This window comes from Rhamphochromis sp. 'chilingali' (genome assembly GCF_963969265.1).
Source record: "Rhamphochromis sp. 'chilingali' genome assembly, chromosome: 21".
NCBI classification, from domain to species: domain Eukaryota; kingdom Metazoa; phylum Chordata; class Actinopteri; order Cichliformes; family Cichlidae; genus Rhamphochromis; species Rhamphochromis sp. 'chilingali'.
The window spans coordinates 12511816-12655160 of record NC_137949.1 but is presented as its reverse complement, the minus strand read 5'-3'; the positions used below and the strand labels follow the sequence as shown (position 1 = coordinate 12655160).

Here is a 143345-nt window from a genome sequence, read left to right as displayed (position 1 = left end):
TCATCTTTCATATCCAGAAGACGCATCAATATTTTATAATTCAATACTGGCTTTTCAGACAAAGAGGTTACATGGGGTTAAGTCTGTTTAGGCTACGATACCAACTTGATTGTTTGTTAAGATTTCAATTAACACACATCTTCCAAATTGTCTGAGATGCACCACTGCACACGTCCCTAGTAAAGCATGCTGCATTAGAATGGAGTTCAAAAGCATCACGAACTCACTGAAGTAATTTGCTTCCTGATAGAGAGATATGGGACAATTGGGGCCAATTCTCTGCACTATTTTGGCTCTTACGGCTCAGTTATGGCACTGGGCAATGTGAGGTGGACCCGTGGCTGAGATAGGAGCCAAAATTAGGCCAAACATTCATTGCCATCTGGGTCAGGACAAAACTTTGTCTGATTTATTTGGATGTTCTTGTGTGTTCTTGCAAAAAAAAAAAAAAGAAAAAAAAAAGAAAACATATACAGAGCACTGCTGTAAAGAACAGGAGCAAAGTGTACCTGTACTTGAAGAGGTAAGGTATTTTCCCAGGCGTCCTCCAGATTGGTGTCTTCTGTACTGTGTCCAGATGACTCTGATGCCAGACGTCTGTCACTAGCAGTGTTTGGCCTGACTTTGCCATACGGAGAGGATTCAAGCGTGGGAGGACCGATATCCCACACCCCCTCAGTCTCACCTTCTAAACTCTCCACAACGGAGGTCATCAGCTCCATGAAAGGCCCACTGACAGCAGGACTCAAGTCGTCCACTGCAACAGTAAAGCCTCCAGAGGTCACAGTTTGTTTATTATATTGTGGCTTGGGTGATCTTTGAGGATGACAGCCATTCTCAACCACCCTGAGATGGGGATTTGAGTTACCAGTGAGCTGTTTAGAGTTCAATAACCCATCTCCTTTATGGTCATTTATGGAGGAGAGAGATACATAGCCTCTATCATCACTGACTCCCAAACTCTCTCGTCCAACTCTTCTTTCCATCTCCTCTAAGTGTTGAACAGCAGGAACAGCAGGAAATTGTTTCTCTGGAAACGTGTTGCAATGTGGAGCTGTGCAGCTTTCTGCAGGATCCAAATTACCTGCTGCAGTGCAGGTATTAATGGGATTGAGGTAACATATTGTATTTACATCATAGTCAAACACAGGGGAAAATTTTAAAAGGATATTCTCAGATGTAATATGTTTTTGTACGATCTCCTCTTCACCTCCTGGATCTGTGGAGGATCCACACTGCTTGATGTGCTCCGAGTGTAGCCAAGAGTTCACAGGCTGTTTTACTGCACTCCCAACATTTTGCTTTTTAGGTAAAGGTTCAGGATAAGACAATGTTGATTGCTGTCTCACAAAAGGGCTGTAATAGTCCGTAAAACACTCGAGATCAGGGGACAAAGCCTGTGGACTAAGGGGCTTTTTTAACGGACTAACATACCCTTCATCAGGACTGGAATAGTACGGTTTCCTTTTATTTATCCAGTTATTACGGACCTCAATTTCTAAATGATTAAATGTAGAAAACCTTCTCGATTGCTGCAGATCAGCCTTTCTGTTACAGGTCATCCTTGAATACATGGAAAGAGGTTTCAAACTTTCGCATATGGGTGGTTTCAGACAGCAGACCATCACGTTATTTCTTGCTTTTTTATCCATACCTGTTGAGGGTGAAGAAAATTCAACATTATCAGTTATTTTCTTCCCAGCACACGCGATTTCTGGGCTGACCACTCAAACCTTATGCCATTTATTTGTTCCCCCATTTTTGTTTAGAAAACAAAAACCTCCAATATAACAAAAGTTTTCCAACTTTAAACATTTAGCCAGCACAACACCAACACAAATATTAATCACAACCTCCATGAATGTCCTCCTAGTTGCTCAAACTAACCAATACACTGTCGTATCCCACAGTAAAACTTAAATAACACAAAGGTCACTTGTCTTGTTGTGTTGTTATGAGATCATGCAGTCCACACAACCCATAAGCTGTGAGTTTTAAAATCAATTTTGCACTTACTCACCCAGGACTTTATGAGCCATCTCCACCTGCTTTGTCCTTTTGGCTACCTATTGTTGCTGTCAAAGCCAAACACAAAGCACAGTGTCATCTTCAAACTTTTCTTAAAGGTTATTATGCAAAGTTTTTACCAGTGGCTCCATAGTGTAATGGTTTACACATTCACCTAACAGGATACCTGGTCTGATCCCAGGACAAGGCACCAGGCTTGTGCCCCCCGAGTTCTGGCGTAAAAAGCTGCAGATCCAACCTGCAGAGTTACCTGCTCTGACGACCACCTGTAAATAAGCAAGCAGCCAAAAGTAGCTTTGGAATTAAAAATAATAATAAAATAAATATTCACGGTAGAATAAAAGCAAAAAGGAAAATACAAAACTGCAAAGCAACTCTAACCTAACTCAAGTAATCTCCAAACTAACAAAAACTCCAAACACTAACATGCACAAACAACTCTAATATCACCCCAGGGAGGGTTTGAGCTTCCCCCAATTTTTTAAAAAGTGGATTTACATTTAAATCAACAACAACAAAAACTTTTTATGTAAATCCAGAAATTCAATCACTACATTACAAGTCACTGATTTGAACTGTGCGGTTTTGTTTTGATCTTTTTTTGTCTTTGAGTTCGATTTCGGGGGGCAGCAGCCTGCTGTTCAACGCGTGAGCCAATTAAAAAATAATTTTCCCATTTATATTGTTAGTTAACGTAACTTAAATTATGTTGAAAATTAAATATAATGCTATGGGTTTGGGGAACTTTGTACATTCTCTAAAAAAACAAAAGCAAACTATATCACCACTAAAAACACTTGCGTGCATTTCACTTTAGTTTTTTTACGTTTCGGTTTATTAGCTTAGAGTTAGCCAAATGGTTAGCCAAACAGCCGAAATCAGTTTAGTTGAGCCCAAACGTTCCTCCGCACTTGGTTAAAGACAAACTTTTTGTTGGCCTTAGGCCTGGAGACTCTAGCCCCGCGTTATTTTTTATATTACCTAACTTACTTCGCACCTGCTCGGTCCTCAAAAACACACGTCCTTGCGCATGCTCAGGGCTAACATTAGCTTTTAGCTTGTTACCTTCATCGATATTTTGGATATGCTACAGCTATAAGACCACACAAATAACATGAAATAAAACTCACCTCTTTCTTGGAAATTAATCTGCTAGACACGCAGACGTTTTCCTCTCTCGGTAGCGCGCACAGGTGTTTAAACACACGACGCACATAAAGGTTAAATGAGCAGGCGACACCGCAAAGCTCAAACTTGAGGTGAACAAACTGACATGAAACGCTCACATGTTGTTTACATCTGTGCTAACGCTTCTGATTGGCCAGAGGCTTAAAGTACATTTAAAAAGATTAGTCTATATAGTTATTTGTGTCTCTTCAGTTTAGGCCCACACACTGGAGTAAGGTTACGGTTTACATGTTAAATGTCACTGCCCTTTTATTGACTTTATTTTAATTGATGTGTCATCTGGCTTTATCGATAAATCCAGGGATCATCTGCAAATCAACTAATAATCTTAAATATTGATAATAAAAATGTATTATCTCCAATTTAATACTTTTTTGGATAACCTTTTCCTTTCATAAATGAAATAATTTACTTGTATTTAATTGTATTACCTAAACTTTTATGATGTGAAACAAATGACAAATATGCAAAACACAAAGTCATCAGAATGAGGGTGAATACTTCATATAATTCCCGTGTGCAACACGGTGCATTCATGCCCCAGGTTGACTTTGTTCAGGTAATAGGTCTGTAAACTGGGGAAGCCTCAAGTTCATCTAGATGTCAAATTCTTCCCAGGCCAGCTCCTCCTCCAGGGATGGATACAATATCACTTATTAGATGATTGTGTGCAATACCTTCGTTGTAATCATCCTCAGTCAAGAACTATAAGAGCTCTACTTTTCAATATAAAGCACCTTGAGATAATTGTTGTTGCAAAATAGCAAATTCACTGAAGAAATTAACTAAATTTCTCACTTTATACACAATATCCTTTTTCTTAGTATGTCACTGTCACCGTCTCTAAAAATTAAAAATTAATGTGCAGGGGCAAAACCTGCAGACTGATTTATTCTATTCAATTAGTGTTATATGAATATTTTAAGCGAGAGTGCACCATTATGGATCGATAAATCTCAACCACCCAATACAAAGCTGCATGTGAAAAAGGAAAAAGGAAAAGCAAAATTATAACCCCTAAAAAAAACTATTTTAAATGATGAACCAGTGCAAATTATCAAAAATGATGGAAGCAATTTTAACTACTATTATAATTTACATCTACTGGTACAAATCAGATTCTTTCTGCGGGGGGGGGGGGGGGGGGGGAGGATCTGAGGAAAGCTCCAACTGATCAACTGATGCTTAATTTTATAACTGTAAGTGTATATTCTGGATTTAAATATAATTAGAGTCCCTTTTATTGAAGCCAAATAAGCCTCCGACTGAATGCTCCTCTTATAGGGGAATTGGTCTTATGGGATGTGATACAAAGATTTTGTGTAAAGCACTCTCTGGGAGACCAGATGAATGTGTGCCTAATTTGATAATAGATGGTCAACAAGGTTTTGTTAAAACGAGACAAGGCTATAATAACATAATGTACTTTATGAGAAAAACAATAGTAAGACACTGTGCTGTTATCACTGGATCCATGCAACCATCTCTTACAGGTGCTCCACAAATATGGACTGGGTGAAACATTTCTGAAATGGATCCGGTTATTGTATACAAACCCGAAAGCACAAGTTTTAACTAATAATAAAATATCAAAACCCTTTAATCTACAGCAGTCAACCAGGTAGGGCTGCCCTCTGTCACCAATTCATTTTGTGTTCGCAATAGAACCTCTGGCCATCGCTGTGAGAGCAAATACAGGAATATCATTTATCAGGAGGAGGAGGAAGAGACCATTTAATTTCTTTATTTGCAGATAATATTATATTTTTTGACTAATCTGAAAGATAGTATCCCTAATTTAGTAACGTTGATTAAAAAAAATGGAGAATTTTCAGGATACAAAATTAAAAATTCTAAATCAGAGTTAATGTTTCTTAATGAGGAAGAAAGAAGAAGGCCTGTTGTGGCCATTTAAAACAACTAAAGCAGGCTTTAAATATTTAGGCACTAGGATCACCTCAAGCCTCAAGGACATCCCCTTGTGGGACTAATAAAGGTATATCAAAGAACCTCAAATTATGTTCCCCTTGTAGAAAAGGTCACGGAAACGCTAAACCATTGGTTAGAGTTTCCGTGCCCAACTAACATCAGCCACCAATTATTTTTGCCCAACAACACCTCCCAGCCTGGGTTGACATTGAGCAAGAATCTGTTTCAGATCTTCCCTTACACACTTTTCTACATCCTTCAGACACTAAGATGTTAAAAAAAGAATACAAAGAACCCTTTCTTGAAAAATACAATTATAATTTGGCATGCAGCACATAAACATGTGGATGATCCTCCATCGCTTTTGCAATTCACCCCTATTAGGGGAAATGAAACATTTACTCCTGGTAAAAATGGAGGATTTAAAATATGGAAAAATAAAGGAATTCAAAAAGTTAAAGACTTATATGCAGATAGCAGGTTGCTCACATTTGATCAGTTATGTAAGAAGTATTTAATAATACGCCCAAAGCACTTTTTTAAATATTTACAATTGAAAAATTATTTGTCATCAAAACTGCAAAAGATTGCTGAACTTCCACCATTAACAAAAACAGAAGAGGCATGCTTTAAGAATACAAAAGGGAAAGGTTTCCTCTCTATATATATATTATCATTTATTGATAATATATATAGATAATATATATATATCATTTATTGATGCTTTCCTCCACAGACTCAGCAGCAGATAACCTGGATGCTTGGAGACTTAAGATCCAGGAGGACGGATGAAAATGACTAGAACCAGGCTTGCTTAAAAGCACAAAAACAAACAATAAACACACACTTTAAACTCCTGCAATATAAAGGGCTCACGAGAACCTATATAACACCCGCCAAGTTCCATCATGTGTCCAATGATATTCCAGACATCTTTACTAAATGTTTAGTTGAAAAAGGAACTCTTCTCCTTTGTCTATGGGAATGTCCTAAAATCCAGGAATTTTGGAAAGATATCAAATGTCTGTCTGAAGTGTTTAAGGTAAAAATCCCTTTCAAGGGTAAACTCTGTGTACTTGGAATATATCCAAGGGAATTTAAACAACCGGAAAAAAACCGACGAAATTACTGGACTATGGACTACTTCAAGCCACAAAAGCCATTGCACTGTTGGGGGAGTATGGATGCTCCCTCCATGGGACTCTGGAAGAAGGAAATACTCTCTAGGCCTGGAAAGACTAACATATACTGCCATGGGCAAACAGTGGCACTTTGTGAATATGTGGAAGCCATATATGGATATTTTAGGGAGGTGAAGGATGTTTATGAGAAAGAAGGAAAAGAGGGGAGAACCTCGTTTACCCAAATTCCTCGTATTACTGTGAGAACTATGCTTATTTGTACATTTGAATATGATGTAGGCAGGTTTGATGTATGGATGGGTGTGTGAATGTGAGGGTGTTCAAATGTATGTTTGTATTGTAAAACACAACTTTTTAATTAAAAATATATGGGGGAAAAATACAATTAGAGTCCTGACACTGGACTGTATTTAAATTTGTCTGATTATGATTATTATATTTTTTTTTAAATAAATGGCCAAAGACGACAGTAAGAATCAGCCATGGAAAAAGAACGTTTAATGCAACAATATAACCATGTTCATAATTTTTAGTTACTGAGCAAAATCTTTAAATATTTACACCAACGCTGAGTAAATATTTCAAAGAACAGTACCTAGAAAGTGCAGATGCTTCTTTGTTACTTCGTAAGTAAAACTGACATAGTAACAAATCATCGCTACTGTAAAGTAAAAATTAAGTGCAATAAAAGACGCACAAAAACAAAAGGTCCAAAAACAAAGAGCAAAGATAGAAATTGAGTCTCATTGTTATTGGATTGGAAGTCTGTTGTCTGCTGCGTTACAACCCCAGAGAGGAGACCGATTAACAGGAACACATGTAAAACACTGGCAGCCACGAGTGCCAACCCCAGCCTCCTAGTAGATCCACCAATGGTATGCTTTTGAAAATCTTAGAGGACTTCTTTCTCTATTTGAATTTTCCAAAAGATTAAGAAAACTTCACCTCTGTCCCCGAGGTCAGTGAGATTCAACGTCACCTGAGAGTTTTAGTAAATTAACCTGTGGTATAAATTTGAAAATCCGACATCACCTCGAGTTTTCACATTCACACACTCTGGTGGTCCTGGCCGCCCACCCTCAGGGTGCTCCCATCAGGCTTTTACAGCAAAGGAGTAAAAACTAACCATATGCAGAGTAAACATGAGACAAATATGAAGTAGCAAATACCTAAAATCCAAAAATCCAAGTCAGTAATTCAAGTTTAAGACATTCTTCAGTGATTCAGACTTTCACAAAACAAAATCACTGAAAACATGCATAAGTTTTTAAATTAGGAGGAACGTGCATGCATTTGAAAGAAAAGTAAATCAAAAAGCCAGAAAGAAAACCTAAATACTCAAATATATACATATACACAAATATGTCTTGAAAGTGTAGTTTTTCCTGACGCGTCTATAAACCACAAAGCTGAGTTTACGGACACGGACTCCTTTCAAAGATCTTTGGTATCTTATCGAAGCGCTTGTGCATCAGACAGTTCTTGGCCTGCCATTCATCCAGGGTCATCAGTGCTGCTGCTGGCCCAAAGTGTCTCCAGTAATTTCTGAAAATAAGGGCAGAAGACGGCGTAACTATGAAGTTCAACATCAACAAAATGGGTGTCATGGCAGTGATTATCAGCATTCTGTTGTCTTAGGCAGGCTGCTCCCGGCGCTCCACTACATGCTGGTCTTTTAACCCTGGAGTCTTTAGTAAGTTCTTATAACACAAAATAATGATAAAAATTAAATAAAAAGAATGAATAAAATCAACAGGCAAATATGCCACACATAAATCTCATAAATAACATTAATTATTAAAAACAAGACAATAAATGTCTCCCACAGGCAATAACTGTTGCTATAAATAAGATGAGGGTAATACTTCATGACTTAATAAAGTTACTTTAAGTGCTGCTGCTTATTTCGACAGAAATTAAACCTATGAAACTTTAAACTGAGTTAACCTGGGATAAAGTACAAAAACATGAGTTTTTTGCATCACCAACTGAACACATGCAAATTCCTGCAGCAGCAGCGCTGTGTGTTTAGGCAGAAAATAGCTTTAATTAAAAACATCCGAGTATATCACACAAGTTAAATATACAGGGTTGACACTGAGGTGCCCTCTTACTGTACTTTATTTTTCCCCTCTGCAGAGGATGTGCAGATAGTACAGGTGTGCAACTACTGCAGTGTGTAGTTGCTGGAGGTTTTTAACTTTTTTTGTTCTCTGTTGTATTATTGAAGGGACTACAAAACAATACAAATTTTAATTTACAATATAAAGTGCCTTGAGATGACTGTTCTTGTGATCTGGCACTGTAAAAAATAAGTGAATTGAACTTGTGCTTTACATTGAGGGATTGTACCATGAGGCAGCCACAGGCAGGAATGATTTCCTGTGTTGTTCAGTTGTGCATTTAGGTATTCTCAGACTCTCACCAAACCTGCTCATGTGACTGGCCAGCACGTCATTGAGTGGGTTGGAGGAAGTGTCCAGCATTGTCCTCAACTTTGACTCAAAGTCTAGCTCCATCCCCACAGTTTTACTGCCCTTGCAGATCAGTTTATGGACCCTGTTGGAACCCTTCAACCTGCTGCCCCAGCATGCAAGTAAACATAACCTGCTCCTGACAAGTGTATCCATTCAGCATAATTTACTATGCTCATCCAACCAGGAAGAAAAGCCACCTTCATAACACTGAACCTGCATGAAACATCTAGTTAACCCATTAATCTTGCTTTGCATCATTCCTCAGATCTGCCAAATGATTGCTTGAAAGTGAGACTTCAACATAGTTATAAAGAACTGCAGAGAGCGCGATGTACCTGCGGGTGAGGTCAGAGGGATGCTGCCACTCGCTGCTTTTCACGCCTGCTGATACACAGCTCATCAAACTCCGGAGCTCAGTTGTGACACCTGGAGGAAACAAATGTCTTTACCCTGCATAGTTTAAGTATTTTTAGTTTGTTTCATTTGTTTGTTTTAAAATGTCTATACTACACTCCTCCACAGTACTGTAGACAGAGCTTAAAATGTAAAAAATAAGCTGTATCGTGCTGAAATTTAAAAACTGTTCTCTGGTGTTCCTTCTCAAAATCATGTTCTAATAAATCTATATAATGTGTAAATTAATGGATATTTTAAAAAGGAATGCATAACAAAACAGTAAACAGGAGAAAGGCCTGATAATTTAGATATCAGAGTGCTCCATTCTCTTTGCGCAGACACTAGGTCAGCTTCTTACCATTACTGACTCCTGGATTCTCATACATATGACTGACAACTGAATGCACATAGAGCTCCTTTTCCTGCTCCCACTGTAATTCACTGCCGAAGACCATGGATCTAAAGGAAAATAAAAACACCAAGTTCAATCTAATCATGTCAATCATGAAATTATGAAACTATAAACACAAAGCCTGCTCAGCTAAGAAAAGATACATTAAGCTGCAAGAAAAAAACAAAACAAAAAACAATAAGGCAGATACAGACAACCTTGACATCACAAAGCCATGAAAAAAAAAAAAAAAAAAAAGAAAGAAAACGTGTGAGTTACAGTAACATAGCTCCCTCTAGTGGTGGCAGTGATTACTACAATACCTCTGAGAGGCGCTCTTGCCAGGCTGAAGGGTTCTGATGGGCTTTGTCGCCTCCGTCTTTGGGACAGAAACAACACTGCTGTCCGGGGTGCTTCTGTTTGAGTTCTGTACTTTGGATTTAACCTGAGAAAAAAAAAGTCAAAAGGGCAATTTGTGTAATGTCCAAGATTTACGTAAGTGATCCCCAATATTACAGTTGATATTTATATTTAAAAAGTAATCCAGGCAAATAAGATAAAGGCTGAGGTAACATACCTGTACTTTGAGGGGAAGAGTGGCTTCATAGCTGGTTTCCACAGCAGTGTCTTCTTTCTTCAGTGTGCTTTGGACAGGCTCAGTCACATTTTCCTGCACCTCCTCCAACACCTGACAGCTCTGCTCTGCTTTCAATTTGTCCGTTTCGCTGTGGCACATAGAGGATTCAAATATTGGAGGACCGATATCCCACACCCCCTCCAATTTACAACTTTCCAAACAATTAGTGTTCACGTGCTCCAAGAGAGGTTCGCAACTACTTGGGATCAGGTTGTCTACTGTGACGGTAAGGCATCCAGAGGTTGCAGTTTGTTCATGTACCCGTGGGTCAGATGAAGTTTGGGGATGATAGTCACCCTTGGCTGAGTTAGTTGTAAGCTGTTTGGAGTTCACCAACTCGGCCTCTTTATTTTCATTGATAAACGAAAGCGATATATAGCCTTTATCCTCTTCCACGTCTTTTACACTGAGACACGTTTCCCTCTTCACCTCATCTGCTGGTTCTTCTGCCACAGTGAGTCCAGCAACGGGAAACAGCCCATCTTGAAAGATTTGGCAACTGCGACTCATGTAGCCGTCTTCATCTTCCAAAAATCTTAAAGGGCTATCGGGATTGAGACACAAGATGTCATCCACGTCACAGTCAAATGTCGGTGAAGGATTTAAAACCCTCTCATGCATCAGATCTTGTGCTTTGGTCTCTTTTTCGAGAGATCCTCCTCTTTCTGTGGAAGGCCCATATTTTGCATCTTTTGAGAGCAGCTGAGAGCTCACACTTTCTTTTATTTCACTCCCAACATCTTGCGTCTTAGCTGTCAGTTCAGGATTCAATGTGGAAAAAGGGGATGCCAATTCCTGTTTCACAGGAGTGCTGTAACATTCCACAAAACACCCCAGGTCAGGGGACAAAGCCTTTGGATCAAAGGGCTTTTTTAATGGGGTCACATAACAGTCGTCAGGACTGGATTCATGCAGTTTTCTTTTATTTGTGCTGTTGTTAATGATCTTAATCTTAAAATTAATAAATGGCTTAGAAAGCCGTCTCAACTGGTGCACATCAGCTTTTTGGTCACAACTGATGATCCCTGGACAGACAGAAAAAGGTTTCAACTGGTCAAATATGGGTGGACTGAGTCTTCTGAATATATTTGTGGGATATTTGTCATCTAGGTCTATTGGAAAAAGAACGGGAAAAGCACCATTTTCTTTTTTTTAGTCATTAAATAATTGTTCAAACAGAACTTTATATCAGATTAACATCTTTTTTTTTTCTCCTTAATGCATTAATGGGCAACACTATACAACTCTTGGAAGAATATGAACTCCTGCGTGTCAACAGCATTTCCCCAAGACTCACTGTGGATTCTTTGCGCCATGTCCTTTTCTGTGCTCGTGATGAATGTGTCCTGGATTCCTATTCCTTCAGTTTAAGGGAAGAGAAAAAATGTACGCCTCTGTGTTTACATCAAGTCAAGGGCGCATGTTGAAAAGCACAGAAAATAAAGATTACACTGTTCCATGGAAATTTCTTTCATTTTTTCCTCTTTTTTTGTAAGTTCTAGGTTTTTAGAAACTCAGCAAGTTTATTCTGTTCATCTGGATGCAGCCTTTCCAGGGGGAGAAATATTTCATCACTCATCCAAGTAACTTCCTCAGTCTCAGCTGACTGCAGGCATGTCAGTATACAGCTGTACCGTTTATAAGCTTGAGGAAACCTGCAGTCAGCTGAGACTGAAGTCGCCATTTGGATAAGTGATTAAAAGCTTTTCCCACTGAATCTGGATGATGATATTTCAGGATTTCCCAAACTGAGTTACTGAACATGCATTTAAAGTTACCAAAAAGATTCAGACTTAAGTTTTAGTTTATGAATTAGCATTTTTATTGTTTTGTTTAAAAAAAAAAAGAAAAAAAAAAGCTTTGGCTCTATGTTAATGCAGACATCATCATACTCTGCCCTGATTCATATTTAATCCATGCTTATTGAATACTGAGCAAGACACATGAAGCTCCAGTCATCCTTTGGAGAGCTTAACAAGTCCTAGCCACAAATGCCATTAGTGAGCTCTTAGATTAGTCTGTGAATGGGTGGATGACTGGATGTGTATAGAGCTTTGGAGTCCTTAGGGACTAGTAAAGCGCTATATAAATACAGGCCATTTACCATTTAGATTATTATTGAGATCATATTTTTTAAATTTATGTGCAAACAAAAAACAAAAAAATGGAAACACTATTGGTGTGGAGCAGGGGTGGGGGAACTCCAGGCCTCAAGGTTTTCAATATCACCCTGGGTCAGCAGACCTGAAGCCAATGATTTGTTCATTACTGGGCATGTGGAGAAGGTAAGACATGTTAAGGAGGTAATTTACCCATTTGAATCAGCCGTTTCGGATCAAGAACACATCTAAAACCTGCAGGACACCAGCCATTGAGGTCTGAAGTTCCCCACCCCTGGTGTAGAGGGAAAGCTCTACCAAGGCCCACACTGAGAAATCAAAGTCACATCAAATCATCTCATTCAGTCTTTTCACATACAATTTGGTCAAACCACAACTATGCAGATATTTTACTCCCCATTTGAATTGTATTAATAGCAATAATAAAAAAAAACTAGCTCTACCTTCATAAATATAACAATTACCAGTATTAATACAATAAAATCAAAACGATAACCTGCCAAAAAACAAACAAAAATAACAACGTGTGTACTCACTTGTGGCAAAGGACTTATTTTGACCCATTAAGGTAATAAGGCGCATTTACACTGAGTCAATCACTTTAAATTTAAAGACCAAATACCGAAAACGCTAAAATATTTCAACCTTAGAATATGACTGCATTACATAATAAAATTTCACACAGCGAATACCACCAACAAAATTAAATAAAACTAAATTATGACTTCTGTAAGTCTGAATCAATGATGTTTGTAGCTATCGCGGATGGCAGGCAAACATTTCTGACACTTCATGATTACTACACCTCGGGTGTATTTAAGGTAAGAGAACTTTTTTAATATTACTTAAAAATAGTTCCCATAAATAATGGTAGCTGATTTATAAAAGCTTAGTTTATTACATGGCTTAAAGCTAACATTAGCTATTAACACACTTAGCTGCCAAGTCCGCTACCCGTTCGAGCAACACCGAGACCCCAGAGCGGACGCCGAGAACCAGAGGAGCGGATGAGAGCGGTACGCTGCCCGTCTGAGAGACTCAGTAACGGGTTTTTTTTTATTTTATTTTTTTTAAAACAACTAAATTTAACGGCTTTAATATCAAACCAAACTCACCCGCTGAAGCTCTCACCTCCCGCCCTACTTCCTTCCTTCACTCCCGCGTGCAGGTGTTTAACAGGCGACAGGGAACAGTCGACCTTAATGGGTTGGCGGACTGTTCAGTTCAAACTTCCGGTTGCAAGAATTTAAACTTTCTTCAAATAACTTTAACTTTATTTATGTTTTTAAAATGTGTTAATTACTTATATTTATTTTTTGATTTAAAAACTTTAATAATGAATTAATTAATATTTTAATTACAATTATAATAATAATTAGACCTTTATTCTGTGACATTGCCAGGGGAAATTTGGGACATGTCCTTATTTAGGTTCTAGCTTGCATTTATTTTGGGGTTTGGGATTACAAAGCTTATGATACTGGAATTAATTTAGATGTACCTCTATCTACATAGTGCCCATGTACATTATGTGTACAGTTTCTTTCTAATATGACTGTTTTGCAGGTTCTGCAGCTGTGCTCCTGGTTGGACTATGTTTGACTCTCGCTGTTTAATTTTCTACCACCAAACAAAAGTATCTCACAAAACATAATGAAATGCTAAATGGATGCTAAAAGAGTCAGTCAAGCATAATTTCATCAAACAAAAGCCAAGGCCCCAAATGCAGGCCTAGAAAGCAGTCTGCAACCATCTGTCAACCACTAAGGAATAATCTGTAGTCCCTGTTAAACTGCTGGTGAGTGGTTGCTGATGGTTGATGGCAGTTGCTGTAGAAATGATTCCTAAATCAATGGTTAGTGAATGGCTGCCAGTCAATTAGTGGAAAGTCAAAGAAGTATATGAGGTGAAGATGTGAAAAGTGTTACACAATTTGGAAACTTTCCCAGCCCCCACAGAAGGACCAGGATTTTCAAACCTCAGGACAAATTCTCCGAGTCCAGAGTGTGATTTCACAGAACAGTATTGGCTGCTCTTGGAGGGAATCGTGAGCAGAAAATATAAGCGATCACTATCATCAAAATTATACTAAAAAGCAAAAAGCTTTACTTCTATTGTACTGCTGATTTACCTGCAGACAAGAAGAAAATCCATCTTTACCCATGAATAAACATTTTTCCTTTGGAAAAACTTCAAGCAGTTCAATCAGTGAATGCAGTGACATTCATCATGTCTGGTCCTCGAATCCAGCATTTTTGTGTTAACCTTCTTTAACAAAAATAAAAATCTTTTGTTTTCATACTTGTCTGCTTACTATGAGAAACTTGATATTCTTTGTGATATTCAAAGTTAAACAGCATGAATCATTTTGAGTCACTGGATTAACATCACATTACATCTTTACAGTTTGCTTTTCAGTCAGGTGTTGAGTCTGTGTTGGTGCGTGGCAGATTCAGACGTTTGATGAACAAACAGAGAGAAAGCAGCATGACCTGTGGCTGTATACTACCCACACAACATAATTGTGTGAATATAAAACCTGGAAAGTACTGATCTGCTCATGTGCGACAGACGATTACTTCCTGTTTATGCCCCACTGGTTGAGACACATCACACCCTCTTCACCTTACTTACAACAGATTTTATGCAATCACCCAATCATCACCCAGACTGATGTCTGACGTCTACACTGGGGTTACTCTATAGTTCAGTCACATTGACTCACTGTGCGAGTTAAAGAAATAAAACAAAAAACAAAACATTAAATGGCAGAATTTGTTTTTTAATTGTTAGTAACAGAAAACATTTGGTCACTATTTACTGTTTTAAAATTACAGGATCAAATTGCCAGCGAGTTTTCTGTAATTTTATGAATCTATACATTAAAGTTTAAGCCAAGAGAGTCATACATGTGGTACAGTGCAAGTACAAAGAGTTCTCCTTTGGCTTTTGTTTTTGATTAGGGTGTAAGTGTGGCAGCAAAATGTGAGCAAAAACTCACATGACTGACTTTGATGTAAGTGGTGCCCCATCTGGGAAATCAGACTGTTTCATGTGATACAAGCTGCTACTGTGCAGCACACAACTGCTGTGCATATGATGCCTGACAGGATCTATGCTAATGCACAAATCTATGGTGTGCCCTATAATGTACACAGAGAGCTTCACCTCTAAGCTGTTGTGTTTGATTATGTGTGATGAGCAGTGTGCTCGGAGCCATTGTTTACTATCAGGCTGAGAGTGCTCTAATGTAATGTAATTGCATCACCAAGGCTCCTTCTGTTTGTCATTACTTCCTCTTTGTTTTCTGGGAAACCAGTCACGCCACAAATGTTTATACACTCTCTCTGTTACTCATAGTATTAGTAACTTTTTGTGCAGCTTAATCTCATGACTTAAACTCCTCCTGACTTAGTGAAGAATGTGAGTGAATAATTTCATAGCAGTGCAACTTTCTGCTGGGTGGATGTTATGGATGTTATTTTAAGCTGTTCATCAAGCCCTCAACCCCTTGAATTTCAAAAGTCCAAATGATTCTTAAACTGAAATGAAAGCAACTCAGGAGGGTTCAAAGAAGACAACAAAGAGCTGAAGGTGCTAAGAACGGTTCCCAGAAGCCTTACCTTTAAACCAGCTTGTGGTCTGAATGGTTTTGTGGTCTGACCTACAGTAAACCTACTTAATCTTACTGGAAATTTTACACATGCATTGTTTGCCATACATGGACACATCAACTCACAAGGCTCGACTTCTGAGAAACCCTTTGGTGGTAAATCACGCTGTGGTGACTGAAGATGATGCAGATGAGGTTAATTCAACTTGGAAGGATTAAATAGGGCTAAATACTAAAATTCAGATCCCGTGTGTGAGAGAGAGCTGGTTGATGAGCTAATTAATTCTTGTGGTGGCGGAAGAAACCAGAGCTCTGGGAGAAAGGACAGGAAGAGCAAAATAATCAAGTCAATCAAATCAAGTCAAGTAAGCAAATAATCACGCCGTAATGTTCTTCTGAGAAATCTCAGATCTTGTGTTCAGGTGGATGCTACACATCTAGACCCTCCTTCCATCCCTGAATTGCCACAGTGCAAACCAGTGAGAGTGGACGCCATGCAGGACAGAAAGAGTCCAGGAGCGCTGGAGAAGAAGCGCAAAGCACCTAAAGTGCCAGCTCTCCAAAATCCCCCCCACTGGAACCTATTCTTCCACAAACTACACCTAAAACATCCATCCATCTATCCACTTAACTGCTTGTCCAGCTCAGGTTTGCAGGGTAAGCTGCAGCTTATTCCAGCGATGGGCCCTCAAATTGGGGTGTCAAACTTAATTTGCTTCCTTTTATATTCCCAAATGGGCCAGTAAAACCACTACATACGGTAATGAAGAAAGATTATTCCCCTTTTTTAGTGTATATTAAAGTGGATTAAAAAAAATCTTCCATTTAATAAACCTTTTATCAAACAGATAAAACAGACTTCTTAAGAAAAGTCAGTCAGTGTCTCAACAAACATGCATAAAATATGGATGAATGGTTAATAAAAACACTGGCTTTTGTCTTTCTGTAAGAAATAAACATTTAAGGACTCAGAAGAAAAGTCCTCCACCCTTTAGACTCATAACTTTTATCTTGTCTGGATGTCTGGAGGCATCATATTGTATTGTCAGGTATGGCTTGTGCATGAACTCTGATAGGCTGAGATCCCAAACATCTCTGCATTAGCTGCATATCCCAGAAGGAGAAGGAAGGAGGCCCACTTCCCCCCACTGACAACGCCCCGTAGCACCACCGAGCCCGAGGCAGCACCCACATTTCCCCTCACTAAAACACTTTTTTGTACAGTGATGCATGAAGAGCAGAACTGCACAGACAGCACAGCTGCCGTTTCCTAAACAGAGCAAAAGTGAGATGGTGAGATCAACGATGCTGGAAACAATGTGAAAGGGAAAGAAGGAAGTTCTGGAAGTTCAGAGGAAATTTCACCTGCTATGTTTTTTGTTTATAGAACAAATCCACAGGAAACCTCATACCCCATGTAAGGCTTACATACAAAGAAAACACAAGGCTCTGTTTTTTCCTCCATTTTGATGGAGCTGATCTGAGGTGACTCTGGGCCTGGAGGTTGGAGACCCCTGTGTTAACCTAACAAACACGGCTTTGGATGCTATACAAAAAAAACAAACACGGCCAGCATGTGTTCAACTGCTTATTAATGCAAATAAAGATGCTAATGTGTGTAGACATGGTCAACACAACCTGTATATATCTATACCTATTAAAGTGGCCAGTGAGTTTATATACACACTATAAATGTGTATATACACCCAGTGATGTATCAGCAAAAAAGCAATGATGTGATGTCACAGGGCTTTACTTCCTGTACATGACCCATTGGCAGAAACACATAGTTTACAAGCATGTAGATGATTATCAGACAAGGATCCTATATCATCACAAGTTTATAAACATTCATGGCAGTAAATGTAAAGCAATGACAACAAAAATGATCAAATAAGAGTATTATTGTTGTTATTATTGGCATCATCATCCTCAATAATAATAATAACAACTAGAAAGAAAGCTTTCAAGTGCATCACAAAAACAAGATGTTATCAGAAAACTGAATGTACTTGCTGACAGATGTTTAGTTCAGATTCTTTTGTCAGCAATTGTGATTTGGACAGACCCCTCCTGTCATTTCACAGTTACTGGGATCTTTCTATTTTTAGAAGCGTCACCAATTCCCGTAATAAGCTTTAAAAGGTTAAAAGAGTTCATTTGCGGTACCCTGTACAACAACAGTCGATACATAGTCACCCAATCACCACCTAGACTCAGCTCAGCTCATGAAACCATATATGGCTTAAGATTGGCTTTGGCGTTTCTATTGTTCTGTCAGGAAAAAAAAAAAGAGTGTGTGAGTAGCACACGAGAGCTGGCTGCGACACAAACACAAAAACACAACACTGTAAATCACCCTGGGTGAGAACGAGCCAGGCAGTGGGTCCAACGTGTAAAACCGCAAAACAGGAGGGCAACTGCAATAAGAGGGAACAGAGAGTTTAAAGAGTCTGAAAGAATAGAGTCGTCTTACTGAAAAGCAATTTCTGATTTTGAGTTGGTGTACAGGGGTGTAGCTCTGCTGCCATTTACGGGAAATTCCCAGCTAATGTAATATCTGGCAAGAAGCATTAAAACATGACTTTGCAGGTGCACCATCTGAAAGTTTTGAGCCAATACTTTGACGTTTGCAACCACCCAGACTCTTATTAAGAATAGGATCCATGCTGACATCTTGGCAGCATAGTTTATACTGCGCTGCAAAGCTTCACAGTTACATCACCATATTACTCAGATTACTCAGATTGCGCCGGGCTATTTGCTTTTCATTGTGTGAAACAGATTACACCACATGTTTCACTTGTATTCTTAGATATAACCTGCTGGCTCAGATTCAGAACAGCTACAATAACAACAGCAGGGCTTGTTGTGGGTAGTTGGTACGCCTTAATTGTAGCAGTGTTTCCTAGAGCCCGAGACACTAAGAGAATTTCCCCAGAGGCTTCCACCTTTCAATCAGCCACACCTCAAAGGTGCACTGCTACAACCCCCATGCCCAATCAGTCTGCACAGTATGAGCACAGCTCCCCAAACAGCCTTAAAAGATTAACAGTTTCACTTCTTGCAGATCACCAAATAATCATACGTCACATTACTTCAGAGGTGTCCTAGAGAAGCCTTAACAGTGGAATTCAGTGGGGAAATTAATGAGGAGAAACTGTTGGTCTAAATACATAAAGGAGTCTGCAAACAAGTACATTTTCCAGTCTAGTTATCACAATAACATATCTCACTGGGATTTCCCCACATGCATTATTTGCTTTATCACACACGGACACAAGAAAGTGCACTTATTATGAAATCATAAACCTCAGACTGGACTTCTCAGAACTCATGTATATTCTGATAAATCACATGACCCTTGTTGTGATACCAACCATAGATACAGTTTCCAGGAAGGGCATAAACACAGAATAGTCATGTCTGGTTTCAGAAACCATTTTCATGTTGTGGTGAATATTAATATGTCAACATGGCAAAAGTTTTAAACCAGACACTGCTCAGGTGCTCTTTAGCGACAGTTCTCCAGGATATCTGAAGCTTATCTTTGGCTGTGGGCTGCTTTTTCACCCATTTTCAGTCCGTGAAGGAATGTTTTTCTGCTTATTAAGCATCTTGACACTGACCTAGCGATGCGTCTATACATAACAAACATTTGAGCAAAGAATCCAATTTAAACTTGGACTGGTGTAAAATTACATTTTTGCACCAACAGGTTGCTTCCCAAAGAGATGTTAGCTGGAAAATGTAAAGGAAGTGAACACATGGGGTACAAAAGAAGTGGAAAAATAAAAACACTGTGAAAGTCATGATGATTTTTGAGCCTCTGGGGCAGATAAAAAGAAGCACAACCCCTTTGATGTTTCACACAATGTGAATCCAGAGTTTGTCCTTTATCCTGTCAGTGCTGATGGCAGACTTCACATGACACTTCCAGAGGTAATAATCTGGTAACTATATTGATTTTAATGTTGTGACTGACTAGTTTAAATAATGCTTGAGCCCCGGGATAATTTGTAAATCTGTAAAGCATGCAGTATGGATTACCTAAGTACAGTTTATTTACCTTTTTTACACCCAGTCAGTAACAAATAAAGTCAGAGAACAAGACTCAACCTTTGTATTTGAATGTCTGCAGAGGCACAAGAGCAGTGTCGGGTTACAGTGGAGTTAGTGCCTGAGCTCCTCCAGACTGCTATAACACAAAGGACCTGCTGCTCACGCCACCTCAGCTGCCCACCTCCGCCAGCCTTCACTGGATGCTAAAGTGTCACCAGATATGATGTTAAAAAAAAAAAAAGAAACAAAGCAAAGAAACAAAATCAACTCAGGTTTTTAATCAGCAGTTTTTAATCCATTTTCAGCATAATAGGGGAACATAAAGCAAAAAAACAGAGCAAGAAGGATAATCTGGGACAAAAACACTCACAGTGACTGGCCATGCAGGTACAGAGTACACATTACAGGAGGAATCCTTTAAATTAATGACATATACGTTATATAATAAGAAAACAGTACAAATAAGTAAGCAAAAATAAAGAAACATCCACATTAGAAAAATATTTGCAGCATTTAGATAATAAGCTATTTATAGTGTTGTATGCATATGTACTATGTGCTGTAATGCTATAGGACACTGAAAGTGCACGCCCTGGTGCTGCATTACGAGTCTCCGAGCTTCCACAGCTGGTTTACATCATTAACACTAACATGGGGGATCTGGCTGGAAGTAGGGGGGATCATTGTTATTATATTATATTATATTATATTATATTATATTATATTATATTATATTATATTATATTATATTATATTATATTATATTATATTATATTATATTATATTATTAGCATTATTGCAGCAAAGAGTCTGAGAGCTTCCACAGCTCATAGCGCTTTGAGTACTCCAGGAGAGTAGAAAGGCGCTATATAAGAATCAGTCCATTAACAATTTCCCAGAGAACTTTTCACCTGTGCACCAATCGCTCACAGCTAGTGGAATTACAATCAACACTGGGATCAACGCTGTAACAGGATACAGTTTCTAACACTGAGCTGAGGTTTGTCTGTGTGGGAAGAAATCAATGACCTTTCATCAGTCACAGCGTTTTTTAGCATTGATGAGGCCACAGAAGAGCCTCAAACTACTGTTGCCATTTTGCTTTCATACAAATAAAATTGAATTGAACAGTGTGGAAGGAGGAACTCTTATGTTAGAGTTTGGCACATCAAGCCTCTAATATCCTGTAACATGGATTTCATTCTGTAACTGTCTTGTCCCAAAAAGCCGCCCGGCAAAATACAGAAAAGCAAACCCGCAGAGATGATATATTAATGCAAGCATACTGCTACTTAAGTAATGCAGGGGAAAGGACGGAGAAAGCATGGCTATAGATTTATCGTGCACCGAGAAGCTGCTCTATCCTCCTCCTGTCTCCACATCAGCTTTTGCTTGCGGAGCCTTCTTAAACATCACACGAGGGTAGATGCCTCCAGTCTGGCCACAGCATTTACTATCAAAGACAGAGCATTAGTTAGACCATATTGGATGAGCATGTCATTAAATACAGCTGTTACAGTCAGATAAATACCTCCAAAGTCTATATTTGTAGCACAGGAAGCACACGAGGCCGAGCACCAGCAGGACAATGAAAGCTACTACAATGACACCGATCTGGGAAGGAGGCACTCCTGAAAAGACAAACAGCCAACAACATCTAACATCATCTCAAAAGGTCAAGTAGTTTGTTCAAAGGTACAAAAACAGGCATTTTCTCAGAGCTTAATACCAGTCTTGAGAAATCTGCATGCAGTTGCACTACAGTCATAATAACGCCACAAATAAATGCTGTAACGCTCCACAGCGAGGCCATTTCTTGTAAATATCCATGATGCTAGGATTTCCATGTAAACATCAAGTATCAAAATTACCAAACATTCTTCTAACGTAACCCCGCTGTATTGTCTCTAATAGAGATCCAGAGACTTTGGACTATATAAAAAAAATGATATTTTTATTTCACCTTTGTCTCCTATTGTTTCTTCTTTTTCTGGCAGGCAGGTGACTGTAAAAGAATATTAGATGTTCACATTAGACTTAAAAGATGGAGGAAAAACATGACAGAATGCAAATAAGAGAAGGAGATATTCAGAATAATGCTCGTCAAACGTGTTCAGTCTGTTAGTGATACTCACCAGTGCAGCTGGCCATATAGTCCTTTGGTGTCCCCTATGAAGAAAAAAATAAAGACACCGGGATAATGATTAAATGTTTTCTGGGGGTTGGCAGAACAGCGTGTTCAAATTATTAATTTGAACACGCTGTTCACACTAAGTAACAACACGCTGTTACTTAGAATACAACAATAAAAGTATTAATTTGAAATTAATACTTTTATTGTTGTATTCTAAGTATTTCAGCATGTTTATATTTCTGCTGTTAACTAAACCTCCCCCATCAAAACTAGAGTTTCTAATTATGCTGACCACTGTTGGCCATGGAAACAGTGATACCTCAGTCACGCAGGTTCCACTGAAGATCATGTTGCCGATGCATTTGGAAGAGACAAGTTTGCCAAATCTGCTCATCGTCACCGGCTCCATTTTATTAACGTGAGTTGCAACCACGGTTTGCTGAAACACAAACCCTCCACATTCTATCACAACAAGCCAGGCTGCACGTAAATGAAGTACAACCCCATGTAACCTGCATTTTCATACATATTGATGGAAGCGCTAATGTGAAGTTAAGACTTGGTAGTAACTGTTACACATCAGAATACGTGAAGCTGCTCTGGTACGGTTTACTTACAGATGCGTTGGACCAGGTGAATGTGCAGCTGGAATCACTTGGACCCTGAGCATAAGACAGATCTGGGATGTTATATGTTGTCTCATGATCACGCTGAGTGACGTTGCACTTGTGTGCACCACCAAGATGAAGTAAAATACCTGACAACAAAAAGTGTTTTAAAGTTAAAATAAAAATATAATTGTGCACGTGAAAATGGATTATTTTCTTTTTCATGAATCTCTGGAGGTTCGACGTTTACAGACAATACCTGAAGTTTAGACACAACGAACTTCAGAACTAACAGAATAACTTTGCAGATTACAACATTGACATTAATCAGATTAACACACTATGCTCTGCGCTCCTTTCCGGGTGCGGGTGAGTGGTTGGGTGTTAAAGATCCCTCGCGTGCCATGACTTTAAACTCCTCACGTGTCTCGGAGACTTTGTGAGATTTTAGCCACGGAAATGAAAACCACAAAGAAACAACTAAAACTTCAGGAAGGGCTCGCATGAATATTTACTGCCGATTACTCGAACGCGTTTACAGGCTAAAAGTTTTGACGTGCCGGTGACACAAACCGGAATAAAACAGCTGAGTAGGTGCGCGGATTACTGATAAACACATAAACACAATTTCCTCTCTGCCCTACAGGTTACAGTGTTTGTTTGTTTCCAGTCAACCCTTTAACAAATAATCTGATGAAGTTACTCACTTATCCCCATGGCTGCCGACACCATCCCCATCTTGAACGTGTTCTGCTTTGCCAGCTGACTGCAGGTGTATTTCCCGTTTATGCGTGAGGGAGCAGGAGGGGTAGGTGGCGTGTAATTCCAGAATAACCAAACCAGCTTGTACACCCCTCCCACATCTCATATCATAATAATGAAAGAAAAGTGTTTACTGTCATTAACCACGAAACATTGTTTAGCTTTCTCGATTTAATGTACTCGGCAAGCAAAGGATATCCTGCACCTGCCCCACCCCCATAGATGTGACACTTGGTTGCGTCCTAACCGCGCCTTTTCTTTTCTTTGAATAGCCAAAGCAAGAAAGTAAAGCCTGAGCAACAGGCTACTGTCTATGGAAAATAACTTTCCAGGTCAATCCTGGGGACACCACCTGTTGTCTCACATGTCAAAAAAGTTGTTACTACAAAACTGACCCGGGTATAATCGAGTCCGACTGAGGGCGTAATTGACCTGTAATTAAATGGAATTTGAAATTACAATGTAATTATATTTACTTACACATCCTTAAAGGTAGGCACACTAAGGGGGGTAACATATCAGATTTTTAAAGGAAACAAAGACATAATTATACTGTGTAAGTACAATGTCATGGTAACTTTGGTAAGTATTATATGGTAATATATTATATTATATGGTACCTATTCCCCCATCTTACATAATAAGTCCATATCCAGTGCATGACAGTGTACTATTATTTCGTTGTACATTCTTGTATAATGATGATAAAGTATCTTATCTTTCTTAAGTACGTGGTCCTTTTTGTTATGCGGCACTTTTTTTCTTTTTTTTTTTTCACATGGCCTTCATGCATTCCTGTTTCCATCTGGGGCCTCTGTCTTCCAGTGCTTAGCTAGCTTCCTTTTAAGAGGTCTTTAGACAGCTGATAGGCCACCTGTGGACACACCCATGCCTCAGCAGGTGATCACTGTCAGCTAATTGTCCCATGCCCAGCCATTCCACAGTGGATTAAAACAATGTCAAATAACACACTAAAAACATGCAATACAAACAGAATAAAATCATGCAAATAAAAACTACACTTATAAATAAGCATTAAAAATCAGAATAAAACCAATATAAAAGATAAATAGAAATTTCCACTGTGTGACATTTATATATGTGTATATATGCTATATTTATTCTTATATTTGTACTCCGTCATTCCCCTTTATTTGGTGTTCCAACTCTGTAACATGCAACTTCTGTTTGTGCTGTGCTACTGGAAACTGAATTTCCCAGAGGAACCCACCTGAGGGATTAATAAAGTTTTATCTAACCTAATCTAATCTTCTGGAAGAAGATGGACTCAGTGGGCTCGGGTCCCATTAAACGCGTTCTGTCTATGTGAACTTTGCAGGAGGCCCAGTTAAACCGTGATGAGCAAATTCTGCCCCATGTTTCCAGAGAACAGGCCTCCACTGTGCAACAAATTTGTGCATTAAAAGATATGTTGGATCCCTCAGAAATGAGAAGTCTCTAATCAGCCATCTTTTCCCTCTTTATCTACAAGTGCTTCTTTGATCTGTGCTGTCCACGCACCTCCTCCACCTCCCGAGCATCCGGAGCGCCCGCTTCCTTCGCCCAAAACGTTTACGGGTAAATCAGATGTGCCTTGATTTTCCACCAACAAAGTATAACTTATTAGACAGACAATGCTAAGAGTGCTTTCATGGTTCTGCTCTCACGGAGGAGAGCTTTAAAGTGGGCACAGGTGGTTTCAAAACTAACCTGAATCTGTTTTGAGGGGTTTATCCGCAAATTCAAGAATCTTTTTGACAAAGGATCCAACTGTGACGTGGCGGTGTATAAGATGTTTCACCTGAAGCAAGGTAGGAGGAGTGTGGCCAGTTTTTCTATAGACTTTGGGATTTTGTTTGACAAAGCCGGACCGAAGAAGAAGAAAACTTAAGATAGGAGCTGGCTGCCAAGGATCTCCGTAATTCACTTTATGCTCTTGTTTCCATGTGTATCTGGTCGGATAACCATGTGGGTGAATATGCATATAAGAAGTGTCTTGATGCATGCTGATGCAAGATGGAAATCTTCTTCTTGAGGTTGTGTTTTCAGTGGAAGAAATTTGTTCAGAGAAACAAAGTATCCTGGCTGAGTGACGAAAGGTTTCTCCCAGTGAACAACTACAACTCCCTCACCCCTTTGGAGGGCTCTCCTCCATGTGGTGAGGAGCCTAGCCGGGGGAGAGGTGAGTCTGAATACAACGAGAAACAGCCTGTGCACCTCTCACCTTCTGAAGAAGGGACGTTTTGTTGGCACCTGCCCTGTGCGAACAAAAGATCGGGTGTAAGTGTGGGGAGACTGGCAGGCAAGATGAATGATAACTCCTCCCCACCAAGACTCATGGTTTCAGCCACATTCATCATTAATGCTCTCACTCACTGTTTGAAAACCTTAAGAGACTCCTAGGCTGAACAGAGCTTTATTGATCAAGTGCTAGCAAAAGAGCTTAACATCCCACTTGTCACCCTTCCTGAACAGGGACAAGTTTCTGCTTTGAATGGTCCCCATTTCCTGGATATCACACATCACACTCAGTCCATGTCATTGTCCCTGTCTGGTGAAAATGTGGAAAGATTAGTTAGTTCATGTTTGATGCACGAAGCACCCTGGTTGAGCACACACAATCCAAATATAGACTGGGCAAAACTGTGTAAGAACCACAGATCTCTCTGTTCCAGTTTAACCCGGTCATTTCTGGTCGAGTTACCTGATCTGTCCTCAGTCCCTTTTCTGTATCACGAACTTGCAGAAGTGTTTAGAGTTCGCTCTTTCTCTCCCTCCTCATCGCCCTGACGATTGGGGAATAGACCTGCTCCTTGGTGTTCCATCACCTAAGAGTCGCCTTTACGGCCTTTCCAAACATGAAAGGGAGGCAATGGAAAAATATTTTTGACCCTGACGGAGCTTTTGTAAGGGAGAAGGACCGTAGAAGAAGAACCACTGTCACCAGCAGCTAATATATCACAGATTGATTAGCATTTGGAACAATCCGCCCCTCGACTTCCTGTCTTCATCTATGATCCACCCTGTGTCTGTCTGTCTCATCCTGCCCCACAATATGAAGATCCATAACATTTTTCATGTTTCCCAGCTCAAGCCTGTCTGGAATGACTGTTGAATGACTGCATTCAGTGAAACCTGGCTCTAGTGATTGAGGTTCTTTTTGTTACCTGCAACGAAACTCACCTGTGTGTGGTGAGCAATTATAAATACTGAGTGAGCTGAAGTGGAGTGGAAGAAGTACCACTGGCACCTGGGATTGGGATGTATCACTACTGTAGAATTGTTTTTGCTATCATTGCAAATAAATTCCCTATTTTGAAGGAGCTTCTCACTTGACTCAAGCCTGACAATAATATGGCAAGTCCCCTAAAAAGTACAGCATACTTATAGTGTAAGATGGGGAAATTACTAAGAGACTATGTGGTACTTAAAATTACTTAATTCATTGATATTATGGACTATTTAAATTTACTTACAGAAGTTTGTGGGACTCCTTTCCTGTAAAATACCTGCAGTTAAGCAGTACTTATTCATGTACTACCTAGTTAAAATTATATACAGTTACTTGTAGACTACTTGCAGCAGACAAAGAGCTATAATATAAAACCTGGAACAACAAATTTGCATAATGCATGACTTGTGCTTTTAGACAAAGTGATTTTATTCTTTGCAGGTGCATTAGCTGTAAAATTAACATGAAACTGTGACAACAGCAAAAACAAATACAAGAAACGTGATACAGAAAAATGATTTGGTGAGCCTGATCACACACACACACACACACGTTTGATAAGGCAGGATTCATGATGCATTATTTAGGACTAAAACATTCATAATAACTGGTCATAATCACAAGCAATCCAGTACTACAATACAAGTACACTGTACTTTATTATTGCATCTCAACCCCAGGTAGTGTATTTATAATTATTATAAACATATATATCTTATATAATAGAAATAATAATAAACATATTATAAAAATATTAGCAACATTTGGATAATAAGTTATTTATAATATTCTTTATAGTGTTGTATGCATATATACTATGTGCTGTAATGCTATAGGACACTGAAAGTGCACGCCCTGGTGCTGCATTACGAGTCTCCGAGCTTCCACAGCTGGTTTACATCATTAACACTAACATGGGGGTCCTGGCTGGAAGTAGGGGGGTCATTGTTAATTTATTCATGCTACTGGGTCCTCAAAGTGCACTCACTGGTGCAGCAAAGAGTCTGAGAGCTTCCACAGCCCAGAGAACTTTTCACCTGTGCACCAATCCCTCACAGCTAACCGGCAAGTGGAATTAATGAAACAGCGCTGTAACAGGATACAGTTTCTAACACTGAGCTGAGGTTTGTCTGTGTGGGAAGAAATCAATGACCTTTCATCAGTCACAGCGTTTTTTAGCATTGATGAGGCCACAGAAGAGCCTCAAACCGTTGTTGTCATTTTGCTTTCATACAAATAAAATTGAATTGAACAGTGTGGAAGGAGGAACTCTTACATTAGAGTTTGGCACATCAAGCCTCTAATATCCTGTAACATGGATTTCATGCTGTAACTGTCTTGTCCCAAAAAGCCGCCCGGCAAAATATAGAAAAGCAAACCCGCAGAGATGAAATATTAATGCAAGCATACTGCTACTTAAGTAATGCAGGGGAAAGGACGGAGAAAGCATGGCTATAGATTTATCGTGCACCGAGAAGCTGCTCTATCTTCCTCCTGTCTCCACATCAGCTTTTGCTTGCGGAGCCTTCTTAAACATCACACGAGGGTAGATGCCTCCAGTCTGGCCACAGCATTTACTATCAAAGACAGAGCATTAGTTAGACCATATTGGATGAGCATGTCATTAAATACAGCTGTTACAGTCAGATAAATACCTCCAAAGTCTATATTTGTAGCACAGGAAGCACACGAGGCCGAGCACCAGCAGGACAATGAAAGTTACTACAATGACACCGATCTGGGAAGGAGGCACTCCTGAAAAGACAAACAGCCAACAACATCTAACATCATCTCAAAGGTCAAGTAGTTTGTTCAAAGGTACAAAAACAGGCATTTTCTCAGAGCTTAATACCAGTCTTGAGAAATCTGCATGCAGTTGCACTACAGTCATAATAATGCCACAAATAAATGCTCTAATTTATCTGTGACGTCATAAATAAACAGAGTGGGTTTAGCACTAGTTTATCAAAGTTTGATCTCCTCACTAACTGGTGCTGAAGATCAGTTCTCTGCTAACATGAGCCACAGCGAGGCACCTGAGGCCTGAGCACGCTACCTGTGTATCAAATGCCTACCTGTGTCATCAATCAGAGCTTGTGGAGGGCAGACGGCTGTAAAACAACATCAGAAAATCACATTAGACTTATAAATGAACACAGAAACTCTAACACGGGCTGAACAAATAAAGACAAAAATTTTATTTAATTAAATTTAGCACGGTGATACTCACGGGTGCAGCTGGCTGTGTAATCATATGCTCTTTGCTATGAAGAACAAAGACACAGTGATTGTGATTAAAGGTTGTTTTCACAGCATAGAAAGCGAGTGGACGTCTTTAAGTTCTTTAAACTTAAAGACGTCCACTCGCTTTCTTTCTGAGCTCCACAGACAACCATGACCTGGATGACTGAGAACCCACACAGACATTTTCACAGTATATTCATCTCATCATTTCCAGATTAAACCCCTCCTATGAACACACTGTTCACCCCACAATGCTTAACATAACTCAGAAAATCTCCTCCCTCACATGTTTGCATTTTTAAACGTTTTTTTTTATGACTTAATTAGTTCATAACAAGGTATTTTTTAAAGAGTCATACCTTTATCACGCAAGTGGCTGTGAAGCTAACGTTGCCGATGCATTTGGAGGTGATTAGTGTGCCAAAGCTGCTGCTCATCACGGGCTGCAGGAACAGGCCCCCGTGGTGTGCGATCACAAAATCCTAAAGTCATCGAATTTAAATAAATAATTAAGAAAACAATTCAACCACATTATATTAAAACAAGCCAGACTATCACACTGTAAGTAAGTCATAATAGATCCGAATGCCTTCTCACTGCACACATGTTGATATGTCATAGCTGCTTATGTTGGACAGATCAAACTGCTCTGGTTTAATCACACTTACGGTTGCATTGGACCACGTAAACATGCAGCAGGAAGCCTCGTTTCGTATATCAGGGGACAGGTCTGAGATGTTGTATGTAGTCTTTTTGCCAGCGTGAGTGACGGTGCACATCATGTCACGCGCACTGCAAAGCTGAACAAACACCCCTGGGAACAAAATGCAGTTTGAAGTTAAGTCATGTTACAGTTATGCACATGAATATTTTATCAGCACTTAGTGCACGAGACAATGAAGGTAAAGCTCATGCTGTGAGGTCAAGGACTACGTAGGTCAAAGTAGGTCACGGTTTCATTTTCTGTGTCAGATGTTAAAGTTGAGTTTAACAGTCATGTTTTGGTTCAGTAGGAAGAGATGAATAGATCAGGATGTGTGAGCTTACTACAAGCTGCCCGTTAGAAACTCAAACTACTTTCAGTATGCTGTGTCGTCCCATAAATACTGGGTCACGTGGTTAGTGGCACTACTCACACACATACACAAACAGCACCGACACGAGTGACAGCAAGGAAACCTACTCCACACCCCCTGGCCCGCCCCGTCCCGCCTCCCGGGAATTCCCTCAGTAATGCTGAAATTTTAATACTCGTGACTGGTGACCCCATGTGTGAGTGTGATATGTGAGTTACGCCGCAGATGTAAACCGTGTTTACACGCAAAACAAAATCGATGAAACCAAACCATCTGTGGCGAACACAGAACTATTAATTCTGCAATAAATACAGAATACATGCAGAATACTACAGAAATTACTACGAATACTAGTACCGCCCCGAACTGCATAAATAACAAAATCTAATAGTGTAGGAGTACAAATACTACCGGTGCAGCAGCTTTAAAATAAAGCGGTAAAAATCACAGCGAAGAATAATTATATTATAACATATTCAAATGTCCTTAAAGAAAGCCGATAGTGCTACTTCACAGAGTGACGCAACAGTCAGAACATGTATTCGCTCCAAATCTTTGCCTCTCTGTCATGCAGCTTTCACGCTTTGTTTCCAAGCAACAAAATAATAATAGTAATGATATTAATTATCGTTATTAATTAACAGGTCACTCACATAAGAGCGCAGCAGGAAACATCTTTCGTCGCGCGTGATCTCCACTTCTTTCATGAGCCTGCAGCCAGCTCCTGGAGACTTCTGTCTTGCTAATTTTTTCACATCGTTGCAGGAAGTGAGGCTTTCAAAATAAAGTTAGAAAGAAGAAGCTTAGATTTCACTATTTCCCAGACGTGGGTGAAGATTAATATTGGTCTTTAAATCAAATTATTTTTTTCAATTGAAGTTTCACTTTATTCCAGGTGTAGTTTTTAATCCAGTGTAGGGGATTTCCTGTTAGTGTGTGAGTGTGTTTGAGATGAACCAAAAATAACAAACCATAAAGTAATATGTTATTTATCTATAATAATGCAATAAACACGACCAGTTATTAAAACCGCTGCTGAAAAAGCAATGAGTGATGCATTCAATCCAAATGGAGCAGCTCCTGCAAGCTTGTTTGGCACCGATTAAGAGTAGTCTCAACTACTGTGCGCGCGCGCGCGCGCACACACACACACACACACACACACACACACACACACACACACACACAGCTTCAGGCTAGTTTATTATTTCTCATATTTGAATATTGTGCTTTATGGTTTCAGATTGCTGCATTGAAGTTAGGCTTGTGCTTTTATTGTTAAAAATCCTAAGCGGAACTTCGTACTTTTGATGATGCAAGCGGGAGTAATGTAAATGTAAAGTAACAATACCATGAAAATGAGGGAGTCGGTGCAGCAGGACGGGAGCGGGTTTCGTCCTGATGATGTGATCCAAGAGGAATGGCTATGCACTGGGCTGCTGGGATTAAACCTAATTGAATGTGATACACGCGCTTCTGCGAGTACAAGCATGTACTCCTGTCCCTCAGAAACTAATCTCTAATCCTAAATGTAGTCAGTTTCAACAGATGCTGACATAAAATTCCCTAAAAAATCAGAGTGAAAGAAAATTAAAAGCATTCGTGACCTGATGTAGCTGAAAAAAAAGTTAAGACCGCACCAAGGTTGAGGATCAGAAACTCTGTGAGTAATGTGCAATAATAGAGCGCTGCCTTGCCCACATTGTTTCAAGCTTCCAAGAAGCTCATCAGCAGAAATACAGAGAAAACAGAGAAAGCAAAAAATCCCCTTCATTGTTTCACTGTATTGTCAGACTAGCTTCTTGGAACTGACGTGAGGGTTACTACAGTTCAGGTAGCTTTTCTAGAAAGAGACATAAGGACTCACTCTGAATGCAAGAAAAGAGTAAAGAGAAGGCACACAGCAGCTTGTGGTACAGTCACAAATACTGGTTTCCACAAATTTTGCTGCTTCAGTTTTTATGATAGCAATTTCCATGTACTCTAGAATGTTATGAAGAGTGATCAGATGAATTGCAAAATCCTTCTTTGCCATGAAAATGAACTTAATCTCAAAATTTCAATTTCCACTGCATTTCATCATTCAGCATTTCATGCCATAAAAGGACCTGCTGAGATCATTTCAATAATGTCCTCATCAACTCAGGTGAAAATGTTGACGAGCACAAGGCTGGAGATCATTATGTTATGCTCACTGAGTTAGAATAGCAGACTGGATGCATTAAAAGGAGGGTGATGCTTGAAATCGTTGTTCTTCCAATTAAACATGGTTACCTACAAGGAAACACGTGTAGCCATCATTGCATGCATCCTCCTGGCAACTGTGGTGGAATTTGTAGCAGAGCCGAATTGAGCTCCAAATGGCTCCAAAGATAAAATATATCCGTGTGCACGCTCCTACATGCTGCAGCTTAAGGGAAGTGGGCTGACGTTTAAGGTCCTGCGTACATTTCTGCAGACACACGTACGCTGCTGGGGGACTTCCATGATGCACCGAGCGTTTCACTTTCTCTGACCATGTGTTTATATAACACTCTGCATTTAATCATCAGTTATCTGGCTCTCTTCCACAGCATGTCTTTTGTCCTGTCTCCCTCCCTTCTGCAGGAGGATTCTTCCTGTTAGATTGGCAGTGGGAAGGAAAATCTTCCCAAAGCAGTGCTTGCGCATAGGGAGTGGTCAGATTGTTGGGGGTTTCCCTGAATTACTGTACAATATGCTGTATGATCTTTACCTTCCAATATTAAGGGCCTGGAGATGACTGTTCACAGCAAATTCTGGTCTTTGGAATAAACTCTCAGGGAGTTCAGATTAACTACATTTGAGTGTACATGCGTGACCATCGAATGAACTCTAGTGCAGAGTTAGAGTAACTCTTTTCCGGGAGTTGATTTTTCAACTCTTTATAGGAGTTAAAACTAAACTCTCACGGAGTGAAATTTCTACTACCATATAGAGTAAAATTTAACTCATAACTAGAGTTAAGTTTGATATTAACTCTTTTGTAGTGTTACTCATCAATTGAAAAAAGTTTTAGGTTTTTGGTGCAAATTACTACAAAAACACAATAGTGATTATTATGAATGTATGGATTTTATTTATCAAAAATAACATATTCAAATATGAATGCTGCATGGATTAACATACATTCTGTGTAACAGTACTGTAATAGCATAATATCCACCATTATTGGCAGCTAAACAGTTGAGGTCAGAAAGGCCTAACATTGGGCGAAAAAAAAAAAAAAAACAGAATTAAAGGAAAAAAATGACTACAGAATAAGCACTTCTTGTAATGCAGTGTTAACGTGAGGAAGACTCTGTAAAGTCTCCATCAAGCCAACAAATTAAGTAATGCAACTCTCTCACAGAACATAAAATTGTGAATCACACCCATATGACATTTGGGCATCAAAACATTTGAAATGTCTTACTTTCTCCCTTTCTAGGACCAGTATCTTCTTAAAAATGGTTTCATTTACCTGAAAAGCAGGACACTGATCATGGAAACACGTTTCATGGTTAACATGCATAACAAAAACAGAGAGAGAGCGAGAGAGAGAGAGCAAGTCTTATTACACACTACAGTTGCAGAGCAAACTACATGAAATACTATATTAAATTATTTTTCTCTAATCGGTTTTATCTTCGTGTTTAAGCTTTTTCAAGTAATGGCAACTAAAGAGTCAAGTATAAGTCAATTAAGTACTGTATCTACATTTCTTTCATGTATGCTGTCCAATAGAGGCTGAACCATTTGAAGTCCGGCATCACTTGTGTCACTGCTCTGACTGCTGGTGGTTGAGACAGACAATGTATCTGTTAGACTTGGAGAGGAGGGCTCTTCCACATGTTGCTTCAGGACAGTCAAATTTGAGGGTGACAAATAAAAATATTAGAATACAAGGTATATACAATCAAAAACACAACACAACAAAGATACCATTTATGCACACAGGGCCAGTAAATTGCACGGTTTGATTAAATTATACTTTCTCCCAGGAGAACAGATGGTTATTTTGTATTTTATTATGGTAATATACAATTTACATACCACAAGGTGTGAGTGTCACATAGTGTGTTAGGTCTGAGCAGTCACGCAGCTTCTTGGATGATTGTGTTTCCAGGATGTCTGAAATGCATGTGATAAATCCAACTTACTGTTGAGCCATGAAAACAGCATTTTGTGATTGTTACCACAGGATATTAGACAAATTAAAAATGTTTATTTAAGAGTAACTGTACAAATCAAATCCTTCAAAATCTATCAGAGCATATATTTACTTACCTTCAGCTGTATAGATGACAAAACACACCTCTTTGACTGCTGCAAGTTCAGGAAAGACATCCTCATCCACCTCTATACCCTGCTCATCCGTGACTTTCAGTGCTGCATTTTCTGGTATGAGAAACTTCTGCTGCACTGAAGTAAAATCATCACTTAGTTAATAACAACATTATCATTTCTTCTTTAATGACTTAGTACAAACCATAACTTACCTGCTCTCACAAAATCTGTGAAGCTGACTTCTTCCAATTTTGCATATTTCTTTGTCTCTCTGTGTTTTACTTTTATCAACATCTTGGCCACCTATGGAAAAAAATACCTTTACTACTATGAAACACAACACAAGAAGAAGAGGTTGTTTATGGTAACTCTATGTAAACTGTGTATAACTTAATCAACGAACACTGTCTTACATTGAGTTAGCCTGTCCACACTAAATATTGCTTAAAATCTATTTAGCTAGGCTGGTTTAGCAGACAATGTGACTGCATGTTTGCTGTGTCCTTGTCTTTACAGTTCTGGAGACAGGGTTGTGTGCATGTCTCAGTGTGCAGCAGGACTAACTAACTGATGTTAATGGTACCTCAACATCTCATCAGTGCAGGCTGCACCTCTCTTTGGTTAAATACGGCCATTACCATGAGTCTAAACAGAATATTACTGTAGTTAGCTAACGTTAAATTAAACGTTGGTGTTAAAATTAAGAAATAGAAATAAACGTTTTCATTGACAACGTGAAATGTGTATCTTAAAATACAGTAAGATAAGTAAGTTAGCTAACTTTTGACTAGCATTAGCCTAGCTGCTATCTCCAAATCAGCATAACATACAGAAAACACATGTAGTGCTAGTTAGTTAACTTTATATTTTACTTGTGCATCCATGTAACTGAATATATATATATAAATAACATCACTACACTCACAGAAAATTCCAAAGTAAATAAAGTATTTTTACCTCCTACATGTCGGAGTCCAAGAAAGAAACACAGATAGGCGCTGTAACGGTCGACAGACAAACAACACCAGCAATGTGTTGAATTAGACTCCTTAGCACCCAGTGAATGAACACCTAAATATTACACCGCTTTAGAGTACTCCCCAACACTGACTGTAGTATAAGGTGAAAAATAAACTCCCGGAATGTAACTCTTGCGCACTTTTATGCCTAACTCCAGAATATTTAACTCCAGTGATTTGCTGTGTTGTTGTGATTTTCACTAAATAAATAAAATAAAATTGAACCAAATTTTCCCTCTCATCTGAAAAGCTTCTGTCCCTGAAAGATGTGGAAAAAAGAAAGAAGTTGCACCCACAACACACGATAAAGACAAAATCATGATCACAAACAGAAGATTTTATTGATTTTAAACAAAAGGAAATCACACTGCGATACAGCTGGGTTAAATATATATTTCATCTACAAAGCAAACCAGCTTAAAATTGACCCTCACTAGTGAGGAGTCTCTTCTTACAAACTTTTCCACGGAGGCCCTGAGAGGTCAAACGCACTGCAACTTTGGAAAACAAGGAAGTGAGACAATAATGTGACGGAGCAGCTGTGGAAGTGACAAACGGAGAGCAAACAGCTAATAGCACACATGTATCTACAATCTCACATCAATTATGTGATGATTGTGTTTCTACTTGTGGATGTTTCTCCAAGTTCCAGTGGATTTGATCTCTCTGGGCCATCGTAAATTTCACATTAAAACCCGAATAAAAGCCCTTCATCAAACCGTCTGCATGCATAGTTTAAAAGTGAAGAAAAGCCATGTCTTCAGCTGCTCCCATTGGGATCCAAGTGCATCTACAGATAAAGTGCTGCAACTTTAAATTTGTCAGGGTTTTCTTGTAAACTGCTGCAGGCTCCTTCTTTCTAGTACCTGCAGCAGGCGGAGGTCAGTCTAAAGAGGCACACAGCATTCACTCAATCCACTGATTTTAAAGCTTAAGTTGCTGATTTGTTTCTCATAAAAATTTAAATCCTCTAATAAATTATGACATACTCTTACTTGGTAACCCTGTAGTAGCAGAATAGCCCATGAAGTCATGAAAGTAGCCTTTGTCAGGGCCATTACAGCTCTGATCTACTGACCCGGTGGACACATTTTTACACATTAATGCACTAAAACAATGACTTTATTATTCAAGCGTATTTATTATACTGGGGGTCCTGAGTGGAAACTCTGCTGTGTTTCTGTAACTGCCTGACAAAAACACAGAAAAACAAAGATATATAACGGACGAATATCATTAATAAAATACTGCAGAGGCATCAACACAAAGTTTGAATCCAGCATGTGCAGAGAAACTTTTACACGCTGCTCTCCGGATTTCCCGTCTCCACATCAGCTGGTATTCGGACTTTCCTCTGCAGTGCGGAGTCTTGCATCACGGGCGCACCATTGTTTCTTCAGTGACAAGAGAATAACTATTTAAAACACGTCAGGTAACTGTGATGCATTTATATGCTGACACAATTAAAAGAATACCTTCTAGAGCGCACGAGGCACACCATGAGGCCTGCCAGCAGTAGGACTGTCAGGATAACCATGACAGCAATCATGAAAGGAGGGATTACAGTCAAGCAGGACTCCCCTAGTACCAAATCACAAAAACAGTTTCCTCAAACCACTATTTCCTTTTTAGGAATTCTAGTTCTGTGATGCATGACTTTTGTTGTGCTGTAAGAATGAAAGTGAAAGACAGCTGTCTGTGGTTTTGCAGCTGCAGCAATTTTACTCCAAGTAACAGAAGATGCGTGTGGTTGAAAATTTCCAGCATCTTAATCACCAATTCCTTTTAACTTTGATCTAAAAATCATACGTTATGCAGATTAAGACTTTTGTCCCACCTTTTCCATCAAACAGACCTTTTGCAGGGCAGGTAGCTGTGAAAGAAAGAGAGAAAAGTCATAAAAAGCTCAAATGATATGAAAAGGAGAAGAAAATATTCAGAACATTGCTCATGTGGGAGGACGGTGACTAACTTGTGCAATTGGCTGTGTAATCTCGAACCGTCCCCTGTGGAAAATAAACAGACAATTAGATGTCTCAGTTTATCTGAGAATTTAACTGAGAGTTTATCAGTTTACTATGTGGTTGCGATACTTCTGAGCATGTTTATCAGATTTCCTCAGCGAGCGAACCCACTCCTAAACTAAGCCTCTGCGCCCTTACTGTTCTTCGAAAACACTTTGCCCACAAACCATGCAAGCACAGAAACTTCACCCTCACATCTTAGATTGTCTTTTATGCTCTAATATACCTCTAAGACGACATGTCCTTCATAGACAACGTTTGGGTAGCAGCTTGAGGTGACGAGAGTGTCGCAGCTGCTACTTATCACCTGCTTCGCGTGGTCCAGGTGGTTTGCGAGGACACTTTTCTGAAGTCAGAAAATAAAAAGAAATTTTAAAAAACAGTTCATCACACAACAAAATCACATGTTCTTACAGATATATTTGAATAAAGCTTGACCTTAAATGTATGATAATAGTGTTAACCACATCTTAAAATGGGAAGCTGCTCTGAGTCGTCCTACTCACGTCTGCAGTGATCCAGGAGAACTCGAGCTTGGATCTGTTTGCATCCATGAAATCAACAAACTTCTGGATGTTGTATTTGGCTGTGCCACCACCGTGGGACACATTGCACATCAAGTCCTGTATGCTGGAGAGCTGAAGTCTACCTGTGGACAAAAATGTGCTTTTATTGGTATTTAATCTTTATATTTATGGTAAACACAAACAAGCTAATAAGACTCAAAACCGCCATTAATGTCTTTATGCTTGTATGAAAAACAGACATTGTCCTAATCCGTGCATACAGCTGTACTGGAGTGACGAGCTCAGGTATACTGATATACCAAACTTGAAAAATAAACACACTCTGCAGATTAGAGGTAAGATAAAGCTTAAAAGCGGTGTTTTGGGTTCTTTAAGTATAGGAAAAGCTCTCATGTGACAGTCTTTGTGCCGCCTTCTTTTTTCTTCTCCAATAACTGTTAAAGTTTCAGTCGGGGCATTTTTGATACATTCTCACTTCCCTTGAAGAAATACGGGATTGTCTGGACAGGTTTCATATTAGGTCTGACAGCTGGTGATTCTAGACCAATAATCACTCACTCAGATCTGAGTGGAGCCTACAGTAATTAGTCACAGCAATCAACTCCACTGACTTCATTACACACTGTAGCAGACGTCTCCTCGGCCTCTGACTTGATTATCGATCAGGTAAACAGGAAGGAACACCACTAACGCTCACACCGCTCAAGTTCAAACAGTGAGAGCGATGCTTATCTTTGTGCCTGACTTCTGTCATGACACATGCTTGGTCAGCTTTAAATGAGCTGCAACGTCACATTTATAGCATAAATGTGCCACTTTGCTTTCTTCTTTTTCAACAAAAAAAAGTGAAGCAAAGACCCAAAAACAAAGCAACAGTGAAGCTGGGAGTGAAGGTGAGCTTTAAGTGCTTGAAGGAAAACTGAACTCATTCTAACATGAAAAACAAATAAAAGGCACAAATAAAACGATGAATGCAAAATACTCAGGAAACACATTTTAAATGAGTGCAGAAACAACGCAATGCAGCAGACTCACTCAGGTTATTCACACTGAAAGTCTTTTGTTCTTTACTCACTTGAAAGCATCGCTGCCGGTGTCTCACAGTCTTCACAGTCCTTCTGTCTTGAAACGAACTGCAGATTTCTTTTGAAAGCTCCACACAGAGACCACACCTTTAATTCATCGCAGGGCCCCGCATCTTGCCCTTCACTCCTCCACCTACTTCCTCCAACTCTTTGGGGGAAGACCGAGGTGTTTCTCAGCCACAGGTTACAAATCATAACACATCAGAAAAAGGATTTTGCAGGGAGTCATGTAGCAAAATTCAGCCGCCAAAACAATAAAAAGAAATGAGAAAAAAATAGGAAGAAAGTTTTTGGGTAGCTTAAAAAATGAAGGATGAGCAGTGCTCCTTTCTTCAAAGTCACGCTCCAACCTCCGGTTTGTGGAGAAGTTCATAATGAACCAAAGCACACCTCAAAGACCAAAAATGACTTTAAAGTCATCTCACATCAGCCACGCAGAGAGAATCAAGAAGTCCTTTGGAGAAAAATAATCATAAACCACATGGTTTATGCTATACACACACTGTTGTGATTCGGTTGACCTTTGACCCAAACACAAGGAAAGAGGAAACCAAAGAAACAGACTCAGAGCCAAAATTATGGTTTCAGATTTTAAATATAAACATTTTGCAATGTCATTCTGCAAATAATAAAAAACAGAAGTGTTTATTGCAACACTTTAGATTTCAGGAATGTTTCAGTTGAAGCGTTGCAATAAAGTAAGTGCACGAATACGAGCCGAGTGAGAAAAAAAAATCCCCTTCAGCATGACTAGACAGGGCTGGAAACCATCTAACCCACGATACGGTTACTTAACTTGACCTCATTCTTCTTCTTTATTTTCTTTGTTTTTATTAACCACTACATATATCTATAACATTTTTTTAACATCTATCCACCTCGAGCTGTTTCATTATATGGCTATGAGGATTAAAACCACTTTGATTACAGCAGCTGACAGACTGTTTTGGTTTGGTTTGTTCTGAGACTGCAAATTCTTTGCTCCAGGAAATCTCTAAATTCTTCTTCCACCGCAATGCACACCAGTCACGTAAGGTCACACGGTTGTGGCCTAGTTACCTCAACGTGAGGATGACTGTATACTATGGCATGCTCTGCCAGACGGCTTCATCCCTATTGGCTGACACTACTCACACCACATCCATGCGTGTTCTGTATACTTGTAATGTTACATAAGCTGCTGTCTGACCTGCAGTAACCTCACAGAAAGGGAAACACGGTGACATCACCATGTTATGGAGTAGCATGTGTGAAAGTCAATGTTTTGGGTCAAACAGTTTGTGTCTGTGGCTGAATATAAGCTAAAGATACATACTGTATATAAACAAGCAACGAGTTTGGAGTGTCGCTGCAGGTTCATGTGCAGGGAAACTCCCACCAGTGATTTTTCTTGCAGTGAATTAGAAAAGCCCCTCTGCCCTCTTCCTTCCTGTTATGTACACACACAGTAAATGCTGTTGGAGTTACACGGCCACCCGCAGCACCAGCATGCATTCTGGATTTTATAACTACATTTTTAAATTTTACATCAGCAAAAAAAATGAAGAACGTTTAAGGACTCCTCTGTAGCTTCATCAAAAAGCCCCCACCCCAGAACAAGACTCGTGACTGTCATTGCTTAAATGTGCAGAGGCATCGTGTTCTGAAGTGGCAGCAGCACAAACATGACCAATCATTTCCTTGTGCATGTGTCAACCCACCTGCTCAGCTTCAATTGGCTCAGAACATATCACCAGATAGAAGACCCAAAAAAAGCCCCTGTAGGAAAAACAGGAAGAAAGAAAAAACAAACTAAAACCAAGCATGAGCTGCAAAAAACACAATGAGCTCATGAGTCTGAGCAGAAGCTTTTAATGAGTGAAAAAGAAACAGTAATACAACAGATAGAGAAACAAATGTTTGATTGACAGCTTAAAATATACACTTCATAAGGACAGCGTAAAGAGGACACATGACGAGTAGTTTAAGATCGCAATGTTCATCTTTATAAGTTATATAATAATAAAAATAATATATTTATATATAAATAATATAGTTTCATATTATAAAATATCAGTAGCATATAGATAGTAAGTCATCTATATTCATCTTTATATTACTATATGTTATATATACTATGTGCTGTAATGCTATAGGACACTGAAAGTGCACGCCCTGGTGCTGCATTATGAGTCTCTGAGCTTCCACAGCTGGTTTACACGGGGGGGGGGGGGGGGGGGGGGTTGTATTAATGTATTAATGCTTTTTGGCTCCTCAAAGTGCACTCGCTGGTGCAGCAAAGAGTCTGAGAGCTTCCACAGCCCAGAGAACTTTTCACCTGTGCACCAATCCCTCACAGCTAACCGGCAAGTGGAATAAAATCAACAACGAGATCGAGGCCGTAGCCAGATACAGTTACAGTAACACTAATCAGTGAGCTGGGGTTCAGCTTTGGCAAGTATAATGCAAAACAGGAGGGTTCGAATCCACTAAACAGCTACCCTGAGGTACCCCTGAGCAAGGTATCGTCCCTACACGCTGCTCCCCGGGCGCCCAGTGGCTGCCCACTGCTTCAGAGATGAATTATTATTATTATTATTATTATTATTATTATTATTATTATCATCATTAAGTAATGCTTAAAATAAAAGGTCACACATGACTTAGAGTTTAGCACCTCAAGTCTCCAGCATCCAGTCACATAAGTGTCATTCTGTCACTCATTACCACCACTGTGCTGTCATTAACTGTGCCAAAGTACGAACAAAGAGAAACTGAAGATGAGTCCAGAGGAAGTGTCCACACTCCCACTGCATCTACACTTACTGTGTAGATGCAGTGGGAAACTACAGAAAGCATCCACTCACAGGTGGGGATTAACCTTTTCATGCACACTCTACTTCAAAGTGAAAAAAGGGGAAAGATCATCGTTTCAGATCTGTTCTTTCTACACAATTTCTGGCTTTGCTGCTTCTTTCTTCCCGACGATGTAAAGTCCTCTGGTTTGCCCACAGCGGCATCTCCTGCCAATGAAAACAGAGCAGCAGTTATGAACACGCCAGATGAGGACACAGCATGTCATTGTATGATTTATATACGGGGAGAAGATTACCTGAGATTTTCATTTCTGCAGCACAGGATGATGCATGCAAGCGCTATCACTATCACTATGACAATGACAATGACAGGGATGATCCAGTGATGAGAGTTCCCTGAGAAGGAAAACAGATTTAATAATATTTAATATTGCATTAAAGGCCAAATAAATTATTCACAGCTAATAAAAACAGTCACGTTCTCAGAGTTTATTACCTCTCTTAAATAGCCTGAATGGGACGTCACACAGCATGCAACACTGTTATTTAAAGATGATGTCATAAATAAATAGAGCGGGTAAAAAGTACTAGTGTAACAAAGTTTGATCTCTCCACTGTAACTGGTGTTACAGATATGTGTTATCTAATAATGAGGCCCTTTCCTGTATTTGTTCATCACGTGTGAAAACATGCAGACGCTGCCAAACATTCCTGTGATTTAATCACGTTTCATTTCAGTTTCGTCTCTTTTAGTGACACACAGACACAGTGACATAAATACTGACTGTTTTTTTCACCTTGGTCTCCGGGCAAAGCTACGGGAGGGCAGACGGCTGCAAAAGAACACGAGAAATTCATATTTTACTTCAAAATTGATGAAAACAAAAACCAGACACAATGTGAGGACGGGGCAGCGATACTCACTGGTGCAGTTGGCCGTGTAGTCGAGAGGTTTCCCCTACGGAAAACAAAAAGAGACAGTTATTAGGATGAAGTACTGCTGACAGGATTGTTTTCCCTGCATATTTATTTTGTGATTAGCAGATTTGCAGAGTAAACTCAACCTCTCTTGAGCAAACAGCACTATTCACACTACAACACGTCCGATAACACAGGCAAGTTTTTTCCCTCCAGTGTGGAATAAAGTTTTTTCTCATATTTGGAGGGTTGTACCTTGGAGTTGACGTGTCCTTCACAGAAAAGGTTTTCGATGCAAGCTCTGACAGTGAGAGCGTTGAAGCTGCGACTTATCACCACAGCAATTTGATCGAGGTGGTTGGCGAGGACGTATTTCTAAAGTCAGCAAATGAAAACAAATAAAAATGATCAGCCTGTCATGCGACAAAATCCCGAATAAATACAAATTACATGGAACCCTTTAAAGTTTATGATATATATAAGAGAACATTTATGTGAGAGGTCACTCACGGAGATGTTAAACCACGAGAACTCAGGCTTCTGCACATCCTTGTCAGAAAACTCGGTCTGGAGGGCGTACGTGGTCGTGCCACCATCATGGGAGACGGTGCACTTCACTGGCTGCCCGCTCAAAGCCTGCACGAACACACCTAGGAACAGAAAGATGAGGTTTCTTTATTCTGACCAATTACAGTGAGCTTTATAAATAAATGCAAACGTTATTAAGCATGTTGTACATTTAAATATAACCGTCGAGGCAAAGAGTGTGCTCAGGTGAGACAGTTACATGCAACTGATTTATATCAAATAAAGAAACACTATGCAGGGCGCATGTTTTTGCATAATCCATACAACAGTGTACTGAGTGCAGTTTGCATAAAGTTTGGAAGTTTATATTTGTGGTCTGAGGCCAGAGTTATTGTTATGAAGCTGTTTTTTTTAGCTGATGCCAAAGACGAGCTCTCTGCTGAGCTTAAATAACAACAATTAACAGATTAACTACATCCTGTGGAGATGAATGACCCATTTTTAAACCTGAGTGAATCAGTTTTAGTTTACTTTTAGCTTTGGTCAGCTTACAGTGTGTTAGTCATTCTGATCCTTGTGAGTCCCTTCTTTGTGTATTTGTCAGGCGTGTTAACATTTGTAAACATTGTCTCGTGTGGGAGGAGGGGCAGCTGATAAAAATGCTACGCAGTCGCATAAAAAAAGGTCACTTGGTCACTATAGCAGTAATAACTCAGAGTGTTTGGGGAAACCTGCACTCTGTACAAAGCTCAATTTCTTTAAAATCTTTTTTTTTTTAAATCACTGACAAAGTCAAATATCCGGATGTTCAAGTTTTGGAACAGAAAGGTGGGCCCGCAGGGGAGTGTCATGTCTAGGAAATGATGTAATATGGCCTGATCTTGTGACTCGTCTGGCTCGTGACTCGTGTTGGTTTTCTGTTGTCAAACAAGCACACACACACACATACACACGTGAGTGAGTGAGTGAGTGAGTGAGTGTGTGTGTAGACCTTTAAACCAACCTGAACCAAACTGTAAAAATCTGAACGAAACCTCCTCTGCTACACTAAACTAAACTTCCTCTAAAGAAAAACAGATAATCGTCAGTTTAGGACGCGGCGATGAATCCAGCCACAGACACGTGGAAATAACTGCAGTGCAGATTACACAACAGGAAACATGTTAGTGTTACCTTCCCGAGGTTGTCAGTAAAACAAGATCGGATCACTGCTCGAGTAAATTTAAGTAAAGACAGTGAAAGCTGTCGAAGGCTGACTGGATACCGAGTGACGCAATCTCACCCTCGGCGTGCTCCTCTCACAATCACACGGACATTCACCACATAAAAATACTTTCCCCTTCGTCATAAAGAGCACACACGCTCTGCTTCCAGGAAGCTTTTTTAAAAGTTCTTTAACAAAACTCACTCAGCAGCAGCGCAGCGCTCAGCCTCCACCCTCCAGCCATCGCTCTGGTGACTAAATGCTCAACTTCCTGAGCTCCTGTCTTTGTTCTCACACGGTCTTCTCTACCAAAACTCCCCCTCAAAAAAACGCTCAATGCCACGCCTTCAAAATAAAATGTGCTGAGAGTTATATGATTTAAAACACATGAAAGGGAAGACTCACTGCAAACTAACACATACTGATCTCTGATCAGCTTCATCCTCTACTCAGATGGGGATGCACTCATTCACAGCTCAAAGGGAGTCACTGAAAGGTTAGACGAGCATAAAAATGATGTGAATCACATGGAAACACATTCACTTAAATCTTTTAATAAGTTCTGCTGAAGGTCGACTCAACGAGCCCAAGGCCTGTTACCTTTAGTGATCATGATTGATTAGATCTTTGCCAGCATAATAAGGATTGTTTGGCAGCTCTCACTGGAACCACTGATACTCAGACCAATGAGTATTGGTCAATGTGTGGAGTCATCGGTCTTCCACACTGGAGAGTTTCACATGATCATGGATTGCGAGGGTCGCGACCATAAAAAGCACCTGCTTCAAAAATGTGCAGCAGCCCACATGGACGAGCCAAATGCAGTCTCAGGAAGAGTTTTAAAGATTGAGCTCTTTGGCATCAATGACGCGTGGTATGTTTGGACGAGTTAAGATTCGGTTTTCAAAGCTAAGAACACTGGTGCTGGCACACTACACAAAGTGGACGCAATAAAGAAAGAGGAGCAGGACTACCTTCGAGGGGCGATCGTGGCTCAAGAGTTGGGAGTTCGCCTTGTAATCGCAAGGTTGCCGGTTCGAGCCCCGGCTTGGACAGTCTCGGTCGTTGTGTCCTTGGGCAAGACACTTCACCCGTTGCCTACTGGTGGTGGTCAGAGGGCCCGGTGGCGCCAGTGTCCGGCAGCCTCGCCTCTGTCAGTGCGCCCCAGGGTGGCTGTGGCTACAATGTAGCTTGCCATCACCAGTGTGTGAATGTGTGTGTGAATGGGTGGATGACTGGATATGTAAAGCGCTTTGGGGTCCTTAGGGACTAGTAAAGCGCTATATAAATACAGGCCATTTACCATTTACCTTCAAATTGTCTGAGACAGTTGAAACTTGGACATGATGGGGTTTTCCAACAGGACACATTAAACCTGGTTTTGGAATAAATAAAAAAGGCTAACGCTAAAGCCACGACCTTATTTAAAATCTGAAGTCGGGTCCGTGCCAGGAAACTAACCAATTTTAATTTAGACTCCACCTTTTCTGCGGAGACTAGTGGTTAAATATCCAACCAGAATTATGCCAGAAGCACCAGTTTAGCTCACCGGGATGAGCAGGCCTTTGTTGCATGTCTTCCCCTCACCCTCCCTCCACTTTCCTGTCAGACTTCACTGTTACTATCTAATAAACGAGAAAAAAGCCCCCCCCCCCCAAAAAAGCACTTTGCCAGAAGCATGTTGATGGATACTAAAAAGCATCTGGTCAAGATACAACTTGTTAAGTTACATTTAACTATATATTAAAGGTGTGTATGTCTACACTTGAGTCTATTGAAACCTAATGTTGTTAAAGGCTGTACAATCATTTCACCAATCAGTTCAAAGAAATTATTAAAACTCACAAATTATCATGACATTCATTGACATTACATCCATGCTGAATGTAAACTCTTGACCGTCTCCATTACCATCACCAAAACACCCAATCAAGGATTTTTCCTTTGGAGATGGCACACTGACCGTGCACTCAGCCACAGTTTTTTCTGATGTCACCTGTCATCAGTAAAGTCTTTAAATCTTAGTATATTTCTAATTATTCAAATATATATGTGACTTGATTCAGATGTGCTGGACTGAGTTAAAGATGAGCTTTAAGGTTTGTAAACAGTCAAAACTTTGAAGTGGGAGTTTGATTATTGATGTTGCTGCTAAACCTGTTGAGCAACCACTCATACTGAGCCAGCAAAAAGTGCCTGCTTTATCATTCCCCCCAGTAGCCTTTTAATAACATATTTTACACTTAATGTCTTTAATGTGTGATTTTATTTTGAAAAAAACAAAACAGGAAGGATTCTGAAAAAAAAAAGTCATATTAATGACCTGATGCAACCGCTGCGTAGGGTGGCGAAATCATTCACTCGTGATGACGAAACGTGACGACTTCACCCAGACTGCTTTATTTTGAAAGTATGTAAACAAATGAAAGCACCATTAAACAAGTTTTATCAGCAGCTGATATTTACAGACCCTGTGTAACCATCAGTTTCACTGCATGGCAATAAATTATGTTTAGTTATGTTTAATCTCCAGTAATCTTTCTACATTAACCACACAGGTGCACAGTGCTGATAGGGAGTAGGTGAGGATAGTTTTGTTTGTTTGTTTATTTTTAACACTGTATGTTCAAATAAAATAAATATCATTACAATATATAAAGCATTCAAAGTCATCTTTTTTAATTCATGAAAAGGGTGATGTAATATGAACACACTGACCCATTTTCAGCCTTTTCAGCCATGTTCACTTAAATCATTCCTGAATAAAGTCAAGTCAAGTTTTCAGGGAGGAAGCTGGTGAAGCAGGAAGGGAACAGTGAAGTGTTTGTGAACTGTTTGGTACAGAAGAAGGGTCTTCCGTGAGAAATATGTGTGTCAAGTATAAAAGGAGTCAACATAATAGAGCAAAACAAGACTAACTGGTTGTGCGCACCTTGGGAGTAATAACTGCAATCAAATATTTACTGATAACTGTCAGTGAGTCTTTCACACCACTGTGGAGGAAATTTGGTTCACTGTTCTTTGCAGGATTGTTTTAACTCAGGTCCACTGGAGGGGTTTCCAGCATGAACGACCTTTTTAAGGTCATAAACAGGCCTTAAACATACTGTGAGACCTGTGTCCTTAAAAATGTCTACATTGGATTTTTTTTTTTTTAAAGTGTGAGGTTGAAATTTGGAAAAAGGTCAACTGGACGTCTCCCAGATGGCCACAGCTCACCCCACAGTACTAGGCTGAACGCATGACAGAAGCACATTGGTGAGTCGGGCTGTGGAGAGCACCTGAGCAGAGATGTTTAAAGGATGTTGGATTATACAGTACTGGTCTAATTGGACTGTTCAGAAATGCCAGGAGAGACTCCTGTCTACAGGAGAGCTGCTGGATCCACAGCCAGGCTGCTGATGTGCTCATTTCTAATCTCGTCCATCCCGGTTTCTCCCAAAGAAAATCATCTTCAGCTCGGCCTCCTGTCTCCAAACCAAACACCACAGCAGGTCTCACTGCCATCTTGTAAACTCTCCTTTTCACGCCTGCTGCTATCCTTCTGTCACACATTACCTCTGACAATCGTCTCCACCTGCTCCACCCATCCTGCACTGTCTGTTGCTTTGGATGGTTGACACCAGATACTGAAACTATTCTACTTTCACTACTTCAGCTCAATGTGTCTTCTCCTTTGTGCCTGCCGTCCACTCTCAGCACAGATCACAATGTTTTCTGTGAACATCAGAGCCCACGGTGACTCATACCTGGCCTCATCTCTCAGGCCGTCCATTGTTAATAATAATTACTGTTATTATTATTATCACAGTAGTATCATTAAAAGCAGTATTAAAATCACTTTAACAAAACAATTTCCAAAATATGGGATATTTGATGCATGACGTAACTTATAGTTAAACAGCTTTCAAAATGTATTTAAATAAAAAACTGGTCTGGCTTCACGTATTAAATATCGGCTGTATGTTCTTGTATGTTCCACACGATGGCGCACTGAGACAGCTTCTTTTACCAAGGTGAGTCATTTAGAGTTTATTCTTACTGATGACCTCCACAGAGAAAACATTTTAATGGTGTGTTTAGTGTGGACTGCTCACCTGCTGTTGGGCAGCCTCTTCCTGTCCACGCTGTGAGCTGAAGGTTGAAGCTCATGGAGGGTTGACCAGAGCACACCTGGGAGGCAAAGTATGGGCAGAAATCTGTGCCATCAGAAACTGAATTTGAATAAGTTCAATTTGAATTTGAATTGCTCAGATTGAATCTGAATTGTAACTTGAATACAGTGGGGCAAAAAAGTATTTAGTCAGCCACCGATTGTGCAAGTTCCCCCACTTAAAATGATGACAGAGGTCAGTAATTTGCACCAGAGGTACACTTCAACTGTGAGAGACAGAATGTGAAAAAAAAATCCATGAATTCACATGGTAGGATTTGTAAAGAATTTATTCGTAAATCAGGGTGGAAAATAAGTATTTGGTCACCTCAAACAAGGAAAATCTCTGGCTCTCACAGACCTGTAACGTCTTCTGTAAGAAGCTTTTCTGTCCCCCACTCGTTACCTGTATGAATGGCACCTGTTTGAACTCATCATCTGTATAAAAGACACCTGTCCACAGCCTCAAACAGTCAGACTCCAAACTCCGCCATGGCCAAGACCAAAGAGCTTTCGAAGGACACCAGGAAAAGTATTGTAGACCTGCACCAGACTGGGAAGAGTGAATCTACAATAGGCAAGCAGCTTGGTGTGAAAAAATCAACTGTGGGAGCAATCATCAGAAAATGGAAGACATACAAGACCACTGATAATCTCCCTCGATCTGGGGCTCCACGCAAGATCTCATCCCGTGGGGTCAAAAGGATCATGAGAACGGTGAGCAAAGATCCCAGAACCACACGGGGGGACCTGGTGAATGACCTGCAGAGAGCTGGGACCAAAGTAACAAAGGTCACCATCAGTAACACACTACAACGGCAGGGAATCAAATCCCGCAGTGCCAGATGTGTTCCGCTGCTGAAGCCAGTGCATGTCCAGGCCCGTCTGAAGTTTGCCAGAGAGCACATGGATGATACAGCAGAGGATTGGGAGAATGTCATGTGGTCAGATGAAACCAAAGTAGAACTTTTTGGTATAAACTCAACTCGTCGTGTTTGGAGGAAGAAGAATACTGAGTTGCATCCCAAGAACACCATACCTACTGTGAAGCATGGGGGTGGAAACATCATGCTATGGGGCTGTTTTTCTGCCAAGGGGACAGGACGACTGATCCGTGTTAAGGACAGAATGAATGGGGCCATGTATCGTGAGATTTTGAGCCAAAACCTCCTTCCATCAGTGAGAACTTTGAAGATGAAACGAGGCTGGGTCTTCCAACATGACAATGATCCAAAACACACCGCCCGGGCAACAAAGGAGTGGCTCCGTAAGAAGCATTTGAAAGTCCTGGAGTGGCCTAGCCAGTCTCCAGACCTCAACCCCATAGAAAATCTGTGGCGGGAGTTGAAAGTCTGTGTTGCTCGGCGACAGCCCCAAAACATCACTGCTCTCGAGAAGATCTGCATGGAGGAATGGGCCAAAATACCAGCTACTGTGTGTGCAAACCTGGTAAAGACCTATAGTAAACATTTGACCTCTGTTATTGCCAACAAAGGTTATGTTACAAAGTATTGAGTTGTATTTTTGTTATTGACCAAATACTTATTTTCCACCCTGATTTACGAATAAATTATTTACAAATCCTACCATGTGAATTCATGGATTTTTTTTTTCACATTCTGTCTCTCACAGTTGAAGTGTACCTCTGGTGCAAATTACTGACCTCTGTCATCATTTTAGGTGGGGGAACTTGCACAATCGGTGGCTGACTAAATACTTTTTTGCCCCACTGTAAATGCTTTTGAAAACTGAATTTGAATTAGTCTAATTTGAAATTGAATTTATGGTTTGAAAATGATCATCACTAAATTTAAATTGAATTTATATTTTGAAAATGAATTGATTTTCTTTGAAACTGCATTTTATCCTTTAAAAATGCAGCTCTCGAATAATTTCAGTTTCACTTCTCACCATTCAGTTTCAGTTCTACAATTCAGTTTTTTGGAACTTACATCCGGTTCAAGCGCAGATTAATAGAACTACGTTTTACTAGCGACCGAAAGTGTTACTGACGGGAATCTACAGCGTCTTGAGCTGAATTAAGACTTCAGAAGTCATTCGTCATGTCGAATGACCAGCGGATAAACTCTCAGGTTGGTAATAAATGTATTACATGTATAAGAACAAGCGTCATGTTAACAAATGATAGCCGTAAGGTAACTTTTATGCTTATTGTAGCTGTTAGCTAAAAACGCTAATTTAGCGTAGTTTGCCCTGAATTCAGCTTTGACAACAAATATGATCGACTGTTTCTAGAAGAATTCCAAAGTTGTCATCTTGGACCCTCTCAGAGTACCCCCTCTGTGTGCTTGCAGAGACCCCTACAGTAGGGAAACATGCAAAACGGTGCCCAAACCTTTGTATTTTAGCTTTATTTGTCTTACACAGCATCCCAACTCTTTAGCTAACTTAATAACTTTAGCTAAAGTGAATAGTTAGTCTAATTCATTAGTGCAGCATTACTGGATCATCTCTGTTTGAAGTGATATAACGTGATATACAACTATCACTGTGTTCTTAGGGTACTGAGTGCATGCTTAATTAGATTTTTTTTTTAAAGCATACTGCTCCATTAACTCATTCACTGCCAGCCATTTTCAAATCAGGTAACTCCCCACTGCCAGGGTTTTTGAGCATTTTTACTCATTTTTGAAGAGCCACAGAAAACTGTGTGTTATGATCATATAAACGCTGAACCTACCAAAATGAAGAACAGACTCTCTTCTTTCATCCAAATAAAAAGCTTGTTTCTAGCATTTTCCATTCTTTAGTAATCAGCTGTAGAAGAGAGGTGGGTTCCACCAAAAATGCCTGTTTTGACCAAAAAAAGGGAGAAAACGAGCTTTTTGTGAAAAATACATTTCAAGCAGAAAAGTGCCTTTGACACTAATATTTCTTGCTTTGTGACACCTCTAACATATAAAATAGTTTTTCACTTCTATAAAACAGAAATAACACTGAGAAAGGTTATGTTTTATCAAAACAATTTATTTACAAATATATGAAAAAATAAAATGTACATAGTGAAACATTTATTCACAATGAATAATTCACTTTTGTGTGGTAATCATTATAACACTTCCTCCACACTGCGACTCTGATCGCACTACCTAAATCGCACTACTGCCACCTGCAGGTCGATTTTGTCATTACATACCATGAATGCAAGTCTGATATTCACTGACAAGCTGCCCGAGGTTGTATTCTAGCCCCTCCCATTGAAAAACGTAATTGACGTCTATAGACGTCAATGGCAGTCAACGTAAGTTTTTCAATTGACGTCTATAGACGTCAATGGCAGTGAATGAGTTAATATGTTTGACAGGCTGAAGTTGTCGGGTCACCTCCTAAATCGACCATCTTTTACAGGTGTTTTGTGCCAGAAATGGAGTGTCCACTGAAGACTGAAGATACTGAATCTCTACGCCTTGCCATTGGTCCCTCTTGTGCCTTCATCTAGACAAGAGACATTAACTTAACCACTCTCATATGCTCTGTACCTACATCACCTTCCCTGACAGTCGTAGCTTGGCTCATCTGAGGGTGAAATTATAAGAATGTGTTATTTTGCAAAGTGCTCTCTAGGGTTCCTAAATGAAATATGGCATTGAGGTCATTTCTTTTGAATTAATCCCTTCTTCTGAAATATAAGAACCTCTCCTGGTTTTAATGGCACTTTGGATTTCCTTACTTTCTGTTCCACTTCCAAACCCAAATAGATGCTGACACAGTAACATGGAAGAGGGAAAGACGTTGGAAAGGACTACTACAAATAAACCTAATGCCTAACAATGAAAAGTGTAAAATAAGAACAATAATAATAATAATAATAATAAAGATAAAAGATGAAGTAACAAGTTTTTAGTATTTTATTTATTCCAAATGATCATCCAGATGTCTGTGACATGTGATGACAAACACCATAATGGAAGGCCTTAGTCATCACATGCTTAAACTCATCATATATTTTTGCATATGCTGAACAGGCAGTCAGACATGCTGTAACTGTGTGGTAGAAAACAGCATGAACACCATACAGCAGGGGTCTCAAACTCCAGTCCTCGAGGGCATGGAAAAGTTGCATGACACTGGCCCTTGAGGACTGGAGTTTGAGACCCCTGTCATACGGAATATGACAGGTGTGGTTGAACTGCATGAAGACTCTGAAGTTTCTCTTCTCTTCTGGCAGGACAGGAATGTGGCCTTGTCCTGTGAGCCACTGTAAGGATGTACTTAGAGTAGAACTGGACTGTCACCGGCCTCAGGCTCACCCTTTTCAAAGACAAAGCAGTCATTTAGATAAAATATTAGATATGGTTTACCTGTAAATGCACAAAGAGAATTTAGAAGTGTAATTATTGTCAAGAGTGAACAAGCACTGATAGTGTAATCTACAGCTGTGGCCAAACGTTTAGAGAATGAGAAGTGTTGTTTGCTTATTTACAAAGTTTGCTGTTTCAGTGATAGTTGTATATCATATTATATCACTTCAAACAGAGGCGATCCAGTAATGCTGCACTAATGAATTAGACTAACTATTCACTTTAGCTAAAGTTATTAAGTTAGCTAAAGAGTTGGGATGCTGTGTAAGACATAAATAAAGCTAAAACACAAAGGTTTGGACACCGTTTTGCATGTTTCCCTACTGTAGGGGTCTCTGCAAGCATACAGAGGGGGTACTCTGAGAGGGTCCAAGATGACAACTTTGGAATTCTTCTAGAAACAGTCGATCATATTTGTTGTCAAAGCTGAATTCAGGGCAAACTACGCTAAATTAGCGTTTTTAGCTAACAGCTACAATAAGCATAAAAGTTACCTTACGGCTATCATTTGTTAACATGACGCTTGTTCTTATACATGTAATACATTTATTACCAACCTGAGAGTTTATCCGCTGGTCATTCGACATGACGAATGACTTCTGAAGTCTTAATTCAGCTCAAGACGCTGTAGATTCCCGTCAGTAACACTTTCGGTCCGCTAGTAAAACGTAGTTCTATTAATCTGCGCTTGAACCGGATGTAAGTTCCAAAAAACTGAATTTTGGAACTGAAATTGAATTGTAGAACTGAAACTGAATGGTGAGAAGCAGGGGTGTCACTAGGTTTTAAGGACAGGGGGGGCTTAGCCCCCAAGAGATGCACACGACATGAACGAACGTAGTGAATGAGCACAAAATTTCACAAACAGAAAAAAAAGACTGAGAAATTGTTTTCCTACTTTTTTGGACAGATTAAACATCCTAGGCCACCAATAGATCTATTGTTTTATTTCAGTCTGCTTTATAATACAGTACAACAAAAAAACAGAGGAAATGTGTTTGCTGCATCAATAACAAGAAAAAAACTGAAAATAAAAAAGTACATTTTTCTGGCTGCAATCACCAGTTACTTGGTGGGTGGAAGCATCAAAGAATGACGTCTGTTTTTAAGAGTGGCAAATCGGTCAATCACTCTGTTGTGACTCAGATGCTGAAGCGTGTCTTTTTCAATAGACATGACTGCAAGACTGTGAAGTCTTTTCTGACCCATTGTTTGACGCAGCCAGGAGTGCAGCCGACGCAGTGCACTAAAGGACCGTTCGCACGAGCAGCTGCTGACAGGCACTGTTAGGGCAACTTGGATGGTTGCCTTCAGAGAGGGAAACATGTCTGAATCAAGGAGGTTGTACACAGACAACATATTTTTGGGTGGACATCCAGCCTCTGTTTTCCGGGTAAGAAAGTTTCTGGCCACCAGAACCTCCTCTTTTTTCAGGTCAAGTCTATAGTGCTTTGCAAGTTCATTCAAGTGTGGTTCACTCAAGAAGTTCTCAGATTTAGGACTGCATGCCTGGACGCCTTTTAGCAGCCCTGCATCTACACTGCAAAATCTTTGATCAAGCTCGCCAACCATCCGATCCACACAAGGGAAAAGTAACTCTCTTTTCAATGTGTCTGAGTTGTTCAATTCAGTGCGTGAACCCACAGTTGCCTCCAGGACAAAATCCTCCATTTTCCTCTGTTTGTGCCTTGTCTTGGCACCTGGTTCAGGGATACTGTGGGTGTTACACAGGGCCTTGGTTTTCTCATACAGCTCTGTAGCAAATGCATCTGAGTGTTTGCCCTTAAGTGTGTCACACACAGCTTGTTTGCAGATAAAAGCTTCTGCCAGGTCTAAAGTCTCTTTCTGCAGGAATTTGTGGAGTCCTTCGGTTACAGACAGAATCGACTAAAACATCAGTAGTGCATAGACTGCTGAGAACTTGTAGAGCTTTGCTCTGAGACCAACAGCTATGGGGGATCCAATTGCAGATAGGCACTCCAAAATGGCAGGCAATGTCTCAAGAACTGCACTGATTGATCGCAACTGACATGCCCAGCGAGTGTTTGAAAGTTGCACAAGCTCAGTTTTTGTCAATCCAAGCTTTGCCTGAGTCTCCATGAACTTATGATGATTGACTAGGGAGGTGCTGAAGAAAGAATACACACACTCCAACAAGCTGAAAAGCTCCACAGCCTCTGGGACAGCCTTGCAAGTATTGCACAAAACCAGGTTGAGTTGATGAGCATAACAATGCACATAGATAGCCTCAGGATGGAGCCTTCTAAAATGTGCTTGTACACCTCCAGTGGAGCCACTCATAACGGCTGCACCATCATATGTTTGTGCTACACACTTAAGCTCTGCAAGACCATAGTTTTGGATCTGCTGCTGAATCTCATTTGCAATGGACTGGGCATCAAATGATTTTATCTCTGCAAGTGCAAGGAAACGCTCCTTCACTGCCCCCTCTGACACGTACCTGACACAAACAGCTAACTGCTCTGCCTTTTTATCCCTTGCCTCATCCACCATGATGGAATAGACTTTAGACTTTGTCATTTCAGATACAATGACACTAGTAACTTCCTGGGCACAACAGTCAATCATGTCATTCTGGGATGTTGGTGAGATATACTGTGCATTTGATGGGGGATTATGTTTTTGAAGAAAAGCATCAAACTCCTTCAAAAGCTCCATGCACGCAAGAAAATTCCCTCTGTTTGGGCTGTCTTCACCTTCATCATGACCACGAAAAGGGAGTCCCTGTCTCCCTAACATAGAGGTGACTGCAACAATTCGTCTGAGATACTCTCTTCTTTCGACTATCTCACTCACATTTGCAGTTGCTATCATCTGTGCAACGTTTCCCTGTTTGCTAGTTCCCTGGTAGCTTTTCCATGTAACAACACTGTCCTTATGTGTTTGTGCCATCTCATGCTTGCCAAAGATGACTAAAGCTTTCTTCCAGTTCTTGCAACCGTTACTGACCAAACTATCATGTTTGATGTTTTTGCCAAACACTCTACATGGGAAGCAGAAAGCTGCATTCTGGTTGACTGAATATTCTAACCAGTTGTGCTTTTCAAACCAGCTGTGGTTAAATGCTCGCTTCTGTGTACCAAACGTATCATGTGGATAGCTCTTCAGCTTCACCTGTCTGGGCCCTGTGTCTTTGTCACCTAAATCAAACCCTGTAGTAGAATGAGTTGCTGCAGCTGCTTCATCATTTTCCCTCTCTTGGCCTGTTTGCTCTCCTCTCTCTGTAATAACTTGATCTTCCTCTGCCTCTCGATCTATTTGCTGCAGCTCCTCTGTCTCTCCTTGCTCTCTCTGACTTGAACTTGCCTGTTGACCTTTTTCTCCCTCAGCCACTCCTTCTGCCTCACCCTTCAAGATACATTAAAACATACTGAATTGTAATGTAAATTGCTAATATCATGACTTCTGCTCCCGCTCCACAGTAATTTGTTGCTCCCAAATATTTTGAAGTTACAAACATTATATTTTGAGCACGCATGTGACTAAAATGGTTGCAATTTAAAGCCCTGAAAAATATTACTAAATTACTTGAATTGAAGTAATATTAAAATAGAACCCTCAAAAATATGTGAGTCAGGCTAATTTGACTTATATATATCTCTCTCTCTTTGCTCTCTCCACTTTCTAACCTTGACTCTCCTAAATAAAAGCTCAAGTTAAACAGGTCTTATATGTTGTACCGTGACTGAAATGTTTCATATTTCATATCCATATTGAGTCCCATAAAATTCTAATCAGACTGTCTCCATCACAAATGACTCCATCCTTTGACTCACCTCTCCAGCAGACGTCTCTCCCCTCTGCCTCTCTGTGCTCCTCTGCCCTGACACCTACAGGTTAATGGGGATGGAGTGATTATTATTATTTCCACTGATGATAACCATACCTGAATGAGCTCAGCTGGATTTTTCAGAGCTAAAACGAGTGACAGAAATTAACATTATGCTAACAATTTAACTTAGTGCGCTAGCCAGGTTTTTATTTACAAAATGGGGAGCACCTGGTTCATTATTTACATGGGACTCTCTGCTGTTACCTGGAGCTAACTAATTGTTACTACCAGCCAGTGATGAAAACGTACTTTCTTGAAAAACTTGCGTATATCCATGATTTCTTGCCGTTTGCCACATGCACGCTAGTGTTTCTGCAGGTGTATACGAGCGGAGTGTAAAGTAGCAGTGAAAACGAGGACTGGATTTTCAGTCATGTGGATGTCCCCTGTGAACAACTGGAAGGGATTGGATAACGAAGCACTGACGCTACCTTAACAATGTAAAGCGAAAGGGACCAACCGAGTTATGATCATATTTGTGTGAATAGCGACAGGTTTATATTATTATTTCTTTAAACTCATATTCCTGCATCTTTATATTGAATTTGTCTGCAAGTTCTGTAAAAAAAAAATCGAATAAGTTAAAAAAAAAAAAAAAAAAAAAAAAAAAAAAACCACCAAATTATTTAGGGGGGCTTAAGAATATTTTAGGGAGGCTTCAGCACCCCTAAAATAGGCCTAACGACGCCACTGGTGAGAAGTGAAACTGAAATTATTCGAGAGCTGAATTTTTAAAGGATAAAATGCAGTTTCAAGGCAAATCAATTCATTTTCAAAATATAAATTCAATTTAAATTTAGTGATGATCATTTTCAAACCATAAATTCAATTTCAAATTAGACTAATTCAAATTCAGTTTTCAAAAGCATTTATTCAAGTTACAATTCAGATTCAATCTGAGCAATTCAAATTCAAATTGAACTTATTCAAATTCAGTTTCTGATGGCACAGATTTCTGCCCATACAGTGAAATAACCGAGATCCGTCTGTAATCCTGTGCGCATGCGTCTCCAAATGCAGAAAAAACATGAGGATTTGGCGCCACCTTCTGAGTTTTGCTAGTTAAATGTACACATTTGTCTTAAGGAAAAAGAAACGTACAATTACAAGCTACAAGTATTTAAATATTTTTAAATAAGAGGGTTGACTCATTGAAATAAGCCGATCTGTGAGCGCGCAGTCTCAGAAACAACAAATATTACCTGTGAGGCTCACCAGGTCCCCCCCCCACCCCCACCCCCCCCACCCCACCCCCCTTCTTGGACGCTGACAGATGTCGTCTCAGGACTCCGACAAGCAACAGCACCAAACTCTCCTGAGCGCTCATGATCATAAACTTTATTTTTAGTTATTCAATTTTTTAATTAAAATTTTAGATTTGTGCAGATTTGCCTCACGCCACTGTGCGAACAAAGGTATTTATATTACGATGTCTACAAACAATTTGTGATTATTTTATTATTTGTTTTATCTATAAATAAAAAAATATACATGCAAAAGCAAGCAGACAGTTTTATGAGCTCTGAATTAGACAAATCAGTCCATAAAAAAAAAAGAAAACAGGCAGCAAATCCCCACAGTGGAGAAGACATGACATAAAAATAATATTCAACATTTAGATTTCAGAATAAAACGTGACACACACTGATAATTGGATTTTTATTGAAAACCGATGAATTAAATTAAATGAATATATTAACAAATGCTAAAATAACACTGGGATCCATCCCTGAGAAAAATATAGTAAACTAGTGGAGTGAACATAATTTAACATATGGTGATGGAGCGCCGCGTAACACCTGCGTCCTCTCACACTGCTTGTTTTTTAATAACTGTTTTCAGGTCGTCTTCAGCGATGGTGAAGTCTCACCGAGGGTCAAATATTTAGGGATGAGGAGGAAGGGCGAACAGAGGCACTGCATATAGTCCTAAATGATGAGGCTGACACGTGTGGACATTAAATTCCCTTACATGAAATGTGTGCTTTCGAACACGGGTGAATGCAGAGTGCAAAAATAGATTTTGCAATACAAAAAAAAATAAGATTGTCACTTTGTTCTTAAATACTCTCTGACCGACACATACACACTGTTTTTTAAAGCTTTTGGTGCCCAACAAAAGGCCGAAGCACGCAGGTAGTAACCTCACCAGTGAGTTTCCTTCAAATCCAGTTACAGTGCTCCATGTTCAGGTATATAAAACACCAGGGTTGGACTGGGACAAAAAATCAGCCCAGGCATTTTGACTAGAGACCGGCCCACCAGGTATTATAGGAAAAACCATAAAGCCTTTGAATGAAAACAAACGCTGTTGTCACAGTGATGTACACTGTCTTGTTGGTATATATGTATCAATCTAATAAACTTAAACCTACACCATCCTCCCTATTCTGGTATTCTAAACAGTACCTGAAAGTAGACTGCTTGGTCGAGTTAACCTCCTGAACTATCTACAACACATGGTGAAAACCTGAAATTAAGACAGAGAAGACTAGAGGTGAGACATGATCATTACTGATTACTGATGGCAGATTTAGATATATTTTCATAAACCATTCATTTGCCACATCAATAAACAGCATGGCAGGGCAAAATATTTTTTCTAACATGGCAACCTTTAAAAAGTGAAAGGAGATAGAAAGACAGGTGAGAAACAATAAAACTTAATTGACTTTTTGATGGCATTTTACACACAGTACTGGTACAGTATCTAGAAAATGTGGGTAAATACTGGCATCATATACAGTACTTAGCTACTTCTGAATTTTCAGTAGCAGAAATTATGATGGGACCCTAAAAAAAATTACTATGTACAATAATGGATTTCTATACATTTTACATCAGATGAAAACGTTTGTTGTAAGATTCAGATAATTATTTGTTAAAAGCGACACATTTTAAATGAGAATAAGAAAGAAAAGTATTTCTTTGTGCCCCCCTTTCCCTGTTAATGCCCTACCTGGGCCCTGGTAAAACTTTGCTAGATCCGCCCCTGCACAGTTACCAGCTGTTAGCTACTTAGAAAAGGATCCTGGTGTTATTTCTCAGAAACAGTTCATAACTTCTCTTCAACTCATTCATGTCACCTAAAAGGTAAACCTGTTTCTCCATCACAGCTCTGATGATTCAGTAAGGACATCTCCTGGTTTCATCTTCATGTTTCCCTCTCACCACATATTCAAACCATATCATGACCAGCAGCTTTTTTGCAGCTGTGGCTCCAGCAAACATCAGCTGATACTAGAAATTAATATTAAATAAATTCTAACAACAGCTGATCAAGCTTAAAAGTGCTGCTGTTGTTTAGCGCGACATCCGCTGGTTTCCTCTTTCTGGCGCAAAGTGAGCGATAAACAAACAAGAGAGAAAAGCCAATCAGCTGATCATTGATCAGTTTCATGATTGAAGTAGCAACAGGAGAGGGAGGGGAGAAAATGAGAGAAGAAGAGGCAGCTGTGCAGCAAAGACACAGAATAAATCCAGCTTTGTGTCTTTTTCATTGTAGCTGAAGTCCAGGACAAAAACTGTTCCTTTTCACCTCGATACGAAACGCTTGATATTTTCTCTGAATACCAGACGATTCCGTTTTTTACGGAACGGTTGGAAACTCTAATAACTAACCTTTGTGGAGCAGGGAAATTATTTTACCGCTATTGTTAAATAATTGTCATCAGTACCATTGCATTAAGAATATAATCTGTAGTTTATATTGCATTTAGAGGTTTAAACAGTGTCTCTCTCAGAAAGACTAAGTTGCAGGCTGACAGGAAGTTGCAGAAAGTTTGCAGAAGTGAAAGCAAAGTCTAAGTTATTCTGAGGAGCAGGCCAGACGAGGCCATTTGAATCACTAGGTTATTTAAAATGATCATTGCTTTAACAAAGTAACAGATAGCTTTAAGAAGGCCTTAAGATGCTTATGCACACAGTTATTATGTTTAGTAGAGGTTCTTGATTAAAACATTTATTTAGTAGAAGACATACACATAGTCTCAGTGAGCCTCCGTTCTGGTGAAAGGTCAGAAGTGCAACAGGTGACACAGAGAGCATGTGAGGTCAACACACACACACACACACACATTAGTTAGATTTATTTAGAGAAGAGGTTACTCATGTCTGGCTGTAACTGCAAAAGTGTCTCGGTAAAAGAGGAACCGTTCCTTGTTGTCTCGGCAAGAAAGAGGAACAAGACAAGAACTGAAAGGTAGACAGGAAGGGCTAGCCATGAAAATAGAAGATGATGTTCTGTCTTAAAAGCCATGGTGGTGTTGATCTGATCTATGTATAAAATGTATCTGTGACGCATGAAGGGGCGTCAGTAAATCAAACCCTGATGCTATAAAATATCTGTTTATGCTTTGATTAAGTCGAGGACTACTGGTTGTCTGCGTACAGAGTGTCTTCCCACACGTGTGTTCATTAAAATCATTGTTTGACCAAGATCCTCTGGACCATGGGTGGTTTGTACTCTCCTTCCTCAATTTTGAACCTTAACATTTGGGGGCTCGTCCGGTGGTTGAGGAGGGAGGATTGGAGGTTTAGATGGAGAAATTTGGTGGTCTCTGAGGTGGTCTGACGGGCAGACATGAATTCCAGTGGTCAAAGTGAGTGGGCATAAGCCGGCTTATCCAAAAGGTAAGGCACTACCTGTTGAATTATTTCCAAAGTGTGCCAAATTGGATATGATAAAATTTAAGTCTACTCACTGAAGTTACTGGTGGATGTCTGTTTTGATTTTGATGAAAATTTCATGAGTTGAAGCAGTTAGAGTTCTGCTAAGAAGAAATGAAAGCAGTAAAGTCTGCTAAAGCAGTTAGAGTCTGCCAGGAAAAGTTTAAATACTGGGTTGAAGTCCCAAAGAAATTGAGTTAGAGTCTCAAGTAGTTTGGTAGGGAATTGGTTATTGTGTTGGTTAGAGTCCAAATTTGGTCATAAGAGTGGACCTGAGCGGTCATGTTGTGAGTTGGAGTCTCCATTGACCACTAGGTTGCACCTGCCTCAGTTATACACTTGTTTCGGGTGTTGATTGTTGTTCCAAAGTATTATAAATTATCTTAGAACGGAACCGTGGGGGTTCTAGGAAGCGCAGAGCCCGGAGGTTACGCTCCCTCCTTGTCGTGGACGCGCGACATTGACCTGTCGGCGAACAGGGTTAGTTCAGTTTGGCTTAACTGTGGGGTACAGGGCATCCTGGAATTAAGCTAGGAGTTAGAGTCTCCTTACCGTTTGGAACGGTACCTGCGCTTTTTTGGTCAGAAGAAGTTGGACTTCGGGCGTATAACTTTAACCTAAAACTTCAAAGTTTGGGTTGGTTGACGCTTTTAAATTGAGTTAGGGATTTTAGAAATGAGGCCAGAAACAGTTAAAGTCTTGATACTGGTTAATTGGTCGCAAAAAACTCAGGGAGTTTATCCGCTGGGCGGTTATTTTAAATTTGTCGAAATTGTGTAGGCGCTAAAGCTGACAGATCTGACAGTGGTTGTAAATATAAGACGTCGTTGTAATATAGAATAAGAAAATTTGGTGTGAGAGATCTCTGTGTGTCGAGTCAGTAATGCACTGACTGCCTGCTGCTATTTTTAGACGGTGTGTGTGAGTGAAAATGCAAATGAGTAAGCAGTGAACTGTTTAAGCCACATTTGGTTTTACAAATACTGCTGCAAACATTGTTGAGTGTGTGTTTAAAATGCCATTTATGTTTATTAGAGGACTATAAATAAAGTTTTGAGTTGCCGTAGGGGATGTATAGTAATTGACTGAAGTTGGATGTAGATATATAAATATATTGAGTGCACTGTATATACTTAAGACTAACACATTACTTTCAGTAGTAACTTTTCTCCAGCATTAGTTGCTGGTGTGTTTTATTTTTAATATCTTGTGTGTGCGGTGAGAATCAATGGAGGTTTAAATTTTTCGTTTGTTTGTTTTTGACTTGCTCTTTTTGATTATGACAAGCATGTCTAAAATACTCTTAGGAAAGTGTGTTTTGAGTTATATTCCTCAACTCTGGTCACACTTTAAGTGTGTGAATGCGGTGACTAGAAGGTTTTGAATGATGAATAAAGGTGTGAGAGGTATTTCTTTGGTGATGTAAAGTAGGATGTTTTAAAGTTTGAAAGTGTTTTTAATTTAAGAGATGCATGAGTGATGTTATAAGAGTTTAGTTTATTTAAAAGGTGTGTGTGTGAGAGGATTATGAAATCATTGTGTGAATGAGGCTACATTTTAGATCAAAAGTTAGTAGAATTACAGAGGGTTTGTAGATTGTAAATATAAAATACGTTTGATTAGCCTGGAGAAACAGCAAAGCAGCTTGAGCTGCTCTGAGCAGCTGCGTGCTGTGTGTGTGTAACAGGAAATGGTGTGGGTGACAGGAAGTTTGCATGCCCATATAAGGTGACGAGTGAGCACCCAGAGAGAGAAACAGATGAGTTAAACTCTAGGCAGATAAAGCGAATGGAGGTTTTGAGAAAAGAAATGAAAAGGATATTAATTGTATGTTTTAGTGTGTCAACACAGATTATTAATTGTATGTTTTAGTGTGTCAACACAGATTATTAATTGTATGTTTTAGTGTGTCAACACAGATTACAGATAAATAAAGGTGGACTTCTCTCAACCTGGAATTTTGAGTACGGCGCCAAAACCACTAGAGTAGCATAATTGGGAGAAAACAGGCCAGATTTTGGCTTAAAATTTTACAGCTTGACCTCGCACTTGTCCCCATCCTGAGAAGAAGCTCAAAGGACAGTTAATCTCCTGATGAAGACCAACAGAACATCGTGGACTTGAGAAGAATTAATAGCAGGCAAAAGACAGTGCAACGGAAACCACACTGACGACACCAGCAGCAGCATGTAAGGAACCACGAGGTGGAAACATGTACTGTAAATTACAGGCTGGGCAGTTGAACAGTGGGATAATGAACGGTGGTAAAGCACTGGACACTGATTGTCAGATTTGCCATGCTTGGAGTAATCTTGAAAGAGATGACTGAGAGGATCAACAGAAAAGAAGAAACCACGTGATGAAACATGCACGGTGGACAGCAGGCTGGTAAGAACAGTGTGACATGACTGTTTAAAGGCACTGAATGTGGTATTTTGCCAGGCTGGGACTTGATCCAAAAGGAAAATACTGAAGAGAAACAGAGAAGAAACAGACTGTGTTTGCTGGAATTCAAGACAACAAAAGGACACTGAGAGAAGAGGACAGTGACCAGTGAGAGGTGAAGCCGGACGAGTTCGACTGTGAGAATACAGGGTGTAATTGGATTGAAATGAAAGCCTGAACTCATGATGGTTTAGAGATGTCTACCGTCACAAACAAAGAGGTAAACAAGAATAGAAAACACACATACACAAAGTGTTACATGTGAAATTATTTCTGGAAAGAATCAGAAGTGAGGTAGTTTTGAATTAAGAAATCAGAGAAAAGATGCATGAATGAAACCTGACTATAACATATAGAGGCAATGAAGAAAGCAGCTTACACTCACTGAACATTAACAAAATACATAGGAAAAGCAATGAAGACCTGCTTACACGTATATACATGACATAAGTTGGGATTTCTGACCAGACAAAGGGAAACGGGTAGTTTAAGTACTTATGATAATAATGAAAATGTCTCAGTTGTGTTTCTTTAGGGGCTAAACAGACCTGGATCAATTCTCCCCATGCAGCGGTCGGAAGAAACCTGTAGGTTAACTTGACTGGACATGCCAAGGCAAGTTTCTGGTTGAATTGTTTACAGCGCCATGTCTCCATAAACATGACAAGTGGGCCCTAACTTCTGGCTAAGGAGCAGGAATGGTGTTAATAAGGTGGGAACTTAGAATTTGGGTTAGCAAATTTGGGAAAGAAACTGACGGCTTAAGTGGAGAATTGTGCAGGAGTCTGACACACTGCAAAAGCAACATATGCAAGTTCACATACACAAACAGAAAATGCATTAACCTTATAAAGACAAGACAAGCTCATGGAGTTTAATGCATAGACACTGATTAAACCTGGCTAAGAACACAAACATATGCAATGAAGAACAGCTTGCTATTTTGTATGAATGATACAATGGTGTGAATGTTTAATAAAATATATTTGAGTTTGTAATTGAGGAATAGAAGAAGCCATATGACAAAGGGAGTGAGTTATGTAAACAAAAAGTGATTAAAGTAGTTTTAAAAGAGTGACTTAGGAGTGCTCTCTCGTACTGAGTGATCAAAACCAGTGATCACTGTAGAAAGAAATAAAATGATTTAATGAGTTGGGAATGTTTAAACATATGTTTCTGTTGTTACAGCTTTTTGAGAGATGACTCAGTATGCACATTAGCTGGAGTGAGTGGTGACGTAGGAGCTTCCTGTATGTGTGTGACTGAGGAAGTGACTTTCAGAAGAGGAAGCATGGCAGACGAGAAGTGCAGATTGGGGTAGGGAATTTATAGTTTAGCGATTATATGATGTCGTAAGGGGTCTTATGCTGAATTTAAGAGCATAAGGGGGTGATTTTTGTGTGCAAATTGTGTGGTTTTAATGAGACTTTCGGTGTATTGAGGAGGCGAAATCATGTGGTGGCAAAACTTTTGTGCGTTTAAGGTTGTTGAGGTTGTTGTGGTGATGGGTTGATTCTGTCAGTTAGGTTCGGGTTGTTGTTGTTTTTGTTTTTAATAGAGGGAGTTTTAGGAAACATGGACATGTCTAAAATTGGGCCCATTATTTTGTAACAGTGCACTTAAAGAAAACCTGTCAGGTGATTTTGTTTTGTTTTTATGAGCTAACAATCAGCTCTATTTTTTCATTTCTGTTTTAAGCAGGCCTGCAACAGTGAATAACGGCGCTGAAAATTCTCGGGAAGAGCAAATATAAGGTGGGCTTTCCAGATGACAATTGGCTGAGGAAAAAGCTACCTGGGGACAATTCAGGTCGTAAGTCCCTGTAAAAAGGATTTTATGCGAGTCAATCCAGTCCAAAAGCATAAAGAAATATTTTCCTATGGAAAATAAAAAAATGACTGAGCTCATTTTGCTGAGGGTGGAGAATCTGACGCGGGAAGCTCCACTATTAGCAAAAATATGGAGTGAATGTGTGAGTGAATGTGAGGATGAATAAATGTGGACAAACAATTTGCTTTTACCAGAGAAAATTTCTGTTTTGTTTTGTTGACTGGGGTTAGATTATGGGATTATAGTATATTGTTGGGAGAATGCCAAATGCTAAAGGGGAAATATCTTTTGATGTAACTCAGTTACCATTAATTGAAGAAACACATGACTGATAATTGTTCTGTTTTAAGTTTATTTTTATGACATAGATTGGATCATGAGTGGGGAAACTGAGCATTTTTAAGTTTTGTATAGTATCTTGACACATGGAATGTATCAAGATAAAGGGGGTTTAGGGTTTATTAATTTAATTGTTTAATAATTTAGGATCATTTTAGGACTTTTGGGGTTTTTGATCATTTGGATATGGTAAAACTGAAACTGTTATTTTTAAGTTAAGGTTAAAGGATTAAAAGTGAACTTGTCACGGTTTGCGGGGCAAGCCGTGTGGAGTTGTAGAAAAGGACCCAAAAGGCGGCAGCTCTGGTGCAGGTGAATATTTATTTACAATGGTGGGCACAAAACAGCACTGGTGGAAAAACAAGAAACCGGAAACCTAAACTGGGTAAGCTAATAACACAAACCAGAAACGAGGATGCAGGGAGGTCCGGGGAAATACACAAGAGACGCAGGGAGACCGAGGGGAAACAACACAGACGAACCAGCAACTACCATAACAGAAGACACAACTTAAATACACCCAGAGAACACAGGGAGATTACACACAGGTGGGGAACACAGGTGACACTGATAAACATAACGAGACAGGGCAGGAGTGAACACAACATTACGCATACTGACGAGAGACTGTCAAAGTAAAACAGGAAGTACACAGAGGTTCAGACAGGAGGAGAGAAAGCACGGGGAGAACACAGACATAACAGGCTGGGGGAAACATGGAATAAACACAAAGAGAGACGAGAGCTCATAAATACACAAAGGGGCACAAGGGGGTAAGAGTCACAAAGGGAAAAACACTTAGGGAACACCACAACAGGACACCTCAGAAAACCTGGCCTAAATAAGGAGCGAAAATACAAGGAACCAAGAATACTGGGCCAACATGGCCCAGGACCATGACAGAACTGAATCCTGTTTAGAAGATACAATGCCGGTTTTTCAAAGCTGTGAATAATTCTTAGAGGGAAAATTAGTGAGGGTTGAAGGAGTAGAACCGCTTTGATTTCTTTTTGATTTCTAGAAGTAGTGGTTATAATGTAGGCTTACACATACAGATATTACATAGGAGGTATTTTTAGGATGAAGGGGAGAGCTTGTAAATAGAAATGATTTTTATACATATTGCATTTTGTGCCTTTAAAGGAGTTGTGGCTCAATTTGTCTCTTGATGGTCATGAGCCTTTGGCTAGCGCTATGATTAGCCAATCTACTGTGAGGATAATATGAGTTCATGAAGGATTGCACACGCTTACAGACACAGAGTCCAGAAACACACATGACAGTATTGATTCCAGGCATAAGGCCTAAAATTCATTTAGCTTTTTAACTGAACTTAAAGAAGGACCAAAGAGGAAGGAAAGCATATATTTTGGTTAAGTCTGATAAACTAGAATTAGAAGGTATTGTTAAATTAAAAGGAGCAAATGAAATAAAAAGGCTATACCAAAAACGGGTTATAACATAGGAAATGTGAGGTTTTAAAATGAAGTTAGTGTTAACATACAGGAGTTGTTTCAAGGCAGCATTTAGCTATGATGAAATGTATACAGGAGTAATTGCTTATATGCTTAAACTTAATTGATTAAAGTGGTTGTTTTCTTTTGGATCTTTTAGAGTAGAGGAACTTGCAGCAGCGACAATTTGTGCACAGGATGTTGATGATCAGATAAGGGAAAAATAGAGCGAGCAACCGGACGTGAAAGCAGGGCTTAAAGAGTTTTAAAGGGATGAGTAATGTTGAAGAATATATATAAATATAAGTCAATAAGTTAAGAACATAATTAGGATCAGGCTTTTGATTACAGAGTCCCAAAAAGGATAAGTTAGGGAGATGCAGGAAAAGGTGTTTTGTTTCCTTTGCAGAAGATCTCGGTGACCACAGGAGGGGCGAGGATCCTGGAGATCTCGAGGCCTGCTGAACCACCAGAGAGGGTCTGAGCGAGGACACAATGTATTGCGACCTCTGGTGTTCCAGAGGTCGAGAGAGGGAGTGTGGAGCAGGGAAATTATTTTACCGCTATTGTTAAATAATTGTCATCAGTACCATTGCATTAAGAATATAATCTGTAGTTTATATTGCATTTAGAGGTTTAAACAGTGTCTCTCTCAGAAAGACTAAGTTGCAGGCTGACAGGAAGTTGCAGAAAGTTTGCAGAAGTGAAAGCAAAGTCTAAGTTATTCTGAGGAGCAGGCCAGACGAGGCCATTTGAATCACTAGGTTATTTAAAATGATCATTGCTTTAACAAAGTAACAGATAGCTTTAAGAAGGCCTTAAGATGCTTATGCACACAGTTATTATGTTTAGTAGAGGTTCTTGATTAAAACATTTATTTAGTAGAAGACATACACATAGTCTCAGTGAGCCTCCGTTCTGGTGAAAGGTCAGAAGTGCAACAGGTGACACAGAGAGCATGTGAGGTCAACACACACACACACACACACATTAGTTAGATTTATTTAGAGAAGAGGTTACTCATGTCTGGCTGTAACTGCAAAAGTGTCTCGGTAAAAGAGGAACCGTTCCTTGTTGTCTCGGCAAGAAAGAGGAACAAGACAAGAACTGAAAGGTAGACAGGAAGGGCTAGCCATGAAAATAGAAGATGATGTTCTGTCTTAAAAGCCATTGTGGTGTTGATCTGATCTATGTATAAAATGTATCTGTGACGCATGAAGGGGCGTCAGTAAATCAAACCCTGATGCTATAAAATATCTGTTTATGCTTTGATTAAGTCGAGGACTACTGGTTGTCTGCGTACAGAGTGTCTTCCCACACGTGTGTTCATTAAAATCATTGTTTGACCAAGATCCTCTGGACCATGGGTGGTTTGTACTCTCCTTCCTCAATTTTGAACCTTAACACCTTGTAAATAAAATAAGATACAGCCACATTTAAACCATTTAGGATGACATTTAAGGACTCCTCTGTAGCTTCCAAAAACATACTTCTGCCCTTCATCAGAATGGTACTGTGTAAAGAGTGGTGAACTGGTTGATGCCTGGGCTGTGAAAGAGGCTGGATATTCCTGTTTAGCATCTCTTGTGCCACTTAAACTTCCCTTCACTGACTAAAATAGCATCGATACGCCCTTGTATGATGTCACAAACAAATCCCGCACCTGTTCTACAAAACTGAAACCAAAATAAATCCTGATTATAAATAGAATACTAAACAGAAGGACTCAGGATGAATCACAGGGCATAACCAGTAAACAACAGAATGTATCCAGTCCTACCATACATACCATACACACACTGCAATAGTTCAGAAACAGTACATATATTTGACTACAGTAAAGTTTAGGACAGAAAAAAAATTTCAGGAATTGAGAGCAGTTTGATTCTTACAATAAAACAAGTTAAATTCACATACTGCTATGACATTGAAATAGATCACCCTTTAGCAAACACTTGGTCACAGAACGTAAAGAAAAAATGTCCCCAATCCATGATTGATCAAGACTTTGAGGTAGGAAACCGTCTCCATCAACCAGCTGGTACAGAGTGCACAAGGAGGCAAAAGTCTGTGTAATAGACTTGTTTTAGTATATCAGTAAAACAAATATTCTTGTTACACAACCTCAATACTGTATGCTGACATTAGGGTTTCTACAGTTCATCAAGTGTCTGGTCTAAATTTACAAGGGGAAATGGATGGAGAGAGATAAGGACTTGCTCCAAATACAACAAAATTTGATTTAAATATTTTTTCTTTTTTTTCTTCTTTGGTGTTATAAGAAATTGTATAGAGGATATCACACCGAGTCTAAAAGAAGGCACACAAACAGATGGTTGATTTAGTTTCTCTTGGGAAACATCAGCATAGGATATGTTGTAGATCTCAACAGTTGAAAAGCAGAACATGAGAAGTTCACTTTTGTTGTACTACATTGAACCACCATGATCACAGAATACATTCAGAACATTGTGGGCAAAAGATTTTCCGGTTGTATTGTCCAAAGTTTTGTACAGTAGTGTTTGATTAAAGACAAGAGCTTTGAAATGAGAACATCTGAGACCTGTCTTTAATAAACTACCAGGATTTACCATTTAGAATTATTAAAGTAGAACTCTGCATTTGTTTTAAAAGCATATTTATGTCAAACCAAAAGTGAAACAAAGCAGAGCCTTTTCATCTTTTCTTTTCTAAATTCCTACATTTCTTATGTAAAGCAAGTCCTGCAACCTAAACAACACCTGAGTTACAAGAAGTCAGTAGCAAATTAGAGGAAGTGAAAGTGAAAGTGTTTCAAAAACACGCCAAGCTCCTCCTCTCCCTTATCTCTGTTATATTGGTTTCACTGTATTTTTCCATGACAGTAGAAAGTTTACACTGGTCTCTCCTGAGATCTGAATTCACTTTAAACAGGCAAACAAGATTTTTATCTTGGTCTCCTTCAAAGGCACAAAGTTGACATCAGGACAGCTCTGTTTCTGCTCCAGAAACCAGTTTAAGTAAGTAACTGTTAACATTCAGAGTGTCACTCTTGATCTCTTTGATAGTTTTCTCCAAAGCAAGAATAACTAGTGTAAAAGCAGAAAATATGAACTAAGTTTTGTGTGTGTTCTGATGAATCATCTGAAGTCAAATGTAATATCATTATATCCAATCATTGTAGTCAAGATAGTAGTACTTGGTGAAACAGTTCAGTTGTTTTTTTAACTCTACTATGATTTTAGAATCAACATGGTGGATCTACTGGATTTCTATATAGTAGATATTGCTGAAGTGAAAGAGGCCCTGGAAAACAGTGATACTGCTGCAGCAACTGAGAAAATTCAAGAATGTTTAGAAAAGCAAGAAAAGATTCCATTAAACATTGCCATTACAGGAGAGTCTGGTGCTGGTAAATCCACTTTTATTAATGCCTTCAGAGGTATAGACCACAAAGATGAGAGGGCAGCCCGCACTGGTGCTGTAGAAACCACCATGGAGGTTACAAAATACCCACATCCAAACTATCCTAATGTCTTATTCTGGGATCTCCCTGGTATTGGCACTACCAATTTTCCAGCTGATGAGTATCTGAAGAAAATGGAATTTGAAAAGTTTGACTTCTTCATCATCATCTCAGACACTCGTTTCAGAGAAAATGATGTGAAACTCGCTCTGGGGATTCAAAAGATGGAGAAAAAGTTCTACTTTGTCCGCTCCAAAATTGACAATGATGTTCGTGCTGAAGAAAGAACTCAGAAAGATTTCAGTCTAGAGAAGAGTCTTAAAAGGATCAAGGAAAACTGCATTCAAGGTAAGATTGGGTTTTGTTTTGTTTGGTTTTTTTTAGTTCCCTTACCTCTAAAAACCAAACAAGATCTTCACTTAGAATTCTTTTGTGGACCCTAATAAATGCCACCCTGAAGATTGTCATGTTAGTATATTTAGAACTGGTCACACTGGTATGACCAGGTGTGAGGTGTGAATAAACCGATTTTAGTCCAGTCAACATGCTGACTGAAAGACTCTTTGTCTTTTTAATAACATGTCAGCTTTGTTAACTAGTGTAGATTCTCTAGAGCCAGAGTCATAAATATAATTTATGTATCAAAGACGAAATTTAAGGATATCCGCTAATATGCAACTTTTTAGATTTCAGAGTTTAAAAAAGGATGTAATTTTTTTTTAATGGGATTTTGGATTTTCTTAAAACACAGGTCTTGAAAAAGGAGGGATGACGTCTCCTAAGGTCTTCCTGGTGTCCAGTTTTGAACTCCACCTTTATGATTTCCCTCTCCTACAAAATACCTTAGAGAAAGAACTCCCAGCACATAAGAGGGATGTTCTGCTGTTTGCCATGCCCAACATCAACATGGAGGTCATCAACAAGAAGAAAGATGCCTTTCAGGCCAAGATAATATTATACTCTGCTGGATCTGCAATGGTAGCAGGCGTACCGATTCCTTGGCTTTCTGTTACTGCTGATCTAACCATAATGGTGAAAGCTATAGTAGATTATCTAACTGGTTTTGGTCTAGATGAGCCTTCACTGGAAAGGCTTTCTTCCACCTCAGGTGTGTCTTTAGATGAATTACATGCTGTCCTTAAGTCACCACTTGCTGCCAAAAACATAACCAATGATCTCGTCCTGAAGGTGTTGTCCCACTTAACAGGCACAACTGCATTAATGGCAGCAGAGGAGGGGTCCAGATTTTTTCCATTATTTGGACTCCCATTAGCAATGAGTCTGTCTTTTGTCACAACCTACAGAGCTCTGAGTTTTTTCCTCAACATGCTTGCAGACGATGCTCAGAGTGTGTTTAAAAAGGCTCTGGGTTTGGAAACTGTGGAATAAGGGAAATATTTTACTGCTACTCATATTCATCATTATTACCATTGCATTAAGCAACTTTGCATTAAGTCATTACCATTGCATTGATCAAATTAATCATCATTTCAGTAAAACATTTATTGAAGCTGTTGGCATTACATTAACCTTTTTATTACAGGTACAGCTAAGACCATTTTATACACATTGCATTTTGTGCTTATTAAAGAGTTGAAGCTCGGTCAATTAATTGGAGGTTGTAAGCTTTGTTTGGCACGATGTCCAGACAATCTATTGTGTAAGTGACTTGGAGCTATAGAAGGTTAAAACTGCGTACACGCTTACAAAACACATATAATACATATAATCTAGAAACAGGCTTGAGTGAAGGCCTGAATGTATCTGGCTTATTGTTGCATCTGAGTTTGCTTAGTAACAGGTGACAGAAGATGGGCCAAAAAGGAGGACCAGTCCCTGGGAAACGTCAGAACCTGAATCCATCGCCATATTTGGAGAAGATGCTAGAGAGGGGAACTTCAGTGTCTGCATTTATCTCTTAAGATTGCTCATTGTCTATAAAACATGCAAATGATGTTCTTAAAATACAAATTATGTTCTTGTACAACGCGAGAAGGGGCGTTAACCAACCCTGACGTTATAAAAGCAATCTGAAGTGTATTTTTGGGCAAAGATCTACATCTGATGTTTTGCAGTGTACATCTTCCCACGCGTGTGTTCAATAAACCCATCTGTTTGATTGCATCCTCCTGGGCCTCTGGTATTTTGTTTTGGTCCTCAACATCGCGAATCGGGACAAAATCTCTCAATAATATTGTATGAACAAGCTTTCATCTGAGAAAACTGCCAGCATTTTCATTTTCTTCTCATTATTTTTACTAAATAAATCACTCAATCATCCAAATCATAGCTTGTCTTAACAAATGTGCTTGTATAGCTGATAAGTTTATGAGATGCCTCAGCAGATCTCATTTAATGCAAGATAATCTTAAGTCTTTGAAACTAGACTCTAGAATGTAATCTTTAGGTTCCTGTTAGTTCCGGTTTTATTTTGGTTCTTGTGATCACTGGTCCTTGTATATTATTGTGCATTTTATATCCCCTTCTTGTCCCGGGTTCTTACTTGAATTATTTGCTTGAAAATATTTTGAATGTACTAATAAATTGTCATGTAGTAGGTAACCACAAAATTATTTAACAATTGTAGATTTAATATTACTATGTAGGTGTCATAACTAAAGGTTTACGAAATATTAGAAAACCATTCTGCCTTTCTTTTGAATATTTTTATTATGAAATTGATTTGATTGATTGATTTTTATTATGACAAGCGTTCACTGTCCTTCAGTGGTCACAATGAGGCACTACAACTGAAAAAATACCAATAGTAAACAAAATGTTTGTCATTTTTGAATCATTAAACATGTACACAAATATAAGCATTAATGTAAGCATTTGTTTTGTTTTCTTTTTTACTATTTGCATACCAAATTTAAATCCACTGTTAGTTTTGTCCATTAATAAATGATATGAAGCAGATCACACAGATAAGGAGGAGCAAGGTTATGGATGCACTTAAATGTGAGAACTAAGATTTTAGTTTATCTTAGCTTCTATGGGCAACCAGTGAAGATGTTGAAGAACTCTGGTAATATGGTCTGAATAAGTTGAAGTTTATGCAGGGCCTATTGGATCGATCGGGGAAGTAATAAGACTATGGACAAGAAATACAGCAGCATGGGGAGTAAGGAAGGGATTAAGTTGGTTACTGTTATGTAAGTGAAAGTATGCAGACCGGGTTATGTAATTAATGTGAGACTGAAATGAGAGACTGAAATGAGAGAGTACTGTCAAATATGACACCCAAGCTCTTTACCTGAGGGTACAGAAGGAGAAAGACATCGCAAACGCTTCCTGGCAGTACTCCCTCTGTGAGTAGGCTGCCCGGCTTCCAGCTGCTGCGGGCGGACAAGACAGAGAGACAGCGGTGAGAGGAAAGGAGGGGGGCTGGCTGTGTTTGTTAAAGACAGTTGTGGTATCCCTGGGCACGTCGCTGTGAAAGAACAACTCTGCAACACAGACATTGCGCTATTAGCCGTTAGCATCCGTGGAGGCAGCCTGTGACTCTCTGTGGTCCGCAGGCTGCAAACGCAATCTCCGAGAGCTCTTCTATCAAATGACTTTAATCATGTCTCGCTGGACTCCACACTGCCCACCTTCACCCAGTATGTGACCTGCCCCACCGTAGGCAATAAAACATTGTACTTATTGTATGCCAATGAAAAAGTGGCATACAGTTCATCACCTCTCCCTGCCCAGGGAAGATCTGATCGTAACCTAGTACGCCTTGTCCCTGTGTGCAGCCCTTAGTGTGCAGGGAGCCACTAATCACCCACGCAGTGCAGAGATGGTCCGCGGAGGGCATATAAATAAATAATAAAAGCAAATAAATGACAGAATGCTTTTTTTTTTTTTTTTTTAAACAAGTGGAGACATTAACTTTAGTCAAAATCTTTTTTTGGTCTGTCTAAATTAATACCACTGTATAATAGCCTTCAATTGTAATATTATTAACAGCATCTCAGGAATATTTTGCCCCTTCAACATGCATTTAAAAAGAACCTGATATGCAGTTTTACACCACTGTCATTGGCCTCATTCTAGATGTTGAGTCTGTACACCGGCAGGAAGTTGAGCGGCTAGTACTCTGGTGCAGTCAGCACAAGCTGGAACTGAACACGCTTAAGACTGCGGAGATATCCCTCAACACTGCCTCCCCTCACCATATCTACACTGCAGTCATTGAGTTTGTCCTGTGCTCCTCCATCACAGTCTGGTATGAAGCAGCCACTAAGCAGGACAGGAGCAGGCTGCAGTGGACTGTACTGGCAGCAGAAAAGATCATTGGCACCCCCTGCCCTCCATCCAGGACCTGCACCTTTCAAGAACCAGGAAACGGGCATGGAAAATCATCACAGACCCCTCACACCCTGGACATAGACTTATTGGCCCACTGCCCTCTGGCAGACAGTATAGAAGCCTGCAAACCAGGACCACCAGACATAGGAACAGTTTCTTTCCCCTCGCCATCTCCCTCCTAAGCGGTTGAACTATCACACTGCTAGACTGCAACTGCACTCTTTGGTATTAACTTCTATAATCCTGTAATTTCTGTATAAAAGAATTAGATTGTGTATTATATTGTTAGTTTATACACCTGTGTGCATATGTGCATGTGTATTTATGTATGTCCACCAGTGTTGGGTAAGTTACTTTAAAATAGTAACTTAGTTACATTACTAGTTACTTCTCTCAAAAGTAACTCAGTTACTTCAAGTTACTTGTTACTTTCAAAGTAACTAGTTACTAGGGAAAGTAACTTTGGTTTTACTCAGAATTCTCTTGTTAATGTGTTGCTTCCATAACTTTGCCAGTCTTCTAGCTTGCTTACTTGCCACAGTGCACTGTGCCACCTACCAATAGAAAGTGTGAGATTATTTTGTTATCATATGTTACCTTATATATGAGATCAAAGTAGTTGCATTATGATACTGTTCTAGATCATATTATACTCTTAATATAGAGGGGGTGATCAGTATGTAGTTTTAGTTTGCCTTAGACCTCTGACTTTAAAGAGTGTGAAAATCATTAGATCTGTTGGATTGACCTGTATTATTCTTTCTATCTGCTTAGGCTGTTGCACCATCACCACTCGAACTGGTGGGTCCAGCTGGACTGTTACATTCAGTTTGCACGTAGTCAGGCCTCACTAACGTGCACATATATACAGACTTATGAAAGACACGCACGTTCCCTCACATACACACTTATTAACAAAGGGAGGTCGTCTCAGGACATCCTCTCTAGTGGACTCAGTTTCACAAAATGCACAACAGATCACACACTTGTTTTTCTCTACAAGTACCATCTGATGTCTATATAAGAAAGACTTTTGGGATTGTGGGGACTTGATATCATTTCCAGTAAGGTCTGTGTGACGTCATCATGAATAATATAAAAGATATGGAGAGCCGCCGCCCGGCGGAGATCTGTGGCTGTACGCTTGTCTTCCCATGCTTCTGTCTTAGAAGTGTGTAATAAAGATCACTATTCTGGCATCTACTGAGACCATGCAGTCGTTTGTCTTCTCCTCAAAACTCGAATCATGACATTCTTGGTGCCGAAACACCGGTTTGGGGGGAGACTAATAATGGAGCTTGGCTGACGGTCTAGTGGTGTCAGACGGACAGCCAGGAGCTCGACTGAGTGATGGGCCCTGAAATAGGAGAGGTAAGCACCGCCTGTTGAGTGATGTCCAAAGGTGCTGAATTGGAGGAATTAAGATAAAATTAAGTGTTCACTCAGTGGGGCTTCTGGTCTGTCCGGGGTGATCTTGGGGTAATTAGTGTTAAAGGCAGGGAATAGTGAACTGAGTAAATGTATTGCTGTTTATTTTGAGAGTGAACTGTTGAGTTAAGAGGTTATGTGTTTAAGTCTATACGGTTTAAAAGGTTTAAATGTGGGTTGACTGGGAATGCCAGCCAGTCAATCGGTAGTGTAGGGTATTTGATCCAATCGATTAGCAGAGACGCGGTCTCGGGTGTCAGGTAATGAAACTGGATGGCAAGGGTCCAACAGTGAGGCTTTTAAAACAAGTAAATTCATTTAGGACTGAGAGCACGGCTCTCTAGGAATGCAGTCGTCCAGCAGGTGGCGCTGACCCCTAATCGCGGACGCGTGGTTAGGTTCTAGCCTGGAGTGACCTTCCACGGAGATTCGGACGCCCGTTAACAGGTCAGGTAATCTACGAGTGATTGCCTTCTACTGCATTGATTGATTGACAGAGTCGGACTCGGCTGTATCCTGTTAACATTGGGGCTTGGGAACTTTAAGTAAAGCCAAAAGCGTGATCTGGGATAGTTCACGCGGCTGGTGGAGGTCCCAGTTTTTCCTGGTGGGGAAGCAGTTATAAATTACTAGGACTTAGGAATCTGACCGTTTTCAAGGCGGCGTACTTGAAACGTGTAATTGATCAGTAAGGGCGCGGCCCTGGGCTTAGAGGCTTTTTAATTACTCAAAAGTTTAGGAACACCAGCAGAGAAATAGAGAAGTGAGATAAAGTTGTTCTGGCATATGGTGTTTTTCTTACGGGCCCGTATGTAAATAGAATGTAAATTACTTGTGTGCGTGTGTGTGAATAAAGTGTAAATTAGTGTATAAACTGTCATCTTGTTAAATCTGAAACTGCCAGTTGAGAAAAAAAAGGAAGACTCTTTTCTCTTTTCTGTTCTCCCTCTGAGAAGGGATTTTGTGTGGGTATGTGTGCTGGAGGAATAAAAAAAAAAAAAAAAAGAGAAGAGTAGAGAAACTCTCTGTGTTGGAGGAAAAAAGGTTGGGGCTGTGTGTGTGTGACAGGAAGTGTGCATGCCCATATAAGAGTTAAGCTCTAGGCAGATAGGAAAAAAAAGGAAAAGTGTGTCTCTCTCTGTCTCAAGCAGCTGCAAGAAGGGGGGCCTGTAACCCCGCATTGAGTGTGTGTATGAGCACAGAGAGAGAAGGAGAGAAAGGGGGGCCAGCGTGCGTCCATTTAATATTAAAGGAAAAAGTGCAAAACTGTTTTTTTTTCTCTGTTTCTTTGGGGGTTGAATGGGCATGAGGCCATGGAAACTTTAAGGAAAGAAATGAAATGATATTAATCGTATGTTTTAGTGTGTTAATACAGGTTACAGATGACTAAAGGTGGACTTCTCTCAACCTGGAATTTTGAGTACGGCGCCAAAACCAGTAGAGTAGTATAATTGGGAGAAAACAGGCCAGATTTTGGCTTAAAATTTTACAGCTTGACCTGGCACTTGTCCCTATCCTGAGAAGAAGCCCAAAGGACAATTAATCTCCTGATGAAGACCAATAGAACATCGTGAGCTTGAGAAGAATTTACAAGCAGCCAAAAAATAGTGCAACTGAACTGTTCACCAAACTGACATGCACTCTGAGTTACAGGCTGGACAGTTGAACGGTGGGAAAGCACTGGACACTGATTCTCAGATTTGCCATGCTTGGAGTAATCTTGAAGAGACGATTGAAAGGCTGGGATTTAATCCAGAAGGAAATACTGAAGAGAAACGGAGAGGTCACGGACTGTGCTGGAGAATTCTGGACCACAAAAGGACACTGAGAGAAGAGGACGGGAACCAGTGGAGAGGTGAAGCTTGACTGCGAAAATACAGGGTATAATTAGATTGAAATGAAAGCCTGAACTCATGATGGTGTTTAGAGATGTCCACCAGAAAACTAAAAGAGGTAAACTGAAGAAGATAAAATAAAGAAAGAAAATAACTGACAATTAAATGAGTGAATGGAAAACACACATACACAAAGTGTTACATGTGAAATTATACTCTTATAAAGAATCAGAAGTGAGGTAGTTTTGAATTAAGAAATCAGTGAAACGATGCATGAATTCACTCTGAATATAACATATAGAGGCAATGAAGAAAGCAGCTTACACTCACTGAACATTAACAAAAACATATAGGAGAAGCAATGAAGACCTGCTTACACTTATGAACTTGACATAAGCTGGTATTTCTGGCCAGAGGGGGAGACGGGTAGCTTAAGTACTCATGATGATAATAAAATGTCTCAGTTATGTTTTTTCAGGTGGAAAATAAACAGACCTGGATCAATTCTCCACGTGCAGCGGTCGGAAGGAAAACCTATAGGTTAACTTGACTGGATATGTTAAGGCAAGTTTCTGGTTGAATTGTTCACAGCGCCATGTCTCGATGAAACCTGACAAGTGGGCCCTAACTTCTGGCTGAGGACCAGGAATGCTGTTAATAAGGTGGGAACTTAAAATTTGGGTTAGCAAATTGGGGGAAGAAAACTGACGGCTCAAGTGGAGAAATGTGTAGGAGTCTGACAGACTGCAAGAGCAACACATGCAAATTCACATATATAAGCAGAAAATGCATTAACCTCATAAGGACAAGCATAACGATTAATGCATAAACATTAATTAAACCTGGCTAAGAACACAAACATACGCAATGAAGAAACATCTTACATACGTGTGCACGCACAAGCAGGGTTAAAGCAGCGACACTTAACATACACCAGTTTTTAAAAGGATATAGTTTATCCATTACGGACAAATAAACTCTCTGGGTTGCAGAACAACAACTTAACTTGGAAAGACAAAGACATTGGTCTGATGATTAAGTGAGGACACGACAAATTTAGTGGTTAAAAGGGTCGAATTGGGACATGTTTTTGTTGATTGTTTAAGACAAATGACTACTGAATGACAGAAAATTCCTTTTTAGGTTTCTAAACAGGATCTTAAGAATTTTAACACGTACCTGTGTTGTCCTGCCAACTTGGGGGGTTATGAGTTGATTATAGGGGGAGAAAAAACAAAAAGGGGAGAGAGGAGGCCTCGTTGTTTCTCCCCTCTCCGAATAACACAGCCAACACAACATCATTTTCCTGTTCGCCTGTTTTTGTTCTGTTTTTGTTTTTTCTTTGTGAAAAGCCGAGGCTGACCTGGACTCCTACCCTTCCCTCTATCATCGTTGCCCTTTCCGCTACCATCTTTGATCCTTTGACCCCTGAAGGCAACAGCTGGACCCACAATAACGACCAGAAAATGTCAACAGTGCTGCAGGAATGCGATCTCATGCAGCAGAGACGGAGAGCACTAAACCTGAAGCCCGTTTCACTACACGGGGGAAATTCCCAGACTGCGTCAGCTGACAGAGCTGTGACGTGACGCGCATGGAGCTAGGAGGAAAAGGGAGGGTGAGCAAAAGAATGCTGACCTCTGAGAAGAGCCGAACAGCAGAGCTGCAGAAGGCCGTGGAGCAAAGTAAGGACAACATAAATAGACTCTGATCTGACGTGGAAGGAAAAGACTCTGAGGTTTTTGCCCTCAGTAAGAGCTTAAGGTATCAGAAGCAGAAACTGAGCATGGCTCCGGAGGAGCTGGCTGCTAATTGAACCCATCAGTCAGACTTGGAGTCCCACATACAGGACTTGAAATCAGGCGGCAGCTTGCTGGAGCAGGAGGTCGCCAGACCTGACCCAAAGCTCCAACAGCAGGAGCAAGCCCTGAAGGAGCTACAGAAGCAAAAGGGTCAAGTTACAAGGAGAAGAAGAAGAGGCAGGCAGCTGCAACAACGGATGCAAACAGACCCAAAGAGGAGGGCAGGACCCCAGGGCATGCTTCAGGCCGCTGGTTTACCCAAACAACAGAACAGGAAGGTGATGAACACAAACACACACTTCTGCATGCGCCGACTTAGAAAAAGAGAAACACACACATGAACACTCATGCACTCGTTGAGTGAGTGAAAACTGATACACACCCATGCACCAAAATCAAAATGTTGATTCAATTCACTAAGAAGTGACACACAATGCTCCAGCTGCTGCAATGAAGAATGCTTTATTGACAAAGGCTCAATGCTGCACACAACAAATCCAAATACAGAATCTGTTATAATAATAAGCCCAGAGGGCATTTGTGTGATTTGGGGAGCAGAGTCTAGAGTACTTTGGTTCTGTACTAAATTCTGGTTTCCAGTGTGAGAAAAGTCACGCAGTGCCAGTCTTAGAGCTAGGTTGAGTGATGATTTTAAATTATTGTAAGTAAATCATTGTAGACCCGTTCAAGTTTCATGATAACTAGGATCTAGACTTTGTTGAACCCTAGGCAATTTGAACAGGTAAAATCTGAGTGACCAAGTAGCAGTTGAATGAAAGTTATTGAATGAGTGTTGGGGTAAACTGCCAGAGTTAAGAGCACTAAAACATTTCAAGAGCTCAAATTACTTAATATGGAAACGGTTCTATTTTGTTTCACGAACGCAAAACATATAGGTTTATGAATATGAAAAGGTTGAGGTGGTGTTGAGTTGACTCTGTTTAGGTTTAGGTTTGGCATTTTTACTGATAGGAGGAATATTCAGTGACAAGTCCTAAGACCCGGGCGTCTGCATTTTTGTTTTTGTTATCTTTCTGACTAAAGTGTTATCGATGCATTTTCAGCAATTAAAAATACCAATATCACGACATCAACAAATCTGAAAGGAGGATTTTCCAGCATGAACGACCTTTTTAAGGTCATAAACAGGCCTTAAACATACTGTGAGACCTGTGTCCTTAAAAATGTCTACATTGGATTTTTTTTTTTTTTAAAGTGTGAGGTTGAAATTTGGAAAAAGGTCAACTGGACGTCTCCCAGATGGCCACAGCTCACCCCACAGTACTTGGCTGAACGCATGACCGAAGCACGTTGGCGAGTCGGGCTGTGGAGAGCACCTGAGCCGAGATGGTTAAAGGATGTTGGATTATACAGTGCAGGTCTAATTGGACTGTTCAGAAATGCCAGGAGAGACTCCTGTCTACAGGAGAGCTGCTGGATCCACAGCCAGGCTGCTGATGTGCTCATTTCTAATCTCGTCCATCCCGGTTTCTCCCAAAGAAAATCATCTTCAGCTCGGCCTCCTGTCTCCAAACCAAACACCACAGCAGGTCTCACTGCCATCTTGTAAACTCTCCTTTTCACGCCTGCTGCTATCCTTCTGTCACACATTACCTCTGACAATCGTCTCCACCTGCTCCACCCATCCTGCACTGTCTGTTGCTTTGGATGGTTGACACCAGATACTGAAACTATTCTACTTTCACTACTTCAGCTCGATGTGTCTTCTGGGGTGATCGTGGCTCAAGAGTTGGGAGTTCGCCTTGTAATCGGAAGGTTGCCGGTTCGAGCCCCGGCTTGGACAGTCTCGGTCGTTGTGTCCTTGGACAAGACACTTCACCCGTTGCCTACTGGTGGTGGTCAGAGGGCCCGGTGGCGCCAGTGTCCAGCAGCCTCGCCTCTGTCAGTGCGCCCCAGGGTGGCTGTGGCTACAATGTAGCTTGCCATCACCAGTGTGTGAATATGTGTTCGAATGGGTGGATGACTGGATGTGTAAAGCGCTTTGGGGTCCTTAGGGACTAGTAAAGCGCTATATAAATACAGGCCATTTACCATTCTCCTTTCTGCCTGCCATCCACTCTCAGCACAGATCACAATGTTTTCTGTGAACATCAGAGCCCACGGTGACTCATACCTGGCCTCATCTCTCAGGCCGTCCATTGTTAATAATAATTACTGTTATTATTATTATCACAGTAGTATCATTAAAAGCAGTATTAAAATCACTTTAACAAAACAATTTCCAAAATATGGGATATTTGATGCATGACGTAACTTATAGTTAAACAGCTTTCAAAATGTATTTAAAATTAAGAAAAAAAAACCTGGTCTGGCTTCACGTATTAAAAATCGGCTGTATGTTCTTGTATGTTCCACACGATGGCGCACTGAGACAGCTTCTTTTACCCAGGCGACGGCTGGCCTTTGGCTCGAGGAAGCAGTGAAATAACCGAGATCCGTCTGTAATCCTGTGCGCATGCGTCTCCAAATGCAGAAAAAACATGAGGATTTGGCACCACCTTCCGAGTATCGTTTTCCTAGTTAAACGTACACATTTGTCTTAAGTAAAAAGAAACTTACAATTACAAGCTACAAGTATTTAAATATTTTAAATAAGAGGGTTGACTCATTGAAATAAGCCGATCTGTGAGCGCGCAGTCTCAGAAACAACAAATGTTACCTGTGAGGCTCACCACCCCCTCCTTCTTGGACGCTGACAGATGTCGTCTCAGGACTCCGACAAGCAACAGCATCAAACTCTCCTGAGCGCTCATGATCATAAACTTTATTTTTAGTCATTCAATTTTTTAATTAAAATTTTAGATTTGTGCAGATTTGCCTCACGCCACTGTGCGAACAAAGGTATTTATATTACGATGTCTACAAACAATTTGTGACTTTATTATTTGTTTTATCTATAAATAAGAAATATATATGCAAGTGGAGAAGACGTGACATAAAAATAATATTCAACATTTAGATTTCAGAATAAAACGTGACACACACTGATAATTGGACTTTTATTGAAAACCAATGAATTAAATTAAATGAATATATTAACAAATGCTAAAATAACACTGGGATCCATCCCTGGGAAAAATATAGTAAACTAGTGGAGTGAACATAATTTAACATATGGTGATGGAGCGCCGCGTAACACCTGCATCCTCTCACACTGCTTGTTTTTATAACTCTTTTCAGGTCATCTTCACCGATGGTGAAGTCTCACCGAGGGTCAAATATTTAGGGATGAGGAGGAAGGGCGAACAGAGGCACTGCATATAGTCCTAAATGATGAGGCTGACACATGTGGACATTAAATTCCCTTACATGAAATGTGTGCTTTCGAACACGGATGAATGCAGAGTGCAAAAATAGATTTTGCAATACAAAAAAAAATAAGATTGTCACTTTGTTCTTATTACACAAACACTCTCTGACCAACACATACACACTGTTTTTTAAAGCTTTTGGTGCCCAACAAAAGGCCGAAGCACGCAGGTAGTAACCTCACCAGTGAGTTTCCCTCAAATCCAGTTACAGTGCTCCATGTTCAGGTATATAAAACACGCACCAGCACCCTCTGTGACCTCACTATGACACAAACAGCACTCGGCTCACTTTGCACACATATACACTGCACATTCACACAAACACGTGGTGTACACAAGCACAAACACAACAGTAAACAGACACAGGAGTGACACACAGACTGCAACGCACATTAACTGACTGCATGTTTTTCTTTTTAAAAAAAGGAATAAATGGTTTGTATTGCTTTGGCCTGTTCTGTGAGCAGCCTGCTCGTGTCGCCTTCCTCCTCCGGTCACGCAACTACGCATGCATCAGAGAGAAGACGACAGCAGGGAGGCGGTGGGGAACATGGCGGATGTCACAGTGTCCGTTTCGTCACTGCAGTGTTCGGACACGTTTACCACCGGGATCCTCGTTTTCCTGGTTTTCCCTTCTTGGCCCGAGGCTTCACGTTAGAACCCCCACGTGTCTTTTTGTGCCGTGAAGTCCGACTCCTCTTGGTCCCATTTGCCGGGGGACAGGCACTCTTCAGTGCTGAAGTCCTGAGGGTTCACCCCAATGTCCAGGACCTGGGGGTTAGTGCGAGACTCAGCGAGTCTGTAGCGACAAAGGGGAAGAAAAAAAAAAGAAAAGACATTTTATTAGCGGCTTTGGTAAAACTATAGACTGTACATAAAAGATGGACATGGCTTCCATCTGAAGCTCTAAAGATGACTGGGGTGCAGGGCAGAATCGCTGAGATGGAGTCGGCAACGTCTGGAGGAAGCTCAAAGGAGAGATGTTTCTCCTCTGTGCTGATAGGACCCAGTTGAGCTTGCTCGGGGTCTAATTAGGCTTCCTGGACTATTTTTGAGGTTCCACACAACTGGGAGGAGTTCCCCGCAGAGATCGCATCCGGTTTGGGAATGTCTAAGGAAGCAGTGCTTTCAAGTTCCCAGAAGGAACTTGAAAGCACTGCTGAAGAAAAGGACATCTGGAACACTTCAAAGGATAATGTCCATCTTTTGTATACAGTCTATAAAATCTGATTTTCTGTTTGCAATGTTTACAGATCTTTGATAATGGTCAGTACAGCGTGCACAAAAAACAGGAACATAAAAATGGACATCAAATTTTTAATGAAAATGATTAGAAAATAATAACAATGTGGCCAGATGTGGAAATGAAACAAATCCCCTATTTAAACAACCATAACAATCTAACACGAGCTCCTCTGATCATAAACAGAAGGGCTTTTTTTTTACTTCGTATGAACATGCCACTCTCCGTCTCTGTGTTAAAGCTGACGGATGTGAGGCAAACACTCAAACATCTGTGATGATGGCGTGGACAAAGTAGAGGAAACATCAGGATCTGTGGCAGAAACGTCCCTCATACTTTTTTTAAACAGTGAAATGGTAAAAGAGTGAAGGCTTCCTCCTCACTGTGCTCTAAAGTTAGTCGACTGGCTACCGTTCTGTGTTATGTTAATGGTTCCTGTCATGAAACATGATGCGGAGACACGTGGGGTGGTTGATCACGGCTACCCGCACAGATGAGCAGGCTTAAACAGTGAGGTTGACGACAGGACGATGAGGTCACAACATCCAGTGACATGATATTATTACCTGAGTAGGATTCAAAGCTATCCAGACTGCGGCTGAGGGTGCAAAGAAAACATCACAAGTCAGGCAACAAACTCTCCTGAAAGGCCTAATTATAAAGCAACTGGACTGATCCAGCCAGCAGAGGGCAGTGCAGAATCTCAAATCCCAACAACAGTCAGAGCTGACAACAGAGACAGTGGACAGGCTGGTGACAAATTAAAGGAAAGCTCTGAAAGCTTGTTGTGGCTCTGTTACTCTGTGTGAGGGCATCTTGGCAGCTTTGTTTAGAACCACCGAGCTCACCTTCAGCCTAGCAGGAAACACTGCTGTGCTGATGGGAGGCTGACAACACAGCGACATGAAATGCAAGTGAAAGCCACATGACGGCCTCGATCGGTTCAACAGATTTTGGAACGACACGTCCATCACTGCCCTCGAGCACCGACGAGGGGTGCTGCATCCCTTCAGTAGAACTCTGAGACTCTTTCAGACGCGCTTTTAAAAACCATCACTGTGGGAAATGTTACCGAGTCTGAATGCATGCTCTCACTTTAAGAGTGAGCGGGTTTCTGAGCTCAGTAAAAAGCACGATTATTTAGGAGCATGAGAAAAAAGAAATGAAACAAAAAGTTCAAGCATTGCTTGTTACTTTATGAACTGTGAAACATCCTGCAGTTTCACAACACTGTATACTTTGGCTCATTCTGGGGATCAAAATCGGGCCTTTAAGGGAACAATCCAGCAAACCATAGGGCATAAATTTAGCACTTATAGCAGTACTTCTGTCAGCTTTACACCCTTCTTACTGACATCACCTATGGCCATCTAAAAGATAAACTATTAAATAACAGGAAGGTTCCAAAAGAGTCATACGGATGCGTTTCTTTTATTTAAGACAGCAAAATGTCTTTAAAATGCAGAAAACCTTGACTTATCCTCTGAGATGAACCTCACTGACAGTGAAGATAGGGGAACAACTCAAAGGTGCTTTTTTTTTTTTTTAAATTAAAAATGTTTACCAGAAAATACTTTGACTAATCGACATCAGGGAGACTAATATTTTTAACTACTGTCTAACAAAGTTTATTGATAACACTTTCCTGAAACAGTTCAAATGTCCTGGATCACAAACAACAAGTTTATTTAACGCATTAAGAAACTCTTAATTTGTGCCTGTGTGCAAAGCAGCTACATATGGTGCGTGTGCTGCTCGCCCCTAATAATGAGTTACAGACCCTCTGACCACTAATCTCTGCTGCTGCTGTTTCTTTAATCTGAAATAATACCGAGCTGTTTCTTAATCAGACAGAACAGTGATTAAAAAGTCACATTTACTGTGCTGTAAACAATCCATTAATCTGGAGCTTATTTCACTCCTCGTGCTAAACTGTAAACTGTAAATAACTTCATTACTCAGTGACATCCTCATTCACAGACTCATAAATTGCCTCTAATTTTTTCACTCTCTCGCTCTGACCCCTCATCAACCAGCACAATCAGCTCCTCCTGACAGACAAAGAAGTCGACCTTTCCCTCAGGGAATCCGAACTTCCAGTTAGCGGATGCATCTCTGCTGATGCTGGGAGCATCCTCGTTAATCACAGAGAGGGCAGCTAATGGTGCTAGGGTGTAATTACAGTGTGTGCAGACAAATAATCATCTGATAACGGGGCTAAAATGGCCTCTTAGTGCTTGATTACAGAGACTGAGCCGCCCATTCGCCCGCCACTAAATGAAAAGTGAGAGGATGTGAGGCCCACTGCAGAATTAAGAGGGAATGAAAAGCGGAGCCAAAGGAAATAAACGCAGTCGTAAAAAGCTGAACGAGTCTTTATGGCAGTAAAATGAAAAGCTGTAAACATTTGCAGAGTGCAAACTTGACAGCAGACCACCGCCGCTTATCAGAGAGGCCTGCCGATGGAGCCCAAATTGAAGCATCGGTCACAGCGGCCTCCAGCTCCACTCTGACCAGTTTGTTGATGGTACAGACAGAAGTTAAGCAGAGACAACCAACTTCCCAGTCAACCTTGAACCTGAAGACCTCGTGTTTCCTGTGCTTCATATTCAAGTTCCTAGTTTGATGTACAGTCATGAAAACATTCAGTTTCAACAAACAGCCTTAAACTAAACAAACTTTCTCCACATTTGTGTTTCGAGGCAGTTTTCCAAGTACAAATTATCCTTTCATTTTCATTCCTTCCAAAGAGCTTTTGTTTTTTATAGCAGTTAACTATTTTTGTCCTGCATCCACTTTTTTAAATTTCGTTTTTGGTTTATTTGAACTATAAAAGCCTCGCTCGGTATGCACTCAGACGTCTGCTCTGTTGAAAGTGTCATGTGTAAATGTTCCTGTGGTCCAACTTAGTAAGATATCAGAGTTAGATTAACAGCTGTGAGGGCAAAAAGACTTTCCTATACTGCAAATAACATCTTCACTGGGCTTGGGATATAAATACCAAGCAATCAGTCTTCTTTTCCCCCCTCGTAGGAAATCGGTGTGTGGCAATCAAAGCCTAGAAAGGCAGCATGACTCAGGGAGGGTGTCAGCTGAGTCAGGGCCTGTAAACTGAGCCGGGGTGAGTCAAGCGGAGGGAGAGGCAGTGTTTACTACAAGTGCAGCCCAAACTACAGACTCCTGATCCCAAAACAGCAGCTCATTAGAGCCTGAGCTTCAGGGAAAACCCAAATTAACTCATCTCCTCACCTTGAGAAAGCCTCGTCCAGACCGTCCTCCAACTCCTGCCACACAGAAAAAACACACACACACACACACACACACACACACACACACACACACACACACCGGTTAAATTCAGAGTTTTTGTCTTATGAGGTGATAACAGTCCTTTTTTATTATACATTAACATGCACAAAGTCTCCTCTATGCTCTCAGGAGGTTGAGTTATGCTGTTTGCAGCCCCACACCCTCGCCAGTTATGTGATAAGGGCCGTTCTGTTCAATAGGCTATTGTGTGCTTCATCACGGCAGCGGCTCGGCTGTAGAATACACTCCTTTGAATACAACAGGTACAGTACATCACTCGGACGCTTAATCACCATTTCCAGCACGGCAGTCTTCTTATCAAGCTGAAACAGCTGAAACGTACTGACCAGCCCTTCTCTCGTCTTACCCATACAGTATTGTTGTTCTCTGTTGCGTGATTATGCACCGTAAAGGGATCCGACTGGGTCTGCTTTGTTCCTGAGTGGGTCAGCGTCGCGTTCGCTCCCTCAGCCAAATCCAAAAGTTTCCCCGTGGCGACCTCTGAAAATCAAAACAAAGTTCGTAACATTAATTTACTCCTAAAAACCACACGGGCACCTGTGATGGTCAACAAACACGAAGAAGCAGGAAGTCAAGTGGCTTAAGTGGGCACATGAGATTTTCCTCATGTTCGAGGCCGAGGGCTGGATTGATCTCTGTAAAAGTTTGTGCTGAAGGTCGACAATGGGCAGCGACGAACACAATCATATCCAAATAAACTAAAAAGCACAGAAGCAAATTAAAAGACGAGACTCTCGTCCAACACAGGAGGCGGTTGGAACTCAAACACAGCTGATGCTGAACAGATTACATGCGGTCAAAGTTTCAAATCAACGTGCTCAGCCTTAAAAATAGTTTGTTATGATGTCATAGAGCGTTCCATCTGTCCATCTCCCACTTATCCGAAGATGTTACAAAGATCTCAGGATCATTGAACTCTCTCCCTGCTAATCCAGAGTGAGAATTGCACCTTTTTCGTACAGAACCATGACAACCTGACGAATCGCCACCTTATCATAGCGGCAGTGTTTGTGCATTCCTGGTTCCTGGTGTGATCCTGGCAGCAAGAGCTCCTGTTAGGGTCTCCCATGCCAAACTGGTCCCAGGCGACACAAAGGGACCCTCAGTAGCTTCTTGGGCCATAGAGACATGGTCATCTCAGTCTCTGTGAGCACAGAAGCCCCACCCCTTTCTGTTTCTGAGGGGCAACCAATCAGAAGACAGTTGATTTAAAGTAAAGGCCATAACAGCTTGTTTGTCGGGGGCCTGTGTAGCAGCTCAGTATGAAATAAAAGCTGGTTTAAAATGTGAATCATGCAAAGAATGAAAATATGGAGCTGGGAACAGGCAGAACAGCCCCACACTTCTCTTTATCAAGCTTCTAATGCATCTCATCAATTCAGCCATACAGTGGGGCAAAAAAGTATTTAGTCAGCCACCGATTGTGCAAGTTCCCCCACTTAAAATGATGACAGAGGTCAGTAATTTGCACCAGAGGTACACTTCAACTGTGAGAGACAGAATGTGAAAAAAAAATCCATGAATCCACATGGTAGGATTTGTAAAGAATTTATTCGTAAATCAGGGTGGAAAATAAGTATTTGGTCAATAACAAAAATACAACTCAATACTTTGTAACATAACCTTTGTTGGCAATAACAGAGGTCAAACGTTTACTATAGGTCTTTACCAGGTTTGCACACACAGTAGCTGGTATTTTGGCCCATTCCTCCATGCAGATCTTCTCGAGAGCAGTGATGTTTTGGGGCTGTCGCCGAGCAACACGGACTTTCAACTCCCGCCACAGATTTTCTATGGGGTTGAGGTCTGGAGACTGGCTAGGCCACTCCAGGACTTTCAAATGCTTCTTACGGAGCCACTCCTTTGTTCCCCGGGCGGTGTGTTTTGGATCATTGTCATGTTGGAAGACCCAGCCTCGTTTCATCTTCAAAGTTCTCACTGACGGAAGGAGGTTTTGGCTCAAAATCTCACGATACATGGCCCCATTCATTCTGTCCTTAACACGGATCAGTCGTCCTGTCCCCTTGGCAGAAAAACAGCCCCATAGCATGATGTTTCCACCCCCATGCTTCACAGTAGGTATGGTGTTCTTGGGATGCAACTCAGTATTCTTCTTCCTCCAAACACGACGAGTTGAGTTTATACCAAAAAGTTCTACTTTGGTTTCATCTGACCACATGACATTCTCCCAATCCTCTGCTGTATCATCCATGTGCTCTCTGGCAAACTTCAGACGGACCTGGACATGCACTGGCTTCAGCAGCGGAACACGTCTGGCACTGCGGGATTTGATTCCCTGCCGTTGTAGTGTGTTACTGATGGTGACCTTTGTTACTTTGGTCCCAGCTCTCTGCAGGTCATTCACCAGGTCCCCCCGTGTGGTTCTGGGATCTTTGCTCACCGTTCTCATGATCATTTTGACCCCACGGGATGAGATCTTGCATGGAGCCCCAGATCGAGGGAGATTATCAGTGGTCTTGTATGTCTTCCATTTTCTGATGATTGCTCCCACAGTTGATTTTTTTCACACCAAGCTGCTTGCCTATTGTAGATTCACTCTTCCCAGTCTGGTGCAGGTCTACAATACTTTTCCTGGTGTCCTTCGAAAGCTCTTTGGTCTTGGCCATGGCGGAGTTTGGAGTCTGACTGTTTGAGGCTGTGGACAGGTGTCTTTTATACAGATGATGAGTTCAAACAGGTGCCATTCATACAGGTAACGAGTGGGGGACAGAAAAGCTTCTTACAGAAGACGTTACAGGTCTGTGAGAGCCAGAGATCTTCCTTGTTTGAGGTGACCAAATACTTATTTTCCACCCTGATTTACGAATAAATTCTTTACAAATCCTACCATGTGAATTCATGGATTTTTTTTTCACATTCTGTCTCTCACAGTTGAAGTGTACCTCTGGTGCAAATTACTGACCTCTGTCATCATTTTAAGTGGGTGAACGTGCACAATCGGTGGCTGACTAAATACTTTTTTGCCCCACTGTATGTGGCACGTCACTTAGTGATAAGTGAGCACGCAGTAACCCCACGCCTGACTACAGCGGCACTGCTGAACTGTAATGGGATTGGCTCGTAATGGCCCTGCCTGATGATTAATGCGTGTCAATAATGTGTGTCAACACTAATTTCAGTCGAGTCTTTAGGCTAATGTCACCCTCTGAGAACAGTAAAACCACAGTAACTCTTCTAATGGTGGGATATAAATACTCTTCAGTCCTTAGCTGACCTTTTTACTAGATTTTATGCTCCTTAAGGGAAAATGGTCCCGTATAACTGAGTCAGCATGCAATAAGATTTTCATGCAGTCTTCCTGTGTGTCAACAGAAGGCATTCAGACCTTCTGCTGTTATGAAAAAGGCAATACTGTGAGACAGACCTTCACGGGGAGGGGAAGGACTCATCTGATGATTAATGCTGCTCACTTAAAAGCTTATTTATTACTATAGTGAAAGACAGGGTCTGTGAACAAACAAGGTAGAACTAATTCATCAATCAATTACCTGAAAGGTGATTAACAAGCAAACTTTTTTTAAAGTGGATAAATATTTAAGATGATACCAAAAGTTTTTTGTTTCTTTTGATTTTAAACTGACAGTCGTCTTTTTGACGTCTAAGGTTTTATAGATCAGGATACAACAACAAAAAAATCATCTATTCTTCGATGAACAACAGCGTTGCAGTCAGGCTGAGGTCTGGATTTCGTCTGGGCCACTGCAGCACCTCCATTCTTTTCTTTTTCAGCTAATCTGCAGATTTGCTGCTGTGTTTGGGATCACTGTCCTGTTGCATAACACAATTTGGATCAAGCACATCTAACTCTGGAATACTTTAAAGTTCACGAGAGAGAAGAAGCTTTCTCCCAGTAATCCTTCCAAACAAGCTATACTTTGTAACTGTGCTGTCATGAACTTTAAACCTTAAGCGCTAACTGAGGCCTGCAGAGTCTAAGATGGAGTGATCTGGGGGTTTTGTTGGCTCTTAGTCTTTTTGCATTGTTTGACCTTGGGGTGACTTTGCTGTGGTATCCACTCCTGGGAAGATTGGCAGCTTCCTGAATGTTCGCCGCTTGTGAATAATCGTTGTCACTGCAGAATGATGGACTTGAAATTGTTTGAAAGTGTAACACTTCGCAGCAAAACCTGCTTATTTAAGACCACTGTTGATGTTTTTCCTCCTTTTCCTCCTTGGCATTACGTTCCCACACCTGAAAGCTTCCAATCAGCCTTTTATAGATGTGCTCACACTTGCTGATGATCAATTAATCGAGTACATTTGACAAGCAGCACCTGGCTGCTGCTTACCCTCTTAATTCCTACAGAAGCAGTGAGAGTTGACTTTTTCCACACTGCTTCTTGCATTTTAACTTAGTTTGATTAAAATACATGTTTTATTGTTCAGTTCCATACTTTTAGGACCAGATTAATTTGTATTACACCTTGATACGTCAAGCCCTGGAATAAGCATGTACTGACTGCACATGCTTGTTTAATGCTGCCTATCTCTTAATCACAGCTGTTTTACTTCCTGTTGAAATAAAGACTAAAGTTTTTAATTTGCTGCTTCATATCGTGTCACAGAACTATGCATAAACACTTGAGTGCTGAAACTTTTAACCAAGAAAATGATCATCATCTCCTCCATCAGATTAAATTATAAGGAAACTAAGCTCTACTTTTAACCTTGTGAAGAGGAAGAGACTGAGAGGCCGATTCATCTCCTGCAGGCAAAATCCCCCAACAATCAGGTTATGGCAGGACGTGGCATTTACAGGCCTGGCGCTGGGAGAAAGTCAAGGGTATCGTGTGTCACGAATAAAGCTGACTCACCTCCGACAACGCCACTGATCCCGAGAGTCTCTGACACGCTGCTAGTGCATCAGCCGCACAGTGAAGAGCAGATAAATGTAAGAGCTCTGCTGTCCCTGATCACTGCTTCAGGGCTGGCAGCGAAAACTCCAGAGCACCGAGCTTTACTCTGCTGTGAAATTATGCTAATTTGCCTCACAGAAACGCAGTCCACTGGCAGCTAAATGACCCACCAGGGGGTCAGTAGGATAATGTTAGTCCAAAAAAAAGCCTCTCTGCTTGCAAAATCTCTGCTTTGTTGAGTCTTCTCACAGAGGATCATCTTTAAAGCCCGTGTTGACCATGAAGCGCTGCACGTGTAGCACTGCAGAGCCAAATAAAGCATCAGAACACATTCAGGGAGCTGCGCTTCTCTGACGGGAGGCCTGCTGGCTGAGCAGAGGAGCACAAAGCTGATGTTTTTAAGACTTTCCTGTAAAAAAAATGGCCACTCCAAACAAATATCGAAAGGATCGGGTCGGGACAGGGAAAGGCATGCGCAAACACAACATGCACAAAAATAAAGCATCGTATAACAACATGATGCTTTTCGTGTAATTTATTTCCTGGATGTGGACATGTATGGGATTAATAATGCCTTCAGGTCGTCTGGCTCAGCGGATGTTTAGGGTCTGATCGAACAATGGGGGCAATAGAAATGTGAAATTCTTTCATGCTTTCTAAACAAACAGGGCTGTAATTGTGCTTCCAGAGTCAGGCGGAATAACAGCATGATAGCAGTCCTTTGTTTTCATAAAAATGTCAGGGGAATCGCTGAACCAAGATTCAGTTTAATGCATCCACAATGACTGCAGTGTGGCTTTTATGTGTTCAAATTAACCAGATCATCAGCAGCACCATTATCACCGCATGTAACTGCCTTAAACAGTCACCTACTGTTAACTTTTGTGATGTTAGTGAGAAATGGTAACCAATGAAAAGCAGACTGTCATCAGCTGACCTGCAGCCTCCATGTAGGCCAACCTTTGACAAGTGGCTGAACACTCTTCCGTCCCTTGAGGCTACGATCGCTGCGACACGGAGAGAGAGAGACAGAGAGAAAGAGGAAGAGAGAAAAAGATGTGATGATGGGCGACGTGACTCACCTCCTCCCTTCAGGCTGCCCTGGCTGGCCGAGCTGTCCGACTGAGAGCTGCTGGCTCCTTCCCCATCTGAGCTCGACTTTACTCGTTTCTCTTTCTCTGAACAGAAACACAGAGCAGGACAACAAAAAGGAAAAGAAAGAAAATGAAAACAGTGCAGTCAGTGAGGACAATCTGTGATTCAGGAAGTTCTAACCACAGGGCCAGAGTGGTTGTGCTGCAAAGAACAGTTTGCCTTCATGCAGCTCAGATGTGGTTAAAAGTTTCACTCAACAAGCATACATTCAGTGTTAAATGTTCACAAATTCTATATTCATTATGTGCAAAGTGAAATATCCCAGGGCGTCTTTTGCTTCAATTTTGATGATTATCGACATGCTCCATGAGGACAGTAAGACACAGAAGGTCACTGCTGAAGAGGCTGAAAGCTGTATTGAAGAATATTAAGCAGCAAGCGCAACAGGAAAAGGTGCAAAAACAACAGAGACGACCGCAGACTTTAAATGGTTGTAAAGAACAGTTGAAGAAATTTTGAGAGCATCACACAAGCAGACTCAGGCTGGCGTCACAGCATCAAGAGCAACAACGCACAGTTGTTTTCAGGAAGCTACAACCACATCATTCCCAACATCACCAATCCTAAACCAGACATTACATCAGAAGTGTTTGGTTTAAAAAAAATAAACATGATGGTTTCTCTGTGGCTCTAAATCCTCTTTTCAGATAAAAGATGCAGTTTGGAAACTGAGGTCCTGCAGTCTGGAGGATGAGGCTCAGAAGCCAAAGTCAACACAGCGTGACCCGGGAGGTTTTAGAAAGCGTCACGCTTCCGTCTGCAGACAAGCTCTCTGGAGATGCAGATTTCTTTTCCCATCAGTAGAGGAAATTTGCAGTAGTACCAAATGTGTCCGGCCTACCAACTTGTCTGACCTGAGCCCCACAGAGAATCTATGAGAAACCTCGAGGAGCAACAACTTTCAACAGAGCGTATAAATGAGCATATTTTTCAGACATTTGATATTTCAGTGTTGAAAATCATGTTTGGTTGATCTTCTCAGAATCAGAGACACTAGATTTGTGATTTTCATTGGCTATAAGCAATGATCAGCAAAAAAAAGCTTGAAAGATTTCATTCAAAGCTTAATTAATGAATCTTTTCAAAACTTCTGCTGCTGTACGTTATACAATCCCCCCCCAAAAAAGGAGAGAAATCTTTGAACATGTTAGGACTATTACTGAAATCATCTGCCAGCTACAGCAGGGTGTGTAACCGTAGCCTTTAAACAGGGAGCGCCTGGGTCTATGTTTGGCCCGGGCGTTCCGCTGAAAAGTTTCTCCATGCAGAGCAACAGCTCCCTGCGACTTCCTGCACAACATTTCTGTTAATCTCAGTCCAGCAGAGCAGTTTCAGGCCCTGTATTATTCACACGTCAGAGCCACAACTTCAAACTGCATGCAGAGTTAACTGAGGACAGAAAACACTTCCTTTAGGCAAACCCTGGGTGCATGTCTGTGACGCCATGTCTCAGACACATCTTTGTCCCACTCTTTGCACGGCTTTAAGTCACACCAGAAGCATTTTAGCAGTACAGGATCTTTTAGTGTTTCATTTTCTGCCCTCCTCAAGTGCTCTGTGCAGCTCGAAGCAGAAAACTTCTGTGGGGCTTTTAATGTGGACCCGAGTAGATCTGATCGGCTCCAGGATAGCTCCTGAATAGAATCGAGGACTTTCAAGTCATTTATTAGGCTTACAGAGCTGTACTGGACACAGAGTTTGACCTGAAACAAAAGGAACAGAGACGCGACTAAATAAATCCTGGTCGATGATCTATGCGGGGGGACTGGAGATGATGGTTGTCCTGCAGCCCCAGAAGAGCCAATCAACAGTCAAAGCAGGAAACATGTTAGTAGCTGTTTGACTGGCACGTTTCTGCATTTGCAAACGGAAACATGGCTGCAGAGTGGCAAAGCTCGCTTCTAGAGGGACTCTGAAGGTACTGCTGTGCAACAGTAGTGGTACAGATATCACACTTTGTGGCAAACTGTGGTTTTACACATAACAACAACAAAAGCCATATAAATATTTACAGACATCAGAGGGTAATTAGTCAGTAATCTGCCTGAGCTGTGTCACATACGACCACATATTTCACCAGTTCTTTGAGGGCGCTGCTGCAGCTTGCACAAGCGCATGTTGCAACTCCTCTCTGGCATGCCATTTAATGAGCAACATGAAATCTCTCGCTTCCACTGATACGCCTTTGAGCTGCATCCTTTGTTCACTCCTATGGCCTATATGTGGAGGAACAAGAGAGGATCCACCAACCCGAGCAAAGCACAGCGGCTCACAGAAATCTCTTTCCCACAACATCACATTACAGAACCGTACACGCAGCTACAAGCTCAAACTGATCTCACACGCTCACTTGCTGTTTAAGCATGAATCATCAGAATTACACAACTACATGTGAAACACTGCACGGAAATCCGTCTGTGCAGAGACGGAAAGTACTCGTGTGCAGTTTGAGAAATCTTTCAATGAGCCCAGTGTCGTCACACGAGCGCTAGCATCACTCCCTGATTTTCACACCTCCGTTTATTTGGGGCCAATCACAGCGATTGATTAAGTTAAGAAAGCCAAAATATTTTTTTTGCCACTTGTTAAGCAATTCTGTCCAAAGTTTCAGTTCACAGTCTCTCCTGCTCTTTTACCTTACATGTGTATTCATGTCATACATGAGGAAAGGTGTGCATTTTCTATTCACAGATTCGTGATTGACCGCGCAGCCCATGACCACTTCTCTTCAGCCCACTGTAATCTGGTTTTCTTCCATTTAAGTGTCTGTCCTGGTTTTTGTTTGGAGTTTCTCTGCCAAAAACACTGATGCCCGCTTTCATTTCTTTTGTGGATTTTCTGTTTTCGGGGCAGACTGCGTTGAGTTTTCAGTCTTGCAGCTTTGATGTGTTTCATAAAAACAGCCGTTTGTTAAGAAATATTTGTGAGTCATATCTGTGATTTGTGCATTTTCTACAGTTTCCCAAAAAAAAGAAAAGAAAAAAAGGAAGCTGAAGGAGAATCCTCGAGGTTTATCGATTCCACCGTTTTTGTGGGTCGGCAAAACATCCATAAGGCTCGATAAAATTTTTAGTTCAGTCCAATTTGATTAAATTGGTCAGAAAAAAACTAATAAAATTATCACGTTGTGAAATTTACCAAAAACAACTGCAGCTTTGAAGTTTTAAAAATGCAAAAAAAGAGAATAAAGTTCATTAATAAGAGGATTTACTTGGTCTTTTTCATGTTGTTATACAGCATTTTTACATTTCTATATACAAGCTTGTTTATTTTTTAATAATTTTTCTGCCCTTTTAAACTTATTGAGCCATTTTATATCTGTATGTTTTATTTTATTGAGTTATTCCACTTTGTTTATAGGCTGTGTTTAATGTTTTGGTTGTTATAAATCAAACTTTCAGCATGAATAAAGTTCTACAGCTCGTCTTAAAAATAGATTATAGAGCTTTATTCCCGCCTCACTGCTTGAGATGAAATGTCGCTTTCTGCTTTTCTAACCACAACTTTCTTATACGCACCGTCATTCTTGGTGCAGTGAAAATAACATTTCCCATGAGCCCGGGTCGCTTGGTAATGGCAGCCTTAGAAAAATTTCCCAGGGAACCCGTTTTTTTCTCTCCTGCAGATCCTCACGTGTGCACTTTTCAGTCGGCTGCTAAACATGGAGCCAACTCACAGATACGGCAGTTCAAAGCTTGCTGTAGTGTTTGCAGTGAATATTCTATGAAGGCAGATTTATGAGCAGAGATGGGATCTGTAATATACAGAGGAATGTGGGTCAGGAATGTGCAGAACCACGGTGGGTGGTGGTGGTGGTGGAGAGCTTGTAAGAAACAAGCAAACCACACAGACATGCGGTGGATATCTCCCTTCCTGCCCTCGTCCCCGGGGTCTTGCAACTTTAATGAAAACAGACTCCAAAGGATTTTTTTTTTCCTTCTCCCCATCTCTCTTTCTTCTTCCCTGTCACAAGAGAGCACCACGGCTTCTTTATAAAAAAAAATATATATATTCCCCTCCATAACCCCACAGAACAGATAACAACTCGTTCAATTAAGCGACTTCGCCCACATTAAAAATTCGAGGTGAAAAGTATAGAGCGAGGGAAGGAGAAGGATGGGGCGAGTGAGGCTGTACTAAATTGTACTCTTTAATATTCGACTCAGAAATACAAAAAAAGACAAACGAAGAGGCGTGAGGCGAGGAGTCCGTGGCCTTGATTTTGATGGGGGGGGGGAAATAAAATAATCCCTCGTCAAAATGGAAATGTGGCCACAGTGGAATCTCCACAGTAAGAGCAGAGGAAGCTGTGGAAATGTTGCAGGAAAGAAAGAGGCGGCTGGATTTTCAAATAGAGCAAGCGTGCGTCTCGAAAGGACTGAATAAATAAGCACGCCGTCGCTTGAGACGGGATCAATGACACTGACACTGAATCTGTCAGGAGGCTGAGCTCCCGCCGACACACACACACACACACACACACACACACACACACACACACACACACACACAATCATTTTCCTTTCTCTCTCACACACTCGCCATCCAAACACCCCTCCCTACCCTGCCTTTCATGCTTTCTTGCCCCTCTCTTCTCCTCATCCCCATCCCCCTCAGTCGCTCTTCTCCACTCCTTCGGAAAAGAACCAAAAACAGAAGAAGCGATGGATTTGGATGGAGAGGGAATAGAAAACAACTAAACTGTGCATGCACGGGGAAGGCAGGTGTAAGACAAGACGACAAAGGATAATCACAAAATTCAAAGAGCACTCACAGGGCGATACAAACGTAAAGATTAGAGAAAATGGTTGAGGGGGTGCCGATGCAGAAACTGATATTATGTAGCAAGAATTGCTCATTTACGCTGGAGTCATACGTGCAGAAAATTACATGCATGTTTCTGCTGAGCTGCAGAAACACCGGCCTCACACAGCTCTCTGATTGGCTGCCGCCTCCACGGTTCCTTTGACACTCACACCAACTGTTCAACTGGGTTTTAGAGAGGCTCAACACAACTCAACAAAAATATAAATATACTTTGTTAGCTTCCAGCTAAATTTCTATTTTCTTAATTAGTTTTGGTGGAATTTCTCAGCTTTGATGGCAGGTTTGTTGATGGAGAGTCGCAGGCAGCTTAGAAAATTGATGGATGGTTTTATTAATACCTAAAGGTTTATACATGTTTTTCTGTATTAAATGTGTACCGTTTGTGTATTTTCCCCACTGCCATCTTCCCAAGCTCAATCTTTCTGTGTTTTTATTTTTTTACATTCAGAGTCAGGTCCATAAATATTTAACTTTGGTAATATTGCCTGTGTTCTCCACCACAGTGTATTTTAAATCAGACGGTCCAGATGTGGTTGAAGTGCAGACTTTCAGCTTTGATTCAAGAGGTTTAATAAAAACATGCAATGAACCGTTTAGAATTAGGGATTTTAACTGGACAAAGTTTTTAAAAAGAAACACGTTTGAACTCAATGACTTACTGAAATCTAGAACTCGTATTCATCACCAAATGCTGCGTTTCCTCCCTTGAGCCCCTCTGCATTTACATTCATGAAGGCATTTCCTGAATGTAGACTTTGACAATGATGTGCTTTCCTCTTCGAGGGTGTTCTTGACTTGGTTAGATGCTGTGCAGTTGTTGTGCAACTCTGTTTTCATGCACTTGTCTTCCTTGAGCTGTTCGGTGCATTTACTATTTTTTCAAAACTACCTGATTACAACTACTAAAAATGAGTGCTTGGAATCAACTCAGCTTTTCTCTACTTTGTCATGTAACATCTGTCACCTGTCCAATTAACTTTTAACCTCTGTGAATAAAAATGGTTGTAATTTTTAAACAGTGCAATGCTTTTATTAAACCTCTTGAATTAAAGCTGAAAGTCTGGATTTTTGATTTAAACTCCACTGTGGTTGTATGCAGATGCAAGATTTGCATCTCTGTCCGAACACTCACTGACCTAACTGTATGACTTCATGCTTTGCTATGCAAAGTGTGTCATGGGGTCAACTTTGCATGAAAAAAAGAGCCCAACAGTTAATCCAGCGACTAGCCTTTTTGCATAGTAAAGCAGAAATGCACATGGAAGTGAAGTAAATGCAAAATAAATTGCATTTACAGAGGAAAATATGGAAAATTGACTGCAATGTAATGTTAATCCAAAGTAAAAAAAAAAAAAAAAAAACATTGGTGCATTTAACAGCTTCCACATTTGAGTTATGTCTCAGTTTGGCACTTTTGTTCTTCCATATAATAAACTACATGAGAAAAATCCCACTTCCCACACATCTGAGTCTTTATTTTGTTGTAAAGGGAACAGAGAAGATCTATTCTAGTCACCCCACCTCTGCCCCAGGCTAATCCTCCTGTCCACCCCTCCTCACACTGATACCTTTAACTGTGAGACTCTCTACCCATGACTAAGTTGCCTTTAATAAACTGAACCAGGTGCCTTTGGCTGGTGATTTCACCGCTGTGCAGGGAATCGACGAGGACATCACTCTGTGAGTGAGAGAGATCACAGGGAAAGCCAAGCAGATCTCCAGTATTTCACGTGACCTCTCTGGAGGGTGTAAAAGCCAAGAGCAGAAGAAAGAGAGGAAATTTTCTGTGGTGATGAAGAGCGACCATGCGTACCTTCTTTGGCAGCCTGCCAGAATTCAAACGCCACTTTGAACGCCTGAGCCACCGTTAGAGTTACCGCCTGGGCCTGTTGGGACGGAGGAAGAGACAGACAGGAATGAGGGATGAATAATACACGATACGCATCTCATGCATTACAGGAAGGAAGGGAAGGTATGGCTGTGACACAAACAGGAAACGACCATCGACATAAGAAGGATTTTCTTCACAGATACTCGGAGAGAGGGAAGAGAAACTCGCGGACAACACGACGAGTTGTTTATGCAACTGGGAGGATACGTGGCCTTTTGACCACAATGAAATTAGTGAAGGGAAGGAAGAGGAGGGAGCGGCTCTTTCGGCAGAACTCCAGGGATGGTGAGAAAGCCGAGAGAGGGATGACAACCTGCTCGCCTTTCATGCTCCCGCTCCTTTCTTTTCCCGACTTAATATTTACACATTTGCATAAATACAAGTAAAGTGTCAGCGCGGCGACTCTCAGGTCTCTGAATAAACTGTTCTTCATGTGTGGCCAGGTGCAGAAGCTGCATGTTTTACCTGAATCCAAAATTGTATTAAGGCTCTGAAGCTGCAATGTGTGTCCTTAGCTCACATTGCATTTATTCATAGAAAACATTTCGCAGTAGATTTCTTTGCATTATGAGAAATCTGCCTCTTTAATTTCAGTTCCTTCACTCAGGGATTACATTATATTTGTTACATTATTACATTTATAACCCTATCATGTCATTTCCTGTATCCCAGCTGGGTAAGCTTTAGTCTGATCAGCAGTGGTACTGCTGGTTACAACAGTGCTTGTTTTTTAACAGACCAAAAAACAGATTTGCCAAAATGTTCAATTTACCTTTAAAATAAAGGGAAAGACAGGAAGTGTTTCATACAGAAAGTAAGTGCATATAAGTCACCTACACTTGTGTAAACTGGAGGCTGATTCTGTTATTTTTTGTGTGTGCCGGGGAAAAGAAAGAAACCTTCATTATAAAAACTAATTGCTATGACAGATTAACCTTTTATTAAACCTTCTCTTATGTCATTACTTGTCGAGCAGATTAGCACAATGACCCCGCTGAATAAGGTTTTCGCCTTTTTTACAGTGATGGGGAGCTTTGTCCTTCCTTTATCCACCCCAAAAGTTGTTTTAATTATAGTGTGAACATTAAGTTATGGATCAGGCTTTTTTCCTGGGCGAGCGATCCAAACCACACAGTAACATATTGATGACTAACCTGTGGATCATCTCCAATCCTGTCTTTTCTGAGGTTTGGTTTATTTTTTGCATCTTCTTCCTGCCGTACGATGGTGCCATCAACATGAACGACATCTTCATTATGCTAATGTGTGTATATTAGCCTAACTGTAGCTCAGTTGCTGGCATTTATTTATTGCAGTGCTGTTAAACCCTGTGGGCAATACCTGAGCAAACAGACATTTTATTGAAGCTGAATCTGGACTGTTTTGGGGCTCAAAGAAGAACAGGACTCAGACGTCCTGTCGCCCAGCGACAGTCGACAAGCTAACGTCAGCGACCACGTCGACTCTTCACACAGCAGGAGGCGTTTGAAAAATATCAACTTACTCACCATTTTCCTCTTAGCGCAGAGGAAGGCGTGACACTCGAGGGTCTCGTTGTGCTGACTCTGGACGATGTAGGCAAACACTTTGTCGTGCATTTTGTCCGCAGTGCAATATGATATTCTGAAACAAACACACACATTCAGAAAGCCTTTCATTTAAGACTCATCTGGGATTAAATGAAACTTTATCTGCTCTAAGCCCTTAAGCTATTCCAGAAATCTGACTTAAAACTGCACACGTGATCAAACACACACACACACACACACACACACACACACACACACACACACACACACACACACACACACACACACACACACCAGCTGTGTGCAGGTACACAGCTGGACAAAGTCATAAATCTGAAAAGGAACGTGTGCAGTGGACATCTGGGCTGTTTGGTTTCTGTTACTACACACACCCACAGTGTCAACCCATAAATCACAGTGGGGACATTCCATATAAAAAACAGTTTAATCTGGAAAACAATCAGCTGCTAATAACTCCAGTATGTTTAATGATGCCACGCAAAATTTACCATGAATATTTTCCGATCTTGTAAGCCATCCGTGTTGAAATTTATGCCGTTTAATTTCAGCACTTTTGAGCCATCCTAACTTCATAAATACAGGAGATATCTACATGGATTTTTATAGGGCTGAATCGGATGAATTTAACTCCCACTGCAAGCATCACAATCTAAAATCAAAAACTCAACTTTGTTCAAACAGGTGTCATTTAACCCTGCTGGTACCCTGTATGTTTGATGGGATTTCTGATCATTCACCAGAGAAAACTTTCAAGTCTCATATCACCGTGTGATTGAAGGAGCAGCCATCAATCTTAAAACCTCTCTTTTTTTACCCGGGGCGCTTTTGGAGCCATGATTCCTTCTGTGTTCAAATAACTTTCTAATTTTCTTTTGACAAAGAGCCGTCATGCTAATAATTTCTCTAACATAGTTTGGACCTAACATATCACCCCTGAGCTAAAACTGAAGGTTCAAGAATCCTAAAACTCTGAGCTCACAGATGAGCCTCAATCACAGAAGTACAAGCCAGGAGCTCAAGAAACTGCAGCAGCATGTTCCCCTCCAAAAATTATTAAGAGTGTAAAAGATCTTACAGCAAAAATAAATAAATAAATCAGAAATGCTGGAAAAACTAGAGCAAAAATTTCACCCTGCCTTAATGTAACTGGAGGAGCTTTAATTTCACTGTATGCTGGTAAAATTTTGCATGGCTTTGTGAAATAGGCTAAAGTTACTTTAATAAATTACAAGAATTCGCCTGGACTCTGTGCAGACCATGGGGAAAACGTGCACACGCAGAAGGTCATCTTGATGTGCGAATCCTCTGCATCGTCTGTCGCTCTGGCTCGTCAGTCTCAGGTGCAGAGTACGCTTTCAAATTAAGCCATAATAGCTTTGCTCCACTATTTGATCATGATGCCATCACTCTAACGCCAAAGACTCGAGCGCGACGGCCAGTCGGGGAGGGGATACCCAAGATGATGGAAGAAGGATATAATGAATTTCTGCCATCTGTCCTTCCTTTCTCCTTCGTGCATCATCTTCACTGTGCGATAGTCACACAGTCTGCTAACCAATGACAGACATAAAAAACTTTGGAGGGGTGAAGAATCACAGCTGTGATCTGAGGAACACAACCGAGATTTACAGGCAAATGTTTAGGCGGGAGGGCGTCGGGGAAAATTGGGTGTCAGGCAAATCTGTTTATTGGCCGTTCATCTTCTTTACGTCTGAGCTCTATGCTGAGGTCACAGCTGGACTCGCCCGGTACAGCTTTTTAATTACTATAAACTATTTATTTCTTCAAATAAGCAAGTTCATAATTAACGCAGCGTTTTTCTGGAGTAGAGGGTTGGTGCTGAACAATGACGCCAACACGGACGTGTCAGCTTCCTCTGATATCCACTTGAGTTCACGTGGACATTTTAACAAGTAAGATCGCTTACAGCCTGCAACCCAACTTCTTTATGGCCTCTTCATAACATCTGAAATAAGGTTGAACTCATCTACCTGGATACTGCAGTTACAGCTGGAGCTGGGACATGCCCGTGACTTGTCTTAGGTCCTTTTAAAACAAAACAGTAGCAACCACTCCATGGACCTGGTGGTGGAGGGATTTGGGTGCCCGAGAGATGCCAGGAGCCACATGAGCTCATTTTCCTGTAGCACACCACCTGCGGGTGGAGCTGCAGATGTGAAGTGCTTTGTGGCAGTTGAAGGCGGACGCCTTGGAGGTCGAATCCCGGATACTTAAACTAGCTTTAATGGAGTAAGGAGGGTTGTTTTGTGGACATAAAGGTTTATGCTGCATTTTTGGGCCTGATTTCACTTTTCAGACCTGGAAGCTCTGTTTTATATGGAGTCTATTAGTTAAATAGCGAGGGAAAGATATGAAACAAAAGAAGTTAGCTGTACTAGCTCCACCCTGTTATTTGGCTCTCCTATCACCAGCTTTAACAACACCCACATAACCCACGGGAATAGGAGTGTCTACTGCATCTCCCCAAATCCCACAGTGTATAAATTGCTGAAAATCGGCTCAGAAATCACAACTTTCAGGTTTTCTTCAGTATCCAGTTAATCCAGTGATAACAGGACATGCTGTCAGCTCTTCCTGCATCATTTTAATTTGAACAAATATGGAGCTCGGGGCTAAAACTGTAGATGCCCGCATAATTTTCTGAAGCCCATTTCGCTCACTTCCTCCAGAACGTCCTTGGTTAAAAAAAACAAAAAAACATTGCTCACAAAAAAATGATGCAAATAAAAGAAATTCTTACAGAGCAAATGAAGAATTGATCTTAATGTGTTTGGATACACTTACAGCTTCCAGCAACACAATCAATCAGCTGAGTTTTATCTCCACCCAACCCTGTGACATCTGTCATTCTGCCTCACCCTCCCTTTGCACAACAGTGAAAATGTTAGCCAAGTTTAGTCCCCCCAAAAAAAAAGAAAAAGAAAAACAGCCTGGAGATGGAGAGATGAGATTTTTAATATAGATAAATGGTGCATGCTGGAAAATTAGCTCCATCTTGCACAGCTAGGCGACAGTTGTTCAGTGATAAGCGATGCAAAATTGAGCAGGTGGGGAGACTTTCCTCTCAAATACAGGCAGAAACACGACTTGTCCATCACATGGCTCCATGATACCTTGAGAAAACGGTCAATAATTTAAATGTTGTCCTCAATCTGCCAGCTTTGAAAAGAAATTAGTGTACACAGCCCACATTCGTGCTGGGAAAAACGCTGGAAAGTCCCAACTCTCCTTGATTTGTCAACTCATATAAGTGGAATTTGAGAAAAGTGAATCCAGCTCGGGGCCAGCATATGCAAGCTCTGGCAGGCAAGTGAGCTCTTAAGACAAGTGTGTGTAAGACACATCCGAGGTAAAAGCTCAGACACACAGCTCCCGAGAGCACCGAGACTGATTAGAAACAGCGCTGATAGACTCCTACCCTCCCTGCCTCTCCCACCGCCTTGGGAGCGCCACACCTCCTAACACACATCTATCCAGTGATAAATGACAGCAAGAGGCGGATAACAACTTTTGCTTTATTGTGAATGATAAAGACAAGCTTAGGGTGAAACTATTTCACAAATCCAGACAACCTGGTCAGGTCAGCGGCACACAATGTTTGCCTGAGGAGGTGAAAGAGGCAGACTGACCTGTATATGGAGACGTTTTCTATCAGCTGGTTTGAGGCACTGTCACGCAGGATGATTCCACGAGGGGAGACCGTTAACGAGACTTTCTGGAGCTTTTTTCCACTGGCTTTGGCCTGGAGAAAGGAACATGTAGAGAGAGGAAAGGGTGGAAAGAGAAAGGGTGGAGGACACAAAAACAAAAAGAGGGAGAGAGAGTTAGCTAACAGAAGGAAAAAGAGGCTAAAACCTCAGGTGCTAATCTTCATTCAGCATGGTTAAAAATAAAAACTACATAAAACATTAAAGTGGCATGTTAGACCCACTCTATCTGGAGTGGGCTGGAACAACCAACCTATTAAATGATAACTTGTATCTCTCGTAGCAGTTTTATTCATAAAAAGAATATTTTAGCTAAAAAGAAAAAAAATGTGTTTTATATCCTCAAGTTTAAAATTACTCTGAGGTTGAGATGTAGAAATGCTTTAAACCTTCCCTCCGTTTCACTTTAGTGTAGTAATGTGAAGATCATTTTAACCTGGGCCTAACTGGGCCTAACTGGGCACGGAGTTCATTTCCAGCTCCACATTTTCATTCCTGGATTTATCAAAGTAGCTTCGCATGATGCGCTGCTCAAAACAATCCTTCTTTATCATTTACCAAGGCTTGATGGAAACAAACTATTTTAGCTCTTCCACCTTTAAACATACTTGCATCTAATTGGCTGCCCATTGCACACACAAGGTTTGAATGGCAGGTGGGCGGAGCTTCTGTGTCCATCTCAGGGACATCATCAAGTTTAGAAAAAGCACCTGAAACTGTGCGCTTAGAAGAGTCTAAAGCCTGAACTTGTGGCTCTCAGGATTACTTGTACAAAGGCCTGTCATGTAATACTTCAGCCATGTTTAATATGAGCACCTCTCGTGGTTAGAGCGCCTATGTGACAGCAAATAATTCAGGGTATCGTATACAATCTATGTGGTGTCTATCGTTAGACAAAAGCACTGTCACACAAACCTGTGCGATAAAGATTATTTACTTTATCAAGTCTATTGCTTAAAATCACTCAATTCCCATTCAGGAGTAAGCATCCTCTGCAGGGGGGCATTAAGGGCAGGCAGCAGATTAGACCCAATCAGAGGCTGTGACTTCATTCACCGTGTCCCACTATTCTGCCACCGCTAACTTCATTATCCACTGAGCTGCCAGATCCAATAACATTAAGCTCTCCACCATGATAAAGCTGACTGAGTCACACAGTGTCCACATACTAATTGCATCCTCCTCTAAATGTCAACCTGGGCCTCAGGGAAGCAGCCAACCAGTCACTTTTCACCGAGGTGTCGGCGAGGTCAGGTCATAACGGAGCACGCTTCTGAATGACTAAAATATTTAAGCGGCAGAGGTGATGATGAAGAAAACGTCACGTATGCTCGAGAGAAACTCATTTTCTTGGAACCGTTTTCTGAACATTAAAAAGAGATTTTAAACTACTCGTGCGTGCGTGTCTCACCGTTGCCACTATCCTCTTGACAGCTGCTGCTGAGAGCTCCTCTCCTTTGGGCTGCTCGACCATCGTGACCCCCAGATACTTGAGCTGGAACGACATGCCCTCCAGTAGGGTCTCTCTCGTGTCCGTCCAGTTCTCCGGCAGCTCTGCAACATGAGACACACACCATTGACACTTCTGCTCACCACCATTACTAGCCGTTTGCACGGCAGGCTGCAAATCCCCCCGTCAGACATGTCACCACAGCTTGCAGGCTGGCAGAACGTGTCCTTATCATGGGTCTGTACACCCTCCTTTCACAATGGTAAGATTATGCTCTTGTATGGAGTATATTACACTTGCTACATTAAAGACCGTGAGCTCAACTTAGGTGAGTAACAGGAAAAGCAAGGCCTTCAACCTGACCCTCACGGATCAACTGATTTGTTTACTAATAAACAAAACCTTAATACTAAGAATAGTTTTTGATTTAAGGGCCCTCAAGGGCAATTTACTCAGCAGCAAAACTGCACAATTTCATGTCTATGTTGTAGAGGAACAGAAACAAGCACTGGTGCCCTCCATGTTAGAGCTGTTTCCTGATTTAAAAAAAAACACTTCGGGCAAACTTTCAGTGGCGTTACCACCATGTGGTATATGCGGCTAGTCATAATAAAAGAAAAGGTTTGCTGTTCACCAACATTCAGATAGCAGACTCATGTTCTACCTATGAGTTCTTCTGTGCTTTTCAGTATCGTCACATTTTAACACTAATATAACGTAGCTGTGTGATCTTGTAAGACCAGCAGAAGAGGTTCGCAACTGTTGCTTCACTGCCTCAGATTGCAACAGTTTTCTTTTTGCATAAGACGGGATGTCCTCATCTGTGGCCTCACATTCAAATTGCATGAAATTAACAGTAGATTAAAAGCACAAAATATTCTGCTAATTCTGAGGGGGATGTGGGGAACCCACAAGGATGAATGCATAACTTTATATCATAAAATTATACATCCATTTTTTGCATCTCTTTATACTTCATCAGTAATCAAAGAAGAAGCAGCTGTAGTTTCTTTTTAATCATGCAATAAACATTTTTCCATTCATAAAGAAAAGGTGGTTTTGGCCTCACTGATACTAGTTTCAGTGTTTCTTTTAGTTTTATCTGATTCAGTGTGTGTCAGGGACAAAACCTGAGCAGTTCAGATTAGACACGACAACAAAAACAGCCGTTGAAGGCAGCTGACTCGGAGTCATGCAAACGTCCCCAAGCCTCGAGAAACATGTGCATCCATACCTCCATAAGCTGTCTGTGATGGCGCATGTGACCAACACGAGGAGGACTAAAGCTAAAGACAAGCTTTGTTAACTGAACTGTTTTTCATACTTTGTTTTGGTGAACTATAATGACCTCTAGTTAAAAAAACAAAAAACAAAATCTATGTGCTTCATAAGGTGCCACAAAGGCTTTACCCAGACGTCACTGCTGTCACCCCAACTACATGGAGTATTTCCATCAGTAAAAATGACTCCATCAGCAAATCTCCTGTTGTTTGGTACACGGGAGAAAAGGGAAACTTCAGACAATGAAACAATGGTGATAAAGTACCTTTCAAAGGAAAAGAGCTTTATCATGAAGCTGGAAGTGTGTAGAGGAAATGTGGAGCTGCAGTTACTGACAGCCAAAGACTTTAGTTTGTTTAATTTGCATGAATCACACATTAGCAAAGCATAACGGCAGTTTTTTTAATTACTCTTCACTGCATCTGTTCTCTGCTTTCGCACTTCAAATCCGTTTCAATATCAGTAAATACACACAATTATACACACAATTAAGCACAGCCTCAGTTTCACAGTTATCCCGTTCTTTCCCATCATCAACCTTTATTCTGTTAAAAACACTGATTACAAAAACACCTACATTTAAGGGGAAAACAACATGAGCAGTGCTGTGTAGATCATACATCTCTTGCAGATTCAAGAGGAAAAACTAGTCGCTCTTTCCTGTTTGCCACATTTCATTTATAATTCTGCCAACTCCTGACAGTGAAGCTATTCATAAAAGACGGCTCAGGGCGAATTTGTTTTCGTCTTATTGTGCCATTATGAATAAAGCTTCTGCATCTGGTCAAGTAGTGCCAAATCCCCGACACCTATGTTCAACTTATGCCAGCACATCGCATTAGATACCCAACAAAGCAGAGCAAAACTGAGTAAATTAGAAACCAGCTGCATAAACAGCAGGAAAAAAGTTTCTGAGTGGAAGTTCACACAAGTAAACAACTGCTGTCACTGTTCAGCCATTCGCTCCAACAACAAACAAGTCGAGCTCTCCTTGAAGCTTGTAAAAGGTTTAGGGCTTGCCTCTGTGTGGTGTGATTGAGTGAGGGGCAGAGGGAATCCATTTCCCCCTTCAAAAGGTCCATCGGAAAACATTATCAACGACAGCACTAACCCAGGGTCTTCGACGTGATCGGCTGTCAGTGCCACAGTGTTTCTGTCCAAGATGTGCAAACAGGTGTAAGTGGGAAGAGTTTAGGCCTTTCTAAGGGCTTCAAATTAGGGCTGAACGATTATGGAAAATAATCTAATTGCGATTTTTTGCCCCAATATTGCGATTGCGATGCGATATGCGATTATTTTTTAAGGTCTTTGTCTTCTGTATTATTAAACAAAGACAAGCAATACATCATATAGTATGGCCAATACTATATTACATTAATTTTAAACTGTTCTTTCCTGGAAGACAGACCTCTGTTATGATGACATGAGGTGATGCATGAATTGATGACTGACATTTTTATTTAACTTCTTCAATCACAACAGTATATTTGAACATACACAATAGTTTATTTTTAGCTTACAAACATCTGAGCATAAAGTGCTGACAAGGAACCCTGGTGTAAACATTAAAATGAAAGTCAGTACAATGTGCAGATTGCAGAAATATACATAAACAAAATCAGTGGCTTTACCACACTCAGTTTTTCGACATCTGTGAACTACTAGACAGTCATTCAATTAAAAAATAATATTAAATAAATAAAACTAATAAATAAAAAATACACACATCTTACTGATCTCTGCAGTCAGTAACATTACACATAAAGTGCAAACATAATAGCAATTGTATAAACACACACACAAACACGCCTTTAAAATTTAAAGGCGTGAAATTGGACGGTCTAGTTCTGATTAGCGTCACCGCTGTCTCGGTGGAGTTTAATAAACTCGGCCGTCTGCTTCTTGCTATCTAAAATATAACCAGACACTGGTGTAAATTCTCGACTGTCTCATACTTCTGTTTAATAAGTTTTCTGTTTGACGTTTAGTCAGCTGTGTGAAAACCAAGGGGGAACCCACCCGGGGGATTAATAAAGTTTTATTTTATCTAATCTAATAACTTTAATCTCAGCCAAACCGATTTACTCACGAACAAACAAAACACTGAAAAAAGCCCAACAATAACATTTTTAGGTTGTCTAAGTGACTTATATATTACGTTTAACCCGAGCAGCGAAACTCCGCGGTGATCTGAAAATGATGTGCCGGGAGTTGTGCCGTTCTCGGCCGCATCAGTAACCCTCGAGCTCCCGGCTAGCTGTCGAGCTGGTGGGTAGCAGACGCCTCTGAAAACGTCGAAGCACTTTTGCAAATATGGGATATCTTGATAAACCGAGCAGATATTTGATGTTTACACAACTACTTTCTCGCCTGAAAATATGTTAAAAGTTTATTTTGTGACCCAGAAAGATTAGTATGAGTAATTTTAAAACTTAGTAGCAGCCGCCATTGCTGGAAACTGGAGTTTGGCTGGGCCGCGCTATGAATTCTGGGATATGGTAGTAATTTGGACAGCCTTCGGCACGTCGCTGTGACGTAATCGGTCTACAAATGCGGCCTCAGGAGGATGCAGCCCATGAATTTGGACATGTCCAGAGTATAATCGCAGCCTTTGCGGTTAGAAAATTGCACTTGATCATGTCGCGATATTATCGCAAATGCGATATATCGTTCAGCCCTACTTCAAATGTAACGTTTGTTAACCTAACGTTTCTCCTACTGGTATTGGTCTTCTCTAAAAGGAATTTCACCCAGACTGAAAATAAAAATATACAATTCAGCCATTTTTTACACCAAGTTTAATTAAATGAAGAAAAGGGATTGGTGGTGTTAAATACAGTAACACAGACTGCTTGTCTACATGCAGACTAATCGTTACGTACACTGTCACGCTCGAAAGTCCCAAATGAGCAGCAAACATCTTATTAGACATGCAGCATTTAAAAGATTCTGGGCCACACCGATGCTGAAAATACCAGTATGGGATATAACACTGTTATAAACAATAACAAGATTTAAACTTTACGTCATACTTGCTTTAAACACTTCCATTCCATAAAACTGACACACCAAAAGCCGATAGGATGATGGTCGCCAAGAAGGCAGATAGCACTGTACAAAATATTGTGATTCCAATCATTTAGAATGTTTAATGTGAGGGGTTTCTTTGACCCCATTGATCAAAATAAATAAATAAAATCACACCAATCCATTAACACTGATACTGGTGTTTAAAGCTAGCTGCAGTCTAGTCCTGAGCAGTAGCTTATGCAACCCAAAGGTCCCTGCATCAGTGCTGATATAGGAAGTGAGGAAGTCAAAACAGGAAACAAAGTGATTGCAAAGAATTATTCAAAGTTTCTACAGAAGGTCATTTCCAAATTTCCCTCTGAGCTCCGGCGCTGATTTATCTTTGAAATGCCAGTAAAGACCAACCCACGCATGCACGACACCAGTGACATTAGTTTTGGCGCACGGCTCCCTTGGCAAGGGTGTCAGTGGCGAGCGTAAACTGCCAGTTAGGTCGAGACCAGCTGATGGGGCTTTGATCATAAAGCCCATTTCACAAGGGCAACCGCCCGTCCCTGCGTGCCTGAGCCTCCACCACAGGCTGTGGGTGCAGATGGCGACAAAGAAAAGCCCAGGCTGCGGGGGACTTGGCAGCCGCAGCGAGACACCGAGGGATGAAGCCAGCCATGGACGGATACCATTAACTATGAAAACGCTGTGAGTTCTTCCCTTGTTGACCAGTGGCTCACTTTTACACCATGTTGGCTCGAGCCGAACTAAACAGAGAGTGAGACTGGGCTTTTTAACCGAAAACACGTAGCTGTACAGGACAGGGGTTCAACTGATTTTATTAAAAAATAAAAATAAAAAAATCGTATTGATTTTGTTTTCATTATATCATGGAGCAAAAACGGTAACTGATATAAAAATGTAGTTAATAGCACAGCACGAAACAATGTTATGCCTTTTCTGAGGAACATTTTAACTAGTTCCCATTTTGTAAATGTAAATAAGTACTTAATTTAAAAACTGCTGAACAAATATAAAAGGAGACCATTGATGTGCAAAAAACTATTTCAGTTTTCCAAAGCTTTTTGAACACAGTTACTGTAAACAGCAATTTAAGACACCATATAATTTAGGGAACATAAACCATTTGGAAACAGCTGCTAGCCTATAATATTCCTTTGTTCTCCAGCCAAACCAACCCAGTGCGAGTGGTTATGGAGAATGGTTTTTAATGGTCTAAAAGCAGCTCCAACCAAACCGACACTTAAGTAATGGGCGAGTCTGACAGTGAACGCCCCACTCCAAGGTCAAGCTCTTTGAGCTCCTGAGTGGGGGGGGCAGATGAAGCTCTCCTGCTGAGCTGATCCTGCAGTTACATTAGTGCCTGGATAAGAAAAACACTCACTATAATAGAATCTGTGGTGGAGAATCACTAGCTGCTATTCATCACTGAAACCAAGTTACAAGGAGTCGCTCGAGATGTTTGCATACAAACGCAGCATCCATCTGTTCTCTCATGTTAATACAGTTTATTTCACTGTTAATCTGAGACGCTGTAATCTCATCTCATATCTGCTGTGCTTGTTTTTGGTTCGTTTTTCTTTTACTACCCACAGTAAGCTTTTTATACTGCATTATAAAGCCACTTTGCTGTGCTATATTCTGCTTTTATATAACTAAAGTGAATCATCGTTTAATATTTTGTTTAAATTTTACTTTTCATTGCGTTTTATTTAAGTTTTAAATTATTCCGCTCCATACTGTTTTATGTTTAACTTCCCCCCCCCTCGCCTTTCCCTACCTCTCCTCGTCTTTTTCACTCCTTGCTTTGGCTCACCTTTCATTTCCTTACATTCCCTCTCCATTCCTTTTCTTTCTTTGCCTCACCTTACTTCTCCTTATCACTCTTCTTTTTCTTACCTCATCTCACCTTTTCTGTAATGGATAGAAACACAGGCTTAACCTGCACGGTCATAACATCTCTAACCTTGGATGCCTGCTGGTGTTTGTAGAAGAGACAGCGAAGCTTCAGCTGAGAGACATTCAGTGTTTACACAAAAGTCACGCCGCTGACAGGTCTGCTCCAATGAATTTCAACAAACTGTCAGACATGCTCAGTAAATGCTCCGAGTGATTCAAGGATGAGGAGAGATGCCAATCATAGAACACGCACAGGCTCTGAAAGGCGAGCCGCTGAGCCACGCGTGACCAGCAGTTCACCCTGACTGCAGGGACTCAGGAATCCCTTATCGAGGGAGGATCTGGGAAGGCAATCGTAAGACAAGACTGCACAGATAACAAGCCGAGACTTCAAGTTCAGCAGATGAGACAAATGAGAACGAAACAACAGCTTTCTTCAAAAGCTGGCACGATAGCGGTTCAAATGAGCAACTCTGGAACTGGAGCTATTTTTAGCCTGGTGCATACACCCAGAGTACTACTTCATATGCAATAATAATCCATTTTCATATTGGTCACATTTGCATTAGCACAACTAACACCCCCACCAGCAGCAGCCTCTGTGCAGCTGCGGTGCTGATTAGAGCAAACTTCAAAGGCTTCTCGGCCGGTCAGTGAGAGCTGCTCACGGGTGACACTGCCTGTAAATAAGCCTGAGAGAGCAGGTGATGGAGAGCTGCTGTTAGCTGAGAGGAGGGGGACAGGACAGGTAGAGCCTGTGCTTATCAGTGAGCACGATGGTCTAATTAAGCAATCTTCTTCAAAGGATGGAGCGGATAAATAAAGCAGGGTGCTACATTTTCGTGCCTTTCTGGGTCAGATGGTCATGTGCTGCAAACACAGCTGGTTCTGTCCAAAGGATATAAGTATAATTAGCTGCCAGTGTGTTTTCTTTATATGTAGCTCTCAGTCACAGAGGTCTAGAGACCAGCCAGTGATCGGGGAATACAAACTCTTCGATAGTAACCTGTGGCTGCAAGGTAAAAATGTGTATTGCCCAGCAAAATGGCGAGTTGATGCTGGAGGTTACTGGGAGTCACTAGGTAAAACTGGTCACGAAGACGTATACTGCACTGCTCTAAGAACCTCCTCCTTACAATGGCTTTGGTTGCAAGCAGGTTGCAGAGTTTGTAGCTTTCCTGGAAACTATGACTGACTGCAGCAAACTCACATCAACTACTCACTGAACTTGATGTGAAACTGAACAGTGTGACGCATACTGACAGCAGAGACCGTTTGCCTTCAAAGTAAAAGTTGCACCAGTAAGACACGACTTTTACTTTTACGGAGAACAGTCTCCATTTTCAGTATGCGTCTTTCGTGCAATCTGCCTGCAACCAAAGCAATAACGAAGCAGACTTTTAGAGCTTCTTTTCGACACATTTCACCCAGCAACCACTCACCAAGCAGTCTGTCTCCAGTGGCCTGTGGTTGTCTAGGCATGTGTGACGTTTACATCACGTACATTATCATACGTTTACATCATCTGCAGCGTTCACATTATAAGGAACAAAGACTGGGAAACTGAAATCTCAGCACAGGAATGGAAATCAGATTGTGACTTATAGTTACACTTTAACTCATTCATTAATTTCAATGTCCCTCCTCTGAAGTTAAATCATTACAATAGGCATAAACCAGACATATGCACCAAATGCATACCAAGGAACTCTTTGATTGATTGTCATAAAAACACAGCTCATTTTTCCCGGTTTTCCTGCTGCACTGAAAGTTGAAACAAAGTTATCCTTGGAAATAAAACAGGTTTGACAGAGTCGCCCACACAGTTCATGTTGAATCCACACATTTCTTTACATGTTTACATTTTGATATGACAAAGGTTAAAGCAACAGTATCACAGACTCGTAATAACCCTTAATAAAGGAGCCTCTGACAATCAGTCACTGAGGCGTATGCAGCCCATAATCACACAGTTCACTCTGCCAATCAAATCCTGCTGCCATCCCCTCAGTCTCTTCCTGCCTCGGACAAGTTTCAACACTCCCAGCTGCAGAAGAAGAGGCGAACCAGGAAAAATGTACTGCTGCTTCATCGCTCAACTGCTGATGTGAGAAACCTCTAAAAAAAACACAACAGCTCACAGTAAACTGAGAAGAACGTAATGTGTGTGATGTCTGGATCAAATGTTCCTGTAACCAACTGTGATAACAGGTCATTAAAGTGATGAGATTTCTGCACAAAGAGCATCTCTGACGCATTTCGCAATGTATGACAATGTCAGATTGTGTTCAGCTCACACTTCAAGCTCCTGAAATCTGTGGTTATTTCACTGAATTTCAGTTTTATAGCCAGTCTGCATATCAAAAACTGGAGCACAGAAAGAATTATTCATGACTGAGTCTTTGTCACGTCTTACAACCTTTTCCATCACCTCTGTTATTTTACTTTGTCTAATATCTAAAAGTTGAATAATCTTCCATTTATCCATCCATCCACCTTCTGCTGCTTATTCCCAGTCCGGATTGCAGCACTGGCAGTCTAAGCAGAGACGCCCACACATCTCTTTCCCAGAATGCACCATCCAGCTCTTCTGGTGAAACCCTGAGGCTTTCCCAATCTCACCAGTGTGGACATGCCCAAAACACCTCACCTACAAGGCACTCACGAGGCACCTGATGAGGAGAAGAATTGGCTCGACTCTCAGCCCCTCCTTAATGGTTTCACAGGAAGCTCATCTTTGCTGCTTGTCTCTGTAATGCTTATTCTTTTGGTCATTTCCCACAGCTCATGGCCATGAGGGGAAGGAAATCAGATCAACCAGGAACATTAATAGCATCACATTTACACTCAGCTCTCTCTTCAAAATAATTGGAGACGTTACACTAATCCTTCTGCCAGTTCCTGCTCCAGTCTCCTCTACCCGGGAACAAGAATCCCATTCCAGATAATCCTTGTCCAAATTCATTCATAAACATACAGCTTTTTCCCTCCATGTTTTACTCCAAGCAAACCAAAATGTGTCACTATTAACCATGAGAGGACGTCCGGTCCTCTTACTGTCTGGGGACAGCAGCAGCAAAAGTAAAAACAGGAAGAAGCCGCTCTGTTCTAAAGCCGCGAGCCCCCACTTACTTTTACACCTATTTGCTACATGTTGTGTACTGTGCACATATACTGCACTCATATCAGAGTAGACATATCCCAGAAAGCAATAGATACGTGGCTAGAGCAAGGTGATTAGCTTAAACTTGCAGAGTGCACCTGGTAGTTGGGTCAGATGAAGGTTAAATCATGTGCAATCACTTGGCATCAAGGGTTTGGTCTCAGTCTGGTTGATCTGGTCCACGCCTGAGTGCAATTACTGTGTTCACACCTGCATAAACAAACCCACTGGGGAGGGAGATCCATTTAAACTGACAAAACACCGCAGGAGCGAAAACACAAAAAATAGGGTTAACCTATAACAACTGAACAACTGTTAGGAGTGCAATGCTGAATCACAATATCAACATACACACACTAACAGATACATCTATGGTATCCATCTCAAACTTCCACATCGCCTTGTTCCCGAGTTATCACATTCACAAACTTGGGTGTCCACACTCCCCACCCAACCGCTGCTTGCCCAACAATCATTATCCCATCAGGTTAAATTAGAACTCATAGTGTATTTATACACTATGTCTCCGCCTAAATTTTAAGATTAGGTCTGAAGGGTTAACCAAACATGCTATTAGTGAGATATGGCAGCAAGGCCCAGCTGCAGCTGTCCATCTCCTCTAGTGGTAAAAGGCAGAAAACATAACGTGATGGTCTTGGCCGCTACTTTAAGATTCGATCATTACCCAGAAGTTTTCATGAAGTTTTAATGAAGCTAAAACTACAGAGGGAGATGGGTCCTTTTGATGCAACAAGAGATTAGGAGAGGCAAGACGGCACAGAAGTCTTGGGAATTATAATCAAAGGGATTTGGTCGATGAGCCTGTGCAGAAGTGGTAAAGCAGTGGTGATGGTGCCGAGTCTTTTGGTCAAAGCCAACACAGAGGAAGGTCAGAAAGGATGAGTATCACTCTGCTCTTTCTGGCCATGCCTCTATTTTCAGATGGACAGAGGGTGACAAAGGACAGATGGAGGCATCGAGACATTTTAAGACAAATAAAGACTGAAGACGATGAAAGAGAAAAGGGAAGTGAAATATTTGTAAAATATTTTTAAAAGAAGTTAAAAATCTGCAAATGAAGGCAGCAGGCGCACGTAAGTGCCGCCTTTGTATGACAAATGTAATGGCCAATTAGGGAGATGCAACAGTTTAATCACTGTGGAAACAGCAGGACCACTCCGCTGCGCCGCGAGTGCAGACTAAATAATTCAGTTCATACGGTGGAGCTCCCAAAGAGGGAGAGAGGTGCAGCCATACAGGCACAAAAAACACAAATCACCACCAGAGTCATGCTGTCAACAGAGTCATTTTGTCACTGCGATCTATTCTGCTTCCAGCTGACATTAATAGTGTTTCTCTGCTTGAAAATGGATGAAAGCTCATCTCCAAATACAAGACATGATTGCACAAGCGCTGAGAACAAATAAAAGATAAATAACAGTAACAGTCTTTTCAGCCCGAGGGTCGCATGATTTGTGTTTGGCCCCGACAGCTTTATTAAGGAGGGCGGCCACAAAATTGGTCCCCCTCGCCTGCGACGTCAAATCAGCTGCTAAGAATGACGGTATTATTGTTCGGAAACATTTCAACTTACATCTGTAAACTCATCCAGTCTGGTTTCTTTTATCTAAAAAAAAACAAAAAAAAAAAAAAAAAACCCACAACACACAACAGAATTCAAGCCTTTACCATCAGCCTGTAACTTGGAACACACACACAGGTAATTTTCTTCTCCTAGATTACTGTGAGCTATTTTTCACACGAACTGCTCCAGATGACACAGCAAGGCCACTAAATTCTGCGATCCAAAGTGTCCACATTCCAGCTCAGGTCGCACACCCTCGAGGTGATGCTTGCAATGCCATTTAAAATAACTGTGTCGAATTTTTTACAGAACTTCACGCGGTAACTCAACAACAATGTGACCTGGCTTTGTGAGTCACGAGCGGTGGGCAAAGGATAGCAATGTTGCTGTTGCTATGGAACAACAGCATCGACTGTGTCTCTGAGGTCATCTTTGTTGTGGTTGTATTTATCTGAAATGAATACAGAGAATTTCCAAAGGGATAATAAACACTACTAACTCACTCTCTAACCAGGTAGCCTGTGATTCCACATCACCCCTACGCTTGTTTCCCTTCACTGGCTTCCAGTGAAATTTAGAAGGTGTTTTACAATTTTAATGGAAGTACATACAAATGGCTCCTGCTTACAGACTACTGTAGTCAGCCTCTCTGGCCCTGGGATCAATGGTTTTTCTTTAATCATTTCCTTTTGAATATGGGTCACACTAAATGCCTGAATGAAACTATATATAAGAATGTATGCCTGAATCTGTGTTTGTATCAACTCTAGATTTTACAAAATGCTATACAGGTAAAGTTACTGTAACTTTGGAGTGACTGAGTCAGATCTCCTTCATCTTTGTGTGAAGGAGATCTGACTGATCACAATCAGTTCCACCGGTGGGAGTTAATGTTCCAACAGGATGTGGGAAAATCCTTTTAAATTCCCGTTATTGACATCATCCAACAAGTTGTTTGCCTGTGAGTAATCTGTTGTAGTGTCAAAATGCAACAGGTATTTATTCCCCCATGTTTGCTATGAATCATTATTTCAGATTGCAGAAAGTGGGGAAGGGCAACTAGCAGCCAGTGTGACACAGTTTGGTTTGACACAAGTACAGATAAAGATGTCACCACCAAAGCAGAGTGCACGGGTCGAGCCTGCAGCACTGACAGTTTGCTCCTTTGTTAGGCTCAGAAAGGAGCTTCACAGCACTGAGAACTCTCTGCATGGTGCCGTGTGAGAGGAAAGGATCCCAGTGCACACGTCTGTAACCTCTGGACTCAAACTGTGAATGACTCATTGTTTTGGCTTGGCTGGACACACTCCGGCACACCTGCATATCTTCTCATGAGCAAAATGGGAAATTCAATCTTCTCTGCAGTTTCAACTGGTTTAAAAACACATTTTATTGTCATACAGAGGAATCTGCACAGGAAAAAATTAAAAAAATAAAAATCTGGCAACCCACAGGGTTTCAGTCTTGCTATGGTTGGAGATGTGCGTCACCCTGGGATACTGGGAAAGGCTGCACTGCCTGGCTGCCTTTTTATATGGTCCTCCAGACAATCATGGTTTAACAGAGGTGCTGTTAAACACCACTGCTCTACAGACAGCGAGGGAAGTCAAAGCCAGCTGTCAACCTAAACAAACTGGCACAGATGTCTCCTGCAAAATGTCAGGGAGCATTTAAACCACCACGATTAACATGATACTGTACAACTAATTAAATAAAAAGGGCCAAACACAGCAGTTTAACAGTCAGATTCAATCTTCACAGCCCATTATTCACACGCATTATGAAAATTTATAAAAACATCACATGCAGACTTCACATGGACTGACTTTAAAAAGCACACTACAGCCTGTCACCACGACGGGCCTCATTTACACAAAGTCATGTTTATAGTTTTAAGACCTGCAGGAATAATAAAAATACCCATTAATCAAAGCACATATACTGTGGTGTCCTCAATGAAAGCACACGGCCTCTAGTGACTTATTAAATAAATGCAAATACAGTGACATATTTTATTTGCCAAATATTTTATACCAAAAAAGAAAAATAACATCCAGTTTCTCATCTCCCAGATAAACTACAAATCCACAATTTCTGCAGTAGTACTTGTTCTGTTCTGCAGCTTCGGTGAGATCACTGCAGGCTCTGGTTTGAGTTAGAGTACATTCAACTGCAGGTCGTCTCTGGGGAACAAGCTGAATAAATGTCACAGAGCGCCACAGGAACAACCCAGGCCTCCAAGCCAGCCAACAGGAAAAAGAGATGGGAAGTGCAGGTACACGCTGATTGGCACGCCTTACTAAATTAGACAGGGGACTGTCCATGAGTGAATCAATCGCAGGTGGCATCATTTTTTATTTAAGTGGTGGGTGAACAGCACTATATTAACAGGTTGCACTTAAGACTACAGAGCAGATCCCACAATCCCATCTCTGATCCTTTGGGTCCTCCAGGTTGAGGTGTGGGTCCTCCAAGAATCGAGCTTAACCATCAAACTGTTCCTGAGCAGTTTGAGTCAAAGCTGCATCAGGAGACCACTGTCATTGGGGAGTAACGCTGCCATAAGACTGTGTCAGTTTACAATGTTAAAACTGTCTGAAACAAGAGCTGCATAATTGCCAGGACCAGCTTCCTCTGTAGCGCTTTGAATTATTCATCGTTTTACTTTCAGTAAAAAATTAAAAAATGCCTCACCATCTCATGCATTAATACCTGTGCTCCAATTACAAAATCTTAAACTTGTGAGAAAATAGTGTAACATGGATCCTTTGAGACCTCAAGTGACCCATATCTCTTGTGAGATGACTTTTTTTTTTTTTTTTTTAAGTCTCACAGCAACAAGACGTGTTCAAAAAAAGCCCAATTCCAGCGTTATTAGATTCCAATCAGGACTTTCTGGGCTAATTTAGAAACTGCTGACTGACGCAAGGAAAGATGCCTGAAGGTATAAGCAGAGACAAAAAGCCCAGAGCTTGTTGAGAAAGAAACATTCAACTTCTAAGTGTGCCCAAAATAAAAGAAAGTTCTACATTTAAGCCAATATGTTCTTTTCAGCCTTTTGATTCCAAGTGTAGAGTAAAATCATCACTCACAGAGCTGGGCCCTGTTTCAGGAAGCCGGTTTGGAAAACTCAGAGTGAAAAACGACACTCACGGTTGAGTAACCCCGAACTGTCCAACTCGGAATATTCCGTTTCAGAAAGGCTGATAACAATTAGTTCAGTCAACGCGGAGTTGCTTTAACCCCAAGTGAAGCGCGCGGACGAGGATACATAAAGCCCTGATAAGCGGAGCACAGATTAAGCGAGTCACCATGGAGACGGAGGGAAAGAAGGCGCGGTCAATGTATTTCACAGCGCTTGAGGCCGAAATTCTGATGGCAGCATATGCCGATAACATGCAAATTCCGCGAAAAAAAGGAACACAGCCACAGCTGCAAAAGCATGCATGGCAAAACATAGCCGACAGAGTCAATGCGTGAGTGTTAATTTAAACATTGATCGAGGGATTTCCACCCATTTAACACGTTATTTTATCATATGTTATTTTATTTGTTATTTTATACATTTTATTTTGTGATGTGATGTGAGCGCAGGTGCAACCCAACAGGCCCCAAACGTGCCTGGCAGCAAGTAAAAATGAAATATAAAAATATAGTCCAAACAGGTGAGGTGTAATTGTATTATGAGCCATAGTGCTTGGTCTGTTTGTCCCATGTAAATCAATTGCAGTTAGAGGCTACATTAATTTTCTTTCTGTAAGCACTTATTGAAATTATCTGAGCACATTACAAGTACATATTTGCTTACTCTGTATGCTCAAATGTGGCCCGTTATAGCCAACAGAAAAAAAGCAGAGGCCCGAAAAACAGGTGGGGGTCCTCCACCACCACCACTCACAGAGGCTGAGCAGTTGGCCCTCAGCCAAAACAGTGGGCGCCCTGTGGCCGAAGGCATCTCTGCGGGGACATCCTCTGAGGCAATAACCCCGCAAGACACAAGTGCCTACATAAGGGGTAAATTCAAAATAATACATGATGTGCATACATCCTTTCTTCACAGTCACCTTTGCAGTGCGACACATTCATTTGATAAACTCTTTACCATAATGAATTATTTTGTAGTGAAGTTATTTTCCGACTGATTTTGCCTTCCCTCAGCCTTGGTTGTCTTTGAGAGCAAAATGACAATGAAGTGTAAGGTGCTTGGTATGTTTGTTAATTGCCATTTGGTCCCTTGTAAGTTATAAGTGACCTGTATAAACCTCATATTCTATCAGTTGATGGTGATGGTGTACTGCATCTGGTGCAGCCTCCTGTTGAGCCAGACCAACATGCAGTTGTGAGTAATACTCCACAGATTATATGAGTTTACAGTAGAACAGCAATGTTGTTTATTTCTTTACTACAGGAAAATAATGAAGAAACATTGACAGCTGTTACAGAGGAGGAAGCAACAGAGACACTTTATGAGGTTTACATCTTTTAATACTTTGTGTACAGGAAATACAGGCGACCAATAAAGCCAGTTGAACAAAAAATCTGTTTATTCTTCTTTCAACATGTTGAGGTGATGGGTCAAAAGAAATGATTGTGACATATGGTGTCTCTGACTGCTCTTCCATCTTGTATGTCCGTGGGAGGGTCAGGATGTTCATGGTTTGGATCACTGCTGATGTTTGGTTCAGAAGGACAGTGTTCTCCTCTAATTGTGGCAATGTTGTGAAGAATCACACATGCCACAATAATGTCACATGCCCTTTCTGGGGTGACCCTGAGTCTTTGCAGGCACTGGAACCGGGCCTTAAGCATTCCGATAGTCATTTCAATTCTGGCTCTTGTCCTGCAATTAGCCAGATTATATCGCTGCTGTGGGCCCGGTTCAGGGTCAGGGTAAGGGGTAAGCAAATAGGGTAAACATGGATACCCCCTATCACCAAGCAAGTAGCCAGTGAACTCTCCTAAGACAGAAGGGTACACTTCAGTTCAAATGTCCCTGAAGCAATTGGTCTTTATATATTTTAAAGTATTCTCAACTCACCATGTCCAAATTTTGTGCTCAGTGTACATTCACGGAATATTTGTGAGTCATGGACAGAGCCTGGCCACTTGGCTTCCACATTTGTGATAATGTTGGCAGCATCATATATGATCTTCACAGTGCAGAGAACACAAATTAGCATCCATTACTATAATGAAATAATTTGTTAGTTTGACATGCTACAGGGAACTATGTACCTGTACATTAATGCTGTGGAAAGACTTCCTGTTCACATAGTCTCCTTCATTTACTGAAGGAGCAATGATTGGAATGTGAGTGCCATCTGTATAGCCAATCACGCCTGGGAACCCTGAAAATAAATGTGCAATTTAAGTAGTAGTCCAAGTATCACCACATCATAAATTAAGTTTTGTTCATCCTGATACCTGCAATTTTGTGGCATCCCTCTTTGATAAATCTTGTGGGTCTATGACCGGGGAACACCACAGACGAGTACAGGAGACGTTTCAGTGCAACTGTAACATTCCTGACTGCCCGACAGACGGTAGCCTTGGAAACGTGCTCAGCGTCACCAATATTATACAGAAAGCTCCCGTTTGCAAAAAACCGAAGTGCAATACAAATAATATGCAATGAACTGAGAGCATGTCCGCGATGTGTCACATGCGTAATATATGGCCTGAGGATGTTATCCAAATAAATTATAGATTGTGCTGAGAAACGGTAACGTTCGCACAGAAAATCATCAGGAAATGATAAAATGTCCAAACGCGCTCTGATCACTCTCTCCCGGCGGAGAGCTCTGCGGAGAATTTGGGCTTCACGATCTACTGGCTCTTCAAGGAAGTGGCACGCCATGTCCGACACTTCCTACTGTCAGGTTTCCGACAAAGGGGCGGAGACAGTCAGGGTTAGTTGTAGTAAACCTGCTAGGGGGCAGGTTAGCTTCACGGAGTGTGTCGTCATAGTGACTCACTCAGGCTGCAGCTGAACTCGCTTTGTGAAACCGAAAACCCAGAGTTTTCGTTAACTCAGGGTATACTTACTCAGTTTTTCCACTAAACCGGCTTCCTGAAACAGGGCCCTGGGCATTATGGGAAAAGGCTGAGAGGGAGCATTGTTAAGAAAAGAAAGACTGAGTGTTAGTCAAAGGGAAAAAACTGTGTTAGACCACATGGGACAATTATCATTGTCTGTCTCGGCTGCGTACAAAAACTGATACGCTACTATTGTCCCGTCTTCCTTTGAGCTCCAGCTTCAGTGGAAACTGTTTAAGAAATGACTGAAAACCCAGGTCAAAGACTCTATGTGACATCCACAAATAAAACCATTAAGCACAAATGACCACAGAGGCATAAACAGACCAGTTCACTAAGGGAGCAATCGATACGAAACGAGATCTAAATTTTAGCCCATCAGCATGTGACCTCGTCTGTCTGTCCCTGAGCTTCAAGATGCTTCTCTACTTTCATCCTCCAAACCTGTGGGTTAATCATAATAATCATAATCAATATCAGACGGTGCACGTGTTGCATGAGCGTGCAGCCATCAGCGTTTAATTTTTAGGCCCGTCTGAAACAACGTTCAGTGTGAAGGGAAGGATTTGTAGAAAATAAGAGTCTTATAATTGATGCCTTAACATTGAGACACATGTCACTCAGTATTGGCCAAATCCACTCAATGAAGGAAAGTGAGGAGATGAGAGGAGAAATGAAAGGTCATGCCAGTCAGGGATTACAGCGGATGACCAGCTGAGGCCAGAATGTACTCTCAGCGGGAATCTGGGTTATGAAAGTGATCCTTAAAGCGCTCTGCGCGGAGTCACGGCTAACAGGAGCGGCTGCACTCCAACGCAGCTCAAATCACTCTCACTGAAAGCGATGCAGTCTCCACAAAATCGAGGGATGCACGGTGCACCTTGTAGTCTATGCAGATAAATATACCACCAAATCTCTAAATTATTAAAGACAGGTTTGCTCTTACATCAGGCATGATAAAAATCCTTGAAAAACTGGTGAGAAATTTGAAGGCAAACAGAGTGTGCCTGACCCCTACATACACTACACATACACTAGGCTAATGTTACTTGATTTTTCTTATACGAGTTCAGCCTCATATTTCAACCAGCAGGTCTTTAGAACAATTTTGTGGAGTGGATTCTTGGCTTCCTCATAAATGGAAGTTTTCTCCTCACAAGGATTCATTTTTATCTCATTTGTGCACAAATGAGCCCGAGCAGGTATGAAAACAGCCCTATGTTAAAATGGACTGATTCAAATAAACATATCTAAATTAAAAGATATAACCACTGCGTTTAGAAAATGCTCTCATACGCTAAAGATCATTAAAGGTGTGATACTGGAATGTGCAATCATTTATTCATAACTGAACTTTGAAGCAAACTGGAGCTGTGTTTAAAAGGACGCCAGCATCTCAAGATTCAAAAACCATGATTACCTTATTTTTACTGTGCTTCTATCGAGTCTGTTTTGTCTTCCTTGGTGTTGTGGTTTGGACGCTTATCTGTAAAGAACAGAAACTCCACAGCCGACAGTTTCAGCAGTTGGTTAGATTGATTGCACTCTACTCCTTTGCATAGAGTTCCAGTTTCTTTTTTCTTGCTTAGGGCTCATAGCACCAAAACGCAGGCAGCTTTTTCCAGTAGCCCTCACTCAAAAGAACAGGTTGGAGGTTTTATATCCAACAACAATGTGCTGTAATTGTTTTGAAAAATCTAGGTGTGGGATGGATGGCTCATCCACAGCAAAACAACAGAATAAGATAATCGAGTAAAGTCTGCCTAAAGTGCAGATCGATGTTTGTCTTGTTTAACACATCAGCATTTCACACCCGGGACCACAGATCTACAGCATGACCCTGAAATTTATGCAGTATGCAGGTCAACCCCTCTACTAGTGTACTCTCTGCACACGACTCCAGTGCGTTTGGGTGTTTCTTTGCAGATGTCTTTCAACTTCTGGCACCAGCACAGACACGCAGATCCAAGCAGGATTGAGGAATCCTGAGGCATTTTCAGCACAGCAACAGTTTTCCAAAAGGTTTAGATTTAATAAAAAGGTCAGAGATATAAACCAAACAGAACCTGCACCAACCCGAACCCACATGTGCCTTAAACTAAAGCAACAGTCAAACCAAAGCAAATGATAACTAATCTGAAAGACATGAGCCTCCCAGGAGAAACGAGACAGACATCTTGGGAGGAAACAAGTTCATACAGATGCAAAGCAGGTGAAGTAATTTCCTGTATAAGCCTTGGATTGTTAACCAGTAGAAAAATTCAGGTTCAGCAGCCAAAATGGACACGAGGCTAAGGGCCACAGGACAGTACAGTGACTCTAGATTTTGGACTGCTGGGTGGACAAAACAAGTCATTTAAAAACACGTTGGAAGAATGTAATTATTCGCTGCCCAGTGTTTCCTCCAGGACAGCTCTGACGGGTAAAGCCAAGAAAAGTTCAGGGCTGCAGTGTTGTGTGAAAATAGCTTCACATTCATAAATAATCCTCTTTCCAGTCCCACAGACTTCATATATAGAATGAGTTAATGGTAAAGAGGAAGCGTGAAATGTGAGGATTGTGCTGATGCTGAACAGGGATGGAGGGGGTGGGGAAAGGCAGGGTGTTTGATTCCTTCCTCCTGGCTGAACACTCAAAAGAGATCCATAAATCATTACAGATACACTCAGTCAAGTTACAGAAAGGAGGACTGTCTCTAGTGTAGGTGCACAGTAATGCTTGAGGACTTGTGTAGCTATTTAAGTATTACTGACACCATTGCTCGACAGATTAAACAGAAGGAGCTGTAACTGTGGACTGGAGCACTAACTGCTAACAAAGAGAAGGCTATCCAAATACACTTAATTGGTATTTTAGGCTCTCTTCTTGCCTCAAGTGGTGTTTATTAGGCACCAACACGGCCTACTAACAATGAACCAAAGCAACACTGACCATATGTCTAGACATATGGCTAAAGGAGATTACATGAACTATTTCTTTCCTCGAAGTCATGCTGTTTAGACCCAGACGTCCTTACTGGTGTCTCGGAATGACAGAGTAAACTGGAAGCACCCTGCACTGTTAAAAGCAGGTGTAAATGTGTTACATCCTATTATTTAAAATAGAACGTGAAACAAAAGACAGAGTTAGTGACTCAAGACTTCATTTTCTAGCTTTTTTGCCATAAATAGACTTATGCTTTCATTAAAAGATGCACTTTGGAGAACTAACAGTGGTTAGTCCAAAATAACGCCACATAGAAAAAGTTCTACTTTTCTGATCACAAACTCAAAGCAGCCAGTTTCACCAACACTGAATACCATGTTTAAGTCCAATAATTCATTTTCATCTATTGCCCTGACAGCATCTATTTTTAATATCGTTCTCTGGGAGAAACAGTGACGAAGCATAGTTGTGCAGCCCTACCAGCACATGCTCACACATGACCAAACACAGAAGCAGCTTATAGATACAGATCACAGTAAATCAGTAAGGATTTTACACTCCATAAAGGAAGCCAGCAGGATGTGATCTCTATTACAGCCTGGCAGATACTTTTGGATGACTTTGCACCGGGTGACCAGGGCTGGAGCAGGGATGATGGTACTTTTACAGTTTATGGAAACAGCTCGCCGGGTTTGGCTGATAACTTGGCACACCACCCTCTTACATAAACATGGGTGGTGTCTGAGGTCATGTCTTTACTCACCACACCCTATACAGACAATTATATATTGATCACTAAAATATGTTTAAAACTACTTTTGGACACTGATTAATGAGTCAGTATCTTGTATTGCATTTGCGGCAATAACTTGAAAATCTCTGACAGCATGTCGCAATTACACCAGTAAAGTCCAGACCTAAACCTGGCTACACTCACACAAGGGAAAAAACTGGTTAGAGACCCTGTTGCAACCAGGATTATTGTGACATGTGGAATAAACTTCTGATCACATTGCCTTTGAAATGGTTGTTTTAAAGAAAGGCATGTCAGGTGCTGTCTTCAATGCTATTTTGATGCATAAAGTTGGCAATAAATTGGCAACAAAACAGTCTCGTATCAGTCTGTGATTAAATGTGGTCAAGCAGACAATTGCATGCAATCTGCTTGCAATAACACAACGATTAACTAGCCTGTAACCATCTGCGTAAACAAAAAATTCATATTATTTTATAAATTCTGTATTCACAGTCCAGACAGAACCTCAGAGATCTGGAAAAATAAACAAATTCCTCCACAGTTACATGCAAACCTTCACTGATCCAACTCAGAGGGATTGCAGTCAGTTCAAGTCAGACCGCGCTTCTTTGGAGAAAGGCTGCCTCTCACCAGGAGAGATATACAGTCAAAAGTTTCAAGGTTGCCCATTTGGTTGCCATAACTACTTGTAAGTGTAGAGAAAAACATTCAATGCAATCATCAGTCACAATGAAGTTGATGTGAGAGACTGATAAACTCCAACAGAAAGCAAATACTTCAAGTTGTTCCTGCTTTATGTGAATCTACAAGCAACTGAATCATGAGACGGGTGGCTTCCTCAAACCAACAAGGCAGCTGACATTAATCCACGATAATAACAGTTTAACATGCAGTACTATCTGAAAAAGGTGTAGAAATACACATCATGATAACTTTGATCAACATCAACTTTGGTTTCCACATAAAGGTCTTAAATGAAACGTAGTCCACACTCTCACACACACAAGTCTGGTCAACTCAGACATTCGGTAATCTAGCAGTGTCAGTACCAATAACCTCAGAGGAGACAGCCTCTTGACCATGAGAAGAAAATGTTTTAGTCATATAGGTGGGGATTTCCTGTCTCACTCACACATGCACACAAACACGTTGCTTTCATGACCTAAAAAGAGGTCTAATGTTACATACCACTCTACCACCTACCAGAAAAAAAATCCAAACTATGTCGATGTAATGAGAGGGCAGCGCAGGAAAGCCAAGAAAGAAAGCATGCTCTTTAAAGATATGCAGGAAACGAATGCAAAAAGGAGAGCAAAGGGAACGAAGCAAGCACTGACGTCAGGCTATTCTAAAAGGCTGACGAACAGCAAGCATTCAAAGACACAGGAGCTTAATGAAAACAATAACAGCACCTGTTATGATCTACCACTGACAGTAGGAGAAGAGGAATTCAGTGTTGATGCATGCCAATGCTGTGAATAGGCTGCTCTGACAAGGCCAAGCCCACACACGGGAGGAACAAGACTGTAAAAAGGCAAAACTTTACCCTAATTGCATATACAGACTGAAATGTTGTGCCTTTAAGGCAATACAATCCAAGCCAGAGGGCACGAGGTTAAGTGAACTTTTAATTCTTACCCTGCATGAATGTCATGTTTAAAAGCAGGGTACACTTTAGAGAAGCTATCAACACCACAGGATGACAAGTTGCTTTTTACTCACAGCACCAAAACAGCCAAGTGTAAGATTATATTAACAGATTGGGAAAAAAAGGGGAAGGTGACGCATTGTTTGATCATACACAAAAACAGGAACCCCAAATAAATTAGTAATGTAGGTAAAAGAATCAAACAATATAAACAGCTGCTCTAAAAAGGCTGACTACACTGTGTGAGAAATGCCTTCAACTTAATACAAAGTTTAAAGTATACTTACTTATGTTCAGAGGTTTTTTAACCACACTAATGAGTAAAGATTTGCGTACTTGTTTCTAAAAATGTAACATATGCATTAGTAAGAACAAAGACCTGTGGTTTGAACTCTTACCTTCAAAATCTTAAGTTAGCAGTGTTATTATTTTGGTACATATTGTGTTTAGATTTTGAGTTTGGTGGATGTCTAATTTGGTTTCCAGTGTTTGTGTGGTTGAAAACAGCGCAGTAACAGCCCTCCATGACCGAGTCTCTTGTAGTGATTAAAGATCCAAATCAATGGTGCTGTTCAGATATTACCGATAGCTGTACAGTATACGGGGTACATCAACGTGACAGAAAGTGAGATCTTGAGACTTATCTGGATGCAGCTTCTGGTGTTTGTGTATCCAAGAACAGTGTACAGTTTGAACGCTCCGAAATGATTAATAACTTCAGGTCAGTGCTCAGATGTTAATAAAAAGTAACCGTCTAGTGCAGGGGTGCTCAATACGTCGATCGCGATCGACCAGTCGATCGCAAAGGTAGTATTGGTAGATCGCATGGCATTAAAAAAAAATAGATGCCAGCCTATCATCCATCCCGTCACTTGATTGATACAGGGAAGCCAGTCAGATGACAGCAGATTTTTTCTGACGCTTAGGTCGCTGCGCATGCGCAAACAGCGGCGCGAAGTGTAGTAAAACTGACAAGCTAGTCAGCGAGTTAACTCCAATTTTTAGCTCTCGGTTTTTTCTCTTAAACCTGGCCGTCAGCAGCTACTGTCCGGACTATGCATCCCTGGCTGATTCAATTCAGTGCAAGTCATCAGAGTAAACTCAGGTAATGACAAAAAATTTACATAGTTAATTGTGTTGTGAAATATTGGATATTGCGGTTATGCATGTATATACATTGTAGATATAAAGAATCCTCAATATATTTATAAATAAGTATATGTTTTGGATTTTTGTAGTGGGTAGATCATTTTGACTTGGTCATTTTATAAGTAGCTCACATGCGGAAAAAGTGTGAGCACCCCTGGTCTAGTGTATGGGACACATTAAAGCAACAAAACTTGATGTGAATTGACAGAAATACATGTTGGGCAAGATAAATTAAACAATTCTGCTTTGGTCATATATTCACTTCAAACTGGGTGGTGGCTGTGAACATCAGGTTGATCTTCTAACACCATCTAACATCAGTAAAGAAGAGCAAGCTCACAGTTTGCCATGCACAGATAGGAAAGAATAAGAAAGTGTTGTGGTAGGTAGGGCTGGGCGATATATCGAGTTTTTAAAACGTATCGATATATCTTTATACGAGATATAAGATGTGACAATATCCTTTATATCGATATAGTCTATGTTACGTTATAATTATAGTTGTGGAGCCGCAAGTTTGCCTCTTTTTCATCCACTTTTGTCTCTACGCAACGTTACTCCGCCTCGCCTCTCTCCTTCACAGAACACAACTCCCCCTCCTCCCCCATCGCTTCACCTGCAGGCAGCAACAAGATGGACACAGCAAATCTCTGTTAACGAGTTACTGCGCATCGCCCCGTGCGTGGGGCTGGACGGCGTCAATGTGTTAACGAGCTAACCGCGCTAACGCTATGCAGCCCGGAGGGGCTGCACAGCCTAAAATCCTTTCATTCTCTCAAAAGTTGACAGCGCGCCTTATGTATGAATTCTGGTTGTGCTTGATGGCCGCGAACCGCTTTTATGTGGTACACGGCGCTCAGCAATCTGTCAAAAATGTTGGAGTACGACTTTGGTCAGCTACGGAGCTGCACCGCTTGATAGATTGTCGGCGCATTACGGCTACTGAGGAGCCTCGCGGAGTGATACGTACTGTGCTTCAACGTAATATTACCGTATTGTGTGTGTATAAGGACCATAAATGGCACCTGTTAAGGGACGTGGTTATGAAGCGGATTTCAAACTCCAGGCTGTCAGTCACGCAGTAAAACTTGGGAATAGAGCTGCTGTGACATCTGTCTGTCTTTGTTACTATGTTCAGCGTCTTTTAGTTTACATTTTGACTGCACAATTGTGAGCTCTATGTTATGCACAAAAACAACATTGTTTTCTTTTATTTATGGAGCATTATTATTTAATGAATGCTCATAATTTATTTTTGAGTAATTTTTTATGTGCATCTGTGTTAATAAAAGTGCCTGTGTGACATCTGGGACACAGCTTTAACTAAGAACTCTCTTTTTGTTCTTACTTTATGGCTTAAAAAAAATATCGAGATATATATCTTATATCGCCATCCAGCTAAAAAATATCGAGTGGTAGGTTTCAAAAATAATTTTACTGGATTCCAGATATAGGTTGTAGTCCTCCTCCTTGGCTGTTAGAAGCAATAAGCACTCCAGCGACTGTGTTCACAAACATTACTCTAATTGTTCGGTGTATGGGGCAGATTCAAGCAAACAAAAACAGAGATGTCTGTCACTTAACACAAACACACAAACTAGAAATTCTGCTAACATATTTTGAGTTTGTGAGTTTATTCCTTTTTGATTTAAATTATTTTTTTAATTCACTCCTATTTTGTAGATTAATTAAGTATCATTTCACAGTACCCATTCATATTACATGCATCTGCTGATATTGTTGCATCCAGAGTTAGAGTATCTTCGTATGGACACTGGCTAATATATTAAGCCCACTTTATATCAATTATATTTTCTGTTTGTTTCATTATGTTTACAGTTGTGGGGTTTATTTACTGTCATGTTAGAACAGTAAAGCTGTAAAGCGAGGGGCTAGGTTAATGACCATCAGTGTGGTAGCAACATAGGAGAGTGCAGAGCTTGCTGAGAGTGGGTAATCACTCACAGAGACAAGAGTGATAAATAATGATTATATTTAAATATCAGTAATTACAGTATTTAATGCGAGATGCTTAGCTGGTGCCATAAACTCAGCTCCTGGTCCCACAGGAAAGACAGGATTATGCAGCATTATACTAAAAGCAAGGTACACTGATAGGTGCTCAAATATAATTATATCCAAAATTCATTTTAAGACAGAAGTGATCACGCCTAAAGGATGTGCCCAGTATCATGATGTAGGCAAAAAAAAGTCTTAGAACTTACTTAAGCTGCTGCCTATCCCACGTGGTGAGATGAGACTTGAAAGTTCACAATCCCTCCTAACAAGAACTAGCTAACTTCCCAGAATTCAATAAATGATGTAGCTTTCTTAAATACATGAACAAATCATACCGTAAATGCGATAATAGATAACAGAGCTAATGTCTCAACCTGTGGATCGACTCAGACTCCACCAGCTTAAAGAATAGTTTTTACCTGTAAGGCTTCATTTGCTCAGTTTAGGGGCACCTGAACCAGCACTCCACCTGCTCCAGGTTCTGGTTAGAGAGACCTTGCAGCTCACAACAGATCTTCAAAGAAGAGCAAGGACTACTATCTCCAGCTGTCGTTCCAGACGGTGGAGCTGGAGTCTGTCGAACCACAGGCCAAGTCTCACAATAGTGAGTAGTTTACTGATGCGGACCAGAATTTTAGCATATATATGTAAGATGTAGCTGTACATCCAGCATTTTGTGTATTTTTCACCACAGTGAAAGTAATCAATGATTTCTAGCAAATTTCTTGGTTTCAGGATTACTTTATTCTGTCATGTCTACAAATATAATGCATTTAAAATGCATTTCATGGTGTGATCATTTGATTATCATTTCTACACCTCTGAAAGACCGTTACAATCTTAAAGCATTAAAAAAGGCTCCTCAGGAGTTCTGCCAACTTTTCTCATTTTTAAAAACATCCAGATAAAACTCAAAACCTCTGAAAAAGACTTAGAGGTGTGACCTCTGCCACAGATTCCACATGGAGGGGAAACTCCATTATCAGCTGAGCTGATCGATTACTCATGGAGGGGTCTGCGTAGCTGCTGCCCGATCGCATGTGGAAGGACCCTGCTGATTGTGCATCACTCCCAAAACAAAGCATCGATTGGTCTGGCACGTGTAAGCACGGTCAAGCCAACAGCTCCATTGTCTGTGAAACAAAATTAAAAAAAAGCCAGAGAGGCATGGGGAGCAGGGGGTAACCCCCCACTCTTTGTGCAAGGCAGCTGAGCATGCATGCAACGATTGAAGAGCATCGTCATCATAGTGCATCCTAAAGACACCTCCATGGTGTTTGAAGAATCCCCCCTTTAACACAGCCTCCTCATTTTTGTGTTTCCCAGTGTGCATCGCCTAGCAACAGAGTGAGTTGTAGGGCTTGTAAAGGCTTGCCAGGAAGGAGACCGCTCATCTCTCCGTGCCTGCTCCTGCCTCCTTAAAGTCCAGATTACAGTGTTTTAGCTCCCACCGATCCTCTCCTGCACGTTTCCGAGCGCGTCTGAGCGACGTGGCAGGAAAAACAGCAGCACTCCTCAAACTTCTGACACGTTTTGTTTGCGCCCCTGTTCCAAAATAAACTCAGCGGAGTGGGCAGGGAGCCGGCGTGGAGGCTGAACTTGTTATTCCGAGCCTCACAGGGAGTCAGTTTACGAGCTGCGGGGCGCTGCTGTCAGTTTCAGTGTCAAGTTAGTTCAATCCCCTCACTAAACGTTTCCTGATGTGAAACTATTCGGGTTGCTAGGTGTTCACGCCACTACGACAACTGTAGCTAGGTAACGCTCGGAGACCACCGGTTTTACAGTTAGCTACTTGTGGAGGCTAGCTCTTCTTAGCCAAGTTAGCTTTGGTGTAGCCAAATTAGCACCAGCTACTGGATAACACATGAGTGCAATGAGACGGCGAATACTTACTTTTATGTCTGCCCGCACCCCAGGACTGTTTGGCGATGCTGGGGCTCCGTATAATTGCCCTTCCGGCGGATTTCAAAGCGTCCATATCGTAATCCAAAAGTGGGGCAAAGAGCCCGACGAGCGCCTGTGTGTGCGTGTCGAAACACTCCGCTCGGTTTAAAACAAACCTCTGTCGTTCAAACTTTGTTTCAGCTGTTCTTCTCTCCCCTCCTTCGTACGACTAGCTCTCAGCCGACGGTAAATTACCATGTTCGTCCCCCTGGGCGGTGTTAGTATGTAAATTAACCGGATAAGGTGCGTGACGCCCGCTTGTGGAGTCACGCGAGTGGGTGAGGTAGTAACAGCAGCCGCGGCGGCGCTGGCAGCCCGGACGGGCGGTGCTAGTGTTATTCCTGTTAATAACGCCCTCTAAGACCCGGCCTACAGTTTCTACTGTCCCCCCGCGTCTTCTGCGACGACTGACGTGATCCTCCGATCGCCGGCTGCTCATAAGGGGGTTCAAAAATATGGTTAGGGGGCCAGAAGCGGCCGTCAAAGGCACCCAACCCGGCCCACAGGTCCTCTTTAGAAAATGTGCAACTTACAAAGCAAGAGGTCAAAAAATTTGAACTGTATTTTTGTTTGTTTTTATAGCCTTCATTCTGACATACCGTAAGAAGACAAATGGCATATCTGCCTGGCGTACTATTAAGGAAGTAAAAACAAACCATTAAACTGTCAAATTTTATAGCCAGTTGACCTGGAATGTCTAGCTGCGTGTCTCAGGCAAAATAGTATAATTTTACTATTTGTGTATTCAGTACGGGTGGTGTTTAGAACTGCAGTGTACATGTTGCCAAATGCAGTGGTCTGATTGGTCACATTTGTTTATTTGGATTGGAAAAATCGCTTCTTATTGTTATTAGTTTATTGTTAAGATCATAAAATCATATATTAATATTCAAATATTTGCATGAATTTTAAGTGTCCAGTGTGTAAAGGCCTTTACAGTGAGTCCACAGTAAAAAATAGAAAATCTTTGATAAATAAACACAAAATGTAAGTTTTATAATCGCAGATAATGAGCTCCCAGTACCTTCCTTTTGTTTTTGCATTCTTCTTCTTAAAGATCAAGCCCAAAAAGTCATGCTGATGGGGTTTACTACAGCAGAATATGTGACACATTACAGGAAAAGCCAAATGAAGACACATACGTGCACACACAAACAGCCAAACAATGACACAAATTGAGATAGATAGATAGATAGATAGATAGATAGATAGATAGATATGGTGTCACTTCACGGTCATTTTACACTCCACACTCCTTTGCAGAAAAGTTTTAATGGCGGTGGGGCATGCTGGAAAATATCTCACTCATACTTCCTGACCTTGCTCCCTGTCATTTGTGCAAAATGCTCACAAACCCGGGTGACTTCCACTACGCAGCAATTTATTAGGTTTTTTTTGGCAAGTGGCTTACAGCGTAATTAGCTGGGGAAGTGGTATTTTAAATTATCTTTAGCAAGCAAAACAAAAAAAAAACCTGTTGCTGAAAAGAGGAAGGAGAGAAACGAGAAGGACGAGTGCACCCCTGGGACTTTGGACTTGAGCTATGACTCTGTGAGCGTGAGGCCTGAAAGATGAAGCTCTGATGGGTGAGTCATCTGTGTTTTTGTAAAGGACTGAAACATTGTTAACACATCAAGTTAAAAATATATACTCATACTTTAAGGTGTGTCTGTGTGATGTGTCTAGATGTATCTGGAATGAGGAATTCTGTGACTGAGTGACAGGGAGTGCAGAATTATTAGGCAAGTTGTATTTTTGAGGAATAATGTTATTATTGAACAACAACCATGTTCTCAATGAACCCAAAAAACTCATTAATATCAAAGCTGAATGTTTTTGGAAGTAGTTTTTCGTTTGTTTTTAGTTTTAGCTATTTTAGGGGGATACCTGTGTGTGCAGGTGACTATTACTGTGCATAATTATTAGGCAACTTAACAAAAAACAAATATATACCCATTTCAATTATTTATTTTTACCAGTGAAACCAGTATAACATCTCCACATTCACAAATATACATTTCTGACATTCAAAACAAAACAAAAACAAATCAGCGACCAATATAGCCACCTTTCTTTGCAAGGACACTCAAAAGCCTGCCATCCATGGATTCTGTCAGTGTTTTGATCTGTTCACCATCAACATTGCGTGCAGCAGCAACCACAGCCTCCCAGACACTGTTCAGAGAGGTGTACTGTTTTCCCTCCTTGTAAATCTCACATTTGATGATGGACCACAGGTTCTCAATGGGGTTCAGATCAGGTGAACAAGGAGGCCATGTCATTAGTTTTTCTTCTTTTATACCCTTTCTTGCCAGCCACGCTGTGGAGTACTTGGACGCGTGTGATGGAGCATTGTCCTGCATGAAAATCATGTTTTTCTTGAAGGATGCAGACTTCTTCCTGTACCACTGCTTGAAGAAGGTGTCTTCCAGAAACTGGCAGTAGGACTGGGAGTTGAGCTTGACTCCATCCTCAACCCGAAAAGGCCCCACAAGCTCATCTTTGATGATACCAGCCCAAACCAGTACTCCACCTCCACCTTGCTGGCGTCTGAGTCGGACTGGAGCTCTCTGCCCTTTACCAATCCAGCCACGGGCCCATCCATCTGGCCCATCAAGACTCACTCTCATTTCATCAGTCCATAAAACCTTAGAAAAACCAGTCTTGAGATATTTCTTGGCCCAGTCTTGACGTTTCAGCTTGTGTGTCTTGTTCAGTGGTGGTCGTCTTTCAGCCTTTCTTACCTTGGCCATGTCTCTGAGTATTGCACACCTTGTGCTTTTGGGCACTCCAGTGATGTTGCAGCTCTGAAATATGGCCAAACTGGTGGCAAGTGGCATCTTGGCAGCTGCACGCTTGACTTTTCTCAGTTCATGGGCAGTTATTTTGCGCCTTGGTTTTTCCACACGCTTCTTGCGACCCTGTTGACTATTTTGAATGAAGCGGATCTGAACAGTCAGCCAGCCAAATTTGCCCGGTGACTTTTCCATCTTTGGTTGGCATTGATATGGCTGTGAGGATTGTAACCGATGTACAGTTTCTTGTAAACCTATTAAGTTCAATTCAATTTTATTTATATAGCGCCAAATCACAACAACAGTCGCCTCAAGGCACTTTATATTGTACAGTAGATTGTACAATAATGTATACTGTAGTTTAATCCAAACATGATACAAATAAGTTTTTCATCCAGGTTACCAAACCCTGGATGAAAAGCAAAAATGGTTTTTTTGTTACATAAATGAGTAAGTTATAATCTTATATATCACCACTGTGATTTTTTTTTTTTGCACTAATCTCGCTAAAGTTGTTAAAGCAGGACCCAGTAGTATTCCCTGAGGAACTCCTTTCTTTAAAACAATTTCTTACAATGTTATAATCTAAAAGTAAACAAAGTGTTCTCAAAAAGTGAGCGCGCTCCTCCATCCAGCACAAGTCTAAACTGCAATGCTTTATTGTTGTGAGGGATAAATCTGTGCCTGTTTTTCATTTTGCAGTCATGCCAACACTTTTAATTCCTGTTTTGCACAGAAAGCCCAGTCATGAACTTTTGCAGCACACCACTGACATCCATCAGCCACATGCAACACAAAATGCCCATCTCAGCTTGTATTTTGGGCTAAACTGGTTTTCACTAGAGGTGGTTATTAAAGTTTAAACACAAGATTTTACTGCGGCTAATTTAATGTAACCTTTGACCCCATATCCTGCACTACAGGGAACTGTTGCAGTATGGAGGAAGTACGTGGGGGGGGTTCTCCTCAAAAAGGACATTTTGCATCAGTGAATCTTTGCTTAGATTAGAAAGCCATCTTTCCACTGCGGATCTGATAATAATTCTGTCTCTACAGAAAATTTTGGTGTCTCAAGTTATTTAACACAATTTTCTTTTATTTCTTAGCATGAAAACTGATTTTCTCATGCAAGTGACAGAAAGTTTTGAAGCTGGAGTTCTTAAAGCTGTGGATGAACCAGTAGTGTTCCCTGAAGTACTCCTTTAAAATCATGTGAACACGTTCGTTTTAGTACTTTAGTACTTCATATTCCAGCTCAGTTTCAGAAAGAAATTCTTCACATTTCTTCTAAAAGTCAGATCAACCACTACTTAACTCTAAATCAGAGCTGTTAAACACATTTTACATCATAACTTACACACTGCCCAGTTTGATCTCAAGTGGCTCAGATGGGTAAAATAACCAATAACCTTGTGGTTATAAGCTAATAACCTATAACCACTTCCAACATGTTCCACTTTCTGTCAGGGTAAGGAAGTTTAACTATATGTGTCCATATTTAATGTCTGAGATTCTTAAAAAGAAGAAGTGCAAGTTCAATAATACGCCCATGTTTTTAAATAAAGAAATGCCACTAACATAAATCAAAGAAAATCAAATTTCCACACAAAATAGTGAAAAGCAGGAAGTGTTCGTCATGTTTTGGTTTATCTCTTTCTTACTTTGGTGTAGTGTGCCAGGCCACAAATTGTGTCTTTGTCAGTAAGAAAGGCAAAACAAAAGGACAAAATTTATGTCCTTCTTTGTGATCTTTTCACATTTTTCGAGAAATCTCTTGGGTCGAATTGGACCCTTTGTTGGGCCAGTTCTGGCCCCCCCAGGCCACATGTTTAACCAATAGTTAATAGTTAAAGGTATGTTCTGGGAATTTTCAAGGACAGAAAGAGGCGGTTATAAAGAGTATCATAAAGTAGTCTCATAGTGTGTGTTTCACTAAATTAAACTGATAAATCTGAAAACTTTCCACAAAATATAAATCAAGTCAGTTCATTTGTATAGCACCAAATCACAACAACAGTTGCCTCAAGGTGCTTTATATTGTAGAGACCATACATTAATACAGAAAAACACAGAAACCCCAACAATCAGATGACGTGATCAAGTGCTTTGGTAACAGTGGGAAGGAAAACTCCCTTTTAACAGGAAGAAACCTCCACAGAACCAGGCTCAGACAGTGGCAGCCATCTGCCACAACCGGCTATTATAAACAAAAAGTTGCCCCCAAAATTCAAAAAAATATACTTTTTGGTATAAACCTGTAACTGGCAGTGATGCTCAAGAGTGCATTTAACAAACCTCTATGACCTCTGACCCTTTTATTGTTCTTCTTTGGTTTTCTCCAAAGTTAGCTCCATGGATAAGACTTCTGCGAAGATCCAGCAACAATTCTGGCATTTGAAATTTAAAATTCACCCTTTGTGACCCTTGGTTTTATTACACTGGTCAACATCTTTTCAGAAGCTGCCTGCTTTGTATATAAAATAGGCGATTTCATATGTACTTTTTCCTGCTACCAGGAAGGTCAAATCCAAGGCCAAACAGAAGAAGTCAAAAGTCAAACAGATAATTGCATTTAGAATTCATACAAGACCAATGTCAACACAACAGAGTGGCCATGTGAAGATTAGTACAGGTAATGGCAATTTCGGCCATTGCTGCAAAAACTCAGAGGTGTGTTTTAGTCATTTCTGGTTTCATTTAAGAAATGATCCAGGAGCATGCCATCAAAACTAAACCAAACCACAAACTTTAAGCATTATTTGTCTTTTTCATTGACTCAAAAAAGTACCTTCAGATGCATTATGACTGTAGACTGGTGTAATCTTTCCTTGTGATGAAAAAACCCAATTTGAACACTTTCTGTGAGAAAGTGAAACCAAAAAGTGGAATCTTTTTCTAACCTCAATCATTTTTGAGGCCCAGATAAAATACAGTGCAGAGCATTTCTAGCAAACATGCTGATTGACATTAGGAATGTTGTCTCATATTGGTTCCTGTAGTCGCAGAGCTACATTTCTCTGGTGAGTTTCACTGAGCTTACATCACCGCCCTGTGTGTGAATCACTCGAGGGTTTGGCTCGCAAAAAAATCCAGCAGTACCAGATTTCATGGGAGATGACAGTTTAACTGGCCACAGCGTCCTCAGGTGCAATCTAAAGCTCAGTTTTAAGTTACAACACAGCATAAAAAATAGTTTCTAGAGAGACTGATCACTGCTTTAAGTCCCTCTGTGCTCAGGCAGGTGAATTCCTTTTAAATCACTGTTTCTTTGTTAGCAGATACAACTGTGCCTCCATGCAATGGGACAAAGAGTGACTGTAAACTGAAGCATGCAGCACGAAGCCTGGCTTTTAAGGAAGCAGCAGTACTAGTTGGAGAAGAAAGATCAGAGAGTTTCTGCCAGAGGAGAGAGAAGACGCATGTTTTGGTTCTTCACTCTGAAGGTGAGTATAAGAGCCAAAACACACACAGTTTAATTATACATGAGGACAAACACAAGTAAGCAACCCTCAGAGCAAGCATGGGAGTGTTTCTGCTGCAAGCTCACCAAAGCTTCAGTGATCGTCTGCAAAAATAATCTTTTTCTAATCCTTTAGGGTGAAAGTGTTTTCAATCAAGAAAAAAAATGTCAAACCGAGTAACTCAAGAGAAGCTTTATCTGCATTTTATCTTATTTATGCCTCCTTCCCTTCAAACCGGAGGATTAACTGTAGATTTCAGATGCTTAATGGCACTGTGGGCAATTTCTAATGATCATAATTTGCCAGTTCCACGTTTGACCCTGTTAAACAGGAAGTGGAAGAGCATGGAGCAGATGGGTTTAAAAACAGATTTATTACCAATCTAAGCACAGTTAGTCTCAATGCACGGGTTGATCAAACATATCTCAGGAAGCTTGGCACGTGACACTTCCTGAGAGGGCGTCTGTTTGAAATTAGGGGTGCTTGACATTGACAGCGGGAATCTTAACCCCCACAAACCTCAGGAAGTGTCATTCCTGATCTGAATGAACTTCCAGGGCCAAAGGTCAGGAAAGCAAAGGCATCCCTCACGTGTCCATATTTAGGTAGAGAAACGACTCATCCAGTCCTGCAAGAAATGATCATTTTAATGACCAGCTTTTCCCTCTTTTTGTGGCCAAAGAATGTCCATCTCAAATTATTACCATAAATAAGCATAAATAATAATAACCAACTCTTTTATCAGAATAAAATGTGATTTATGGTCTTAAAAAGAGGGGAATATAATGATTATTTGCAGAGTGAATGAGCAGAACTCGTGTGGAGAGAAGTGATCACTGATCAGACTGACACTGCCTTCTAGTGGTAAAAGGGAGATGGTGCATTTGGGCAAACTCCAAAATAACAAAGGGGCCACAGCAAGTTTTTACACTGTTTCTGATCTCTCAGCCTTCCGTTTTCTGTTTATTAAATCAAACGCTGCCGTGTTGGTTTGAGATCATGTAACTGAAGAATTTGCCGTTCCTTTCCTTTGAGAAACTCAGGTTGCTTTGGCTCATCACCCGTTCACACTGGCAGACATACATGTGCATGAGCAGCTTTTCTCCTTTTTCATATAACTCTGGTACAAGTTCATCTTTGTTTCATCCCTCCAAATGTTCTTGTTCTGAACTGTTTAGGATTTTCTTTTCCTGGCAAAGTTTAATCTGTTCTTCGTTTGTGTCAGTGTAACCAGTGGTTTGCACTTTTGTTTTTTCCCCCATTCATGAAGGTATCTTTTGACTGTCCACTTTGACAATGATGCAACTACAACATGTTTGTCTTTACCAAGGAAAGAATTCTGTGATCACGCACTTTAGTTTTCTTCTTCTTTCTTTCGTCTTCCCATATGGAAAAGAAAAAGTAAAAACTTACATGATTTACTCATGAAAGTGGCCACTTTCTCATTACTTTCATATATTCTTTTAGTAAGTATCCAAAACATACAAGTTTCATTATATAATTTTTCAAGGTATCTTATATCTGTTTTCACTCTTGTATGCTTTTCATACAAGTTTCGCACAAGACAGATACAAACTTTATAAGATTTATATATATATATATATATCTTTTCCATATGGGTTATCTGAGTTGGTCAGTGCATTCACTCTTAAATTGGTCCTTTCTGTAGTTCTTCCTCTCATGTTGGCCTCTCTCACTTGCGCTGATCTCTTTGGATGTCATAGTGAGAATTCAAGTGACCTGGAATCGACTCCCGATCATTTTATCTGCTTAATTTGTCATGAAATGACAAACTGAACTCCCCTCTCTGTCAGACCCCCGTCAGTCTAATGCCTGATCCTCTGAAAAATGGGGGACTGTATATAATGTCTGTGATTCCTGAACAGTTTATGCAAAACTTTAATTAAACCCCTTAAAGCTGAAGTTTGCACTTAAATCACATCTTGATTGTTTGGTTTAAAAT

The 143345-nt window shown here is 40.8% G+C and overlaps 10 protein-coding genes across 15 annotated transcripts in view; 1 reads left to right on the top strand and 9 right to left on the bottom strand.

Moving 5' to 3' along the window:
- LOC308389390 (uncharacterized protein) overlaps window positions 1-3282 on the bottom strand; it is an 8141-nt gene extending 4859 nt beyond the window's left edge. Inside the window, exons 1-4 of the mRNA XM_080870789.1 lie at window positions 3159-3282; window positions 2195-2294; window positions 2021-2075; window positions 510-1654 (exon numbers count right to left, since the gene is read on the bottom strand). Coding sequence (XP_080726915.1) covers window positions 510-1654; window positions 2021-2039 — 1164 coding nt within the window. The 5' untranslated portion in view covers window positions 2040-2075; window positions 2195-2294; window positions 3159-3282. The remainder of the gene's footprint in view (window positions 1-509; window positions 1655-2020; window positions 2076-2194; window positions 2295-3158) is intronic.
- A 3496-nt stretch (window positions 3283-6778) lies between these two features.
- Window positions 6779-13437, bottom strand: LOC308389105 (uncharacterized protein). Its single transcript, XM_080870257.1, has 8 exons — window positions 13424-13437; window positions 12501-12616; window positions 11486-11548; window positions 10129-11213; window positions 9875-9996; window positions 9519-9619; window positions 9100-9190; window positions 6779-7832 (listed from the first exon to the last, which is right to left on the bottom strand). The coding sequence occupies exons 2-8, from the start codon at window positions 12502-12504 to the stop codon at window positions 7703-7705; spliced, it is 1596 nt and encodes a 531-aa protein (XP_080726383.1). The 5' UTR covers window positions 12505-12616; window positions 13424-13437; the 3' UTR covers window positions 6779-7702.
- A 6833-nt stretch (window positions 13438-20270) lies between these two features.
- Window positions 20271-23592, bottom strand: LOC308390086 (uncharacterized protein). Its single transcript, XM_080871792.1, has 7 exons — window positions 23433-23592; window positions 22735-22874; window positions 22437-22556; window positions 22119-22152; window positions 21947-21988; window positions 21515-21614; window positions 20271-21436 (listed from the first exon to the last, which is right to left on the bottom strand). The coding sequence occupies exons 1-7, from the start codon at window positions 23461-23463 to the stop codon at window positions 21343-21345; spliced, it is 561 nt and encodes a 186-aa protein (XP_080727918.1). The 5' UTR covers window positions 23464-23592; the 3' UTR covers window positions 20271-21342.
- A 3547-nt stretch (window positions 23593-27139) lies between these two features.
- On the bottom strand, window positions 27140-30786 carry LOC308389778 (uncharacterized protein). Its single transcript, XM_080871304.1, has 7 exons — window positions 30693-30786; window positions 29632-29777; window positions 29323-29445; window positions 28950-28983; window positions 28795-28830; window positions 28375-28474; window positions 27140-28296 (listed from the first exon to the last, which is right to left on the bottom strand). The coding sequence occupies exons 1-7, from the start codon at window positions 30712-30714 to the stop codon at window positions 28203-28205; spliced, it is 555 nt and encodes a 184-aa protein (XP_080727430.1). The 5' UTR covers window positions 30715-30786; the 3' UTR covers window positions 27140-28202.
- A 2897-nt stretch (window positions 30787-33683) lies between these two features.
- LOC308389092 (uncharacterized protein) lies at window positions 33684-35524 on the bottom strand. 3 transcript variants are annotated; one of them, XM_080870243.1, is made up of 5 exons: window positions 35284-35524; window positions 34539-34629; window positions 34327-34461; window positions 34093-34170; window positions 33684-33894 (listed from the first exon to the last, which is right to left on the bottom strand). In XM_080870243.1, exons 2-5 carry the CDS (start codon window positions 34618-34620, stop codon window positions 33818-33820), a joined length of 372 nt encoding a protein of 123 aa, XP_080726369.1. In that variant the 5' UTR covers window positions 34621-34629; window positions 35284-35524; the 3' UTR covers window positions 33684-33817. The 3 variants fall into 3 exon arrangements, with proteins under 3 accessions (XP_080726369.1, XP_080726371.1, XP_080726370.1); XM_080870245.1 differs by lacking the exon at window positions 35284-35524 and adding an exon at window positions 34910-35276; XM_080870244.1 differs by lacking the exon at window positions 35284-35524 and adding an exon at window positions 34740-34898.
- A 194-nt stretch (window positions 35525-35718) lies between these two features.
- LOC308389912 (uncharacterized protein) lies at window positions 35719-39098 on the bottom strand. 2 transcript variants are annotated; one of them, XM_080871516.1, is made up of 7 exons: window positions 38972-39098; window positions 37876-38018; window positions 37596-37715; window positions 37318-37351; window positions 37183-37218; window positions 36821-36926; window positions 35719-36739 (listed from the first exon to the last, which is right to left on the bottom strand). In XM_080871516.1, the coding sequence occupies exons 1-7, from the start codon at window positions 38979-38981 to the stop codon at window positions 36643-36645; spliced, it is 546 nt and encodes a 181-aa protein (XP_080727642.1). In that variant the 5' UTR covers window positions 38982-39098; the 3' UTR covers window positions 35719-36642. The 2 variants fall into 2 exon arrangements, with proteins under 2 accessions (XP_080727642.1, XP_080727643.1); XM_080871517.1 differs by having other exon boundaries at window positions 37201-37218.
- Window positions 39099-40823: 1725 nt separating this feature from the next.
- Window positions 40824-44681, bottom strand: LOC308389898 (uncharacterized protein). Of its 2 annotated transcripts, none has more exons than XM_080871496.1 (7): window positions 44631-44681; window positions 43205-43344; window positions 42950-43069; window positions 42701-42734; window positions 42562-42609; window positions 42073-42172; window positions 40824-41983 (listed from the first exon to the last, which is right to left on the bottom strand). In XM_080871496.1, exons 1-7 carry the CDS (start codon window positions 44668-44670, stop codon window positions 41908-41910), a joined length of 558 nt encoding a protein of 185 aa, XP_080727622.1. In that variant the 5' UTR covers window positions 44671-44681; the 3' UTR covers window positions 40824-41907. The 2 variants fall into 2 exon arrangements, with proteins under 2 accessions (XP_080727622.1, XP_080727623.1); XM_080871497.1 differs by having other exon boundaries at window positions 42574-42609.
- A 26039-nt stretch (window positions 44682-70720) lies between these two features.
- On the top strand, window positions 70721-83583 carry LOC308389638 (interferon-gamma-inducible GTPase 10-like; the record flags this gene model as incomplete). The annotated part of the gene is made up of 4 exons (XM_080871131.1): window positions 70721-71282; window positions 71686-71912; window positions 80346-80576; window positions 83500-83583. The coding sequence occupies 4 exons, from the start codon at window positions 70721-70723 to the stop codon at window positions 83581-83583; spliced, it is 1104 nt and encodes a 367-aa protein (XP_080727257.1).
- Window positions 83305-135505, bottom strand: ldlrap1b (low density lipoprotein receptor adaptor protein 1b). Of its 2 annotated transcripts, none has more exons than XM_080870205.1 (9): window positions 135076-135505; window positions 107643-107785; window positions 106154-106266; window positions 102462-102576; window positions 100876-100948; window positions 94163-94258; window positions 88589-88683; window positions 88123-88157; window positions 83305-84429 (listed from the first exon to the last, which is right to left on the bottom strand). In XM_080870205.1, exons 1-9 carry the CDS (start codon window positions 135158-135160, stop codon window positions 84285-84287), a joined length of 900 nt encoding a protein of 299 aa, XP_080726331.1. In that variant the 5' UTR covers window positions 135161-135505; the 3' UTR covers window positions 83305-84284. The 2 variants fall into 2 exon arrangements, with proteins under 2 accessions (XP_080726331.1, XP_080726330.1); XM_080870204.1 differs by having other exon boundaries at window positions 88550-88683; window positions 135076-135502.
- Window positions 123224-124505, bottom strand: LOC308389897 (putative nuclease HARBI1; the record flags this gene model as incomplete). Its single annotated transcript, XM_080871495.1, has 4 exons — window positions 123224-123606; window positions 123687-123798; window positions 123884-123996; window positions 124073-124505. The coding sequence occupies 4 exons, from the start codon at window positions 124503-124505 to the stop codon at window positions 123224-123226; spliced, it is 1041 nt and encodes a 346-aa protein (XP_080727621.1).
- Window positions 135506-143345: the final 7840 nt, after the last annotated feature.

Bases quoted from the DNA above. Each gene is read 5' to 3' on its own strand.
- LOC308389105 (XM_080870257.1), bottom strand. The intron at 9,620-9,874 runs GTATTGTAGTAA...ATTTTCCTTTAG, and splicing joins GGCAAGAGCGCCTCTCAGAG to ATCCATGGTCTTCGGCAGTG. The intron at 9,191-9,518 runs GTAAGAAGCTGA...TGTTTCCTCCAG, and splicing joins GAATCCAGGAGTCAGTAATG to GTGTCACAACTGAGCTCCGG.
- LOC308389092 (XM_080870243.1), bottom strand. From the start codon at position 34,620: ATGTTGATAAAAGTAAAACACAGAGAGACAAAGAAATATGCAAAATTG. The intron at 34,462-34,538 runs GTAAGTTATGGT...ATTTTACTTCAG, and splicing joins CACAGATTTTGTGAGAGCAG to TGCAGCAGAAGTTTCTCATA. The intron at 33,895-34,092 runs GTATGTAAATTG...ACTGTCCTGAAG, and splicing joins TGTGACACTCACACCTTGTG to CAACATGTGGAAGAGCCCTC.
- LOC308390086 (XM_080871792.1), bottom strand. From the start codon at position 23,463: ATGGGGATGGTGTCGGCAGCCATGGGGATAA. The intron at 22,153-22,436 runs GTATCACTGTTT...TTTTCTTCATAG, and splicing joins GTGGAACCTGCGTGACTGAG to GGGACACCAAAGGACTATAT. The intron at 21,437-21,514 runs GTATTTATCTGA...TGTCTTTGATAG, and splicing joins TACAAATATAGACTTTGGAG to TAAATGCTGTGGCCAGACTG.
- LOC308389898 (XM_080871496.1), bottom strand. From the start codon at position 44,670: ATGGCTGGAGGGTGGAGGCTGAGCGCTGCGCTGCTGCTGA. The intron at 43,345-44,630 runs GTGAGTTTTGTT...TTCTGTTCCTAG, and splicing joins GAGCGCTGCGCTGCTGCTGA to GTGTGTTCGTGCAGGCTTTG. The intron at 42,173-42,561 runs GTCAGTATTTAT...TTTCCTTCTCAG, and splicing joins AGACCAAGGTGAAAAAAACA to GGAACTCTCATCACTGGATC.
- LOC308389778 (XM_080871304.1), bottom strand. From the start codon at position 30,714: ATGTTTCCTGCTGCGCTCTTAT. The intron at 28,984-29,322 runs GTATGACTCTTT...TGTTCTTCATAG, and splicing joins CAGCCACTTGCGTGATAAAG to CAAAGAGCATATGATTACAC. The intron at 28,475-28,794 runs GTAGGCATTTGA...TTGTCTTTTCAG, and splicing joins AGCTCTGATTGATGACACAG to GAGTGCCTCCTTCCCAGATC.
- LOC308389912 (XM_080871516.1), bottom strand. The intron at 37,716-37,875 runs GTGAGTAGGACG...TTCTGACTTCAG, and splicing joins TCTCCTGGATCACTGCAGAC to AAAAGTGTCCTCGCAAACCA. The intron at 37,219-37,317 runs GTTAGTCACCGT...TTTCTTTCACAG, and splicing joins TTACACAGCCAATTGCACAA to CTACCTGCCCTGCAAAAGGT.
- ldlrap1b (XM_080870204.1), bottom strand. From the start codon at position 135,160: ATGGACGCTTTGAAATCCGCCGGAAGGGCAATTATACGGAGCCCCAGC. The intron at 107,786-135,075 runs GTAAGTATTCGC...CTCATGTTGCAG, and splicing joins GGGTGCGGGCAGACATAAAA to AGCTGCCGGAGAACTGGACG. The intron at 102,577-106,153 runs GTCAGTCTGCCT...TGTTTGTTTCAG, and splicing joins GAAAACGTCTCCATATACAG to AATATCATATTGCACTGCGG.